This window comes from Vicugna pacos, chromosome 25 (assembly GCF_048564905.1).
Source record: "Vicugna pacos chromosome 25, VicPac4, whole genome shotgun sequence".
Classification (NCBI taxonomy): Eukaryota; Metazoa; Chordata; class Mammalia; order Artiodactyla; family Camelidae; genus Vicugna; species Vicugna pacos.
In genome coordinates, this window is record NC_133011.1 from 17,090,098 (window position 1) to 17,211,993 (window position 121,896).

A 121,896-nucleotide genomic window follows, 5' to 3' on the forward strand; every position below is an offset into this window, starting at 1 on the left:
TAGGAAGTCTAACTTGTTGTTATTAAAGATTGTACCTTATAGCACTATCTGGAGCCAATTTTGATGAATGCTTCAGATTTCTATTGACTTTATTGAAATTAACAGTAACCAACAAGATGTTCTAAGAAGTATTGTAAGCTAATTATCTTTTCAAATTATAACCATGACAAAAGTTTGCACACAACATTGGAGACTTTCTTTTCTTCAGTTTTATAGTCACAGATTTTAATTATATGCTTTGTGTATGTAATCCAGGCTTAAACCATTTTGGAATATGAAAGTATTGGATTAAATACATGAATGATTATAGTTCAAATTACCCAAATTGCTGCTAGAAGATTCCCTAATTTATCAATAAGCCATCTGCTATCTAAAAGTTTTAGATTTACATACATAAAAATTCCACTAAAAATTCTAACTACAGTATATTGAATAGGTACCTATAATCATTTAAAAATGCCAAAAGATTATTCATTACATGTAAAATCTGATTAAATTAGCAACAACAAAACATATTTGTAAAAGGTATAATAAATTTCTCCTGATGCTAATGCCTCCCTCTACCATCTAGGTTTATGCCATAACTAGGTTACACTCTCCTTTGCACTCTATGCAGAACAGCTTCTCTCTCCCGTTTTCCATTTTCATCTGCCTGACTCTCACATGTCTTTTAGGTTTTGGCCTACATATTTTCTCCGCTGAATCTAGGTTAGGTGTTCCTCCATGGTTGTCCCATGGCTCTCTGAGTTTATCCCATGAGACCTGTTCCCTGCTTACCCATCCGAACTCCCACAAAAGACCAAAATCCATTCTAAAGAGAGGAAGTGTTTTGAGTTCACTTTCTCGTTCTCTGCCTTTGCTTTAAAGATCAGCACTTCATAGGCTCTCGGTATTTGCTTTTTCACTAAATGAATGGATTTTATAGATGTTATAAATATAACTTAAAAATATTCTCTTTAAACATTTCCTTTAAAATTTTCAGATTATTGATACATCCTCCAGTTGTTCTTTCTCAGCTTCAGTTCAGGTATCAGCTCCCCTCGTTGCTAGTTGTGTGTCTTTGGGCACATTAAACAAAGTCTCAGTGTCTTCATTTTAGAATCTAGAAAATGATGGTGCTCACATAAAAGGGTTGCAGTGAGTAGAACTTGTGACAAAACATAAAACACTTAACATAGTGCTTAGAACATAGTAAGTGCTTCTTTTTATATAAGGTATTTATTTATTTATTTATGTGGCCCAAGGGTTATTAACTCTGGCTTTGGGGCTTTGGGAAAAATTATGTGGGTTCAAATCCTGGACTGGCTTCTTCTTAGACATGTGACCTTGCTCTCTGAGAGTCAATTTTCTCTTATATAACAATGGGAATAATAGTCACATCCACCTTAACAGGTTTCTGTGAGGTTTAAGAAAGATAATGTAAATAAAATGCTTAGCACTTTACCTGGCACAGAGCAGAAGCTTAAAAAATGCCAAATATTATTAACAAATTTATGTCTCTCGCTAGTTCATCACTTTGCTGAAGTCCCAGATTTTTGTTTTATTTTTGTCTTTGAATTCCTAGCATCAGTATTCTTTTGCATTGGTAATTTGTATGTAATAATTTGCCTAACATATAAAGTAAAAATGACCCTAAGAAGAGTGACGCACTGAAATTTTTTGTCCACTTACAACTTAATGTGACTTAGTGCATCAGTCAGTTGAAATTGGGGTATCTAGAGATAGAAGGCAGTTGTGGGGGTGTCATTATGGAATGTGGAGACATTTCCCAGTGAAAATAAGCCTCTCGGATGACACTGTCGCTGGAGAAAGGAATGCCAGGAGCCGAGGAAGAAATGTGGCTGGGTGACTTGCGAAAACTTCAAGAAAAAATTTAACCTAATTCTCAATTTTGGCGATGATTAGCCTTAGGGGAGAATTTTGGTGCTAATCCAAGGAAGTGGAAAAAACGCAGTTTTGTCAGTGGGCCAGTTTTGCATGGTATTATTGTCTGATGACAGGAATTTCTTCAAATAAGATAATTTGGTAAATAGGCCCAGTATGTTTTTTAGAGCTGCGGTTTATCTGAATAGACTAGACAGTATGCCCAGGAGGATGTGTGTTAATTAGTGAGCTATTAGTGTTAAATTGCTGCTAATTTGGGTTTTGTAATTGAAAGGACCTAGAAGACTACAGAATGGTGTTGACAGCACTTTGGGACAGAAGGAAATCTGAAACAGCTCTGCTGCATCTCAGCTTTCACTAAGAGACCGGATTTGCTTCCCTTACATAAATTACCTGTTATTTGAACTTCCTGTCACGCTTTAAAAGTTATAATTAAGGGTGATATAGGAATAAGTGAGCGTTCTTCTCAAAGCTCGATTCTGAATATACCACACACGGGTGGGTAAGAGTACTAAATATTTTCCAAAAGTGCAATCAGTTAAAAACAGAAGATGTTGTCAGTTTAACATCTCTCATATAAAACAATAGTTCTTAATCTAATTGTGAATTTACAGAAGATAAGCCCAATAATTCAATATGAATATACAATCTAAAAATCACCCTTATGGTTTTAATTCTTGCCCTCTAATGACTTTGAAGGTAAGTTCTTCTTCCACAGTATATATGTGGGAGTTGCGCCTTTCATTTCCTTTGAGCTATTTTTTTCAAACTCTGTAACTTGTAGAAAACTAATAAGGCAAATAATCTTTGCTCTTGGAAATGCAATTTTATACGGTGGAAAGTAATTGATTACTGCCCTCTAGTCATTTACCAGTTTTGTCATTTTTGCATTTGTTAGTAAATTCATGTCAACATCTCTGATAGGCTTAAATACGTCTGGTCTTTGATTGATTCTCCTTTGAACCGCTTTTTATATCCTCTGGTTCTCTCATTAATTACTGAGTTAAGTAAAATCTTTGACAGATGTTCATTTTACACCTGTATAAGAGTCATGAATTTACTATTTAAAACTTATCCTTTAATAGCAGTTATATGACTGCATACAACTGCCAAAACTCATCGGATTGTACGCTTAAAAATCGCTGAATTTTATTTTATGTAAACTCTACCCCAATAAAGCTAGAGACGCACGGCATTCAAAGAAATCCTGTGGGCAAATGAGTGGTCCAGGACTTGCCTTGGCATCTCTGCAGCATTTGCTAGCTGTTGAGACAGCTAGTTTTTAATCACACTGGCCTATCCAATATTTTCCCCACTTCTGAACATTTCCCATTAGTAGTCTCTCCATGTGACCCGACTTCCTTCATCCATGCCTACAACATTAGAATTTTTCAAGACTCTCTCTTAGAGAGTGGGAAGGGATAGACTGGGATTTCAAAATTGTAGAATAGATAAACAAGATTACAGTGTATAGCACAGGAAAATATACACAAAATGTTATGATAAATCACAGAGAAAAAAATGTGACAATGAGTGTGTATATGTCCATGAATGACTGAAAAATTGTGCTGGATACTGCAATTTGACACAATATTGTAAAATGATTATAAATCAATAAAAAATGTTAAAAAAAAAAAAGACTCTCTCTTCGGTCATTTTCTTACTCTAGGCATTGTCCCCAGGTGATCTCATCTCTTCTTCCATATGTTGAAGTTGGCTATTCTCAATCTCAAATGAAGTCATCCTGCTAGTAATGGACACTTGGTGAGAATTTTTCAGTTCCATGTACTCTCCTATGAACTTTATTGGAGATTATGGCATTACTTTGCTACGTCCTTACAATAACTCAAAGGTACTTCCATCATTCATTGCCACTTTCTCAGTGAGGAGTCTAAGACCTAGAATTTGGAAGTAGCCCCTAATGTCACAGAGCAAATGACTGGTGAAGCCTCAATCTAAATTCAGATAGTTTGGCGCCAGTGCCCAGATGTTTAACCACCATGCCATACTGCCTCCCTTCACCTTTCCCGGAATTCCAGTCCTACTCTTTTACTGTTTTCAAGTATCTTTAATAAAATTGCTATTATGGTTTTATTTAAATTCAGCTAAATTAGTCAACTACAGAAATATAAAACTTCTTTAGCATTTCCCAATTGTAGAATGTATCATTTTCCAGTGAAAAAAATTATTTTCCAAAGGATGGCTTAACTCATTCCCATGGCAACAGAGTTTTTTCACTGGAGGGTAGAAATAAACAATTAAACCAAGTTCTTGATCTTTGTTTAGTTCCCCAGTGTGGGGAGCCACTCATGACCTGAGGACGGCTGGCACAAAACAGGATAATAAATCTTGAGTGCTAGCGTCAGGCTTTGAGGTTGGTCTATCAAAGACAATCTCTGTCCCGCCACCCCTTTGAGATGTTTGCGTCAAGGAATCTTAAAACCTCAGGAACGTCCTATGCTAATGAGACACTAATGGCCTTTGGGCAAGAAGATACAATCAGCATACAAGTTACTGATCTAAGCCTATGGCGGTTTAGGGGAACAATACACAAGTTAATGATTTTACTACACGCTATCAGGTGGTCTTAAGTTTAGAAGACAATGCCTTTGCCTACGTGAAGGAATACACACTCTAGCTGGTTGAAATTGTATAAATTAACTGCTGAAAATAAACTCGTCGTCCATTCTTGGTCTTGCGTCTTGCAGACTTAGAGTGCGACCCTCTCAACCCCGTCTTTCTTTTCTCAGTCCTGCAGCACAGGTTTCTGGACCTGCTTGTTGTCGGCTGGCTCCGACATCCCAGCCTCTTTCTTTCTTTATTGTATTTTGTACAAATTAGCTTACAGAAGTTTAATAATCTTGGCTGTAGAAATGTCATTTACACTGACCCCGATTTGAATCATGTTTTGATCCTTAATCCAACAAGATAATAAAAATGTGTAACTTTTATGGCAATGAGGATTTTATGAGCTGTTACTAATTATTTGTGTCAAAGTGCATGATGCAGTAAAATTTCCAGTGAAATACAACTTAGACTCTACTACTTAATATTTCTACAGTGTCCTGAGGGTGAGCACTGTTGGTATAATAAGTAAGCCAGTTATTCTATATTATAGGTACATGTTTTGATAAAATTTAGATCTTCAGAAAGCCCTGATTATTTAGATTTGTTCTATCACATTAGATAATTTCTTAGGCATTTTCAGATGATTTTCCCGAGGGTTTCTGTTTGGCTCACAGTTTTTGACAATTTTCAGCCCCTGAAATTAGCCATCTCAGGAGGTTGACGTGATTGCTTCTAAACTCTATAGATAAACAATCACACGTGCACACACACACACATACACATGTACTTATTTTTTTTTTTACATAAATGGGCTCATGCTTTACACACTGTTCTGCTATTTGCTTTTATCACTAACCTATTTTGGCCATAATTTCATTTCAATGTGTATGTGTATAGTATTCTCGGACGGAGGCATAGGACTGCATTGCAGGATTATATACATTTTAAAATAGGGCTCATTTTACTGCAACTTAGTAAAATATATTTTGAGCTAACTTATGCAAAAGTGTCAATATATTATAACAAAACAACATTGTCTCATGCAAATAAGAACAGGGGAAGAGACCTGTGGTGTTAAGAGCAAGCTGGCCCCAAGGACTGAGTAATCCCATATGCCACACTCATCAGTCTACTCATGAATCTTCTTTATGATCCCCTCACCCCCTTTTCCTGCAGAATGGCTCACCTTGAATATATAGTCCACAGGGCAGAATGTCTTTACAATAATAGAACTCAAATATGTACATTATAATTTCAGGTGCACAGACATTGACTTTTTACTCTCAGTTATGATTCTAAATTCCCAAGGAAAGCTCCAGTTTGGGCCAAGAGGTGCCACCCTTGGTCCAATCAACTTAGGTGGAAGGAGGGTATCATCATTGTGTGAATTGGCTGCTAGAATTCTTTTGCTATTTACAGGTAGATTAAAGAATGGGAAATAGGAAATAAAAGTATGAAAAAACAACCCAGCAAGAGACTGATATAACATTTATTTGCCCAGTGCACCATCGTTAAGCATTTAGTTTCAAATATTTTGTTATTATAAATAATGCTACAATAAATATCTATAAATACAACTTTGCACATTATGTAAATCAATTATTTAAGATAAATTTTGGAGATTGAAATAATAAGGCAATGGAATGCATATTTTATAATTTTATAGTGACCAAGTTTAGCCCAGTTTAGATTCCCATCAGTAGTAAATGAATATGAATGAGGGTGTTTCTCTGCAAACTCATCAATATCGAGCATTATCAGTTTTTTAAAAGTTTTTGCCTATTTAACTAGTAAAGATTTCTTGGTCAAGGTAAAATATGGATTGTTTTAATAAAATGTTAGGCTGTTAAACCTTATAAAGTTTAAGTATTGCAGTGCTGAAACAGCGTCTTAAAGGCAGCCCTTCCAACTATTCACCCCTCCTGCTTTCAGATCCCAGTGGAATCAGCCTACGCTTACTGAGACTGAATTGCCTAGGAAACCGTGACTAATTCCTAATCTGGAAGCTTACACACTAAAGACACATCAGTCCCTCTTCTGTCACCACTCCTCCTGCCCTAAACTTTGCTAACTCCCTTCTATTTGTTGAACATCTAACTTTCTCATTAAATTGTTTGCTCCTTTAAGACAGAAGTTGTATTTCATTCATCTTTATAACTTTCTTAAACTGTGTCCAGCAAAATGTCAATATATATTTGTTATGTAGACTGATTGCCTATATGCCTCAGGCTGATGGACTTTTCAGAGATCTGAAGATTTTTTAGGATGGCCACTATACCAAGCTCTATGGCAGACAAATGCTTTTTCTCTGGACCATAGTTTTCCTACACACAATCTAGATCAACTAGATAATCACCAAAGTTATTTTTGTAACCTAAGGTTCTATAATAATACTTTGCTTTTTCAGTTACACATGAAAAATTCCTGTATTCCTGTACAAAATAACAGAATTTAAATAATTTATTGCCTAATTTCAAATTTCCACTTAACAAACCTACAGGATTTAATTCAAATGTGTATTACTTACAAAATGGAGTACTTTTACTTGCCACCTTTCTGCAGTGTGTTAGCCCCATCTAGTGAATGATTAATGAATTCTCAAAAGCCAGTAGTGGCATGTGAGCATGTTTAAAGCTGCTGCTGAATCAAATGTCATCTTGTTTCCAGTCTTTGAGCTTTTGCTGTTTCAGATCTAACCAAGTTTGAAAGAGGAGTTTATGGTGAGGCGAGTTTGGGAAATGTTTGAATGCCTTTGTAGAAAAGATTCATTTTAAGAGTGGAGCAATACAAAGAGTTGTAATCTACTTCTCAATCCCCACCCTCCCTCCAACACTGGTTTTTATTTTTACCAAATAAATACATCCACTTGGTTCAAATAGTCATATACTTGTACAAGATTAGGCACAGAAAACAGAAATCCCCTGCTAATTTTCCCCTATTTTTTCCCTAAAGCAATTACACATACCTAATTTTAGTTAACTATTTTAATATGTACCTCCATGTCTTAAATAGAACAATCCTGTTTTTATTGTCTCTGTGATTATTTAAAATAATTTGGGATAAACAATGTGTTGCAGTTGTGTATAAGTTAACTAAGTCCCTAGTGGAAAGCCAGTTAAATAGTATTTGAAGAACCCTAAACAAAGATCAGTCTTTTGGTGTTCTTGACTTAGGCTTCTAACAGCAGGCTGCTCCTTCTCAGTATCCTTCGCTGGTCTTCCTCTTCCTGGCCTCTGAATTTTTTAGAATGCTCGGGGCTCTGGACTTGGATCTCCTATTTTCTTTCTCTGAGGTGATCTTATTCAAGCCCATGGCTTAAAATAACATCCACATTGCTGTCCTATTGTGTCTATCAAATTCAAGGCGTATATCCAAATGGTCTAAATGTCCATGTGCTAGTTCCACTTGGCTATTAAATAAGCATTTAAAAAATTAACATCTCTAAAATAGACTTGAATGTATTTCTACCCTCCTCAAAATGAAATCTTTCCCATTATTTAACCCAACCCCAAAATGTTGGGTCATCTTTGATTCTCTGTATCAGATCTGTCAGTAGATCAGTTATCTGCTGGTTTTTCCACTGAAACTGATGTTGAGACTTAAGGATTCTGCTACCGCCAACCTTGCTGAAGCTACCAGCATGTCTTACCTAACTCTCTTACCTTACTGTGGCTTCTTCTCCAGCAACAGCTTCCCTGATCCCACTGTTGGTGCCCCCAAGTCTATCCTTCCTCCTCCAAGCCTCACAGCAGCCAGAGTGATACTGTCATTCTGCTCAAAATGAACAGATTTGCAATATAAGTCCCGATAGCATATATTTTATGTAAATGAAAACCACAGCCACGTGCAAAGTAGCATTATATGCTTTACAAAGAGTGATACAGTCACCACCTAGAGTGAATGACTCGGGTGAGGAAGGGGCTGTGAGTGAGGGGTGGGAACGAAAGACAAAGTAAAACAGAAGTGGGGTCCTATATGGACCCACCAGGAAAATGTTACATGACCTAAGATATATATTAACTCAACCTTTCAGAAATTGAGATTCAACAGAGAAAGTCCATAAATCAATAAGACACTGTACGTATTTTTGAGTGAATAGTCTGTGACATTTAATATTTTACTTGAAAATATTACACCCAAGAGGCACATGTTAGCTTTGCTATTTTTTTTTTTACCTCCTATCTAAATTGTTCTCTTTCAAACCAGATGTCTGTTGGTGAAATAAATCAGTGGAGAATACGTTTTTGCAACTCTTCCTCACTATTAAAACTTTTAGAATCTCAAATCCTAGTTAGATATATGTCAGATTTAGAAGCTTACCCCTTTCCCATTCTATTTTGCTTAAATCCTAAAAATTTTGAAGGTCAGCATGTACTTTCAATAGAGTATGATAGTAGAAGTTTACATTGAAAAAAATTACATTTAAAAGCTTACTGCTTACAGCCTTTGAAGACCTTATAGGCACAGAATGAAATATTGGATATTACTATGTATAAGTATTATATCAGTAAATCCAAGTGACAAAAAGAGAAAATGGTAAAATGGTATCAGAGTACCATGCACGCAGCTAATATAACGAGCTAAATTCTTAAATTCGGCAATAAAAATGTATAAAAATTTTAGTCTATATATTTAGGGCAGGAAAAAGTGCATTTTAGGCATTTTAAAAATTGCTAAGTATTATCATCACCAAATGCTTTTAAGAAATTGAATCCATTTTGTTTCAAAGTAAATGTGAGATGGAGTTATTGGCTTCAAGGGGAAATTAAATCCCCTTTTCTATCAGCAATTTAGTATCTATTAAAGAGATATTTCTGTGTTTATAGGCACTCCTATATCTATTACCTTATGAGTGGAACTTTAATAAATAAAAGTTCACAAGTTGAAGGAGATTGTGCAAGGTTTTGAAAAGGGAGGTTTGGCTCATGTAGGTTAAGGTTCCTAGCTGGCTAGATGTGGCTTAGCTTAAGATGAGCCTGATTTGTGAGAACCTTATACTTCATTGTAGGATGTAGAAAAATTTATGATAACTTCAGGATGGAAAACGCTAGCTGTCATTTATGGAGTACCTAGTATGGGATAGCTCTGATAGTAGGTACTTTAATTCTATCCAAATTTAATATTTGTGTTTATATCACTACTTTACAGAATAACCTGTGGCTTACAGAGTTTTAGTGCATTTCTCAATTTTAAACTGTTAGAAAATGCAAGGTGAAGTTGAACGCAGGTCTTTTTGGTGCTCCAGTAAATCACTAAATCATCCCCATTTGTATCTCTGAACATTCTCATTTACCTTTGTTGGAGACATAGAATTTTATTTTGCACAATAATAGCCATGAAATGAAAGTGAAGGTCTAAGACAAAGATCATATCAGAGATGCCAGACTTTTAAATAAAAGTGAAAAACTTAATTTATCATTTGAATTTTTTGTCAGTATTGTATATAGACATCCAGACATTTCCAAGTACCTTATACGGTAGCATATAGACAAAACATGAATGATTGACTGAATTTAGCATTTTGATTCAGTTATATTTTATTGTGTTTTATAACCTAAACATATATATATATTAAATAAGTAGTTTTGACTTGCATGTCAACTAACCTTATTGTGGTAATCATTTTGCAGTATATACAAATATCAAATCATTGTGTTGTACACTTTGAATTTATACAAAGTTATATATCAATTATATCTAAATAAAACTGGAAAAGTAGTTTTGACTGACAAAACAAGTAAATACTAATTTTATTTCCTTACTGAACCATGAAAACCTAAGAGAGCCTCTCACTAACTTTGCTTTTTGTGAGTAAAGGCAGTGTCAAATTTCTACAGCTTATGCAGTGACAGAGCCTTGTATAAAATCCAATTATTGTGGGTCTCCAGAAGAATGGGAAATACATTGCATACACAAGTACACATACAGAATAGAAAGGATTTCTCCTTTATGCTAGACAATGCTGTAAAATTAGCCTAATGAGAAGAAAAAGGAGGATGGTGATCAGCCTTGAAAATGCTGGTGGTGACAGGGAGGGAGGAAATGGCCCAGGGAAGCAGAGAAGAGTTACCCAGGCAATTTGACCAAGGGAAAGCAGATGAGCAGAACTCGCAATGCCGCAGTTTGAAATGGGGGTGGAGGGAGGAATCTAGTCTTCGGGAGCTTGTAAAGGATGGGGGCTGTAGGTGCACGGCTATGTAGAACTCTGCAAAGAAAGGGCTGAAAAATACAACTGAGTTTATTACTCATTGAGAAATGCAATTTGGAAGTGTGCTAAGTTGCAAGAATGAAATTATCTAGAGTCTGTTAAAAAGGCATATGATGGCTATGGCCTGTTAGGAGTCAGCAGTATGATTATTGACATTATGTTTGTAACAGAGTGGAATTTTAGGGTGACTGATAGAACTAGTGGAACTAGGTGATATGTACAAACTGCTTTCCAGGCTCACTTGGTGTGTATTCTCTGTGTGTGCTAGTAGAATTCAACCTTATAATTCTTCCAAGATGGAAATAAGAGCAGGATGAAATGAAACTCGCGTTTTAGAATGTTTCTGATCGTATCAAGTAGAAGAGATTAATTTGGTGAGGGAACTGGGCTTTCCAGGGCTCCCCAGAGGGGGGAATCTTCTGGGAGCAGGACTGTTTCGCTTTAAAAGCAGGAGTACATCCTTGCTGGAGGGAAACCCATGCGACTCAGTGGCTAAGAGTCAAGAGGGGAAGTAACTGCTTACACAGCCTTGGATCCATGCAGGATGAAGTTTCCCTACCTGTGAGCCTCTCTGCAGGCAGGGCTTCCTGCGATACATCTTCAGCCTAAATCTTTTCTTCCTTTATGGTCCATAACAAAGACTTAAATGTCTCTTTTCTTTGGACCTCGGTTCAGCAGCAGGTCACTTGCATTAATTCATTTTCTGCTTTGAGCACTTGGGACCGGAGGTAGAAGCCAAAGAATCCAATGCTTTAATTTTTCGATCAAGTTCTGGATGACACAGGGAAGAGCCCTGGGCGGCATTCAGTTAAGGTTCAGATCTGTGGGTGAGTGCTCACGTGGTGAGTGGTGGAGAACAGTGTCCCCGCAACAACATTGGGTTGGGCACTGGGAATTCTGTTTCTGCTGTCACTTGCTGGTCAGTGTTGAATCAGGATGGTTTGTATCTGAGACTCTCTTTGCTTGACTGCACAATGACAAGGCTGATGCAGCACAAGCGATTTTTCATATTATCTGAAGTTTTGAATATATTACAACAATGTGAAGATCCTTATAACAATTACAATAGATGATAAAGATGTTTTGCTAGCATAGCTATTTTACTCTAGAAATTCTAAACAATATAAAGTAGTCTTTCTTAATGCAATAAATAGAATATTTTAATGATCGTTTTAGGCATCAACCCCATGAAGAGACTATCCCCCTTGCAATCATGATTAGGTGAAAAATCTGACAAAAGAGATAAAAGAGACAAAATCTGGACAAAGAGATAAATACAGCAAAGAAAAAAAGTTAAAAAATTGAGGATGTGATGTGAAATTCCAAGAAATTGAGCAAAAACTCGAAGGAGTAATATATTAGAGTATGTTCCATATTTCCTGTGGACCACATGCATCAGAATCTCCTGGGGTTTGGAAGAGAAATATGAGTCAAAAATGTAGACTCCTTGGGCCCAGATCAGAACCACTGAGCCAAGATCTCTGTGAGTGGGACCTGAGAATCTGCATTTTCACGGGCCTTGGAGATAACCCTTATGGTCTCTAATGTTTGACTATCAATGCGTTTGGCTTTGAGCTTAATTTACCCCGGTTCCATATATTTCTTTTTTCTTCTTCTAGTTTTTTTGAAGATACAGTTGACATACAGCACTGTATAAGTTTAAGGAGGTACAGCATAAAGATCTGACTTATGTACATCATGAAATGTTCATCACAATAAGTTTAATGAACATCCATCTTCTCATATAGATACAAAATTAAAGAAAATAGAAAAAAATGTTTTTCCTTGTGATGAGAACTCTTAGGATTTACTCTTAACAATTTTCATATATAATGTTCAACAGTGTTAATTATATTTATCACATTATCCATTACATCACTAGCACTTATTTGTCAAAATGCATTTGGCTTTGAGGTTAATTTCACCCCAGTTCCATAAGGTTCTACAATTAATTGCATAAATTTAGAAAATACAGTGAGAGAAGGCTCTCATTCTTAAAAAAGAAAAGGAATGAGCATCTTTAGTTTACCTCTTGTGAAGCATTTTAATTTGATCTTGATTATTGTTAGAGAAACAGAATTAGAATAACATCTTGCCTCTGTAACACTAATATATTACACATATATGTATTTCCTATGTAGTTTAATAAATACAGAGGAAAGAGAATGTCTTTGGAGGGAGACAAAGGATTCAAGATCCCTCTTAGAGTCTTAGTTTCTTCTCCTGTAAAATAGAACAATTAATAACAGCTTGAAGGATTTGAAAATGTTAACTAAAATGGTATATGTACAACTCCTAGCCTAATGTCAACAGTCAGCAGATATTAATCATGCTGGTTTTCCTTGTCTTATTATCCTTTGTATTCAATGATAACATCATTGAAATGGTGTTAACCACGGAGAGCAGTTTTTCTGTCTGCATGGTGCACGCAGGTGGGCATTCTTGGATTTGTATCTTTAGTGACTCCCTGAAGACCCTGCTGCTATTTGTATCACTTATATGGGTTTCAACGTTCCACAGGTATTTAATCAAACCTATATATCTCATGCCAGTTTGGTGTGTTTCCCCCACCTTGATTTCCTCATAATTGTATCACATTTTCCACTATCATATTGTCTGAAATTATGCTTCAGAGCTGCAAAAACTTTAGTCTCTTTTCTGCTAGACTCACCTACACCATTAAAAATTGTTTGAGTTATCTGATTCTATTTCTTGTTATTAATACTTTTAAAATATTATGTCTAGTATTTCAGCTTTAGTGATTTTACTTTGGTGTAATTAATCTTTAGTTGACTTGTAGGTGAATGGAATAGCAATGCTTAGGAGCAGGATATGATGTTCAGAGTGTTCTGATGTCTCAGATTCAATATGCACACAATCAAATCTCATTCATCAGAAATCTGTATGTCCCTTCTGTGTGTTTTCATAAATCACAGACAGGGCTGAAGGGATCCAGCATCTGTGGTTTCTCGCTGCCCTTTCTCTCACTGGGCAGTGGTTCAATCAGTAAAGGGTCCAGACATTCAGTACTTTAAGTTTTCAACAACAAAAGATGAAATAAAAGCAATTTTCAAATTTTTCTCTGGCCAATGAAAGAATACACAAAACTAAAATGAACTATCCTGAATCATCTTTCACACCCTCCTCTGTATCTCATTAACCATTTTCAGAACGGTTTCAATAAAAATTTAAATAATAGATAGAAACTCTAGTTATGCATAGTGAAAGCTGTTATTCATATAAAGCATCAATCGTTGGTATTTGTTATTATTATCAAACTTCTATCATTCTGGAAGATTTCAGTATTAATTAATAATAAATCAATTCTCAGATGAGAGAAGGCAATTTGAGTGTTTAACAGAAGCTGATGTGACCCTGACATACGATTTGTCCCAAAAATCACAGCATTTCTGAAATGTCCTCATTAGATGTATGTCTGTATAAATCCCTTTAAAGTAAGTATGTACAACTGTTATTTTTATTCTATTTGGAGATACAAAGGGTTTTAATTGGAGTGCCAATTTTCTGCAGCCATAGCTTCCTTAGAATTGTAGCTTTGTTGTTAAAATGTGTCTCATTGATAAAAGACTCTTTCTAGTTCTTAGAAGGGAAAAATGCCTGTTCTATTCTGTTTGAAAACGTTAACAGATAGTTTGCAATTTAAAGAAATTGACTTTTTGAGCCTAATTCAGTTGGGCAAAATATAAGAATAAAAGTGGAATCCAATTATCTCTAACTTGTATACTTTGTAAAAGAGCTATTAAATTGGAAACTTCTTGAGCTTTTTCAGAAAGCACATCTAAGCTTTCTGTTGACAATAAATGCAAAATAAAAATAATTTAAAAATGAAAACCTTGACAGATTAATCATATCTCCTTCACAATTGAGGTCTTCTATACACACAAAACTAGGCTGTTTCTGACCTAGTCATTTACATTATCTTTCAGTCTGTGAAATTTTTTTCCTGTTCATGACAGTTGTAATTCCATTAAAACAAATTCTGTCACTAGGTGGCTCCATTTAGCTTTTAAAAAGCAATCTTCTATGAGCGCTTCTGTTTTTGGAGCATTTCTTTTTTCTTATTTCATCTCGTGTATTTTTGCCTTTGTATCACATACAGTCTGTGTAGCTTAGTTGCAAACCATTAGCTGTATGAAATTAGAGCTTATGCACAATGTGCTGCCAGCTCTTCTGTCAACAAATAATGAAAGGTGACAGATGACAGTTCTACAGGACTGTGGGTATTGGCGGGAAGCCATTGCTCAGTGCCTGGATCCTTGGCTAAATTATTTCCAGACTTATTTTCTCACTTCAGAGCTTCATTTGACCATTAAGTCATTAACCCTGTAATGAGAGAAATCCCCCAAAATTTACAGAAAGAAGGATGGATTCTTTTTAAGTCCCTGAGAAATTCCTAAGAGGAATGGTGTGACCCAGTGGCAAATACCTTAGACCAGGTGTTGAAACACAGGAAGTCTATTTTGCGTTTTAAAAGGCAGTTAATTCAGCTATCTTCCCTGAATCTCAGCTTCCCCATCAATAAAGTGGAGGGGTTGGACTGGATGATTTTTGTAGTCTCTTCTAGTTTTAATATTTTAGGATGTGTGATATGCCCAAAGGGATTGTTTAAGCAGAAGTAGTCTTGTTATATAAATATTATTTACTTTCTTAGGTCATAAACTTGTGAGGAAGGGGAAATGTCATAATTTCTCTAGCTTCAGTGCCCAAAACAGTGCCTGGTATGTAGAAAAAACTCAACATACACATTTAAATAAATAAGCGAACTGCCTAGGAGCACTAAACAATGGAGCCCACAGGGCAGTGTTGGCTCGCTGAAGTCTTATTTCATCTTAGTCTCTCTTTGACTGGTCCTGAGTTTCTACCCTTAGAGTTATAGGTGCCCATGGATAAAGGCAAGTCACCTGAGAATGCATCTGTTCTTTCTGGAAAGAGTGAAAGTTTCTAGGCTTTCTCGGTTAACATGGGTTTGCTGTTTAGATGGAATGGTTGCCCTTGTAAATGCTTTAGAAGGCAAAGCTCATCTGTAGCAATAGATTTAAAATCCTACAGCATGGTGGTGACAAACTATGGACCGAGGACCCTGCTTGTCTGTTGGCTCTGAAGCTGTTGGGCCCAGCATGAAGGGCAGGGTCCAGGAAGCAAGGCCCTAAGTGAAAGTGAGGTGTTAAGAGACGGGTTGAAAACTGGCAGAGAAGTGAAAGGATGCTTAGTGAATTTTAATAGAACGGTCAAACAGGGCATAGATAAATGCAAACTATTTAACATGCACAGAAGAAAACATGATTAAAATAGCACTTTTGTGAGGAGTGTAAGAATCTTGACAGCATGCATTTAGGGCTAACTTGGGCCAAATATCTAATTCTGAAAGCATCTGAAGGGGACGTCTTGATAACAGCAAAATGATTGAGAAAGAATCTTCAAACTCTATGGAACGAGAACAGTGTACCATTCACAATATCATTATCTTAAAATACATACAAGAAATTAAAATGCTGTGCAATGTGATTCTGATATTTTTCAATTATGATCATATCTTAGTCATCAGCTATCTGGAAATGCAAGTGTTTATATGACATTGCAACATCATATGTGGTCTCTTTCTGAGATCCTCCGTTGTACTACGCTATGATAAACTGGAATGGTTTTGTCCTACTTGACTTTTGTTAGGAAGAGGAAAAATTTCAACTTGGTTTGATCCCCCAGATGCTTAAGAGTCTGTAGCTTTTACTGGAAAACACTATTTAAAAACTCTTGCGGACCACAACGGCCCCACGAGGATTCGCCGCTGAACAATGCTCCCTGGAATGCAGGTCACCATGAAGTACAAGAAAAGGTATTATTGTTAAGAGTATTGATAATTTAAGATTTTTTCATGCTTTGGCAGAATTCTGGGAATTTTGCTGAGGTAGCTCTCAATATGAAGCATTTTGGAAAATTTGTGCCAAGCAAGTATCTTTTTTTGATGCAGAGATATCTCTCTTTGGGTAATGCCATTTTTTTTATGTCTTCTCACCGACATGCTTTGCTGTGGTTGGAGAGGATGGTACAGAAGACACTCCCCTCCTTAATGGTGAGAAATAAATGTTTTTGTCCTACTTGTAAAACTATGATGTCAGTATGCAGCAAAATGGAAACAGTATGTGTTGCATAACATGAATGTAAGATACAGAGCATACAGTTGTATCTATGACACTGTAAATACGAAAACGTTGAGTATGCCACAAGGATAGGAAATAGATGATGTGGAAAAATTTTAATTTTGTTTGTTTGCTTGGGATTATGAGTGATTTTTCTACTTGTTATTTCTGTTACGTCAATATAACCTTTATGGTAGTTATTTAAAGCCACCGTCTCGTCTTAAAGGCAAGAAATTTTATGGAGCATAAATAACACTCCACTGCATTAACTGGTAAACACATGTTATTCTCATATCATAACATTTAAGGGATACTCAAGGTTTTTCCCATTTCTGTTTCTTCTCCACGGAGAAGAAACTTTGATGTGGCGCCAACAGAAACAATGAAGTGAAGGGCAGAGCTTAACTGAAGGTGACTGTGAGATGCTGATAGAACTGAAGAAGATAAGTTCTCTCTTGACTTAATTTCTCATTGTCCAGTTTGGACCATCATCTCACCTACTTGCTGTGATATGAGGGGTTTGAAACAATTTTCAAATTGGAGATACCTTAGACTTTGGAGTTCCTGCATGATTTGGATAGACTCGGGTGAAAGAAGGCAAAGAGAACTGTGTAGACCAGCCTCGAGAGGAGGGAATTAGTGAGCGAGTCTGCGTTTGCTGCATGACTCGGTCTAGTTCACCCTGGCGGGGAATATCATGGGGATCTCTCTCTCTTGTTCACACACCTACCCACTCATGTGCTAACCGCATTTGGGTGACTCAGCCAAAGCGGCAGTGGGTACGAAGTTCCCTAGTCAAGGATTTGGGGATTTGGGCTTCTAGCCATCTTGTACTATCACCTTCCTATTGAAATGGGACCTTCTTTTGCATATGTATGTTGATCATTTTAACCCCCCTTACACACTGTAGAACACTTCTTAATAGTGGTACTTCTGACTGCAAACAAAGCCATCACCTGTACTTACCATAATTATATGAAAAGTGAAAGACATCTCACCATAAAAACAGTTAGGCTACTTGATTTTTATCTGAAGAGAGTTATGAGAAAACCAGCGTAATGTGGAAGAAAAGACAGAGGACTGGGTGGTAGGAAAGGCTGATTCTAGTCCAACTGTTGTTAAGATCAGCACGACCACTTCCATTTTAATGACACAAATTCTCTCGTGGACTAGTTGATCTCTATGTAGGGTGATCATACAGGCTCTTCTTGCCTAAGACAGTCCTGGTTTACACCTGTTATCCCAATGTAATTATTAATAGCATCCTTTTCACGCTCAACAGGTCCTGGTCTGAATGATAAATTATACAGTTACTTTATCTCCCAAAGTCCTTTCAACTTGAATAATCTTTGATGTTGCCTAGAGATGAGATGTGGAATCTGCTGTCCGAGAGCAAGTCATTGAAATTTTAGCCCTTTATTTTGAGCAGTGGTGAGAGATGAAGGCACTGAGTTTGATATGGCCCAGATCATGAAGGCCTGATATTCAAAGACTATTAATTTTATCCTGAAGTCTATGGTGAAACGTTTTAATCAGGAAAGAAAAAGAGACATCATTTTAGCTGCATTTTAGAGAATGGATTTTAGGAGACGATTGCTGCAGACAGTAATCTTGTTAAGAGATTATTACAATAATTCAATAAGAAATGATGGAGGTCTTAGGCAGGATTATGACAGTAGAGGAAAGAAAAATACTAATTAAAGAGATATTCAGGTAGCAATATCTATAAGATATGGGATACGGTGACTGAATGTGGTGATTATGGGAGAGGCTAGAGTTTAGGGCAACCTCCCCCTGATTCCAAGTATCTGTTAAATGGATGAATAGAGACACCGTTCATGGAAGGGGAAACCACAGGCGTTCTGAACTAACAATTTGATGAGCTCTTTGCTAGACTTGTGGAGTTTGGTACATTTTGGGGACATAAAATGAAAATATCCAGTAGACGTTCAGATATAGGATAAGAACATTATAATACTGACTAGGTTCTGCTCTGGTGATGTAGATTTGGGAGTGATGAACATATTCAAAGATCCTGGAAAAGGTCCAGGGGAGTATAGAGTGAGACAAAATTGAACCAATGAAAGAGACCTGGGAGCCCATAGCATGAAAGGAAAGAGCAAATGAAGAGAAATGATAAACAGCTACCAGAGAAGTAGGGAAAAAATCCATGAGAGTGATGTTCTATAACCACAGAAGTAGTTAAGACTCCTTTAGAGCATGTGCACGATGCTCCAGTTTAGTAGTGCTCAACCTTTTCAGTCTCAAGATTCCTTCGCACTTAAAAAAATGTTGAGGAACCCAAAGAATTTGTGGACTACAGCTATTGATTTTTATTATACTAGACATAACATTGAGATTGTTTAAAATGTGTACCAATTATCCAAACATAATAGATTCATTCAATAGCAACAAAACATGATTTTTGTAAAAACAACAATATTTTCAAAAATTTTAGTGAGGTGAGTGAAATTATTTTACATAAATGTCTTTAATGTGTAAATTGATAGAAGGCAGCTGAATTCTTATATCTGCTTTTGCATTTATTCTGTTGTACTATGTTGCCTGGGTTAAGGTATATGAAAAAAAAGCTGGCTGTACATAAATATTCAGTTGGAGAAGAGTGGAGTTTTTTCATAGACTTTTAAGATAATTATAAATATTCTTTGATATTACACCAGAACTTGACTAGTGATAATTTCTTGAAGATTAGTTACAATGTGGCATCTAAAAATATCAATGAACTTTTTGTATTGTATTACATTAAAATTCTTTGGTATATCTTGAACTTTAAATGAGTTCTTAACTTACAGATGATTTCATATCATCTCATTTGTGATTTGGAAAATACTAGCTCACTGAGTTATGTAGATCTTTCAAATGTTGGCATGTTTTGATATATATTTAAAAATTACATTTACCAATATCACTGTAGTTCTCATCGGAAAGATATTGGGAAGCTGTCAAGTTCATGATGGCAGATACAAGTTTTCCAATATTCTAACTTTCTCTCAAATCTCAAATTTTATCATTGGCAAAACATACTGTCAATTGTCTTCGTTGAAGATACAGGTTCACTACATTTGTTTTCAACAAAGTGTCTCCCCAGTACTCAAATCTGAATCACCGTGGTCCACCTGTTAGTTCTTTCAAGTAAAAAGTGTGTTCCATGAATCAAGCAGCTAATCCAGAAGCTTACAGCTCAGTCACACAGTGCTTTCCTTTGGCATCCAGCTGAATTGCTTTATATACACTTTCTATTTTGTCTCACAGAATATTAAAATTGCATGTGCTCATGAGTTAGGATTTAATAACATTAATATTTGTTACTACTCAACAAAGATATTACTTAGGAAATTGCCTTTATTTTGTATTAACTTTGAGTATGTTGTAGTGAAGAATTGCTGTATGTTTTCCAGCCTCTGCTTTGGTTGGTGATTAAGTGTCAATAGTTTTACCAACATTGATTTTACACAATCAGTGCAAATGTGAACACAGTGAAGAGGGCCCATCACTTCTTTGTGTTTTTGTGAAAATAGTTTTGATTTTGCAGATGCCGAGAATAGGTCTTGGAACCCTGGGGGCGCTCAGACCACACACTGAGAACCACTGTCTTTAACTAAACTTTGGGGACGCTAATCCTTCAAATGCTTCAGAAAAGTTAAAAACAAAAACAAAACAAAGCACCACTTAAAAACAATTAAAAGGGTTCCACTGGATTTTGCAAGAAGGACTTCATGGACAGTCTTGTTGAGGGAAGTTTGTTTTTTAGGTTAATGATTTTTCATTAATTATCTACCACGTGAAGTGATGTAAAGGAAAAATACACTTTCCCGCTTCAGTGAATACATTTTGTCCACTTTAAATAGAAATGCTTAAATGTATGAAGCTTTAATTATGGTTGTCATCAAACCTAGAAGAGCATGTCAAATTTGTCTGACTAGGAACTAAACGTCTTTTCCTTTTTTGAATTATGGATCTAGCATGTAAAACAATTTGGCATGCCATTTATAACAACCAGGGCTGAAGAGCAAATCCCAAGAAAGGGATAGTCAGAAATCCCATACCCATTGGCTACAATGTACAGAGGTCAAATGCAATGGCTCAATATATTAAGAACTTACTTTAAAATGATATGAATAAAAAGATATAAGGTTATTTGGCAGATTGTAGGACATATGGGCCTTTTTACACATGTGAAGGGCAGGCAGTGTGTTAAGAACGTGACATTTCTTGAGCATCTTCTCTGGGCCTTTCCCTGATTCAGAAATATTATCCATCTCATCTTATATAAATCTTTCAAAGCCCTTGAAGCCAGCTATTATTAACCCTTCCATAAAGACCATTAACCCTACCTAAATCTATAATTTTATCTTAACGTCTATCTAAAAGTGAATTTCATCTAGGTTAAACAACTTGCAAAGTTAATGAGATTCTGAGTTTCTTGGTTAATGTTATCTGAATGAAATCAATTTCCTTATGAAGTATGACTTCTTCACTCACAGTGGTTGTTAAGCTTTGGATTCTATATACAGCATACTGTTCTGTAATACTGGATTACATTGTTTTAACTTATAAAACACTTTTGCAAATGTGAATTGTAAGGAAACAGGCCAAGTCAGGTAATCCTTCCACCATCTCCCAGGTGTTGAGCCCTGACCGAGCAGCTCCAGAAGCTAAGGGATCCACAGTATCATGAGATGCTTAGTAAGTTAGAGACGTAGCTTGCTGTCCTCAGGTTAACGTTTCCAGCATTCACTCACAAGGCAGTGGTGATTGCTATATTATTATATTCAGTCAGCACTGAATGGATTTGGGTACGTGTATCAGTGTCTGTACTACCGTCTGGTACCTGTCTGATTTACTTCTAATTCTCGTTTGGCTTTAGGCTGGATATTGTTTCATTTCATTATGGAACATTTCCCATCAATGTTAAATAAATGCTCTGAGGGTTATAATGTCAAAAATCAATGATATTTGGCAGTATTAACCCTCTGTTAGCCTTCATCACATCTATGCTACCCTCTGTTTACCTTTATGGTTGCCAGCAACTAAATTGTCATATAGGTATTTACAGCAAACTTTTGCTTTCAGATTTACTCTCAATTCATTTTTTCCTTCTGCTTGATCTAATGTTTCCTTTAAGTCCAGGATACATATATATATATTCTTTTTGTTTCTTTTTTTCTAAAATCATTTTCCTTCATGGAACATTATGGAACTGATTTCTTTTTTTGAACCCCATTTTCAGCTTTTCCAATCAGTCCAGTGTGATTTTGAGACACATCTACATTCGCTTTGTATTCCTTCCATTCATTTACCTCTTAGCTATGCCTTCTTTCATGTTTATGTTTTCATGAGACCATGATCATCATGATCATACTCTTCTGAGGCTAATGTCCATGGCCAAATTCATATCTTCAAATTGATACCCCAGCACATATCAACAAATACATGGCATTTTCAGAGGAATGGAGTATAAAGAGAAAGTGACTGGCATTTCAGGCAGTTGGGAAGGAGTGAAAGAAATGACAGAGGCAGGAAAGTGTGGGACAGGTATCGAGACAGGGAATTCATTTGATTTGATGACGCATATGTGATCAAAATTAGTATAATATTCCGAGAGATTCTTTAACCTTAGTTCTTTCTGTCTTTCCCACTTTGCTTATGAAACATTTATAGGCAATCAGTTATAGGGCATGTGGGTCTTTAAGAAAGCAGAACACATAAATTTGAATAGCATGTTTTGATTATTTATTCTCATACAGAAAAATGAACACCCCCCCACACACGGACCAGATAATTTCCTCCCCAAATATTTATCTGCCTTTCCTGGAGTATAAGGAAATAAAAAATGAAGTGCAATGAATGTAAGATAGATGGAAAAACATTAGCTATACAAAAGTAGCAGGAGAAAATGTTTGAGAAATCAATGCAGTTTATAAACTGTATATGCTCTTGATACGAGTTTGCTTCATTAAGAGTGGAAGAAAAAGCATTTAGCATTGGTCAAGTCCCAGTTAAAACCCTGTTGGGAATTTAAATGTGGGCTCCACAATATTCAAATATTGTATCTTGTGGGACTTTAGAAATAGTAAAAGTAATTTTAGGAAATACTTTCCAGAAAAATAGATTGCCTGATGTTGAAGTAATTTCTGCTAAAGGCAAGGATTAAGATAGCTACATTTCTGTTTTGAACTGCTGATACAATGGTGGGTAAAAATAAGAATTTAAAATGGGAGTATCAGTAGGTTTCTTCAATTTTCACATTTATGGCTGTAACCAAAACGTACATGAAAATGAAATGGTAACCACATGTGGTAGCCATTTAATTACAGAAGAAAATGAGACAAAAATTACTTTCGTGTCAGGTTTCTCTTGAAAATTCCTGTTATTCATAAACTGTCACTTTAAATAAGGGACTGATTTCATAGAGTGAGGAGACCATTACTTGTTAAGCATGAAGACACACAGCTGAATGTCAATCAGTCACCACAAATTTTCAGCTTTATCTAGAATTTGACACACGCTGACAATTTCTTTTATTGTAATTCAATTCATGAGTCAAGATACTGACCAGAAAATGTTTTGAGTGAGTAATGTTGAGTATTTTATTATAAAAGGGAAATGTTTTCCACAACAATCCTGGGTGGGGAGAAGAATGCTATTTCCTTACTAGTGTGAAAAACTGCATGAATGATGATAGACTTTGGGCTAATAGCACCAGATAGGAACCATCAAAATTGGATTTAGCACTTCTATATTTCAAGTCCAGTATACCTGTGAAATTTTAAATCAAAAGTGCAGAAGTTCTAAATCATTGCTCATATGACTTAGTGAAGGGAAGCATTTTACATACATAACAAACATCATTTGCTGAATACCTATTATGTGCTATGATGTTATATGCACAATATGATATTACTGATCTTCAAAATAATCCTGCCAGGTAGGTATTATTTAAATTTTACATGTAAGAAAATTGAGACCCAAAGCGTTTCACTAACTTGTCCAAGTTAGCACCAGTAGTACAAACAAAGCTGAGATTCATTATCAGGTCTGGTCTGAAGTTTCCAGCCATGATGTTTCTTTTCCCCCAAATCCCACACTGCCTTTCAAAGTTGGCTGTATAATCCAAACCCACTAATATTTACAATTAAATCTATTTAAACTCTATTAACTGTATTCACAAGTGGTTAAGATGTCTTTGCCTTGGAATTTAATCAATCACAAGAGGTACTTTTAATATTAAATGGGAAAGCAAATAGGATTATTCCTTAATTAAGCCATTATTGCCCAGAAGCAACAAAGAACAACTGGGTTGTAAATTTCTTAAGGATTAACACTGTTTTGTCTATTGTACACTAAATAACCATTTGAAGTTTGTGTATGTGTGTTTGTGTAAATGAAATTTCAAAGACCTTGTTCTGTTACCTTCCTGGGAAGAAGATAAGCTTAGGTATAAATCAAAATTGCATCATGGCTCCTAAGTAGGAAACAATAATGCAGAATATACTTGGAATCACTGACTAACTATATCCACGAAGAATCACAGGTGGTAGGGAGTCTCATGGGACAGCGAGGCGGTGGGAAGGAATCGCACAGCCTGGAGGGAGCACAATCCAGTTGATCTGGATTTCCCCCTGTAATCATTGTACAACATTCATTGGTGGTGAAGTGGAGGGCTTTTAATTGGGGGTAATGTGTTACACCAACATAACAAATATTTATAAAACCACTTCCTTTGAAAAATGAGGAAAGGATGATTCCTGAAATGGAGAAACAAGCTCTTCTCACAAGGCTGATCAGAGTATGTATCACAAGGCTGATCAGAGTATGTATCACAGAACTGTGGGTCAGACATGCGGAGACATTATTTCTGTCCGTTCTAAGCTCTGTTCTTTGGTGATAAAAGGCACACGGCATTTGGGAAGTGAATAAAAATTCTAATTTTTCTTCACTTCAAGTTCTATTTTACTCAGTTTTGTTGTGCAGAGTTAGAGGGCAACGTGCCTGCCTTTATGAGCCTCATTTTCTAGAGAAATGAATCCTCACATCATAATGAAAGGAGCCACAGGTTCAGTGATATTTTTTAAGCTTGAGATATTAACACAAGCACGATAACACCAAAATTAATCAAGGCAGTTAGAACTGAGACAAAATAGAGTGTGGAATTTCAGTGGCAATGAGAATGGTGAGGGGCTTTTTCAAATAATAAAGTATTTTGATTAAACAGTGTCTGAAAGGAGTAACCACTCTCCCACTCTGGTCTGAAATGATGGTGTCATTATTAACATCTTCATTTGTTTCCACCCTCAATGTCAAATCCGTCACCAAGTTTTGCTGATTTTTCACATTTTCTTCCTTTCAACTCCCACCATATATTGAGGTTTTGAACAACAGAAACTTACTGTCTTGCAGTTGTGGAAGTCAGGAGTCTGCAGTGGGCCTTACTGGGCTAAAACAGAGGTGTCAGAAGGGCTGCATTTTTTCTGGAGTTCTAGGCAAGAGACAGTTTTTTTTACTTTTCCCTCTTCTAGAGGCTGTTTGGATTCTTTGGCTCATGGCTCATTCCTCTCTTTTAAAATCAGCAAGTAGGTTATATAAACCTCTCTGCTGACTCTGACACATATGCCTCCTCTCACTTTTATAAGGAACCCTGTAGGGCCACCCAAATTATCCAGAATAATCTCCCCACCTCTAGATGCATAACGTAATCACATCTGCAAAGCTCTTTTTGCCGCATAAGGTAACACAGCCGTGAGACATGGATATCATTGAGGGCCTTTGTCCTGCCTTTCATAGATTTGAGGGCCACAATCTGCCCTCAAAGATTCACATTTTTAACACATGCAAATTGTATTCACTCTATTGCAACATCCCTAAAGGTCTAAGATATTCCTTTAGCTTTCTGTACCCCTCAATTGCCATTTTAAACCCCATCTCCTTTGTAATCTGGTCTAACAATTTAACTAAGTCCTACAACATTTAATACCTGTACCGTTTACTTGGCTAACAACCATAACTATTTTGTAATTGCTAAAGATACGTCATAGGTTTATTTCTTCATTGTATTGCCATATAAATGTAACAAGTGTCTTATTTTTCCAACAGATTACATATTTGTTAAGGATTAATAGACTATACTGCCTAACATACAGTAAATAACCATTTGGAGTTGGGGTGTGTGTGTGCATAAATAAAAATTCAAAAGTCTTGTTTTAGGATAACAACTAAAGAATGTGGCATTAGTTCCAAGGCAATAAGTAATTTGTACCTTCATTTTTTGTAGTTTATTTTTATAGATGCCATAAATTGAATTGTTATAAGACTCTTTTAAATTGAAGTTGGCTCTTGCCTTCCTAACATTATTTTCTCCATCAAAGAACTATTCTGATGTGTCTTTCATAACAGCACACAGTTCACTTGAGCTCATAGGGTATCAACAGGAAAACAAAAATATTTTTGGCATTAGACAAAAATCATTTAAATAAATCTTCCACAGACCACAACATGAAATTTCATTCAGTGCCCTTTGCAGCAGTGATTCTCTAATCATGGCCATGACCTTTCATTAAATGTTTTCTGCATTCACCGATCACTGACATAATTCCATCAATGTCTAAAGGTGATTTAAGAGAGAAAATAAATTGCATATGTAAAGCCTGTAAGTGGATAAATGTTAGCCTCCAAAGTGTGGGTTTGAACTTTTGTTCTTAATCTTTGTGTGAAAGAATAAACATCTCAGAGTAAGGTTTCTCCATTCTAAAAACATGTATTGGGTGCTTAATATATGGAAAACATTTACATGTGCTAGTAGGCATAAGTTCATAGAAGATTTTTTCAAAGAACATACTTATGTAGGAGAGATACATGTTTACATAAGTATTTAAAATATATTATAGTGTTTAAACATTATTATACAGATAAGATAAATGATCCTCGGAGTCCCAGCAAGAAAGCAGAAGGGAATGAAAATTGGATCATTTAAGAGTTTAATAGGCTTTGGGATCTGCCGGCCCCAGTGCAGACATGGCCAAGCAAAGAACCACACCACATACAACCAGTCCCGAAAATGGCACAGAAACGGCATCAAAAAATCCTGACCACACCATATGAATCTCTTAAGGGGTGGACCCCAAGTCCCTGAGGACTATGCACTTTGCCAGGAAGCACAACAAGAAGGGCCTGAGGAGGATGCAAGCCAGCACCACCAAGGCCGTGAGCGCACCTGCCGAGGCCGTCAGGGCTCTCGGAAAGCCCAACGAGGTCAAGCGGAAGATCCCATGGGCAGCAGCCGCAGGCTCAGTCGACTTGCCTCCATTGCTCACCCCAAGCTCGGGAAACGTGCTCGTGCCCACATCACAGAGGGTCTCAGGCTCCACAAGCCAGAGGCCAAGGACAAGGCTCAGACCAAGGCCGCAGCTTTAGCTGCAGCTCTGGCTCCGGCTCTGGCTCTCGCCCAGGCTTAGGCTCCCAAAGGTGCCCAGCTCCCGCCAAAGGCTCCAGAGTAGAGGCCTTCATCTGTTGACGTGAAGATAGAAGGACTGGTGTGACCCCTGGGCTGCTGTCTGCACGGGGAAAGAGGAAAGAGAGCTGGGAGGATTTTGTGTAGGGAGGGGTAAGACAAAAGGGATACGGAAGGCGGGACAGAAAAACAAGAGCAAAAGGAGAAAGATGGAGAAGAGAAGAAGGAGAGGAAAGACAAGGAGATGGAGACAGAAGAGGAAGAGGAGGAGTTGGAGGGGGTGATGCCTGGAGTGCAAAGATTAGGAACTTTGGAAGAAGGTATGTTTTTGGATCAAATCAGGAATTCTCATTTACCAGCTTGAAGAATTTTCACTTTAAAAATAGTATAATAATCAAAATCTATGAAGAGTAGATGTGATTTCATAGGTCCGAGCATGTGAAAGGCAGTGGATAGCTGCTAATTTCCCTTCCCCTTACTTACTTTCTTTTCTTTTTTTTTTTTTTGAGCCACCACGTGGAATTATTGATTCTGAATTTAGCACTGACATTGCTACTGATCTGATGTGGAACACATTATAACATCCACATCAGTTGCAAAACAAGCATTTACAATTTAATTCCGGCTCCTTTTTTGGGGGGTATTTGAGTCTAAGTTTGTGGGAAATGAAACCCTAGCATCAGAATCAACAAAGGGCCATTTGAAATAACTACCCCTAAGCTAACATCAAGTAGTAATAGAGTTAATTACAGAAATTAAATTCAAGAAAAATAGAGGTTATTATTAAAATGTACAGTACCTTATCTAAAGAAGAAAGAAAAAAGGCAAGAATGACTGGTGTTTTGCAGAACACTTTGTGCTAAAATTCGCCTTCTCAGTTCTTAAACAATGATGAGCACAGCATCGGTGGGCAGACCAGATGGTTCCCTGGGTGATGCTGCGTAGTTGCTCTGGATACCGCCTCCGAGGGCACACGAGAGAGAGGGTTGTGTTCCTTCCATGCTCCCGCTTTCTTTTGAGCTGTTAGCTGAATCATAAGTAGAGCACGTTCAGTGTAGTGTCATGATCCGGCTTTTTTTTGCAGTTCACCTGACTCACCAAAGATTGATTTTCTAAATAAAAAGTGTCATTATAAAATACAGTCATTACCTTTATTTTCCTAGCTACCAATAGATTTTATTAAGTAAGCATTTTACAATGTATTCTTAGAGTCAAACATGTTTTTTTGTAGATGAAATGTCTCACATCTGATATTAACTTCACTTGGCGAGAAGCTGCAAAATGCAGTGTTACTTTCAAAGGTGGTCAAGTTTTAACTTTTGCTGCTGAGAATAAAAGTACTTGAGTATATTGTATTAGTTGTATTTTGCATCAAAATCGTTTTAAACATATCATCAGTTTTTTTTAAATTTTGTGTAATAGACTATTTCTACATGTGTTCTCAATACTCTCTTCCCCTTTGAGAATTTACAGTCTTATGTTAATAAAAATATGGGCTATCTGGTTTGGTTATTATTCTTTAATCAAGAAATAAACTCAAGGTCTCTGTATCATTTTGCATTTAAATAATCACTGAGAAATTGGCCAGAGCAAAAACATTAACTACAGTATATTCTCCGTGGCCTTATGCTGACATGTCCCATCCCTTGGAGATGTGGGGTCCAGCATCTTAAACATTTGCAGGCAGATATGATTCTAACTACTTTATTGCTTTAGGTTTTTAACAACATGCTTCATACTCATGTTTTGTGTCACTTTTAGTGCCTTAAATTTATTTAGACACTTATCGTTTGAGAGGATGCACTGAATGCAAGTTGATTTCTAAACTGCCTTTATTCTAACAAAAAGACAAAAAGCATACAGTAGAGAAGGTCAGTGTTGCTATTCCCTGTGAAGTGTTGTTATTCTAGTCAGAGTCATATTTTAGAAATTAAATGCTACTTCAGGCTTCACAGCTCACTGGGCATTTCTGTGAACAAAAGAGGACAATTACAAGCTGTTGTTAAGGCAGTGTGAGTGTCCGCATCAATACAACTGTTGAAGATTAAGTGACGTGGGTCAAAGACCCTGGTGGCAAATGCACGTTAACAGTATTGACTTCTTGGTTAGCACTGTCCTAGACGTGGCGTGAAAGGAGTGACCCAGATGCAAAAGACTATGACAAGTTCTCAGGTCTCACAGACACCTCGTTCCGTAACCTGTGTCTGTCGACCCTGATGGTCCTTGATGTTTCTTTCACAAGGACCCTCTGATATCAGTGTGGTAGATAAGCCTTTGAGAATTAGGGTATTAGGCTATAAGCTATTCAGGACCTGGGATGATGTGCTTGGAAGATGAAACACTTCAATTTCACAAGAATCAAAAGCTGAGACTCATAAACAGAAAAAGAACAGGTGGAGATCAAGTCTAGATGAATAAACACTCATATAAAGAGGACACTGGGAAAAACACCCGGGGCTGGGGTGGGGCTGGAGGCTGCTGCCCTTCTTAGCAGTTTGCTCCAAAGTTTCTCAATACTTCATCTTTAATGACGCATTTCAAAATTCTATATACTTATTAAAATTGCAGTATTTAACTAGATAATTGTGTATGGGTTTTACATTGAAAATCCAAAGTGGCTTGCTTCTGAAGAAGGAAAGAAGTGTACACACAGTTTTGAAGACCTAAGGTAGAGTCCACTTTATGACATTCTCTCCTTGAGGCCTGTTCTTATTTCTGATGTCTCTTCTTATTTTTTAAAATGCTCTTCAGACTCTTCTTCTCTGTTCTTCTTCCTCAGCTAGTCCGTTGTTTTATGTGATTTTCCAAAATTTAAACCAATGCAACAGTTTATTTAAAGTAGGCTATCTGTTATGAAACAATTCAAATATAATTAAAAATATAATAAATGGTAAAATAAGCTTCATATACCTATCACCTATATCCATAACAATTTTAATATTTTGATATTTGCTATGTGTTATATATAATATATTCTATATTCTATATATATTTACTGAAGCATTTCATAATTCATTACAAAGATGGTGCTAATTCATCCACAAATACTTTAACAACTTTCAACATAAAGTGACTCAGTTTTATAACCATACATTTATGAGAGTTTAATAAAATTAAAAATAATTTTTTAAAGTTATCTAATGAACACTTCGTAGTTAAATTTCTTCCGTAGTCCCCAAAATGTATTTTATTTTTGGAGAAGTCAGATCCAAACAAACATGCACTTCATTATGATTACTTTTCAATCTTCCTTTTTCCCTCCGGTAAAGACGTCTGTTGGAGGGACCAGTGTGTTGTACCTTAGGACGCTCCACACTCTGAAGTTGTCTCATTTGTCTTCTGATGACGTCATTGAGCTTATTTTTCTGCTTGTTGTGTCTCAGTGTTATTAATCCTGCATAACCTCTTAAATATTCTGCTTGTCTCAGATATTTCTCCATGAAATGATCTTCCACAGTGAAGACAACATTTCTGATTATCCCATTTTTCTTCACAACAGAGTAATATCGACTCCTTAGTACCACCTTCAAGACTCTTCTCAGTCTGGCTTTTATATTCTTTCCATCATGGACGATTTTGCTTCCCCATCAGTAGCTCCCTAGCGGAGGCTGACCCCCTACCGGGAAAAGCCATGTTAGGTCAGACCAGGAGGTAGGATAAAAATAATAATTACATTTTTTTTAAAAAGCTGTTTTATAAAATAGGAAATTTCCATCATGCTTAGAAGTAAAGTTTTGCCCAAGAGTCTGTGTAAAGTTTCTGATTCAGATTGGAGATTCCTGGTGAAAAAGATCAAATTTCAATTTCAGGATTTTTTTTTAGTCAAACTCACCATTTTACAGGTGATCATTAAAATAAAAATAACCCTCCACTTCTCATCTGATTTCTGTTTGGTGTTGCCACGTGTAAACTTTTGTCTTTTATCTAACTGTAATTTAGTCAATAATATTTTTACCTTGTACCAGACCCTGTGGTGAATGTATCTTAGTTTTTGTTTTTTTTGGTGAGGTCATAAGCATAAGTTATTTCTATCTTCACACCTACTCTTAAGAAACCTTACATAAACTCCCTTTGAGTTTTTAACCTCAACTCTCATGTCTGAATTAACCTTTATATCTACAGTAACTTCCATTATTAATTTATTATGAACTTTACATCCAGTGACCATATTATTTTAATTGATCTAATTTTAAAAATAATTAATTAGGTAATTAATTAATTTTAATATCTTTCTCTTCATCCAGAATTGACTCATAAATCTTCTGGATTTATTCTAGAAAATGCTTTTCCAAGAGCCTGCCCAAAGATTCTTATTTCTATAAGATTCTCATTTCTGTGATAGGCTGACCTGTCCCTTGATGAGACTTGATGTATTTTATCCTAGATTTATAATATAATATATATCCTATTCATGGAAAATTATCTTTTTTTTCAAAATCAATATACACTATTCTGATGGCATTCTTTTCTTTTCCCAAACTCATAATTCTATGCTTTATTTTAAATGATATTTTCATTGAAAACCTATATTAATTCCTAATGATTATCTTATGCTTGCTAAATAAATGTTCAAAACCTAGCTTCTTAATCTTTAGAGTTTTGCTGAAGACCTCCAGTTTAAATAATTTGTTAGTTACTTTTTCTCTAGTCCACCAAACCTAGTCTCACTTCCATCTGAAAATAAATTGAAGGTATATTTTTGGGGTTAATTAATTTAAAAATATTCTATTATCTAAGCAAATCTCTCTAAGTATAGTTTATTTAACAATCTTGTACTGTCTTAGGATTGGAAAGGATTGATAAACAATGACAGGACAGGATGAATCATAAAGACAAATGGATTGCTCAAAGTCACTCACTGATGTAAAAATAATAAAACTGGATAGGCTACAGAAAAAGTATTAATAAAATTTTATGTTTCTCATTTCAGTACCCTATTTGGAAATAAGAAAGTAAGTCATAATAATGTTTAGAAGATAAATATTTTCTCTTAATCACAGTAGCATTACATCCTTCTTTAGTATATAACTAAATCAAATGAATATTCATATAAAAAAGAAAATAAACTTTTACAAGGTTAGGCACCTTCATTTCTCTACTTTTATCCTTATTATAACCTAAAAACAAATAACTAACTGAAAGTGGATGTACTTATTTTATGTAGGTCCTACAACTTTGCACTGGGGTAGACTTTTGGGGGAAGAGAAGTAGGTTCTCATTTCATATATATGATATATAATACATATGAACATATATAATTTATACATTTATACTCAATATATATGTATACATATACTATGTATCAACATGTCCGTTTCTACTGAGGAGAGTCACTGTATTTTTCTATGTGAATTGGATCATCATATGATCTGTTTCACTTCAGAAAAAACAGATATCTCATTTTAGTCTGTCCTGCAGTTAATTCATGCATGAGAATTCATACCAATTTCAAAAGAAAGTTTTAGCAGGTTGAGGAATAGACTTCTAGTGTACACACTGAAAATACTTAAAATTCCATCACCAAGGAAAATGTTTGTAATTTGTATAATTGATATGATCAGATTTTACACTTCAGAAATAGCAGGTCTAAGTGTTAGTATAGAATATGAGACAATGATATTACAAGCCAGCCAAATGCCAATACTTTCTAAATTCTCTTTCCTTATTATCATTAATATATTTCCCAGCCAGTTAAATGAAGTTATTCAGCCACAGGTAAATTAATTTCACTAATGGGCTGTTCTTAATGCATTTAAAAATATTTAGGTGTTGAGATTGATTTGGTGAAGAAAATTATATTGCCATGAAATATCTTGGTAATACATTTATGATTTAAAACTTCACTGACTGACAGAGATTTGCTTGTCCTTCTCCTTCTGTAATCTGAAATTTAGCATTCAAAGGTATATTGTTTTTCACGTGATGACAATGACCAATAGTAGTTGTTAACTGAAATCTACACAAATCTCAGAATTTTGTCAAATCAATCTGATGATCTTTGTGTGTTTAGGAAAGCTTTGTATGGAGTCTTGCTTTTTTCTAAATCTGCTAACTGAACTATGCACAAACACATACAGTCTGATGATAACCTATTACCTTTATTAGTTTATTTTCCATTACTGTTTGTCAACATTTTATAAGAATAAATTATTATTCAGATCTTCTAATTAAGATGTGAAGAGAATGGTATTTAAATGTAATCCATTCACTGAACTATTTTATCTTGAATTATTTCCATTTAACTTAGTGTAATACATGTGAATATATATCCTATGATTAAACTGATAGAAATCAGAAAAAAAATATATTGTAGAGTACTCCAAAATGAACTTTAGACTTGGGGTTCACACTTACAGAAATATTTTCTTTGTACTAATAGTTTAATATATTTGAGACTCAGTATTATTTTAATCTCTAGTGTGATTTCTATTTAGTACTTGAATACTATGGCAATAAAGTACAGATGGTGAACTGTTAATATATGTGAGATTCCTGAAGAGTTTATTTAACTCAAATTATTTATATTCCTTAAAGCAAATAAATGTCATCCTTTAAGTTTCAGACACGAGAAACTGAAAATAACAACCGAACTTTAGCTAGTATATTCCTTAACATTCAATGTCCTTGGAAAGCTAGGATGAAAAGTCAGTGAGCCTGAATCCTGGCTCAGTCTTCCGTGCATTAGGATGATAATAATACCAGGACCTCAACAAGCTTATTCCAGCTTTAAAGCTTTGAAAAGCCATTTATTCTGTCTAGAATGAGCATTGTGATGGTGGTGGTGATATTTAAAACTAAGATAGTCTTTGCTACAGTTAAGTACTAATAAAAACTTTTTACAAAGTAAATCATTTAACAATCATAACTCTATAACAGCTGTTACTACGATATCCACTTTACAGAGAAGGAAATTGATGAACAAAGACATGAAATGGCTCGTCTACAGTCACAGCTAGTATATACTAGAGCCAGTTTTCAAATACAAAAAGTCTAGATCCCATGTTTATATCCTTCCCCTTTACTGTTTCTCATAACTGGAAATATTCACTTTGCCAACTTAGAGCTCTGCTGAAATATCACTGGTTTAGAGAGGCTTCCCATACCAACCAGTCTAAACTGGTCTCACAGCATCACCTTTCCCACTTCCATCACCATTGATTCCATTATCTTCTTTTCTTTTGTTCATTATTTATAGCACTCATCGCTATTTAAATCTATCTGTCTATCTCTCTATCTATCCACTCTCCCACTCCATATCGTAAACTCCTTGAGCAAAGAAACATTGTCAGTCTTGTTCAGCATCTTATTTCCAATATCACTGACTGGCACATTATAGATAGTTCTTAAACAGCTGTTCAAAAATTCATATAATTGAGTAAGTAATTGTTACATTTGTAGAATTAATTGGATTTTTGTAAGAATTGCATACCATGGGGCATTTCAAAATCAAAGGATTTAGAATTAGCCAAAACTAGGTTTAAGTTTCAACTCTGTCACCTTGGAGATGCATGATCTTTTACTTACTATTGAAATTCTTTATGTTTAACTCTTTAAAGTTTAAACAGTAATAGTATCTACATTATATACTTAATTTGAGGCTTAAATACAATGGTATTTGCAAACTGACAGTTTCTCTTATCTAAGAGTTACTGAAATGTTTGCTGTACATATTATGCAAAGAGTGACTTCCTTGGAATGGAAAGAAGGTGGAGCATGAAGATTATCCATGATTGAGGCAAGATCAGATTGATAACAAGAAAAAGCTTAGCACCAAACTAACTCAGAACTAGAATTGGAAGTTTACCCCATGACCACACTCTATTAATATCTGTTAGTTTCTAGAGGCCCAATTCCTTTATTCCTTTCTGGGGTTTAGTCAAATAAAGAGAAACATACTGGTGTCAGAAAGACAGTGATTACAACTGGAGAATGCAACTGAGATGGGGATCCCAGGGCTTTCCTTGTACTTCCCAAAAAGTCCATTAGAAAACACATCCTCCCACTCACAAGCCCATTAGAAAACGTATCCCTCCACTAAATGCTGCAGCAGTGGCTTTGCAGTGGCAGGGCTGGCCCTGGAAAACTGTCATGTGACTGAGGAGAGACTGTGTGTCTTCTCCAGATCAGAAGATCTGAAAGAGACAGAAGGAACAAGAGAGAGAAAGCAGCAGGTCCTGTTTCTTTTCTTAAACTCACGTATCAGATTGACCACGTCTTTGTTTAAGAGAAGCCCCGAGGTGGGAGAGGGAGAGAGGACAGTCCATTCTAGTTACTTCCAAGTGGTAGGTGAGAGTGGTTCTCTAACAATTATTTATTATCACCAACATTTATGTCTTAGTTAAGTGAACTACACTGTGGTTCACTACCAAGTGTTTGGCTTGTTTTTCTCAACTAAGTTACTCCAGAAAATATTTAAAATAAATGAATTTGATAAATTATTTTTTAAGAAGAGCAAACCACCTGGTCAAGATGGATCCCCAGTCGATATTTCAGGCAACCAGGCTGAGGGGTAAGCAGCACCCCTTCCAGAACGTTTCCTGGGCAAGGGCTGTTGGTGCTTCATGTATCACACATTCTGGAGACAAAAATGGCTGCTGGAGTGGAACCAGCACTAACTACTGAATACACTTTTATCCTTGGTACAAGGAAATGGGATGACAAAAAGATCTTCTCCAGGAGATAAACATTTTCACCTTTAATAAAAAACTCACATTTATAGACTCTCTGGGAACTTCAATGTGCTGACTGATAAGGACATTCTGTTTAAAAGCATCTTCAACATTTTTACTGCCTTATCATCAGAGTACATGTGAATGGAGTGTGCAGCATATTTTACACGGAATGTTAAAGTGGTCCCTCATCTCTTTGACTAGTTAGACATGAGTTGTTAGTTCTTTTTATTATTTTTGAAACTGCTCACATTACTGTAGTAGATTTTGTGTAACTTATCTAGATCCACACATTTGAAAACTCTCTGTACCAGCCAGGGCATTCACTGCTCACTGCCAATCTGTTACTGGTCTGTTACCAACTCACGTTGAATTATCTTACAGAATGATCTATTTGTTTAAACAATGAATCTTTTCATGAAAAAAGATTTTTCATGTTTTAATTATTAATATTTATATTAAAATATTATATTAAAATTTAACAGATAAAAATAAACATTAAAAATGTACACATCATTGATCTTGTAAGCTTGTCTCATTATTTTAAAAGTAAAATTTTATCAGTGGCCCCTAGTTTTTAAGTCACATTCTCCAAAAAGTGTACTAAGACTTAGACTACTTTCTACTTATTTTTAGTAAAATTTAGTAAATTTAGTAAAATCTTATGTTGATACAATATAAGATTGCAGTGGTATAAGTTACAAACAGGCTTTCTTCGTTTTGCACAATGCCATGTGAACCACAACCCTTGCTTATTGGAATCATTTGTTCACTTCGTACAGGTCCTTGTGACTGAGAAATGCAAAACAAGGGCACAATTCCAATATGCCTCAGTTTCAGTTAACACTGTGCTTTGCAGAACAATGACTGTGATTTTGACAATGCAATTCTCCTCTTTAATTCAGTAAGTTGAGCACAGTCAAATGTTTCTTATTACTAAGCAATGTTAAAATACTTTTTTATTGATGAATTCTCAAATTTGCTAACATGAGATAGCACATTTAATATTTATAGTGAATAACTCATATACTTTTCATTAACCTTTTTTCTTCAAAGTGGTAAATATAATCAACACTGGCATAGTGTTATTACCGTATGTTACAATGGTCACCCTCGATTTTGAACTATAATTGATATAGGAGATCTTTGGTTTCGTTCCCATGACATGTGTATTTCTCCTCTAAAATTCTTAAACTTGTCTTGAAAACAACCTGTAGAATATTTATCACCTCTAGCATATTATAATTTTTCAAAATTATATCCTATTTTCAGAAGGATAAAAAAAAAGGAAAATTGTAGTTTAATTTAAAAACAAAACTAATCATTTAAAAATAGTTTTAAATAATAAAATCTTGTAATTTTAAACAACTCAAGTATTTTAATTTTTACACATGGTGTTACACAAACACAGTCTTTATACAGTTACGCTGGTATTGCTTATATATTTTTAAAATTTAATAGGTCTAATGCATCTCCCTTGTTTTTGCAATGGTCTTCATATTTTAGAGTTTGATGATTTCACAACTTCCTATCTGGACCACAATTTGTTATTAATCTCTACTTCTGCCATCGCAATGAGAAAAACATACCTCAGCTAACCTGTTGTTCAAGGAGGCTTGAGCAGACCCGAGCCCACCCGTCAGTGAGAAGCCAAGCCCAGTCAGACCTGTGTCCTGAAGCAAAGCTGCTCAGCTAAGCTTGGTCTAGATTAGCCGCCTTCAGACAAGCTCAGTGTTGCTTTGCACTAATACTGACTGACACATTGTCAAAACCAGGACTTTTGGAAGCACTTTTTGTTTTTGTAAGAATCATAGCCAATATTTATTTCTTAAACTCAGCATCTCAGCCTTACATATTTCTCCTTCAGTTTCTCAAAGTACGGTGTCCTGTAATTGCTACTTAGCGTGCTTAACCAAGAAAAATGGACAGGGGCATTAGTGAAACAAAACAAAGCCTCAAACTAGAAAAGCAAATGTAGATAGACTTCATATAACTTGTACAGAGCCAAAGACATTTGAAAACTCTTGTTATCAACCATTCTAAATGATACAGGTCTGCTGTGATCTTAAGTCTTAATGATTTTATATAATAATTCAACAAGCAGTATAGTGCTTGAGCCAATACTGGATATTCAAAAAATGAATTGAGCTGAATTGATTCTTTTGTTTGAACCAAACATTTAAGAAATTATTTTGTTTCCAGAAAAATGACAAGAGCTCTGTAAATGCAAAACAATACAATGGCACTGTTTTCAGATTTCAGATGAGTCTAATCAAGTGATACTTCGTTCTTTCATCTGTATCTTCACCATCCATGGCTAATGGTTTCTTAGGACCTCTTTAACAGAAAAAAAAAAATAGAAATAGCCACAATAGTCACATTCTTTGTTCTTTCTAACTTATCTTTCATAGTACTTGCAGAATTATCCTTTGAAACAAAACTCTGAGATTGTCAGTCCTTTGCTTAAAAATCCTGTGTAACTTTGGCACAATCTTAATATCTTTGTGTCTCAATGTCCTCATTTTTAAGATGGAAATGGTAATAATAAAGATACTTTTTAGAGTTGTGATTAGGATTAAATGAGTTAAACATGACAAGTACTAAAAATGATTTGCTATGTAATTAAAGAGCTACTAGTGAAAGGACTCGTTATTGAGAACATGGTGTAAAGCTTGTTCTCATAGCTTCAGGGAAAGCTCAGGGCCCCAGCCCCTCAAAAATTCACATTTCCAAGCTTTACACAATTTCAGATTCAACTATTAATTTATTCAGGGAAAGCTCAGTGCCCCAGCCCCTCAAAAATTCACATTTCCAAGCATTATACAATTTCAGATTCAACTATTTATTTATTTAGACATATGAGAATACAGCCAACCTTTACTTTTCCAAGAGCTGATTGTATGTCAGTGTTGTGGTATGTACTTTCACATACATGTTAAATTAATTAAAAGGAAGCAGACTGAGGTGGCTCTAATGCTACTGAAGCAAACCAGTGAATGTCTCAAGGTTAGAAATCAAAACCTAAGTACAATCAATTACAAACAGTCAACTAGACTTTAAGGTATTTTAGCCAAGGAATAATTTCCTTGCTTTGCTTCTGAGTTTCTTCTATAAAGTCTTTCCTGAGCCACAGTTGGTGGAACGCTCCTTATCACTTGAAGTTTGGTGCTGCCTTATTCAAATTGATTTTCGCTCACACTCTTAAAATTTTTAATGTGGCACAGTGTATCTTTTAACACATGTTCTCTCAATAATCTTCAAAATAACTGTTATACCATATTGCTGATGAAAACATGGGGCCTCAAAAAGGTAAAGTTTTTCATAGCTTGAGATAAATATCTCAATTGCCACCAAGAAGAGAAAGAATCAGATGAAGGAAGACAAGAATAAAAGACAAGGAAAAGGAGGAGGAAGAGGACCAGGGAACAGTGGAAGTAGGAGGAGAGGGAGGGGGAGGGAGAGAGGAAGGGAGAGAGGGGGATAAGGGGACAGGGAGCGGGAAGGGAGATGACAAGAGGACATGGAGGTGGAGGAAGAGGAGGATTATGTGGAAGAGAAGAGAACTGTGGGTAACCTGGAGATGGATAAAGTAGCAATAGAAACAGATGAGTGTGACTATAGAAATACCTGGAATCATGTTGGTTGGCCTCTCCTTCATTCAGAAAAACAGGGTTCTTCTACTGCTTAGCGATCCCAGCATGCAGTATGCTGCCTTCCCTGGGACTTGATGTCCTACCCCTCGTCCCCATGCTCTCTGCACCCAACTACACTGGCCTCCATGCTACTCCCGAACATGCCAAGCAAACTTTCCTCCCGAGGCCTTTGCATCTGCGACTTCCTCTGCATGGACCCCTCTCCCCAGATGCCTGCATCCGGGTTGTTCTCTCACTTCCGCACTGCTCACATGTCACGTGCACAGAAGGCCCCTATGTGCACTTCACTACAGGTTGTGCACACACACTCTCCTGTTTTTATCCCCCTGTACCGCCTTCATTTTCATAGCACGAGTTGTCATCTAACGTAATCATTGTAAAAATTGTTCCCTGTCTGTCTTCCCACAGTGAGCTACTAGAGGGGAGTGGTTTTGTTGTGTTTACTACTTTATCTGCAACATTTAGAATTCCTTATTTATAGTATGTGCTCGATTCTCTTTTTGTTCCAAGAAATACTCTCATTTCATGCTAAGCATTGTGCTTAGTGCTTTACACATATTATCTCATTTAGTTCTCACCCGAATTTTTGTTAAATGCTACTGTTACTTGCATTTTACCTGGGTGAAACCAAGTCACAGAGATGTTACCTGTTCTGCTCAAACCTCATAGCTAGTAAGTGTTGGATCAGGTTACCTCAGCTCAGTCCACTGCTAGTAGACACTGCACCGTGTGGATCAATATCAAATAGGTAAGTTGCCGAACTGGATTTAAATCAGTTTAACTCCAAAGCCAATCTGACTCAATATTCCTTTCTAGATGTTGTGATAAAATGTCCTTAGACATTTTTTCCTTTAATAACAATAACCCATAATATCTATTATTTTCTCTGACTTGCAACTAAATCTCAGAAAAGTTTTGTCCTGGGAAATGAATTGAAATTAGAAGTGGCTTTAAGAAGGACTCTGTCCTCAATCAATTCAAAGAAAGCATGATCTGAAAGCTTCCTTACATTTAGTATCTGAGAAGAGAATAACGTTGATCTATGTCTTCTCTCAAGGTTTTCTTGCTTTTTCTTAAAATTCAGTACGTCTTGAAATGGAGCTATTCCACAATAGATTGATTGAAGACAGTAGCTTTTTTTTTTTTAATATGGCCTTTTATTGGTCCATTTATTCTAAAGCTGTTCAACAAAACTTTTACCTGCCAGTAATTTAGTGTGAGTGTCATTTAGAATAATTACATATCCAGCTGGCTGCCATTTAGGACCAGAAAGTACATTCATTTTTTTTTCCCCCTGAATTTTCTGTAACATATGCAATACCAGTAAAAAAAAAAAATTAAAATATCTACACAAAAGAAAATACCACTATATGATTTACTTCAATTGACAAAAATTAATGGAAATATTATTCTGGGTGGCACTCCACCCTTATTACAACTCATTATGGTTAGCAAGCCTAGAGAATTGAGTTATTACATACAATACTTTTAATACAACCCCTGGGGCATTTAAAACCAGCCTAGATGAAGTATTACAAAGTATGTTGGAGAGGACGATTTTGCACAGGCAGGGAAATTTCTTTAGATTCAATACATCTTTTTTTCTATTGTTGCTCCTAATTTTTAAAGGACAGCTGTACAAAGTATAAATGCCTATTCTTAAGTTACATGTTTTTAGTTATCAAAAACGGCATAGTTAGGAAAGTGAGAGAAGACTGTGGATACATACCTTGAGAATAGACTTACTTGTTTCCAAAATAAGAACTGTAGCAATTCTTAGTTCTTGAACCTTAGGGTATTCTCTGCTTTTTGCCCTCCTCCCCAACCCACTCAAATGCAGGCTAAGGGGAGGAGGACACCTTCAGGCCCTGGAATTAAGGCTCTACATTGCTAAGGGAATTTAGGTGAAAGATGAAGGGGAGAACAGACACACACAGTAGTCTCCCTTCAAAGTGGATACAGGCAGTCCTCACTTTGCCTGGTAGCCCAGAACCACAAAAATGACTGCAAAGCAATCATAATATTCAATGGGATAATTATGATTTTTCTGTGATTCTTAAAGATTTTTGTTATAACATTGAAAACTTTCGTAGTCTGTTATAAATTTATGGGGAAATGAAAAAACAGTGAAACTAATATTTATTTAGTACCCTGTCTTTTAAAACATTAGAAATATTGACAAAGTATTTGTTAAATATGTGAAAGCAGTAGTTTGGATTGGACAGTTCTTATTTTTTCCTTCTTGTTGAATAACACAATATGGAACCCGTATCCTTTCTATGCCTTGGCAAATTGTCAATGCTTCTTTCAAAGTTTGAATCAACTTCCAGTATTTTATCTTTTGTGCTTTCAGTACTGTAAAACATTTCCATGAATTCCTTTAACGTGAAGGTTGTTTTTGCTTTTTGGTTTTGTTTTTGGCCACTGTCCCTTCCTCTGGGAAATTTTCTTTTTCTTTTTTATTTATTTCTTTGATCACAACCACTTTCCTCATTTAAGTTGATAAGTTTACCCTGACTAAGTTCCTCTAGCTTCATATCTGGAGTATCTAATTTCAGTAATGTCAATGTTCCCAAGATTAGTAACTCCATTTACTTTTAATTTATATTTTATGTTTGGTAAATTTTTGTTTCTTTGCTTCATTTTCATCTTTGTTTACCAATTCTCTTTGGATTATTCATTTTTGCATAATGTTACGTATATTTATCAGTAAGATACAAAGAGGCAATGCAGCAACTTCCTTAGCTGTCTGTGCATGGACTTAATATGTATGTGCAATGACCAGTCACCAGAGTGATCTGAAAGAAGTGATGTGATTGGTCAATAATTATGATGCACATCTTTTACTTATGTAGTGGTTTTTGGATGAAAGATCTAGCAGCAAAGTTTGTACCCTATGCCACTGCAGTTAGTATGCCACAATAATGAAAATTTAAACCATGTTGTTGGAAGGACTGGGCTATATATACTTAGCTAAACAGCTAAACCAAAATCCATGCATTTCAGAATTATGCAAATCAAGGGCTGACTTGGCATAAGGCTTCTATGCTTAATATTGCCTCTGTCACCCTCATTCTTACTACTACCTTTTATTGAATGTCTATTGTGTTCCAGGCATTTCTTGGCTTTTGCCAAAATTTATTCCATTTCATCCTTACATGAAGTCTATATGATATTATAATATCTACTTTACTGATGAGTAAACTGAGATATAATTATTGAAGAGTTTTTTTTTAAGGCTCAGAAAGTGGCACAGACAGCCAAAAATGAGGCTATCTCATTTCAAAGCTGGTGGTAGCTTAGATTTCACTTTATTAACTTTTTTTTCCATTTGGCCAACCATAGTTTCCTATACACTAAGCTTTCTTGAACCACTTATAAGTTCAACTGAGGCTTATGAGACAATTCTTCTCAGAATAAGAACCTTCACTTATTTGCCACCTGTCTCGTGAAGAAGTATAGTAGTGCTCTTTATAACCAATGGCATTTATTAAGGTCCAGATGTAATTATTTCTATTAAGGCTTACTCTAGTACTGGTCATTCTGCTTCTCCAAGCCAATGCTAAAAAGAAATTGCCATGTATTTTATTTCACAAAACATCTAACTTGGACTATTATTATAAGGGAGTGCAGAATGACTCTCTAGAATCTCAAGTCCACTGAAATTGAATTATTTGGTCCTAGTCTGGGTGCTGCCACTGTAGAACAGAGGACAGACAGCATTAAATAGGAGGAACTCAGAAGAACTGTGGTTTAATCAAGGAACTGAGTCACAATGGTGGGTCTGTCCTAAACAAAACGTCCTCAGACAGGAATTTCAATAATACATTTCCTCATTTAGCCAAGAAAATCAAGTATCAGAATAAAAAACATCTCCATGTCTTATTTTACCCTGTTTGTCTTTCTGTGTTGGTTCAACATTTATAAACAATACTATGTATATAATTAGCATTCCAAAATGAACTTTGTATCAGCTCGATTAAGCATTTTTGTAGCTCATGAGATTGATTAATACATATTATTTATTTCTGGTAAGTTCTGTTTAAAGTTCAACTTCCATTTGAAATGATAAGAAAATACTAAATGTATGATGATGTGAGACCAATCGGGAACTTTTTCTGACATCTAAGATTAAAACATCCATCTTCCCTTAATGCCTGTTGCTTTTCCTTGTACTGAATGAATAATTGTGTGATTTAATTTAAGTTGCTCAGGCTGTGCCACCCCTTGAACCTAGAGGGGGCCTCACAGGGACCCCCGTCTCCCAGCCAGTCACTCAGCTCTCTGAGTGTGATGTGTTCCATGACAGTCCTGGGACAGAGCTGCCTCCTACTAAGTTTACAGAGATGATAGATGGATTTGGTTTCCTGGGTCGTTGTTCTTGAAGAGGTTATTTTTGGGAATGAAGTGTGCAAAGTGAAATTCAACAAAAGAAAAAACTTAAGAATGCTTTTGAAACACTCAAACAATCTCTTAGCTTCTTAAAAGCAATCTAATCAATGTTTATGAAGCGATTATACCACTGCGTGGGAATGTCTGCCCTAGAATATTCTTAGTTTTGCATTTATAGAGCTATGTTAAACTGCTTGTCAACATACATCACCTGGTCTTTGCTGTCACATTTAGTAGAACAAGGTAGTCATCTTATGATGTGTCCTTTGATAATATATTCAGTCATTTCAGAGCTTCTGTATGTTATATGTTGCTGCTATAAAGCTGGTTTCTTTATTATAATCTACACCTGTTTTTATTTTTATTGTCAGCAGCCTTACTTTGAGACACTATCATCATAAGGAATGAAGTGCTTGGGTAATTTCATGGTTTGAATTCACAATAGGGTCTCTTAACCTGGGCGCGCATGCCTGGGAAGTCTACAGTTGTACTTCAGGGCAGCTGGGGTCTCCGTGTGACTGCATACCAACTGTGTGTGTCTTTATGCATCTTCCCAGAGACAGCTTTCACCTGGTTATCAAAAAGACTGAGAAAGGCTGTTCTTCCAGGCCTTCATTTTATTCCTGACCTCCTTCTATTCTTTTATTCTCAGCAGCATGGTCCTCACCACTGACCAGTGGCTGGTCTTCTGAAATCAGCTCTGGCCACTAGAGTCCCCCACAGTGCTGTTCCCTCTGGGGACATCTGTGGGCTCTGCCCTAGAAATGCTGGCTCAGTCTTGCCTGGATCTCAGTTTCCATCTCTGCCTACTCCTTTGGCAGATCTTCGTATCTCATGGCTTGCCCTCACATGCATCTAGACATTTCTGCTTTGCTACAGGTAAACAACAACAACAACAACAACAACAAATAACTCCTACAAAAACCAACGACAACAAAAAACTTTGCCATGTCAGTGTTAAGTTTTATATAGTTTGGCTATATTATTGTTTTTAAAATATACAAGCATATTTTGTATTTGTATTTCAAAGTTCTTGAGGTCTTTAAAAGAAAGTTTAAAAGAAGGAATCTGAAAAGGAAGCAGATAGACAAAAATCATCAAATTAGGGGAAAAATCCATATTTGTGGTATATTCTATACAGAAAAACTTCCTGGTAGAAACTACAGGCATGTACCTCATCCTGTGACACGGAGGTGAAGCTATGCAGTCTCTCTGGGCACCCAGCTAGAGGTGATGGGCTACTAGGCAACCTTGTGGCGAAGTACCCTCTTCCCTAAGACAAACCATCGATGCAGGAGTTATGTGCTGCTTAGCCCCTCAGCAGCCGTTCCTCCTTTCTCTGGTAACATGCTCTCAATTTCCAAAGAGAAACACTCCACCCCTCCTCTCCATCCTCATGGTTTGAATGAGGTTGATGCTCTCCCTCCTTCATAAACCCATCAGTGCACTCATTTTTCTGGTCACAGTGTGACCCAATTTAGGAAAAAGATATATCCAGAACCTTTATTTAACTCCTGGAAGAGATAAGCTCTCTCAACCCAAGTTCCTCTCCCCGTCCAAATGCTGGTCTGGAATTGTTATGCAAACCTTATACCCTGAGGGGAAAACCCACCTGAGGATGTAAAACCAACACTTGGGGGCGAGCAGGCCTAAATGGAGAGAAACATACCAGGGTCCTATGGGTCCTGATGCTCTTTGGAGCCTCTGTATCAAACTGCAACAGAACTACATTTACTCTAGGATTGTTTAGTTCGGTGCACCGCACATTTCTTATTTTTCTTCATAAGCCAATATAATGAGAGTTTATCACATACCGTGAATGGAGTCCTAGCTAATGCATGAGGGCTGGATTTAGATCAAATAATGAGTTTGCAGATTTTTGCGTCACTGGGGCCTCACTTTCTCACTCCTCACCTGCTCTTTGGCACCTCTGTCCCCATAGCACCCAGTGCTCTCAGGTCATCCCTGACTATCTGGAGCCCCCCAAGGTGACCTCATAGGCCTGCCCTTTCTGAAGTATCCAGGCCTTATTTAAGCCTCTTGCCAATCATCTCTCTGTTAGTCAACACCTTCATCTCACAATCCTACTTGCTGAATGGCTCATGTGACATTTAACTTATGTTACAGAGTTAATAGTGGACAATGTAGAGTCTTTTATTCAAAAATCATGTACCTTTTGAAAGGAGGCTCAGTGTCTTAACCTAAAATATGTGAGCTTTTTAGTCTTTGTGGTGAATATGCAAGGGAAAATCTGATTGATTTAGAAAGTCTGTTGTTGGTTTCCACCGGTCTGCTTCTTTGATTGCTAATATGACTGAAATAGCTTTGAAGAACATGTCCCTTTTTATTTGTTTTATACCCTCAATGTCGGATATTTTCCAGGAACTAGCAAATACAATTTGAAGGATAGACATTTCTCTCATTTTTAGACATTGGAGTGAACTATCGTTTTTCAACGACACTTGAGAACCCACCTACCTTGATCTGGGGGGCTTGATCAGACATGGAGAGAGCCAGGGCAACCGCAGTAGAGCTGCAGTCTCGATCCTGTGCGCAGAGCTGGTGCTGGTCTGCGGGGATGTCCAAAGCCTGTGTGTGGAGGAGCGCACCTGCCTGTCTGCTGAGAACAGGCCCGGGCAGTGCACGGACACTGCCCCTGTGAGAACCTGCGCGAGTACTAGTGGGCCGCTCATTCTCCGTAACTGCCACGTGAATCAAACTGACCCTCTCTTCTGTTGATCAGCAAAGAGATCAAGGTATGAGTTAACGAGGGTCTTTGTGAAAGAGATGAAATTTCTGTTTAATTGCCTTTCCCCAATCTAAAGCGTCCTAGAGCTGATAAGAACTCTTAACTACATTTCTTCCTGTGGTAATAGCTTTATTTTGAGAGCACTGGGATATTTTCTTCAATCATTTTCTTTAAATATGTTGCGTTTTGAAATCTCAGGCTGCAAATTTTCAAAAATGTCATCCCCACTGAGTTCTTCTCTGGGTAACCACTTTGTCCTTCTCATTTTCAAGACTCAAATTGTTTTCCGGTAAGATTGGCCAAATTGAAGTGATTTCAGTTTGCTAAATTACTCTTGTTGATTGGTTCCTTATTTCAGCATAACTTCTCATTCCTGTGGAAACAATCATATCTTACCAGAACCTTTGTCCAGTCTCTCAGCTACCCTGTTGGAAAACTGCTGTGTTTCTCTGGGTAACCAATCAGTGGGATTTCACTGCTGAGGCCTAGCAGGGGAAATGAGCTGATCTCTTCTGTCCTTTTGATTTTACCAGTAAGCAGAATATTTGCAAGGATCAAATAAATTAATTTCTCTAGTTCAAGCAAAATTTTTCAAAGTGACTTGTTCAGAGATAATAGAAGGTAGTTTAAAATGTCATGATCAAATCCATCAAAATATACACGGTGTTGTATCAGACATTATTCAGAATAGAGTAATAGCAGTTTCCTACAACTTTATGAACTTAAAAATTTACTGGCAGATAGCCATCTATTTTTAACATAAGACATCTGTCTTGGTTTTTCTTCTACCATTTTGAACTATTTGTGCTTTTGAAAATGTTGATACTTCTCTGTGTTCAGAGCATTTTAAAATCTAAATGTTTCTTCCATCCAATTACGTATGAAAAGAAAGAAATTCCATCTCTTTCCATGCTGACTTAATTCTATTACAGTTTTAAAATTTATTAGGAACTACTATTATATGATTGTAAATACCATAATACTTGTGCTAGTAGAGTTTTGTGTAACACTACAAAATTTAAAATATAATGAACTAGGGATATGGTACTTAAAAATGCCCTTAATAATTTTTCTTGATGAAAGATAAATTATTTTAATGGTTACCATTTTATTTGTGACCAAAAATAATGTACTAGAATATCTGTTTTTGAAGTTTTCCTACTTGCCAGAAAGGACTGTCAAACAGTATCGCTCGCTTGGCTTCTTAAAAGCCCTTTATGATTTCATCATGGGAAAAAGCAGGAGAGTGAGAGAATAAAATTCTCATATTTTACCACAAATTCTTCTAAATATTTTTTTTTACAGTGTAATGCTATTTTAATAAGGTTCAAAAACAAGAAATACAAAACAACATATTCTTTAGGGATACATACATATGTTGTGAAACCAATTTTTTAAGCAAGTGAAAGATACACAAAATTCAGGATAGCAGTGACCTCTCAGAAAAGAAGATGATGGCAGGATATGTGGCAGTAGGCACACAGATACTGACAGTGTTCTACCCCGAAATAAGACAGTGGATTCAAGACTGTGTGCTTTATTATTGAGCTGAATATATCAGTTCTATTTTATACATTGTTTGTATTTATCAAATATTATATATGACTATTTTAATTAATAAAACAGGCATAACACAGGGTATTTTAATTATGCCTCATCATATTTTTGGTCCCCTACTCTACTTGGTCTATCAAATTTTGTTTTGGGCAAAAAAACAAAATTGAAGTGAAAAGTTCTGTTCAAATTATAATCTTACGATTTTTAATTGATTTGACCAATCAAGCAAATGTGATGTTATTTTTTTCCTCTTTATTAAAGTATAACTGACAAAACTGTGTATATTTCAGGTGTATAGCTTGTATTTTATATACATACACATTGTGAAATCATCACCACAATCAAGTTAATTAACATATCTATCATTACATCTGCATAGTGAACACGGGCTGTTTAGATGTTTGGGTTCAGGGTAGTTTCTTTTGGGGAATTTAATATACAGTCTGAACCCCTGAGATGAAAAATCACTTCCCATTTTAGTACTGATCTCATTTTAATGTATTTGTTCTGTAGTTTTTCTGTTTTGCATTCCCTAGCCTTGACATTCAAAGTCCAATCAAAAAGTATACATGAGTAGTGATGGAGACAGTGGAAGAAAATATGATGAATCCTAATGAAGATAATATTTAAAGGTTCATTTATGCAATGATATTCTATTAATAATGTATATGAAAATACAAGAAGATAATAATGTATGTAAATTATAAGTCACCGTTACCCTGCAAAGCAGGTGATTTGACTGAAATGAAATAACTGATTCCAACTTGGGCCTAAAGTTCTCTCTTTTTTGAAATGCTTTTTGAATTAAAGTCAGTGAAGTCTACCCTAATTGACTCTATACAACTGAATATCTTCTATACTCCAGTTAACTTATTTTAAACTTGTGTAGATATTATGGAATCAAGAATCCCCAATAAACTGATGCTTCCTTGCCTTTCTAGTGGTTGTTTTGTTGGAACTCCAAAATGAGTGTTTGGAAATTATTTCAGTCTGACCTTACTATTTTATTGCCATTTGATAAATGTTTTATGGAATAATCAAGCATAACTAATGATGATATAAGGAAAGTGCATGTTTTCAGTTAAACTCACCAAATGAGAATATGAAAATTTTAAACGTTGGAAAAATTCCATAAAATGATTAGTAAAATTTCCTCCATTTTCTTACTTCTTGAAGATAATCCTGTCAATTATTTTTAGCTCATTAATTCTGATCCTATAATAAATTTATATAGTCACCATATATATAGTTACTGATTCAAATAGAAAACACATATTCTGCATCTTAAAAAATTTTTTTTCTAGGGAAAATAATGATAATAATATCAAGTGTTAAGATAAATGAGTCTATGAATAGTTCTATGTCTGCAGTGCTATGATAATGTGGAGTCCAAAACCTTTTGCCAGGCTTTGCTGCTTGCTATTGTAGAGGCAAGTGTGATCATGTTTTTCTTTAAATATTTTCAAGCTACAATCCTTTTTAAAATGGAATCACTATTCCTCCTATAGCCAACACTTACTTCGTTTTAACTAGCCAAAAAATGAAAACATCCAAAGATGTTTCAAACCCCATGGAAAGAAACAGGATTTTCTAAGAAAATTATTATGTTAATGAACATAAAAAATCTTAAAGATTTTTCTACAAGTGCAAAAAAAAAGACATTTTGATCTTTGGGGAGGGGAGTGGTGTTTGGTGATTCTTGTTAATTCATAAATTGGCTCAGAAGTGTGGCGATCTTTAAATTTTAGTATTCAAGTGCTTCTGGTATTTCATAGGTGCCTGACACTTCTATGCATCACTTACTAAAGGAATTTTTCCATATTTAATATTTTCATAGAGACCAAGAATATTTTACTATGCTGCTTTAGAAGGAAAAGAAGGCCCTCTTTATTCTTTTATATTTGGGAAACACTCTTCATTGACAAAACAAATTAATATTAATATATCAAAATGAAAACTGCATTTGGTTTTCATTTTATCATAATGCCTTGTCTCACTGACATAATTTGTGTTTCTCTAGGTTTGCTAATGTTCCAATAATAAATAAATAAATTCCAAATGTTGCAATTTATCCAAGAGAGAAAATTGTTACTTGTTAGAATGGATGGAACATTTATTCTAATCTTTCCAAATTTTATATAAATGCTTGAAGAAAAATTTTACTTTTAATGAAAATAAGTTATTTAATTCACATTTATATTTTTATTTGATGTTTTACTTCATTTTTAAATTTGATTTCTTAAAATTTTTGAGATTCTCTGCTATTTCTTTTAATATAAGAGAAACCAATGAAAAATAAGCATAATAATTCTTGTTCTTGAGAGTAATATATATATATATATTTTTTTTTTAATGTGGGCAGAGTGGGATTTAAAGGTCCAGTGCTATGAACAGTGGGAACTTTGATTTTACAGAATTGTTTTTAGAGACATATAATTAGATATTTTCAGGGATGCTATATATAAGGTGATCTGCTGTCATAGACCATCAGAATTATATTGCAAGCAAATGTGGGTAGAGTGTGTTTTACATAGGGTTTGAAACTTAGGGACCATAGGAATATGAGGGAATACATAACTTAAAAAAAGTTGTAGTTATTCTTGATACATGGCTGTCCTGCTCATTAGAAATCAGTCACCTAAACAATTTGCTTGGTGATGGATTATAGTTTTTCTAAAGTTGGCCCATTGATGGTTGGCTCTTGGAGCTTGATGGCATCTCTTTTGTTTCTCTGTTCATCATTTTTGTTTTTGGTAGTGTTGCTTTGGTATTTTCACTTTGTGCTCACTGAGCCTTTTTTCTCAGATCCATTTAGTCTCTCAGGGACAAAAGCCACATCTTTTTTCCCCCTATTCCATTATTTTCTAGGATAGTGAATACTCAACACATGCTTTGTGAATAAATGGAAAAAAACATCATCTTAAAACTTTGCTTGAGATGTCATCTATAGGAAACAGATACAAGTCCGAGGTCAGTGAAGAAACTGCTTTGTTTACATAAATATCTGTTTCTTTTTATTATTTGGAAACAAAATGCTTGGTTGATATAAAGTGATTTTGAGTCTACTATAGGTAAAATAGCTTCCATGTATTTTATAGTCAAATTGAATAAATAGGTGTGGATTCCTTAAGTGTGTGGATATAATCTAAGGTCTATAATAAACAGTCTCCAAGTCAGCTTATCTTGACATGAAATCAAATAACTTAGATCCAAAACAATATGGGAAAAGAATAATGGTAAATGTTAATCAGATTGTGGTCACACCAGATGGGAGAAGGATATTAGTATCACCTGAATATATCTGTAGGTAAAAACTAAGAAATAGTTCTAGAGGCAATTTAGAAATCATTTGACATCTTTTTACATGAAAAGAAACTCAGTTTAAGTGTTTGCTCAGTATCATATGACTTATTTGTAGTAGATCTATGACTGATACTCCAGACCTCTTGTCTGGTCATCTGTTCACCATTTCCCTCAATAGGTAGCTTTTGATGTAGCTATGCCTTTAAATTTATTTAGAACAAATGTTACCTACAGCACATTATGAAAAAAAATGCTTGTGTGTGTGTGTGTGTATGGGTGTGTGTGTATGTAGTGATATTACTGTATTGTCAATAAAAGAGTTTGTGTAAGTTCTCTTACTAAAGCAGTCATATATTCTATTTTTCCATTCACATGTTCTTACTTAATACTCAATATAACTGAGAGCCAATTTACAAAATGGATGGTCAGAATTAGGAGTATGGTTCTATGCAGTTCACATCATAAACAATTCATCTGGTCCATAAGGTGAAATAACCAAGAATATTGGAGTCTTTAGCACAAGATTGTTACCAGGTAAATTTACCAGGTTTACAAATCTCAGATATGGAAAGCTCTAGCGGATTTAAATTCTTGCCTTTCAGATAGTTTCGTAGCTGTGATTCCTTCAGGTCTAACTCAGCTGGGAGCAGAGTAAGGGAGATGGGGAAAAGTTACTGAGGCTTTGCTACTTAACATGAGTACATCCACTAAGGTTTTGAAAAGGACAAGTTATTCAAATGTGTAGCATCTATCAGAATTAAAGGGAAATATGCATAATGAAAGGCAGAATTTGTTCCTAATTGTACAAACTATATAGAAGCCTGGCACACAATTTTGCATAATTTAAAAAGTTGATGAGGAAAATACCCATTAGGGTACCACATCTATTCACTTAATGGTGTGGGATTATTACCTAAGTCATATTCTTGAATGTTTCAATAAATTTAATTTTACATCATCCAAATCACTATTTTTTTTTAGTGCTTTCTGTATATGGTAGTGTTAAAACCACACTAAAGATTACCCAATGCTTCTTTCCATTCTTGACTTCTGTGTATTTCACGTCCTCTGACATTCAAGCCATAATTAAAGTGAAGTTAGAGGTTTCTTAGAGGAGAGGGCCCTTCAGCTCATCATTGTCACCTGTCCTTATTTAATGTCCTATTACTTACCTGTTATGAGGCTGAAAGGAGCAATGAAATGGTGCTGTGTCTTTTCAAGCTGTGAGAGCAAGTGGGTTGTTTCTTTTTATTTCAGTTAGTTACATTTTGACCATCACATTTAAAGAATATAACTTGACCATAGTCTATGTCATATATATTTCCATTCGTGAAACATATGAAAAAGATAGTACACAGATAATCAAGAGTGGAAGCTTCAGTGTTGCACAATGCTATGTGTCAGGAAATCAAATGTTGTCACCAGGGTATCCATTTGAGTTTTCATTAGATGAAATGAAAAGAGCTGGAAGAAAGCTGAAGTGTCTTAAAAAATTATGCCCTGCAGAACATCAAACTGAAAACATATCAAAGAAGGTAGATCAGTGAAAGGAGCCTTCCGACACAGTTCCGCGATAATAAATGGAAATTAATCACTCTAAATTAAACTCAACTTTCAAATGTCCTCTATCACTGACAATACAAAATAGGATTAATTTACTATTTTCCCAGTTGTTTAAAATCTAGAATTTGATCCTCATAAGTGCATCCTATTAATCTCTCTTACTCTTATTTTCAACATATATTAAATAAGCTTAACATAACAGATTTATCAACCAAATCAATAAGTACAATGACAGTACCCCAAATTCATTTAAACAATTGTTAAATTTCAGTGTGAAACCAATAACCTCCTCATCATCTGAGGTTGAGGGAGGGAGAGGCCTTAGGAAGGTAACATAACAACCCCCTCCCCGGTTTGCAGATGAGAAAATACGCTTTTAGATGTAAAAATGCCTTTTCTTCTACTCAGTAGCCAAATATTAGGAAATTTGGTGTCCTAATCATTTTTTCTTATTTTAACCCTATGTGTACTTCATAATGCTCATAATCTTCAAAACAGAAGTCAGCATTCTATAAATTAAAAGGATGAAGCATTTTGCTTGTTTCTTTTAATCATCCATTATTTTGGAAATTTTTTACTGAAACTTTTAATCACATAATTTAAAAACATGTTTGCTAGTATCTCTCTACATCCTTCGGCTCTTCAAATGGGCATGCTGTAACACCATTGGTATTCACAGGTAAAGAATTTCTGCAGCTTTATGCATTTTTGAAAACCTTTTCAAAGACACTCTGGAACTACACCTGGGTGGAACTCAAATATTTAACAACTTGGAGACACAACCATTATTTGTTTAGTTTGGTTTTCTATCTTTTTCCTTAATCAGCAAAAGCACCTACCATTTAAAAATTTTTCACTATTCGATATATGAGAAATGATAAATTTCTTTTATTTGAAGAACCACATTGAAATGCCTTTCATTAATTTCAGGGAACAACAGTTAGGTCATTACATACAAAACTAAGGAAATAAAAGATAGCAATGTTTATTTGTTAAATCAGTCATTCTGCCCTCAATTCTTGCTTCGGGAAGGGCAAGGCTACTCTGCTAGTAAATAGAAATTAAATATACAGCTTGCTGTTAAGCCAGAAGCTGCGAAGGTTTCTGAGATTTAACCCTTCTTGGAAGATAAGAACTTAGTTGGCTATAGTTCTATATAAGGCCTGTGGGCCAGATAAAAAGAAGACGGTTCATTACTCAATTACTCACAGTAAAAGCAGCATCCAGGGTGTTACCTTGCATCGTATTCCTGAGTCTCCATCCAGACAGGGTTATTTGGTGAAAGCCAGATAGTACCTGTACATGAAGTAAAGTACATTCGAGGTGAAGAACCCAGAAATTAACACAAAAAGACCCAAACGCAACTCTGATTCACATGAGGTTGCTGGTGACCTGCCCATCCTTCTCCCCAGAGAGAGAAACCTTATCTTTACTCTGGAATATAGGCGAATCTACTCTGGGGAGGGGAAGAACAGGTCTGGTCTTTACTAATTTGCACCACCTCTGGGGAGGGAGGTGTCTCTAAGATTTATTATCCTGAAATGTTTGTTTCCTTATGCAAACATCCCTAAATTGGAAGCAAATGGTTTTGCTTAGAGGACCAGCACTGCAGAAATGTAAAATGCTCTCAGAAAATTGTCTTTATCTCCCAACGGTCGGTCTTAGGATTTTCTGGGTTCTGCAAGATGCGTCCTCCTCTTAGGTGATGCCTTTGCTTTGGTGGGCATCCGCGGGAGGGTCCTGAAGCCTGACCTTCAGAGTAAGTACAGCTCTGTGCTTGCTTCTCTTTCCAACTGGGTGTCCCTGGAGACACTTGGGAACAAATATTTTTTCCTCTCTTTCCAGTGTCACTCATTTCGTGTTTGCCTTTTTTGCTAGAACTCCACTGTTAGGTGAAGAATGTCTCTCTTTCTAGGTCAGCTGAAATTTCTTAACTTTCAGTCTCTGTTTTCTTAATTAACAAGTGAACATTCTTTGCAACCTAAGTGCATTTTTTGTTTATTTATTTCTTTTATTACCAATAACTCAGTGCCAGAAACCATTATAGCAATTGGATATACTGCAAAAAAAAAAAAATTACAGCTCTGCCCTAAAGAGGAAAAATCAAATTTGCAAATCAGTTGCACTGTGTTACAAGTATATGCTTGAAGTCTGTAGTGGTTGAATCAAGTGAGGCGGATCCCAGTCTACCACATGGGTCAGGAAGTCTTCACATAGGAAACTAACCTCAAAAGATGAAAAGCACTGGCCACTTGTAAGGGAGCTGGAAATTATAAAGAAAAGGGCATTTCAGGTAGAACAGCAATGTGGTCAAAACAGAGGCCAAACTAAATGTGACATTTGGAGAAGCATGAACAACTAGGCACGTAGAGAAGCAGGATTTGAAGGGAAGTTGGAGAAGAAGTTGTGCTAGAGACAGAGGTATATGTTAGACTAGGAGGGCCTTGAGTGCCCTGCTAAGGCATTCCCAGTTTTTCCTTAGGGACAGTAGTTTTAAAACTTTGCAACTTTCTCAAGAAGAAAATCATTATTTTTTTCAATGGAAATTGTCTCAGTTAAAATTTAAAACTACTGCTATAGGTAATAATATGCTTAAATGGTGATGGACAGAAACACTTCATAATAGCTGCATTTCAAAAAGTTTCCTCTAAGAGCAGAGAACTGAGTGAATGTGTATAACCAGGGAGGGAGACAGAACTGGCATATTCCAGGTGAGAAATGAAGAGAGCCTAGACTAAGGCAATATTTGTGTGGATAGAAAATGTAGATATAAACATATTAAGTATGACTAACTTGACACAGTGAGGTCGGTTTTGGTGTTGAGGTCGTGTTTGACCACATGATTGTTTATGCTACTCGCTGAGACAAGTCCGCTTTGGATTTGTTGACTGTGGTCCATCTGTAAGATGGAAATGATAGGAACACCAATCTCTCAGAACTGAGTGGCAGGTAAGTAACACATGGTAAAACGACATGATTGAAAGCTATCACTTTTATGATAATGTTATTACACTCAAGTAGCAATCTGCTGTTGGTAAATGAATAACTACACATGAGCCTGGGAAGAGAGACTGTCTTCCGATAAAGAATTGAGAACAATCTGTATGTGGCAGGCGTAGTCCTTCCTGTTTCTTTCTAACTGGATCTTATTGCTTCTTTTTTTGAATCCCCAGAACAATTACTTGTCTAAGTCACTTACCTGAAATAATTTTTGAGGGAAACTCTTTGCGGGCAGTAGTTATCGCTAACTCATTTGTACTCTGTGATTTGAATAAACTGCACATTTAAAAATAGAGCTGAGAATCTTGCAGGTAGTTTGTTGAGGGGTGGAGAGAATTTTCTAAGGGGTAAGGACATGGCGTGGTGCCGAGTTCACAGCCCGCACAAATATGCCTAGATTCTCTTCCACTTAGTACTAACTGCCAAACAATGACTAGAGAATGATGTTCATTGCTTTCTTTATACTCTCTAGGGTCTAAGTTTTCTCATGTGCAAAACTAGGTGGGTAAAGCATATCATTTCTAAGGTTCTTTCCAGCTGAGTCTAAAAAATCATAGGAGGATGGAACTTTTTGTAAGTTGAAGAATGCAAGGGTAATGGTGTAAGGGTGAGTGGAATGATGGATGGATGTCAGAACTGTAGACGGGAATGAGCTGATTGCAACACACTCAGGCTAGGACGCGGGGAGCACTTTGGCAGCAGGGACATAAGATCAGACACTAAAGTTGCCATTGATACAAAGGAGATTAAGTTTACAAGGCAAAGAACATTCCCAAAATTTAGGACAGGCATTAGGCTTTCTTTCATTTTTGAAGGACAGTTAAGACTTGGCCGATGAGCCTGTAGTAGTTTCTGGTAGGATTTTCTTAAGACTCATAAGGATACAGAAGCTTTTGAAACACCTTGCTCTTGATAAGTGATTTTCTTCCCTTTAATTTGAGAATTAGCAAGGTTGTAGCAGGGAAGATTACACTCTTCAGTGTCTCGAATGCTATGATTTGAGAAATAAAAGGAAGCACTAGATAAAGGCATGAGTTGATTTATTGAAAACGGCGTGAGAAACATCAACCATATGTTTTTGGAAAACAAAAGCAAAACACTTTGTTAAAGAACCTTTCATTTGCACTTCTGCTTCTTTTCTGTGGCAGATGCAGATTGAAATAAAACACTTAGCTCTCTCTTGAAAAGCCTGATTAAAGAAAGTAGTTATCTTTATATAAACAAACTAATATAAAGTCATGCTAAATTTTTTGACCTTTATAATGAAATCAGAACAATTTTTTTTTGGTGTTGATTTAGAATCTCCCCTTTGGTTCATTATGCACAAATTAAGCTCCTTCTCATTAAAAGGTTGTCTTCAAAATTCAAAATGCAGATCAGAACGAGTCCCAGTTCCCAGTCTTGGAGCAACACATGGTATTTGACTTCAGGGAGCACTTAAAAACCAACACATGGAGTTATTTTAATTTGGCATTTCCCTCCAGGAAGTAGCAACTATTTTGGGGAAGCAATGAGACAGGTTCTCCGCTTCTCTTTCAGTCTGTCCAAGAGAGCAGGTCTTCCAGAGTGACTGCCCTTAGATTCCCACCTGTGCCACCCAAGCTAATCAGGACACCAGTCCTCATACAAATTTTCAGCCTCACTGAGGCTCAGTAGTCAGAAGCTGAGAACATTCAGGCTTGTGTTTGTCCAAATGCTCATGCTTTGCCTCGTGGGTATAATTTCTGTAGGAAAAACACTCAATGAGAATGAAGAGAAAGGAAGGTATTTCCTAGTTCTAACATCATTCTACTGGAAAAGGTGGTGCAGTTTTAGGCTGGAGCTACGTAAACATTCAGCACAAAACAAAAACTTGTCAAAAGCTGAGAAGAGGAACTATAGGAACATCTACCCTCTTCCAAAATAATGTGTTTTGACACCATACACTTGAAGAGTAAATTCAACGGGAAAATTCAACGGGGAGCTCTAGCTGAACATGCATTTGGCGTGTGGGGGCAGTAAGCCCATCTGTAAGTTGAAGAAGGGAGAGTTCAGGAGTTTAGATTTCTAGGGAAATCATTTAGAGAAGGGATCATCAAGTTAATCTATTAAAATGTACTTGCTTCTTATAGCACTAACAAAAAATGCAAATTAAATCCAAGATACTATTTTTCCTCTAAATGAAAAAGATATAAAAGTTTTATAAGAAATGTTATTCGCCAAAATGTTTTAAAAATCATTCTCAAAAATGATTTCAAATTCACTTCAAAAAATCATTCTCCTATATCAGTGGTAGTTATGAACATTGTTTCCATGTGATAATTATTCTTAAAATTACCAATGCTAATGCATTTTGATCTACTATCACTCCTTTATCCTGTAGACATACTCATATGTGTGAAATTACATACTTACAACACTGAAAAAAGATTACAAACAATCTATAATGTGATAATGTGCAGTGTTAAAACCAGAAAAAACAAACAAAATCTAGAAAGCTCTATTATACAGCTGCATCTTTTTTATTTATATAGAGTGAGCTCCAAAATATGTAATTAAATGAATAAAGCCAAGAGTTATACACACACCAGATCAGTGTCTGTAGTATTGTACCATGTGTGTTAAAAAAGGGAGATGTTTGTTATACACGTAGATGGTCTCTGAAAGGATATGGAAGAAACTGGAAACACTGATTGGATCTGATTATCTGGAGGTCAACTTTAGGAGGGAGATTTTCACCCTTCTGAATGGGATACCATGAGTATTTCTATTCCAAAGAAATAAAAAATAAAAAATAAATAAATATATAAATAAAGTTAATTGTTGGCCATTATAATATTTGGAACATATAGAAGTAAATGAAAAATATTTTGATAGTATAAACACATCTACCATTATAAAGTATGTTCACAAGGAGATGGCATTGGGGTTTGGAGTCAAAAGTTAAATAAATAAAACTTATTTTATATGTCTTGTCCCTATTCTACTTCCTATATCTGCCTATTTCAGCAATAGGTTGTTGGTCATGGGCTCAGGGTTTTGGAATCTCAACTAACTAGTTTTCTATCTCATCATAATTAATTTTCAATGCAAAGATACCATAAAAGATGGGAGAAACTGTGTTTACAGAAGTATTGTCTGTTTAAATGTAACATGATACTTACATTAATCATAATATCATCATAAACAAAGTGTAAAAATCAAATTCATCATCCAATTTCTTCAGCAACTTTTCAGCATGTGGAGACTGTACGTCAGGTAATGAAACACTACTGGTACCCAGCTGTTATTGTAACTGCTGCTATATGCAAACCTCCCACGTACAGGGTACACTTTTACACGTTTTCTCATTTAAAGCTTCATACAACTGTGTGAGTACCATGTTATCATAGCCTTCTTAAAGATGGGCATATAGAGGCTCAAAATATTAGGTAACACACCTCATCACATAGCTAACAAGCATCAGAATCAGAATTTGAAATCAGGGCTCTCCAAGCTTAAAGTTCAGGTGCTTAACTACAATGCTGTATTTCTAGGTTCCTTAGAGAAAAAGAAACACAATGTAGAAGCTGTACCCTCAAGAAGTTTATAGTCCAGTGAAGAGAGACTTTATATAAATATAATTAATGACAAACATTAAAACATGTTGGCAAAATGTGGAGAAACAGGAATTATCAAACATTTCTGGTGGGAATGTAAAATGGAGCAACTACTTTCGAACGTATTTTACTCAAGGGAAGTGAAAACACATGTGCACACAAAGACTTGCAAATATACATTCATGGTGACATTACTCATAATAGCAAACGACTGGAAGCAACCTAAATGTAGATCAACAGCTGGATAGGCCAAATGTGGTCTCCGTATAATGGAATACAATTCAGTAATGAAAAAAGAATGAACTCTTGACACATGCTGTATCATAGATGAACTTCAAAAACATCACTCTAGGTAAGATAATCAAGACACGGAGACCATATGTGTATGATTCTATTTATATGCCATATTCCTGAAGGCAAATTTATAGCATCAGAAAGTAGAGTAGTGATACAACATTGTAAAATGATTATAAATCAATAAAAAATGGTAAAAAAAAAAAAAGTAGAGTAGTGGTTTCCTGGCACTGGTGGTAGAATGGTCAGGAGAGATCTTATAGGGAAGATGAAAATATTCTACAGCTGATTTCTGGTGATGGTTGTGCCACTCAGTAAAATTACTAAAAGTCATTGATTTGTAAATTTTAAATGGGTGAATTTCATGATATATAAAATATCCCTCAATAAAGCTGTTAAAATATGAGGAATTCTACCCTGAATTGTGTGAACTTGCTTTCTGGCTGGTGGCCAGAATAATTCAGTTGTATGGCATGCTTGTTAGAATCTTGTGAGTCAGGTCAAGTTTTATAATATGTAGTTGTTCCGATTTGCTAAAGGGTAGCTTAATATTCAAGAGAGAGAAGATTGGTGCTTTAGAGTTCTGGCCAAGTGGCTTGATGAATGTTATCAATTAAAAAACAAAACAAAAACAAACCCCCAAAACAGACATTCCACTTTTCTCTAGGGGCCTTTCTCTATCTGAACTAGTATAACATTATTTCAGACAGCTTACGTCTACCTTCTTTCTCTTTGAATAAAGTATTTGAGAATTTAAAATGCGCTTTAGATATTTATATGAGCAGCTTTACAATAAAATCCAAACTGGTTCTTTGGAAGGAAACACAAGGACCATAATGTATTGTTTTCATTCATTTAATACTCAGCCTCAAGCTTAATGAACAGTCATTCTTATGAAAAAAGAGATTTGGCACAATTTGTTTCTCCAGAAACTTTACTAAAAAAACATGTTTAAAATCAATTGTTTGAAAAGACTCTGAGAATCTTCAAGAACAATGTAGCCTGCTGTCTTTCCTTTTTGGTACAGTAAGTGATAACAGTCACATTTTGGCACCACACACTGTTTTACAGCTTTATAGTCTGTGCTAGGTATCAGCTTGTAAATTATTTTTGAAGGTTAAATAACAATGATCAATTTTCCAAGTGACTTTTCCTAAACCCAAGAAAGCTGTGATTTCTTTAAATCTCATACTCTCGACATACTTTTCATGAGGAGCAATGCATTTCACTAACTAGAAGACAAAAGAGATGGAAAGAAATCAGCCAATACCTTTCAAATAAAAATTAAAGTGAGGCAAACATACTGTCTAACCCACAGCAATCAAAGTACATTAGGCATGTGAAACATTTTTTGGAAATATATCTTGAAAGAGATATGACTACTCTCTTCAAAAAATCTTCCCTCTGTGTTTTGGATACGTGGTTATGTGACTCAGTGGCAGCTGTCAAGCTGCCAGTAATTACTGGGTTACTAGGACTTTAGCATGCTCTTGGGCTTAGAAAGGTCCAGTAGGAGACTCAGGTGCAGATGAGAGAACTGTTGAGACATCAAAGCAAAGAGGGATGTGGCACACAATAGCTTCATAGGTATTGTGAAGTATATAAAGCACCTTTCAACAATCCCTTATTATGAAAGATCTGCTTGACTTCCTCCCAAGCCCCTCATGCCAGAATCCAACAGCCTGGAACCCTCCGAAAGCATCTGCCAAAAATTACATCAGATTCTACCCAGAGCATCCTGAAACATGTGAACAGTGCACTTCAGTAGCCAAGAGACAAAATACAGGAAGGACATAAATATAAATTTAGCAGCTGTCAGGAAAGAAACATCCCTGCATATCTCTGTAGCTATGGAGAAGGAAAAAAGAATGAAAGAATTTTATTGTTTCCTTATTTGAAACACTTGGTCAAGAAACCTTGATTTTCATCAAGGGAGCTGCAGCACAAATATAGTTGAAAGGGAAATCAAACCAGCAGAAAAGTAGCAGATTACAAAGAGAGGTGACATTGGAAATAGGTACAGATCAAGTTCGAGTGACTCCTTTGGCCTGCTAAAACTTTCTGTGCCTTGATTTACTGATCTGAAAAATAGGGCTACTTTTAAATGAACAATTCAGACGTTGCATATGTTGATAATCATTGGTTATAAAGCTTGAGAAACTAATTTTAAATGGAAAATACATACAGACTTTATTCATGTTCTATACACAGATGTCAATGTGGAGGAAATATTCAGAACTGTGAAAAAGTGTCAGACACACATTAGTTTAATATTGAACTATGAGGAAGTTAATTTTACCAAATTATCTTTTTTTTTTCACTCCTTATTTAGCAAGTAGTTATGCCCTCTTTCTTGATATTCAGAGAAAGTAAAGAAGGATAGTGATTATTACTGACATTCAGGAATACAAAATTTATTCTATGAAAGTAGAAATGACAAATATAAGTGATAGGCGTATTTTCAACCTGAGGATAGAAACGACCAGCAGTAACATCACGTTGCCATCACAGAGTGGTCTGGGGGCCGCTACAGTCTACAGATTAAAATAAGATAATATATGTGAGGTCTGGTGCACCAAAGATGTGCAGGAAAGGGTGGTTCCCTTCCACCATGGACAGTTCTCAACACATTTGTCATATATATTGAGACCAAGAGCCTCTTACCAATGCGACCCATCTATCCCCCTTCCCACCTTTCTAACCTTCTTCTCTTCAAGACTGTGAAGAAGGCAAGATGGAATGAAGGACAGGAAACTGGTGGGCAAGAGATTTTGGATTTAGCTTTGCTTTAGCCATTGGCATGACATGGCTATTCTCCACAGGCGCCATTATTTTTCTAATAGTCAGCCCTCAGTATCCATGGGTTACTCATCCGTGGATTCAACCAACCATGGATGGATCTGGAACCTGCAGGTACTATAGCCAACTGAACTACACCATTTCATATAAGGGACTTGAGTATCCGTGGATTTTGGTATCCTTGAGGGTCCTGGAACTGACCCCGCTGTGGATACCAAGGGACAACTGTAGTTTTCTAAAGGATCCCATTAAGCCAACAATTCTTTCTAAACAAAAAACCAGAGTTCATGAGTTATGGGTATCGTAACTTCTCTTCTCCTCATACTTCAAGCACTGGCTTGAAGGTACTTTGGTGAGGCTTTCTGTGAATCCTTCCTCACAAACTCAATCACTGCCATCTTTATGGATCTGTCAAATTTTGTTCATTCTACTAAAGCATTAGGGATCATTGGACCAGTTATTTACTGATCTATCTCTCTAATTCTGAGCAACTCTCATCTGGGGAAAACAGCTTCTTCAATTCTGTATTCTCCATCTTTCCCCAGTGCCCAGCCTAGTCTACAAATACTTGTTGAGCTGTGTGGAGGTGTAGGAAGAGACTCATTTCTATATAAACACACTCTATTAACCTCTTTCTATTTTATTCTATTTTTTTGTTTAGGCATGCCTTGGATATATTGTGGGTTTGGCTCTAGACCACTGCAATAAATATTGCAATAAAGTGAGTCACAGGAATATTCTGGTTTCCCAGTGAATATAATAGTTATGTTTACACTATTCTATAGTCTATTAAGCATGCAATAACATTATGCCTAAAAATGCACATAACTTAACTAAGAAATACTTTATTGCTAAAAAGTGCTAACCATCATCTGAGCCTTCAGTGAGTTGTAATAGTACCATCAAAGACCACTGATCACAGATCACCATAACAAATATAATAATAATGAAAAAGTTTGAAGTATTATGAGCATTATCAAAATGTGACACAGACACGAAGTGAGCAAATGCTGTTGGAAAACCCAATAGACTTGCTCGATGTAGGGTTGCCACAAACCTTCAATTTGTCAAAAAACAGTATCTGCTAAGTGCAATATATCAAAGTGCAATAAAATGAGGTATGTCTGTATACGTGGTGATGTATTTGGACGTATGTATACACCTGTGATGCCATCACCACAATCAAGGAACTAAGTATATCTGTCACCTCCAAACATTCCTGTGCTCGTGTGTGTCCGTGTTGTGGTAGAATACGTAACATGAGACCGGTCCTCTTAAAATTTTAAAATACACAATACTGTACGGTTAACTGTAGGCACTATGTTGTATGTATGTCAGATCTCTAGAACTTACTCATCTTGCGTAACTGAAACTCTGAAGTTCTTATTTTTAATTACTCCCTCCTGGAGTAAGGATGATGATTTTAAAAAGTGGATTTTTGTAATAAAAAGAGCCACAAACATTTTGCTGACAAGGGCTCTTGAAACCAGGGAATATGGCACAGAGAGGTGATCATCTTGCTAATTCAAGTTAATTACAACCCATTACTCTTTATCTCTTTGTCTGAATTTTGGGTATCTCCAGATTCTGCTCTAACATCAAACAAGACAAAATGCATAGTGCTTTCGCTTTGCCTTTGACTTTAATATGAAGCAATGGCTTTAAAACATTCTCATGAGATGAATTAGACTGCTGCTGTGTATAGTTTTTCTTGTTTTACCGAGTAATCTTTAGTTCTAGGTTTTAGGCAGGCAACAATTTTTGTTTGCTATAAATCTAACATATGAAATCCAGAACAAATTATTCAATTCTCCCTCCCTTCCTTGCTTTTCTTCTTTTCTTCTCTATTTCCCTTCAGCATCCATTCATTATTTATATATCTGACAGGAAAGGGAATTTCCTAAATTGTTGCTCAATGGACAAAGTAATACATTTAATCCTTAAAGCAGTTCTAAATGGTAAGTGTTATTTCATCCATTTTAAGGTATAGAAACCAAGGCTCAGATAAGTTTAGTGAATCAAAGTTCACACAGATACTAGTGAAAGAATCTGGATTAAATCCAGCTTTTATATTTTTATTTTGATCCTCCTCTCTTTCCAATTTGCCACACCGTCTCCTTATCCCCTCTAAAGATGTACAAGACAAGTTGATTTTTCCCTCCAAGAGGCCATTGTCCAAGTTTCATTGTAATTATAGCCTTGTCATTAGCCTGCAATTTCTATATTCTAAGTGGCAATATTAGAATTTTAATGTGTGAAATATAAATGTACAGCTACCATGACATTTTGAGAATTATAACTATTTGATTTGGGTGTTTAGTAACTAATGACAGTCACACAAGCACATACACCCATGCACACACACACACAAATTTCTTAATGTGTAATATTGTCCTCTAGATCCTACTCTTCCAATCATGAGTATCATGTAATTATGTCTGTGTAAAAAGAGGAAAAATCTATAAAATCTTCAAGTAAACTAGTCTTTAGTGAACCTCCGAGGTGGCTCTAGGGAAGGGGAAGATGGCAGGGACAGATGAGTGACCCTTACAGGTTTGAGGACAACTAGTGCATTGTTAAAAAATCTTACAAATATACAGATATCTGCTAGAACATACTTTAAAAATAACAAGTTAAGTTTTATTTATATACATAATATGTTTGAGTCAATAATTTCAAATGCATATATTTTATGCAGAATTGTCATAGATTTTCTGCTTCCATAAGTTCATTCTAGGCATTTGAACCATGACTTGAGTTGTCATTTGGAACTACTTGTTTCACATCAATAATTCCTGAAGGAATCATTTTTCCTGAGATCTTATGACAACGAAAGAATATCTTTATAATGGCTCAACTCACTAAGTGGAATGACCCATGTATTTATTAAGCCATTTAATGGCACTAGAGTTGGCCCTCAGTATCCATGGGTAATAGAACAATCCATAGGTCCCAGTTAACTAGCATATTGTTGTGATTCTTAGCCAGTACATTATTTAGAACTTTCTAGTTGCAAACACAGAAAACCTGTTGTTCCCAGCTTATGCAAAACTGAGGGATTTACGAAAAGATGCATGATGTATCAAAACCTAAGTAAGGCAGGGATATAGGTGGGCAATGAAAAATACTGAAGCTAATGATTTGAATGCAGTCAAGATTCTTTTTCTGTTTCTCACCTAAACATATTTTGAACATCTGCTTCCTTCTTCTCTCCTTGCTTTTGTCATTACACTCCCACTGGATTAGTTGGCCAAATTCTTTGTTCCTGATGGTGGTGGAATAGCAGTCAACAGTTTCTGAGGTTCCCGTGTTACCTTTCTGTCAGTGTCAGTTCTAAATTTTAGAGAAGGGCTTTGTTGGCTTGGTCATGTTCTGCACCAAACACCTCTGCTAAGGAGTCGTTTTGTTAATAACCACTTTGTCATTACAGTTGTGAGCACAAGGCAACTTGGGGTGGGTGTATGTTGCGGTGGAGGGGTGGATTTTTAATTTCCCAAATTGTAGGGAGGGTCAGGATGTGAAGTTACCCACCACAAACAGGACTGACTAGGCGAATTTCTATTTTCTGGAAAGCATTTTCAGGTTTTTGTTTTAATTTGTTTTGTTTTCACTACTTGAAAAAAAAGAATTATTGTGAGAAAATGACATGTTATTTCCTGAGTTGCAGTACCCCCACTCCCCCTGATATCCTCACCCCTAATTTTATTACCATCCCTGTTGATACCTGAGATATTACTGCCTTGCAGTTTCATGTCCAGTAAACGTAGACAAGTTATTTTCTTTGTCTTCCTAAAAATTGTAGGAAGCAAAATTGTTTCAGAGGGGCACTGATTTAATTGGTGAATATTTGTATGTTTGTTGAGCTCTTTCCCTGGATACTGGTGTTCTCCTTGCTCAGGTAACACGATCTACACTCGAGCACACAAGTCAAATTCTTGTATGCTTCCCTGCAATTGTTTTTGTACCTAGGGTCTGACTCATTCTCCCTGGGAGATGGAGCCTTGGTTTCACTGCTGTGTGTGCTATCAGCAGTGGCTTTGGCAGGTGTGTGGCAGGTGGTCACTCTTGTGTCCGCCAGCTGTGATTGTGGACCACTGCAGTGAGAGGGACCCAGATACGTTCACAGCTGGTACATACCAACTCCATCACAATGAATATTCGTATCATTTACACACTTATAGATGTATATTATCCATATGTAATCCAATATGCAGTAACTAGCTATATGTCAACTTAGATTTGACAGAGAAGATTTTCTCAGAAATCCTGCACTGTTTTCTGTGACAGATACATGTCTACTGTTTTAAGACAGACACACATTTTAGCCTTTTCTGTGAGACGTTAATCTAGGTGGTGGCAGAGTCTGATTATGTAGCAACTGGGCTTACTCTCCCAAAAGAAGGCTACTCTGACAGACTTATTTGCAGTGTGTTCTGGATCAGTGCTCACAGGGAACAAGTTTCCTAGCTGCTCCTTTCTTTTCTCACCAAATGACATCAACTGTTAGATAAATGTGTCAGTGGAAATTATGGTGGTTTTACAGAAACCTCAGGAAACTCTTCTCATGAATACAAAACGCCATTCACGAGAGCCTAAACCTCTATTTCTTAATAGAAGTAGGAATTGTTTGAGAATAAGTGCTATTTGATGCTTAGTAAATTGTGGGCATTTAAAATGGCAGATACCCTCAGAAGCTCTTTTCCTGAAGCGACAACATAAATCTTTCTTACTTTTTGATAAAAGACAGGGTTGACCAAACTGAGGAATTCAAGGTTCTAATTTTACATAAGCATGTTGGCTAATACTGCAAAATTTTGCAAACGACGTATCTTTCAGTTTGCCAACGTAAACTTTATGTGATCAGTTCTCGGAAGATTTATTCTTTCCACAGACTATCTTTTCTACTATGACTCAGACAAGGGCAAAAATGAGCTAGAAGAACTTCAGGTTCAGTTAAATGAATAAAATAATTAGTATAATTACATGTTCACTTTGGAAAGGAAAAAGAAAAGCCTTCTCAGAGAGATAATGGGCATACTACATATAGGAGATAATCCTGCTAATAACTGTAGGGAAACAGGAGGTGAAACGCTGGTGATAAAAAGACAATTATCACCTGTTTTACGATGCAAGCAGTTCCCTTCTTTGATCACAGGAGAGCACTGTTCATCTATGAAACATTTTGCTTTAAGGGACTAACTAGAGCCTTTGTGATCCAGAAGAGGTTTGATGTGGCAAATTATATAGCCCTTATTATTGAATCATAGCTATAAAAGAGAGACATATTCTTCTCATAGAAAAAAATGGATACATATGTACACAATTGTGTAAGCTGTCAGTGTGCTAGTCTGGAAATCAAATGACGAAGATGCACATATACAAATCTTTCTTGTGCAAAGACGTTAAGACTGAAAATCCCAATAAGGTGCAAGACGTTTTTCCTCTCAGAAAGAGAAGTAATTTACATCATGTTTTGTAATTTAAATGTTTCATTTAAGAATTGATTTCCACTAAGCTCAAACCAGTAACACAACATAAATATTCAGTAAATATAAGTACCCAGAACCACCTGTGAACTGTCCCTATGGATGTGGTATGTATGTTTCTCGGTCAAATAATGTTATGAGGTTGTATTTCAAACTTTTTTTTTCCCCTTTACAAGAATCAGGAGGATTTAGCAAAAGATGTGATTATGTCTTATGAGGATGTTTAGCAAGGGATTTGGTCATTTCTCACAAAAGCCATGAACAAGGAACGTTATCTTAAGGATTATTCACATCAATTATTTAAGAAAATTGTAGTATTTCTAAATCATTTAATTTGCAGATGGCAATGTTAACAGTAAATGCTAATTTACTTTAGTGCTTTACATTTATCATATCAAAAATTCTAGATAGACACTAATTTGGAGAGTAGAAGCTGTTTTTCTTTATCACTTTCTAAAGTTAAATCCAAATTTATCCTTTGAGACTGGAAGCTTCAGAGCCACAGAATCAGGAGATGGCCAGGAGAGCAGCTTGAGGTTAGCAATTCCATCTTGCTTTCTTCCTTCCTTAACCTGTTCCTCCCTTCTCTCTTTGCGTCTTTCTCCAGCCTGGATTTCCAGTGTTCATGGCTACAAAACTGGGTTTTATTGTACTTTAAAATGGCCAACGGTATTTATTGATAATTCAGCTGACTGAAATGACAGTCCTGTCCTCTCTACTCTGCATCCATCCAAGAGCATGAGAGAGAGGTGTTCCCTGGAATTCTCTTCAGTACAGCCTTGCAAGTAAAGAAACAAATAAAGAAACACTATCTGAGGCAGTTAGAAAAGATGACACTTCTTGCTAACTTGTGATGATCGCTGCTGAAGTCCCTGTTTTTCGTCTCTCTCATCCATTTAAAGAAATATGTAGAACAGGCAGTGAGTTTTAAGTCCCCTCAAGACTGATTTTCCTCAAATATTTTATTAGTAGAATCCCATATGCTTGTGAATTTGGCAGTGCCTGGAGTGTTAATTTTTAAAAATTTAATACAGACGCCTGTCGTCCTGGGTAGATACAGTCTGAGAGCAGTAGACAGAAAATGTCCGCTGAAAACGTTTTATGTGGCATGAATAAATTAGGCTTCACCATCACATAAAATCCTCTAAAAGAAAACTAGATAAATAAAAACCCTTAAATAACTTGGACCACTCTTTTGGAAAAAGACACTTCATCCTTTTTTTATTTGGACATTTCTGATCATTGATTTCTAGTTATGCCTTTTCACCAGATACCATCATTTCACTTCAGATTTTTTTTCTTTTCAAAGGATAATGATTAGTACACTAAATTGATTATCCTAAGATTTTGAAAACAACTACAATTTCAAGATTACTATCTGTAAAATGCAACCCTGAAGAAGACTGAAGATAATTTCATGGGAAAATAATGCATTTTAAAGGAAATATTACTAGTATTATGTATTAGACACAGATAAGGCTAAGAATCTTATTCAAGTAGGTGAACTGAGCACTCAAATCTAAAAAGATAATTTCTTGGTATGAAGTGAGCATTATATATCGATGTGAAATTAAACTGAATACAGAAAGAATCTTTTCACCATGTAAAAATCCCCCTGTTTTATAGTTGGTTTGGTTAAACTGAATAGGTTTAAAAAATATTCAGTGTGTTAAAAATAACATACTCAGAATGACTTTGGAGGATGAAACTTTCTTCCAGATACCAGAGAATAAATTGAATGATATTTTTTAAAGATTTTTTTTCCCCTATTGTAGGATTTGCTACTGGCTCCCTCTTTGTAAGAATGTATCATGTTTCCTGTATCAACATGTTATTACTCAGTAATGCTCATCCTATTTAACTAACATTTAGTTTCAAAGTTACTTTCATAGAAATGATAGTATTTTTTTTCCCCAAAGGGGCTCTTTCTACCTACCCCCTAACAGATCTTTTTCCCTCCAGTATTTTTCTACTTTGGCTTTATTATGATTTTTAAAAAGTGTAAGAGTTGAGATCTTAAAGATGGGGTATTCAATCAGAAATCAGGTGAGCTACAGAATCAAACGTGCCTTAGTTTAGTTCTTAAACATCCTTCATTGAAGGAAAAGAGTGTCTTGTGGCATTTTGTATTTAACTTTTGATTTAGGCCCCTTAGAGATTAGTTACTTCTAAAATAATGGTTTCCTTTCTTTTATCTCTTTCTTATGTATGATATCTGTACTTTTAGAGACTTGTTTTATTTTTTTATTCCTAAATGCTCAATGTTGGATACATTGGAAGTGTCATACTGTGTGTCTAATTTGTAGTGTTCTAGACCCATACACTTGTTTCTCCTCACAATGGCCATCTGTGATGGGATATTGGCATTTATAGCCAGATAAAGTTGGGGTAATTGCATAAAACAGTATTATAAAAAGTTTCTCCTTTAGGGAGTATACAGGTATTCATTTAAAATTCTTACCATTATAATGCACTGCCATGTTAAATTTGGGGGAATAATTAATTAGTTACATTTCAATCTTCCTGGTCTTTTAATAATAGTGAAAGATGATACAATTATAATTCTGAGACTGAAGCAAAAAAAAAAAAAACTAAGCAAACAAAAAAAATGAAGATGGTATCTAGAATATAAATGGGTTTTTTTTCTAATGGGTTATGGCAAACTCCTGATTATTATGCCAAAAAAGATATACATCAAAGACAAACATGTATCATATGTTCCAAGTCTTACCAAAGAGAAGAAGACAAGTTTTCTGTATTCATTGAATTGACTCCGTTACAGAAGTTTCTGCTTTTAAAATATAAATGGAGTCAGTTTCCCTTTGAAGTTGTTCAGTGGTATGCTATAAATATAGTTTCAAAGCACTTTTCAATACCAGAGTCTCACTCTCTCTTCACAAGAAGTGTAGATAGGAGGAAGAGAGGAGGAGGATTTTGCAATCTTCATAAAGTCTTGTCTAATCCAAAGTAGAGTGTGAGGTTGTCAGGCCACTGGTCTCAAAGGAGGAACAGGTCCTCTGCTGCTTTTCTCCCTCTAGGAGGATAACTTCAAAGTCCCACTTGGTCTACCATTTTCAAACTATGCAGCAAAATGGAAGCAAGTGCCTAGCAGCAAACAGATCTCCATAGTTTGGCCAAAATTTGCTGAAAACCTGCCTAGCAACTGGAGAGACCCAAGCTCCCCACATACCTTTTGCCTCGAGAGTATGAACCAGGAGTGTATGTAGATCAAGAAGAATGGTCAGCACTTTCCCATGATTTGAACCACACGGGCAGTTTGTGAATGACTCCGTTTCAGAGAAGGTTGTAGAAATAAGGTTTGTGATGCACTGTACTACAAACATGCTGAATTAAAATGGGCTTTTTGTGTTAACAGTCCTACATGCAAATGGCAAACTAGGTTTGTGTTCAAAAAAAGAATAAGGGAGAGAAAGCATTTGCCAGCCCCGACACACAGTTTTTATTTGGATCTTGTTTCCTAAGGCTAGTAATAAAACAATGAAGTCAGCATTATTTTTCTTTTTATAGGACTGTATACTTTTATGTGCCCTAGGAAAAACAGCACGTGGTTATTTCTAAGCCTGAATTTCAATATCGTGATCAACTTAAACATATCCCTGTTTTTGTAGGCAAATGTTTTGGCAATGGATATGACGGAGGCCTATCAGAAACAAAGATGTCTTTCTTTTTTTCTTTTTTTATATAAGTGATTTAACTAAGCAAAATTTAAAATGCCTACACTCTATAAAAGAGTACACATTTCATTAAAAAAATGATGGATTAGAAAAAGCATCAAGGTAAGAAGTCTTGGGCTGAAAATATTTCATTTCTTAGTGTGTGATATTGAGTAAGTCACCTTGTCTGTTTGAAGTTAGAATTCCTAAATTTATGAAATGGCCTAATAATAGACAAGATTATTGTGAGGAATAAGAAAAGCTGAATTTTTGGAAGTGCTTTGGTAGATCTAAAGCAGTGTAGAAAGTTACTATTATTACTAGTTCTAAGAGAAAAAACAGATTCAACTTCAGAAAAATGTTACTCCTATTTCCCAGATGTTTACAGTATTCTCGGTATGGTAAGACATATATAGATAGATAGATAAATAGATAGATAGATAGATAGATAGATAGATAGATAGATAGATAGATAATAAAGCAAGGGGACTATCTACTGATAGAATGAAAAGAAAGATAATGATTATTGTGGAGGAAAATAGTGTCATTATTTTGAATGGTGAAACCTCATTATATATAATTTTAAATCTTGAGCAAATGGAAATACCAGAGTAACAGAACGAATGATATGGACTGCCAGACTAGTGTGTTTAGAGCAGTGTCTCTGTGTCAGACTGCCTGGGTTTCAAATCTTGGATCTGCTACTAACTAGCCATGTAACCTTTGCAGGGGTTTTTTTTTTTAAATTCCTCTGCCTCAGTTTCTTCATCTGTAAAATGGACATATTAATAGAACCTAGCACATATAGTTGTTTTATAAATGAAATGGAGAAATGCAGCTTTAATAAAGTTCCCCCCTGATCAAGACAGGGCACATAGGACTCAAAAATATTATTTTTATCACTATCATATCTATACACTTTGTAATACCTAAGTATCTGTTTATTTTGGGGGGATTACCCCATTTTTCCCAATTAGACTTTAAATCTCATGGTATATATCTAAGTAATCTTTGCACTGACTAAAACACAAATCCACAGAATTTCTTTACAATAGTCAAAAGTTTTTAAAAAACATCATTCTTTCCTCCTCTTTTTTCCTTCATCCCTTCCTTCCTTCCATATATATAATTCTCTTGTAAAGGCCAAATGTAACTATAAGCCATCCTGACAATTGTGTGGTATAGTGGTAATCCTCTGGCCTAAGAGACCTGGTTTTAATCATGGTTCTGAACAACCTTAGACAAACTGCTTTACATTCTCTGACACTCATCTTTTTGATCTGTAACATATGAGCACAATATACCCATTTTGAAAGGATGTGTGTAAACTGCCTGACAGGTAACAGCCGCTCTAAAAATGATGCCAGTAGTACTATTACTTTTCTTTTAGTGTTTAGAATATTTGGATTATTTTCCTGAGTGTTTCAAAGTGAGTTATCACCTGTTACCATGTTGAACACAGGGATAAGAATGCTTCCAGAACTTCTGTAGTAGACTGTCCATAGCATTTGTCTTCAGGGCTTAATGAGTTTGTATCATCAGGGCACTGTGGAGGTCTGTGCCATTTCCTAAACCTGGGGATCCGTCACTCAGAAATGTAGCATAGATGCAGATCCAGAGATGGATTGCGTGTCTAGGCCACTAGAAGGCAGCTCTTTTTGAAAGCAATCAGGCATTTCATATATATCAATCAGGCACATATATGATAGTATAACCTAGTGCCACTGCTGCAAGATGGAGTCTTTTATGATATTTCTTGTTTATTGAAATTACATGTAAGTAAATTTATTATGGTCTCTAGAATACTCTTCCTTCATGGTAGAAAAATCTCCGTGAGTTGATAACAGATGCTTTTGAAAATCTCTGCAAGCTGTTCCACTCTGTATTGCCGTGGACCTTGTCAGCTGCTATTTGGTAACTCTGAAATACCATAGGGTATATTTTAGCACATGATCATGTTATAGAGGTGACCATATGACTTCTGCTTCATTTGTGAGGGCTGGTAGCAGTCTGAACCATGCCATGAATAAGTACAGCAGTGAATTCCGATAATAGAGCTTCTATTTCAGACTCCATTTTACACTAATGAATTTGACCTCATAGATTCTCTCAGGAAATAAGTGCAGTTCAGCTGCATCAGGAAAGAAAGCATTTTACAGGCTATGCTGAATAGTTAACATAGACCAACTGCCTATTCGCCATACTGCTTTAAAGCCTTTCCCCATTGTTTTTCATTGCAGAATTCCATTTTTTAGGAAATGGAGAATAAGCGTATGATAGTAGCTTAAAGGAGACCCTCAGAATCTCTGTTACTTAATAGAAATGTGCAGACCTTCTTTGGTCTTCTTCAATGTATCTCATTTAAATTGACTTTCAAATACTTTGAGATATTTTTAAATAGTTTATATATTATTTATATAAATGTTTAAAAACATACTACAGCTATTTAGAAATAATACTTCTTGTAAGAATAAAACTGAAAGTCAGAGAAAAGAAACCTAAGGTAAGTTGCAGTTAATATTTCCTGGTCTTTCACTATAGTTAACTCATTTAGAGAAGATACATTAGGAAAATAACAGCTAACTAATATCCTAATACTAGTGCTACCGAGTCACAAGTATTTGGTAAGGTTTTACCTTGTGCAGGACACTCTCAAAGCATGTTCTAAATTGAAAGATATACAAGGGTGAAGGTTTGTCCCTCATATAGTAGGAACTTGTATTTTCATTCACAATAGTGTTTTCCATTGTAATGTCTGATTTATGAAGGTGTTTGAATAAATTTGCTATTCTAGACCAGGATAACATGGACTATATATTTGCATTTAGTTCTGGATTCACTTCCTGTAATGGACTTCATTTAGACTCATGTTCACCTGGTAATATATGTAAGGATGAGCTCACTTTTGTGGATTCAATAAGATTTTCAATGAATGAAAACATTTAGATTTAATCATGAATGAAAAATAAATCTGAAGAAAGGAAAAACAGTTCTTTTTTAATTGAATGGGATCCAGTGGATTTTTAACTAACAGTCTATTACATCCACAACAGCAGGAGTAATATAATACTGAGATCAAAAATGAATTCTCTATATGATTACTAGTTCACCTGTGGCTATTTTGATAGGAACATTTGTGTCCATTTATTACAAAAGACTTTGGACAACACTTCCAGGGGTTTCTAATCTGTTTGTTTCTCTGACATCTTGATTTTATGTCTGTGGGAAGACATGTGCTGACTCTGTGAAGTTTCTCTGTGGAACAGTGCTAGTTCTGGCTGCCCTAACACTTGACTAGGTATCTTGTAACAGAGGAGAGTAGTAAGTAGAAGATGGAGTGAGTCTGTGGTCAGAACCTTGGGGAGCGCCTAGAAAGGTGCTTAACATCATCTAGGGGGTGTGTGTAAGTGTGTGTGTGTGTGCACACATCTATACACATATATAATGCATACATACACAATGGACCCTTGAACAACATGGGTTTGAACTATATCAGTTCACTTATATACAAATTTATTGCAGTAAATACACCACTACAAGATCTATGGTCGAATCCTTGGATGCAGAGCCATGGATATGAGACAGCTGATTGTAAAGTTATATGCAGAGTTGCCACTGTGCAGGGGTAATTGCCCTTAACCCCTGCATTGTTTAAGGGTCAACAATATACGATTACATACATACACATATACACACAAACATACATACATATGTGTCATATACATATAAATACACACAAATATACATATTTTGTATGATATATGTATATATTTGCAGGTAGACTTGCACAATTTTTAAATGGATTTACTGTAAGCAAGGCTTCACTGTGGAGTTATCAACATGTGTAGATTTCAGCTAGGCTGAAGCAATGTTTTACTCTTCCCTAAATTATGTCCTCCTGTAGAAGACAATGTATAATTACTCTTTTCCAAAGCAATGATCCTTCTTGATACATGCGTCCCTTCACAATTCATTGTGATAATAATAGTATTAACTAGAATTTGTTGTTTCCTACTATACCTCAATCTTTATGCTAGGTATTTCACATAAATTTATGAAATCGTCACTATTATTGTCATTCTAAAGTGTAGAAAACTGAGGTCCAGATAGTTTGAATGATGTATATAGGATCAGTTGTGTGGCAACTTGTAGATCCATGATTTAGACCCAGATACATCTGGTTGTAGAATCCATGTTCTTTTTACTACTCTAGGAGTTGTCACTTGTCATTAAAATTCTAGTGGTATATTGTTTAGTCAGATCTCATTTCTCTGTGGGAGCTGGATGAATGGGAAAGACAATTAACAAGTTGTCGGAGATTAATCTAGTAGAGCTGCTATATAATTCACATCATTAGAGGAAGAATAATTCCAGTAGCCATTACACATCCCTGTGGATGAATAAATTTGTGCATTAGAGATATTTAGTGATTACCCAGCAAAAGAATGATACTGACTACTAAGGAGACCCAAGTGATCTTCCATGTGCTTCATTTCCTCCCTTATTTCAACCATCAGAGTTGTGAGGAACCACCCATGATGATTTGCATAGAAGAGTTGCTATAGTAACACATAAGCAAGTTACTACAGAAGCAAGTTACACTAACTGTAACCTTTATCTTTATGAGTGCAATATACTTTATATACTTTACAGGTTATGAGGGCTGTGTGTCATTAGCGTCCTCAAGGTGTTTTATGAAGTCAGAATAGTTTAACTTTGAGACTACAGTCTCTTATGAAAGATTTCTAATTTTTGAGAAAATAAAAAATGATGACTTCATTTTTAGTTTAGGCTATTAGAGATTGGGACCAAATATGACAGTGCTGTTTTGTATGCCCTAGAAATTAGCATACGAATAAGATTTTTTTCCTTTTTCAATTCTCCCACTTGAGTTTACTGAACCTTCTTCCACTTTTCAACAGAATAATCATTAAAAAGGCAGTGGAGAATTGATTTTGAGCTTTATAATTCAAGCAAAACAAATACATTTTTGCCTCTTATCTACATAATTTAAAATTCTCAGTTTTTAACTGCATTTTGATGGTGTATAGCAGACAGGCTACAGTTAAATATAATAACATTAATTGATCTTTTATGAATCCACTTCTTTCATTAGAATTTCCCAGATTACATACTAATTAATGCTTATTCATCAAGACTGCATCATCTAAACAGGAACAAGTATAATACAGACATAATAACAAGTGTTTCCTGTCTCCCAGAAATGAGAGAAGTTTCTCTAGTTTCTATGGCTTTGGTTATCATCTGCCTCCTGCATGGGGTATCCTGATCACTCTACTTGTCCTATTTATCCTTCAATGATTGGCTTAAGTCCTACCTTTTAAAACAGGCAAGACTTCCATTCAACTGTACTCTTCCCCTTGTATAGTACTTAAAATCTTTAACACTCATTTGGTGTATCTATATGCTTGGAAGTTCTGGAAGTAGCAGATTGCAAACACACAGGACCAAAGACTCAATATCAGCTGGGAAAGCCTTGTCTGGGGTATATTAGAAGTATTTTTTCACTAGTAAGATCTGTACAATGTTGCTTCTATTCTAATACTGCCATTTCTTTTCCTTTTTCATCCTGCATAAATAGCTTAATATTTAAAAAAAAATCACACAGACACATGCACACTCATTTTTAATGGAGAAATATGAGGTTGGGAAATATCACCATTCTTTTTGTACATAAACCTAAATCAAGCTAAGATGTAGGGCTAGGCAAATAAGTATTAATAATAATAATGGGAACGAAGTAAATGCTTTATTTGGTGGCTCTTTTGCTAGCCATTGTACTGTTGGATATCAAAACACAATTATATGTATCTGAGAGTTAATCACATAACATGATTAGATAACTTCCAAAGTTGCTATTTCCTCCTTATTTCCTTCTTCTTTGATCCCTTTCTTCCTTCTTCTCTCTCAATTTTCCTTTAATAGTAATAATTAATTTATTTATATTCTTGCATGTAAGAGAGTTGGGAAAAGATGATTCCAAAGGCACATTTTATTCTTCAAGCTTAGCTGAAGTAGGGAAAGCTCTGGAAGCTTCATTTTTCAAATGAAACATTTGCAAAAACCCCTAAATTTGCCTTCCACTTTTCACTAGTTAAATCAAATCTGATACAATTCTCAACCTCTATTCCTTCACTTACATGGAAATAAAAATAAGGTTCAATATTACTTATTCATTTAGCATAACTGAAACTTTATAACCAGGAGACAACTCCCCATTTTTCCTACTTGTTCCCCCAGCCCTTGGCAACACTATTGTATTCTCTGTTTCTACCAGTTTGGCAATTTTAGATATCTTATATAAGTGGAATTATGCAATACCTATCCTGAGACTGGCTTATTTCACTTAGCATAATGTTCTCTAGTTGCAGCCACATTGTCACATTCGGCAGGATTCCTTTTCTTTCTCATGGCTGAGTAATATTCTATTGTATTATGTATGTATTTCCTTTATCCATTCATCTGTTGATAGATGTATGTTGTTTCCATATCATGGCTATTGTAAATAATGCTACAATGAACATGAGAGTACAGATATTTCTTTAGGATACTGATTTCAATTCTCATGGATATATATTCAGAAATGGGATTGCTGGATCATATGGTAGTTTTAGTTTTAATTTTTTGAGGATCCTCTGTACTGTTTTCAATAGTAGTTTCACCAGTCTACATTCTCATCAACAGTATATAAAAGCTCTAATTTCTCCACATCCTCATCAACACTTACTACTTTTCCTTTTGTTTCTGTTTTGTAATAGTTATCCTAACTAATGTGAGATGGTATCTCATTCTGGTTTTGATTTGCATCTCCCTCATTATTAATCATTTTTGAGCTGATTTTTAGCACCCTTTCATCTACCTGTTGGCTATTAGTATGTCTTCTTTGGAGATATGTCTGTTCAAGTCTTTTGCCCATTTTAAATCAGATTATTTGTTTTGTTGCTATTGAATTGTAGGAGTTAGGTAACAATAAACTATTGTGTAGTTTGAAATTTATTAAGGGGTAGGTCTCATGTTAAATATTCTTTCCACAAAAACATCAGAACAACAACAAAGAAATATAAAAACCTTTGGAAAATGTTGGCGATGTCTACTACCTTGATTGTGGTGATGGTATATTGGTTGTCTGTCTGTATCCAAACTTATCAAACTGTACACATTAAATATGTGTGGTTATTTGTAAATCATTTATATCTCAATAAAGCTGTTAAAATGAATAACATTAATTGTTAAATAATCTTTGAACATAAATTCAGTTAAACCTCATTAATTTGGAGTATACCAAGTTGGAATGTTGGACAATTTTGTTCAAGAATGGAGTTATCTATTCCTTAATTTTTTTTGAAGAAGAAATGATTAGTTCAGTATAATAATTGTGTGAATATGTGAAATATTCTTCCTTCCAACTGCATTTAAAATGTTCCATTCATCATTACTTCTTCTCCTTTTTTTGTTCATAACAATCTCCCTTTTGTAACAATGATAAAAACTATACCGGATTGAGCAATATTTCCCTAAAACTCATATTCTTCCTGGAACCTCATAATATGGGTCATTTTTGGAAAAAGGGTTCTTGTATGAGGTTAAGATGAAGTCCCTTAATCCAATATGACTGATATCTTTATATCAGAGAAGAAGAGACACAGAGACACACAGGGAAGAAGCCATGAGATGACAGAGGCATAGATTGAAGAAATGAATCTACAAGCCAAGGAATAAAAAGATTACTAGCAATATCAGAAGTTAAGAGAAAAAACACGAAGCAGATTCTTCCCTAGAGGTGGAAGGCAATCTAGTGCTTGCCAGGTATGGGGAGATGGGAGAAATGGGAGATATTGGCCAAAGGGTACATTTGACACAGTTCTGAGGATTTAATATATGGCTGGTGATTACAGTGAATACTATATTATATACTTGAAAGTAGCTTAAATGTTATCATTATCAAAAAAATGGTATTTGAGTTGATGGAGATGTTAAGCAATGCTACTGTGGTAATCATTTTGCAATATCCAAGTGCATCAAAGCAACACCTTGTACACCTTACACTTACACCATGTTATATGTTAATTATATCTTAATAATGCAGAAATAAAAACAAACAATACTGGGCAAAATATAATTCTAGACTCTAATAGCTGTCAAAGACAGACTTATAAGTAGATAAGGACAGCAGAGTAGGATAAGGGTTAGCACAGAGATAAGCACAGGCCTTAATGGAAGCCCACAGAAGAAAGCTTCTTATTCATTCTTGCATGTGAGCAAAGGTTTTCCTGAAACGGTAATATCTTAAATGAGTCTCAAAGAATTATCAGTGTTAGAAGTAAAGGGTGGACAGGAGAAAAAGGAAGTAGAGGAAATAACATACGCAAATGTCCAGGGTACTAAGGGTTCATTCTGACAATTTTGAAATGTTTTATTATGACCACAGCCCATAGTAGAAAGAGTGGAATGACAAAATGGGGCTAGAGAGGTCATCAGGGTACAGGCCTTGTGTGACATGCTGAAGAGTTTGAACTTTACTCTGAGAGTACTGCGGAACTGGCTAGCATTTTAAGCATTAAAAACCCTGCTCAGATCTGTTATTTAGAAGAATCACCCTGGCTTCAGAGAAGATAATGCATTTGAGGCAGGCAAGACAGAAGACAGAATGATTAGTTAAGAGATTGTTGTAATAGTCTGTACTAGAGAAAACAGTGGTCTGAAATGAGACAGTAGCAGCATGAATGGAGAGAAGTGGCTGTGTTTACCTTATACCGAGAAAATAGAATAATTAGAGTTTATAACTCATTTGATTTGAACAGTGGAGGTAGGTAAGAAAGGAGTCAGGCAAGATTCCCAGGTTTCTAGTTTAGTCAGGAAAGGTGTCATTTACTAAATTAGGGAATATAAGAGAAAGAAGTTGTGAGATGGTTAATTGTGGTGCGTCTTCTCTAAGGAATGTTATGTAGCTATTAAAAATCATGGTTGTGAGGACTACGTACTAAAAAGAAATTTATGTTATCAACTTAAGAGAAAGAGGTTATAAAATTTTACACATGCTATGACTATGGCAAAGTAAAATATGCAAAGAAAAATAATATAGACAAATAAAAGAAAAATGCTAACGCGATTATATGAGAGTACTGGGGTATTTACTTTTTAATCTGTTTTTAATTGTCAAACTAATTTGACTATGTTGGTTTTATAATAGAACATATTCTAAAAATAAAGCATTTAAAAATGATCAGTCCAATATGAAATAAAGTAATATAAATAAGATATTAAAATTAATAAATGTAATTCTGTTTAATATGTAAACTATAATTACTGCCAATTTGGGGTTTTTTTGAGCTATAATTGACATACAACATTATATTAGTTTCAGGTGTTCAATATAATGATCCAATATTTGTGAATGATCAATTATTGTGAAATGATTGCCACGATAAGTCTCGTTAACATGTGTTGCCATACACAGTTACAGAATTTATTTTCCCTCATGAGAACTCTTAAGAGTTGAAGTTCATTAAAATTTTGCTTAGTAATGACCCTTGGGGAAGAATATTTCAAGACAGAGGGAGGACTTGCTATCTAACACAGGAATCCACATTCACAGAGAAAACACTCAAAATTACTTTTTTAAACTGTTTTTTGTACTAAACTTTTATTTTCTGCCCCAGGGTGAGAATTTCCTAATAACTAGCAGGATATGGAAGGAAAAAAAAAGAGTATTGAGTTTTAATTAGTAAAATAAATAAAAGTTACAATTATTTAAAAACTCACCTATAAATATAATATCTATATAGATTTAAGTATACTTTGTAAAAATCATTTTGCTTCTCCCTATTAAATGTTTGTTTGAAGGTGAAAGAAATTAGAAGATTAAAGATTAGAAGATTTAAAGAGAGATGATTACTGCAAGTAGTTGAGAGATTTTCTGTGTCACATCTTTAACGTTTTAGTGGCAAATTTATCTTATTTTTCTCCACAGAATTCTTATGCATGTGGCAGATATGGGGTTGCCCCTACTGACTCTTCCCCTAGGAACAGAATCTTTTATTTTTGACTGAGTTCATGGCTACTCATAATAAAAACACACTGGATTTACAAGTCTCCCTGGAAATGAAGAACGGCTACGTGATTAGTGCTGGTTAAGAAGACATGAGCAGAAGCACGTACACTTCTTCTGCTTGCTCCCTTCTCGTTGGCTGGAATATTTACATGGCAGTGGTGTCATCTCAACCCATGAAAATGAGGAAAACATTCTATGGTGGAGCAAAAATGAAAGATACTGGATTCCTGGCACTGTGGAATCCCCATAATAGTGATGGACTACTTATACCCAAAGAGACATAAAATTCTATCATGTTGAAGCCACTGTTATCTTAGGTCTCTGCTAGAGTAGTCAGAACTATATCATGATTTATATCTGTTTAGCTAAAGAGACTGTGTTCTTGTTAATGAGGTAACTTCTGCATCTCATTCCTCATTCACCAATTATTCCCCTTCTAAAGTGAAACCAGGAATAATTTATATATATATGTAAAATTTACCATGGAAATGGTTTTGTCATTAGCCAGGAGATCCAGAAAGTGGAATTTACTTATCTATCACTATCATTCAAATTAAGTGACAAATACATGGAAACAGATGGTGTAATACTAAAATACAGATTATAACCTTTAAATCCAGATATTTTATGGTCTTAATAAAAAAGTTAATGTGAATAACATAAATAAGAAGATGACACCCTAAATTTAATTGCTGCTGCTCAGAACCATTTTCTCAGATGCTCACATAATGTTTCATCAAGAGAATAGAGAATGCATTAATCAGCATTTTTCTTACTAGTTTTTAAGTCATAATCTGCTAATAGGTAGTTAGAGAACAAAAAGAGAAAGAGCTCTAGAACTAATCTTTTTATTCCTAATCCAGGATCCTTTCGAATTATGCTAAATTTAGATAAAGTAATTTGCCTTTAGAGAATGTAACATTTTCTTTTTTCCTCTACATTTCTATAATACCTGATGCCTTTAAGGTCTAAGGTAGCTACTCTGGAATCACTTTTTAAATGTTGAAATGGGAAATTGCAGTACACTCCTTGGTCTTCAAACACAAGTCCTTTACAGCAAAATAATCATACCTGTCATAGCACTTACATTTGGTGTAGCATCTGTACAACAGATACAGCAATAGTTCCAACAAAATATACCTTGTATTTGGAGAAGCCAGTGTGGGGTAGAAACAGATTTAAAGAAACAACTCATTTGTCCTATAAAACCCATTACAAACATGTTTATATTCTTCACTAGTTTTATTACTATTATTTCTCCCTCTTCATCTACTGTTACTTGTACCTTATGATGACCAAATGATCAAATGGTAACAACTTATGACCTGATTCTTACAATAACAATGTATTTTCCAAGCATCATGGAACTGCAAAATTCTTCAATTATATATCTTCACTCTAAGATAAAGAGATTTTTAGTTCCTTAAAGATGAAATGTTCTTTTATGTTTTCACATTGTGCTCCTGACGTAACATGGGCTCCTGTGTCACTCTCTCTGTGGTCCTCACTAGCTCCCATGAAAGAATCAGGTAAAGAACTCGAAGAAAAGAAAAAAGGGAAATACAGGGAAAAAAATGTAAAATATTATGCAATTAAAAATTTAAGAAAGAAAGACTTAGGAACTCTTATCTCCCTGTTTCTACTTCATCTTCCCTCCTTTGTAAGTCTTATTGAGACAGGAAGGAAGTGGGCAGGGCAAGGTCACTGAAAGAATAACACAGCAGCTGAAGACAGGACAAACCTGTCAGAAGCAGGATCGCAGAAGATTAGACTTCCAGTTGACCTTGAGCCTCATGGCACACCCACAGGTGCCATGACAGTTCCTAGGCTGACCACAGAAGGTCAGAATTGGGCAGGAGTCCAATTCCTGGAAATCCCTGCCCCTTCCCCAACATAGTTGGAATAATCCTCCTTCTCATTAGCATATGAATTTCCTGAGCCCATAAAAACTAACAACCCTGCACCTCCTGGTCACTCTCTCTCTTGCCTTCTGAGGCAGCCTGCACTTTGTCTGTGGAGTGTGTATCTGCTTTTTCTTTAAACTAAACACCCCTGCACCTCTCCGTTGCTCTCTCTTTCTCTCTCGCTCTCTTTTGCCTTTTGAGTTGGCCTTCATTCTGTTAATGGAGAGTGTATCTCTCCTAAGCCGCTCTCCCTTCTGAGTGAGATGAACCACACTCTGTCTACGGAGTTTGTATCACTCTAAATAAACTTGCTTTCACTTTACCACGCCTTGCTCTGGAATTCTTTCCTGCACGAGGCAAGAACCTATTCTCCAATAACAGTATTATTTTGTTGTAACTGTCCACTGGTACACATCTGTCTCTTCAGTAAATTTAAATTGTATGAGATTAAGGATAATACTTTTACATATATTTTTATTATTTTAATCATATCAAAAAAGACTAATTTTCATTAACTTCAGAAAACTTAGCCAACATAGACAACATGACACTTTTTGATGCATTATACGACATATATTTGTAAATAATGTCTCAGGGGTGTTTTAATGTTAAGTTTTAACCACAGAGCATAAATTGAAACAATACATCTTTTATTTTATGCGTTTCTATTTCATTAAATGAAAACATTTTTGAAAGTTTTAAAATAATCTTTTTCATAAAGCATTTATGTTGGGCACTAACCTATAGCTTTATTTTCCCAGGTCATTGGTTATTTTTCCTTTTATTAATATTTTAGTTAAGGAATTCTTTCTGTTATTTCGCATAATTTCATCATGTCACAATCCTAGTTTGTAATTCTTTCAAACATCTATCTCTACCTAATTTTCTTTAAGAAAATGAAGGAAGTTAAATAGTCAAGGTATACATAGTGTTACTTAATATTCAGTAACTCACAGGGTTAATTTCCATTCAGTATAAAACAACATTATTTTCTCTTTCATTGTCACTGCATGAAAAAAGCAAGGGGAAAAAAAGATAGGGAGGAACCTAGCAAAGTATGTTTATTAAAATTCCTCTCTATGTCCTATTGTTTCTGTATGGCCCAGCAAACGTTTGTTTACCCAACATTTGCTTTTCTATCTCCATGTAAATTGCCCTCCTCTCCTTTGAAGTCCCAAAGTACTATTCCCAACACCCTCTCTAGTCTTTACCTCAAATTGATATTTAAAGGGACAGCTTCTGGCATTTGCGGGAGATACTCAGTTCTCTTGAGACTCCCATGTATATATACATGTTAGTAAATTTTGTTTGATTTTCTCCTGTTAATGTGTCTCATGTCAATTTAATTCTTAGACCTGCCAGAAGACCCTAGAAGGGTAGAAAAACAGTTTTTCCTTCCCAACATCCTGCTTATTATAATCATAATAATCCCGTTCTGCATCATATCCTCTCAAAGCTTTAAATGCATGTTCACAGCTGCTGACCAGCAGGGAAATGAGCTCCCTAAGACTGGAACATCAGAAAAGAAGCAAAGAGAGTAACTTACTTAAAGAGAATGAACTTGAAACTGTAACCTGTGAATGTCTCGGGATTTCAGCAAAAACATCATGGCCTATGGATAACACATCAAAGATCAACAAAACTGCAGAGCCATAGCTGAGAATGACACTAATGACTTGAATTTTGATCACATCTCTTAGGCTGAGTCTGATCAGAAAGGAAGAGTTGTTAAGGAGGGAAAGCACAGGCCCAAGATGATGTCACTTGTGCTAAAGTCCATGATGTGAAGCAGAGATTTTAAACTTAACTTAATTGCAGTTTCTGGTGCAACCTCACCAGAAATGTAATCTTAAGCAAACAGTTTCGAATTTTCTGGTCTGCACCAGTGAGGTAATCTGCTATGTGGGTCCTCTTTATTTCCCAGAGGAAGAAGAGGCAATGGGCATAAAACCCATGCCATTCTCATCCCCGCCAAAGAAGATGTCTTGATCTAAAAAAAAAAAAATCCTTTTTTTTCTTTTTTGCTAGTGACTTCCTTGCCCCCAGTCTCCTTTCTAAAAAGCTTTTCATTGTTTTACTGCTCCTTGGAGAACCCTTCTAGTTGCTAGATGGAAAATTGCTCCATTCATGAATTGTTGAACAAAGCCAATTGGATCTTCAGATTTATTCAGTTGAATTGTTACTTTCTTTTTTACATGTGTGAGAGTAGGCAAAAGAGGTAACATCCTACTATACTTGTGTGAACAAAAAATACTGCAAACCACATCAGTAAACAAAGAATGCTAAAACCATCAAGTCATCAGCCGCTGCCACCACCCCCCAGTGAAGACAAGCCTGCAGCCCAGCCTCTGCAGCCACTCACAGTGGTGCCCTCTGAGGGGACTCAGAATAAGAAAGGACAGGATACTGGCCCTAGTTAGCTAGATGCTTGCCAGAGGAGTGAATTCAGTGAGCCCAAAGGTTCGCTTCCTGCCTTACATAGAAAAGCACTAAATTCTTTAACTTGAGATGCCTGGTTTTCTTTAGTTAACAAGTAACCTTTTAATGTTCCAACTACCTAGTCTTTGCTGTAAAGCTCCTATATATCCTAGCTCCTCCCCTACCCCTTTGGAGCAGTCCCTCAGAGCCATCTGAGAGGCTGTCATCCCGGGCTCGAAGGGGTTCGAGTCCTCAGAAATGTCCACCGAATAAAACATAGCTCTCAACTTTCAGGCTGTGCATCTATTTCAGTCGACACTTGAATCAGTTTCAGAGTTGAATTCCTATTGGTTGCTTCTAAGGCTTCGGAATAAGTAATTTGTTAGAAATCTACTGGAGTAGCTAATAGAATTGCGGGAACAGCTAAAAACTGAGTCTTAAGGCCTTTTTTGCACTACAATAGTAGGATTCCAGGGGCCTCTTCTTCCTTGACGGCAGGTGACTCAGCTTCAGTGACTACAGGTCAATTTCAGGCCCACTGATTTAAATTCCCATAGGAGCAGCGAATCAACTTGGCCAGGGTGGATGGACGCTAGGGTAGAGGTGATGGCACCCTGGAATTATCTGGCCGTTAGAGACGAGAGGATCACTGTGAGCCTGCCAGCCACCTTACTTGATCTGTATTCTCCCAGTACATAATACACCTATCCATGGCTTATATAATATGTTGGAATTTGAACTGAAATAAAATAGCTTAGCTAAACCATATACACAGTAAGACAAATTGCTTCTTCATTTACTCACCTCTCCTTAATTTTATCTCTTTTGTTTTTAAGACTGCTTCTATTTAAGATGCTTAAGATAAGTTAGATCCATTTAAGATATTTAAGATAAATTAGATCCGTCAATGTAGACCAAAAAAATTAGTTTTGATGGTTAACTTTTGGATTAACTGAATTTCCAGGTTCCATGTAGCATACACACTGTGTGATTTTTGTCTAAAATTATAAAAAATTAAATCAAGAAAACAAACTTATTCCCTTTGCTTGTGATCTTCACAATACTATTGTCTGTCACCAAGGTTAGAAAGTGCATCCGTTAGATATGAAGAAAGAGAAATATTCCCATTTACAAAAGCAAGTTTAAAGGTAAGTACATTCTACTATAAAGCACTCAGGAATTTTATGCATTTGCTAATGATTGTAAAGAGATGTACAATAGATCATCTCCAGGGTTGAATGTGTGCCCTCTTATATTGATGAAAAGTTACAGAGGCATCATACTAATGTCACAAGTAATGAAAATCTTTTCTAAACTTGGAGGTCAGATGCGGTTTGTAGTACGTAAACTGCATTTGCTGAATCAAGCTTTTCAATCTAATTAGTTTAAAGGCCCTGGTATACCTTATGACCTTTGGAACAGTTATCCATTTGAAAAGATTTTTGCCCCCTAGACCTCTGTGAACCCTCTCAGTATGTGACAAATTTAATACAGAAAATCTTTCCAAACTCACTTTTTAAAAAATTAAAGTTCTGACCAAAAAGATAGTACTTAGGTTGGGAAGACTACAGATAACCAGGGAAAGCAGCCTGAGTTTTAAAGATATCAATGTATTTTAAATTTTATTATCTAATGAGCAAAATAAAGACAAGAACATGAAGCAAGCAGTAGTAAAGGGCTTAAATAAATCTGTTTCCAGACTCACTGAGCTTTGAAATTTCTGTTCTGACAAATTAGTTTGATCAAACTGAAACTGCCAAGAACAAATAACAGAGGTAAGCCATCAAAGATGCCATTTACACTTTTTCTTTCAGAATATAACCTAATCCAGTACTTTGAACCAGTGTACATCAAGTTTCATCCTAGAAGAACCATGAAGTTAAAATTTTACTCTAGGCAGAAAGCATGAAAATTCTTTAACTTCACAAGTTTGGCTGAGTAGAATATTCCCATTATCCTGACAATGTTTGAAATAAAGTGATTAGTTGTGAAAAACTTTATATTTGCCATAGTGTCATCAGAAGTGTCTACATAAATTACATTATTATGTTTCCTTCAAATTGCATGTGTGTGTGTGTGTGTGATTCACATGTGTGACTTACCTTGCTACCAGAGAAAGGAGCCAAAACATGAGCTACAGTTATTATTTAGCACCTCTACCATGTATCCTTTCCAAACTTTTTCTTCTTTCTATATCTGCTATCTTGGTGAAAGATTCTATCATCCATAGTGTAACTCAATTAGAAAGTCTGAATTATTTACTTTCTTTCAAGGACCTCTAAACAAAACCCAGCTACTGGAAGGTCTTCATCTTTTGGTTATAATGGAGTACTTTGCTATAGACTAATTTTCCTGAAAACAATATTCTTGAAATTTGGGCAAAATATATCAACAACTGGTTTAAATATCAGAGAACAATCAAGGCAGCTAGAAGGAAGGAGCTAAGGTCCCAGAATAAGGGCCAGAACTTTGAGGTGAGCCTCACATTTGTCCCTTAGACATCTGCCTATTTTTGATGCAGACAAAATAAGCTAAAAGGCTTAAATTCTGAAACTTACAGCAGTTTAACTGGGTAAATTAGCCAGGATTCAAAGTGTCAGTAATCAAGAGAGGGTGAAACTGGAGAAAAATAAAACTGAGACTTCTTTTGCAACTTCTTAGCTTCTCATACATAAGCAAGAATCCAAGAAACAAAGAGGAAGCCAGTTGGTGAGAAGCTAAAGAATTAAGCAGAGATTCTAAGTCATGAAGGAGCTATTGAAGACAGAGGTTCCATGTTAACGAAGGAAAAGTGCTCCAGATTTCCAGTTGCTGTCTCTGAAGACCTCTGAAGACCACCTACACAGCTATGAAGGCATGGAAACCAAAGAGGGATAGAGTTCCTGCTTATTAACAATCTGGAGGTATCTTAGTTCCTGCCCGTCCATTCTCAAGTCAGTTACTTCAATTTCCATTATCTTTGTGAGTCTCTAAAAGCCTTCTAATTATCTTTTCCATCTTTTAAAAACTCGGCCATAATTTTGTTGTTATTGTTTTGTGGAAGCCACTGAAGGGGGTTTGTATCAACATGGCTGAGTAAGAGGACACGGAGCTCACCTTCCCCCATGAACATATCAAATGCATCTACATGTGGAGCAATTCTCACTGAAAACTGGAAACTGGCAGGACTTCTGTACAACTAAGGCTGGAAGATACACATGTAATCAGGTAGGAAGAGAAGAAAAGTGATTGGATCAGGAACTGTGTCCCTGGAGGAGCGGGGATTCAGAGGGAATGGGAGATTACAGAAGCAGACATGCTCTCTGGAGAGTAAGCCATTTGAGCCACAGATTGGACTCCCCGATCCTGGAGTCCTACCTAGGAGAGACAAGCCCCCTTGGCTGGTGGGAGAATTGCGGGGACTAATGGCAAGGCTGTGGGAAGCCCAGACTCCACTTGGGAGGAGCATGTGTGTGCAGGCTTGCCCTTGAGGCAGGGCAGAGAGGTCCGCTTTAGCAGCTGCTGGGCTTTTCACGACTGCCTCACTGCATACCCCAGCCCAAGCTGAGCGAATGCTCTGGCCCCACTCACTCCACATCACAGCACAGCACTGGATCGGGGTGGCCACAACTGGGAAAAAGACTCAACTGTGAGACATAGAGGTGACCTGGTCCTAGGGCAGAGCCTGGGTGGTGGCGGCAGCCACTGTTGGAGCTTACTCAAGCAATGCCTCAGGAGCAGTCCAGATCTCTAACAGCAGCCACTTCACTACAGCTCACCCTTCACTACACAGCAAGAGGCCACGTGGGCCTGCAGGGCAAGTCCACAACAGGATGGGCGCAGTGGAGGCTGGGGCAGTGATCAGCTGTGAGGAATAAAGGGACTTGCGCCCTAGCCCTAGTGTCTGAGCAGAGCTGCAGGTGCCTGAATAGGCAGCACATCAGACCTCTGTCTGCAGCTGACAAGAGCAGAGAGCCCACTTAGGCCCCACTTGCTTTAGCACTGCCCCCTTGTTGGGCAAGAGTCCCAGTGCAGGGTGAGGAGAAAGCACTTACTTGAAGGGAACAGAACCATCACTCTTTATAATAGTCAAGATATAGAAGCAACCTAAGTGTTCATTAACAGAGGAATGGATAAAGAAGAGGTGATATATATATATATATACGATCAATAATATACAATAAGGTGATAAATATATACTACATTTCCCTCAGTCATAAAAAGAATGAAATCCTGTCATTTGCAGCAATGTGGATGGATCTAGAGAGTATTATGCTTAATGAAATAAGTCTGACAGAGAATGACAAATACTGTATGATATCACTTACATGTGGAATCTAAAAAATAATATAAATGAATGCATATTGCAAAACAGAAACCAACTCACCGATGTAGGAAACAAACTAGGGGTAGCCAGTGAGGAGAGGGATATAGGATTAAGAGATACAAACTATTATGTATAAGATAGGTAAGCAACAAGGATATATTGTATAATACAGGGAATTATAGCCATTATCTTGTAATAACTTTTAATGAAGTATAAATTGTAAAAATACTGAATCACTATACTGTATACCTGGAACTAATATAATATTGTAAATCAACTATACTTCAATAGAAATAAAAGTCACTGAAAAATGATACCATAGCATGCATGTTAGGACAAAGACCCTCAGGCAAATATGAATAATTTTTATTCTTTATTTAACCAAGACGGGGCACAAGGTGGTGAAACTACCACTTGCATTTTGGATGAGAATCTGGCAACTTTGTTCTTTGTGGTGGGGAAAAAATGAACGGATTAAAATAAAGCAGTGAGAAACTCACACCCTTATGTTTGTGCAGTACACACACACTGAAAATCAGATACTTCGACTGACTGTGCCTAATGTTATCTTTGAGTCACAGTAGCAAGATACTACAGAACCAAAGCCAATGTTGGGAGGAAGAGAATAGGCTCATTTTCAGTTTCACGGGGGATAATTTCACTTGTCAGGTGGGAGCACTTTGGGAAGTATGAGATATAAATGTAGATGCTGGGCAGCAAAGGGGATAGGCTAGAGTGAATTTTTGTGATTTCTGACTTCTTAGTATTTAATTATACTTTGTAATAGCACCTTGATTTCAGTTTGGGGAAATTACTCGCCCTTCAATAATGTGTAGTTTTGCTGAAAAGACACTTTCTATGTGAAGTATAGGGAGACGGAGGAGACAGACCTTCCCTCTGCTACTGCCAAAGAGGCTGCATGATCTATGTGTGGGCAATCGGATACTCCATGCGGGAACTTCAGCCCTTGAGTGAGTGAAGAATGGATAAAAAAGGTCTTTTATTGTTTCTTTGTGCTTAATTAGGCAAAAGTACAGTTGATCCTTGAACAACACCGGTTTGAGTTTTGCTGGTCCACTTATACGTGGATTTTTTTCAATAACTACACAGTACCACATGATCCATGCTGGACTGAATTCACTGATGAAGAACCACAGACAGGGAGAGCCAACTGTTAAAGTTATACGTGGATTTATCACTGCTGGAGGGCAGATGCCCTAACCCCAGTGTTGTTTAAGGGTCAACTGCATTTCTTATTGCTTATGTCCAAGAACTCTGATCAATACTTACGTATTTCAAGGAGTTATAAGGGCAATCATGTAAAATGCTATACATAAAATTCCTAGCATAATACCTGATATATAAAAAGCACTGATGAAATATGTCACTAATTTTTATAACTAATAGAATATTGGGTATGACAATATGAATTTTCTTATATTCAATAAAGCATATATTTATATGTAGTAGAAATTTAAATCATTATCTTTAACCCTACTTAGAATTCCTGGATATATTTACTTAGTTCGAGAAGACTAATTTAATTTAGTCTCTCAGTACCTTTTCCATTGTCCAGTAAGTCCTTTAAAAATTGGCACTTGACCAGAAGGATATGGGCCTAAAAGCTTGTAGGGATGTGAGAGAATACAACCTATCTTTAAGTAACTAACAGGTACACATCCTGATTGAACCATTCTCATTCAGTCAGACACTCTGCTGAAGATGACATGTCTACATCTTTCTAGTTTGAAACTAAATGGCAAATAAATATGGTGGATTAGCTGCTTCCTTGTAAGTCACATGAACTCTGAGTCAGTTGGAAACCCTTCAAAGACAGTTTGGGTTCCTCTTTTGCCTGCGAATGCATCATCTTTTTAGATTTGTCTCAGCGTGCCGGAAACAAGACCGACCAGTTCTATTTCCTACTGTCCCTGGGAGGGAGAAGCTCTCCAGCATAATATCTAGTTTAGGATATTCTGGAAGCCAGTGGTTTAAAAGCATTATGCCTACTTTGATTAAAGATAATTTTAAAAAATTTGGCAGTATTTCCAATGCATGTCTTATTTCTATCAATAAGATTATGATTTTCTAAAAGGTGGGAACCATCATTTATTTATATTACTAGATGAAAACTAACTATATTTTTCCATCTTACAAAGAATTGAGTTTTCCATCCACGGCAAAAATTCCCATTATCTTCTCTGGACCCAGCCAAGTCTTTACCTCCCGTTAAAGGATAGGTTTACACTACTAGAGAGTGAAACGCAAGTAGAGAAAAGAAAGGGGGGACTTGGCAAACAAATCATGTGTCTCATCTGAACCACTTGGTATATTAATATGAGACATCTACATAAACCAATTCTTACAAGTAATGCGTACGAAATACAGTTATGTGCTAAGTGTTACCAAAAACAAAAGAAAACAATCAGTTCTTTTTGAGAGGTGGCTTGAAGGAAAAGCCTTTCCCGAGGTCTCAACCGCACCTTGAAAATTAGTCAGTGATTGCTCAGACAAGGGCATTTCCACATCTTTAAAACAGGATATTAAATGGCATCAGGTCATAAAAGTGAATACATTGGAAATCAACCTAGTCAAGTGTGGCTAAAGTGGCCAGGGTTCAATGTTGAGACAGGGTGTAATGTGGGATGAAGATAGTGAAGTAAGATGAGAGGACTCTTAAGCCACGGGAGACAAGCTAAGCTTGTTTCACAGGTGGAGCTGGACAAGCGAAAGTAGCACCATTCTCATTGTATTACAGGATCGCACAATGACGAGGCCCTGCTTCAAACATGTTGAAAACCTATTCAAGAAGATGAAAGCAAGGAATGACACAATCCAATTTGTAACATAGAAAGATGACTCTGGCAAGAAAATGGTAAGTGGGTAAGAAAGTGCCATCTAGTAAAAACAGAATGCAAGTCACATATGTATTTAAGTTTTTAAAGTAAAAATAAATAGATAAAATTAATTTTCATGCTTTATTTAACCCAATATGCTCCAAATATTATGATTTTGATATATAATCAATATAACCATTATTAATCGACATTGTATATCCTCCTTTCCATATTATGTCTTCCAAATCTGGTGTGTGTATTTACAGCATATTTGAATTTGGACTAGCCATGAAATTTCACGTGTTCAATGGCCATGTGCGCTTAGTGGTTTCTATATTGGATAGTGAAGGAAAAATGATTAAAGACTTGGAGATGAATTGATACAATTTTTTAATGGAATAAATGACTGATGAGGGTTAAAACTACAGAGTGGTGGCAATGAGAATGGTGGTAGGAGGTGAACCAAGAGGTATTTAGAAAATGGAATCAACAGAACATGATAATGGATTGAATACTGTGGGTGAAGAAGTGGAAAAAAAATCTGAGGTTTTACTTTGGTTGACTGCTACACAAGCTGATGTTTGCCAGGAAAGACAATGAGTTTGGTTTCATATACCTGAAGACAATTAAGATGTTTGCCAATAATCTATGAAACACAAAAGCTAATATTTTACAGCTATTCATCTAAAAGTCGAAGTTTATCCGTATGAACAAATGAAGTCATTCGGTAAAACAGAGGAGGAGAACAAGGATGGAACCCTGAAGAATGACAACATACTTGATATTTAATGATATTCCATAAAAAGAGTAAACAAAAGAAACAGAAATAATTGGTATAGAATGAGAAACAGAAGGAAAAGTACTTAAGCAATTTTGTAGGATATGGGGGGGTCAACAAAGTCCAATGAAACAGAGTGAGAACTAAAAAGGGGAGCTGAAGTTTGGTAATTAGACCTTTTTTGTATTTTCAAAAATTACTTCTATACTTGTGACTTCTATATCTGTATTTCCATCCTAAATGTAAAAGTCAACATTACTGAGTCTCTAGGGCACATGAAGTGATAAGGCAGACACTCCAAATATCTTATCAAATGTAACTGTCCCCCAAACTCAGAGAAGGTCTTGTCAGTCACTTTAATGGTAATGCTTAGCGAGGCTAAGTGACCTGCAAGGGTTGCACACTACCTTTAAGTGGCAGACCTGGGATGGAACCCACTCTGTCCTTGACATCTTATATTTTTTCTACCTCATCTTGTTGCATTCCTCAAACTCCTTCTGAGTTTCAGTCTTACAACTGCACTTCTCTGCTATTAAAATCTTTTATATCCTGCTATGTGAAGAAATTCTGGGCAAAAGAAGCTGGGGAAAATGAGATTGCTAGAGAACTGAACCCTTAATATGGAGCAGATCACCAAAGGTTAAGGAAAATACATCTTTCTAGAATCAGCATCAGACTTGCTTTTTCTCTGCTCCGACATTGTGAATGCAGTATGCAAGGCTGCACTTTCCAGCCTTCTGGAGGTCACCATGGTCTGCCAGCGCCATCCTCTTGAATAATGGATGTTTGGCTCAGAAAATGACCTTATCTGCTGGTTAGCATCTTTTATACTGAAAAGTTTACATCATTCAAGTCAAACTGAAGACTTCTTTGGTAAATGCTTGCTTTTCACTTTTATTTGTAAATGACCTCTTTAATTCAATTAATGTAATTTTATTTAATAAGAATTGTGGAAATATTATCAATACAAATCTATGTATCTGATGTATTGTTTCAATTTTTTTGAATTGCATCAAGTTAATTAGTTTTAAATTTTTCAAAATGTGTGGGTAAGTATTTAATGGGATGTTAGATTTTGTTGTCCCTACCCAAGAAAGATCAGGGCTCCCTGCCAGCGAAGGCCATATTTTGGCATAGGCTTCTGATATCAGGAAGTTAGAAGATGTTTCGATCACATTATTAATTCAATTTGAAGATGGCTCTTAAAGGGAATTTTGAGAAAGAAACCTGAACTATGTTAACAATCCTAACCGATACTGGAAATTGCATAATTATAGATTATATGGCTTTATGTTGCTGAAGAAAACAAAGAGGTTGTGGCTTTCCACTGAAATCATGGAAAGATGTTGTAAATTACATTTCCAGACACTGAAATCCAAACTTTCTTTTGAGTATATCCTTATATGCCCTCTCTCCTTAAAACTGCCCTTACCAATCCCTTCAGATGTGATCTTTTCCTATTCCTTTGAATGGTAAACGTGGAGAGAATTTTGTAATTATATTATGGCATTAATCACATTCAGCCATTTATTGGAATGACTAGTGTTCTATTACTTATATGTGCTCTAATAAATTAACATTTTTGAAAACTATAGTCATTCTCTGTTTATTATAGGATGTCTTGTGGCTCCTAGCTTCTTACTCAAGTGAGTGCTTGATGAATGCTTTTGTTTATTTTGAAGCAAGCTGTAAATTAGGGTTGTCTTTTTGGGAAAGTAAAGCAAGGTCAATGAGAATTGAGAACTATATCTCTCCTTACATGCATTACTTGTATTCCAATTTCTTGTCTTGTCCCAGTTCCCACCACCTTCCCTCTATACTTCTTGCAGCATCAAACCCTATTGCGTCTGAAAACGCCTTGTCTCCTTGCCTTTGCCTGTGTTGTTCCTGCTTCCTGTAGCACCTTGATGTGTGTGTATGTGGTGTGTGTGCATGTGTGTGCATGCATGCCTCTATGTAGAAGTGAAGGTCGATGATAATATGAAGCAAAACAGCTATTTTTTTTTTATAAATAATAATAGCTAACAGTTACAGAGTGCTGGCTCTATTCTTGATGCTAAATGCCTTAAAATATGAACTTATTTGATTCTTATAACAAACTTCTGGCTTAGCTACTCTTTTTATTTCCATTTTTTTAGATAAAAAACTATGGGAACAGAGAGGTCATTTAATTTGCCCAAAGTCATACAACCTGAAGTGGCAGTAGGCAAAGTAGCACCTACAACAGAGTCAAATCCTGGCAGAAGGCTTGTGTGCACTTAAAACTCTTCCATCTCCCTGGTAACGAGATGTACTGGCTAGGATGAACCTTCTTGGTCTCATAGAGGCAAAGCAACGTTTTACCTATATTCTCTTTCTTTCTCAGACTTAATCATTTTTAAATATAAATTTCTTTAAGTTGAATGAAGTTTTGGCAGAGCTGACAAAATATCTTAGCTTTCATTTCTGATAGAAGAGTAAGATAAACAATGCATATACATATAAGTGAAAATAACTGGTAAATGAACCTGCTATACATATTTTCAGGCAATTTATTTATTAATACATTATTTTTTACAAAATTCTTTCTAAAATGACTAATGAAGGAATTTTACATATGTAGTCTTAAAATGTGTTGGCATCTTTGATATTTCAAAATAATTTATGCTTTTAAAAGATTTATAATGCAGCATATGAGAATTTTTCTATGTGTGTCTTAAGAGCATACACTATTTGGTTAATATTTCTGTAAGAGAGTTCCTTAAAGCATTGAAAAATTCTCCTAAGAGTCAGTCATTGAATGGCTCATAGAATATGAAAACTTAACAAGTGTCTAGTTTAATACATCTTAGGATGTATTAGGAAACTAAGCTGTTTTAGTAGAATTACTGTATAAATTTTATTTAGCTGGTAGATATAATCAGGTAAAACAGTTTGAAATATTTTATTCTATCCATGAAAACCAATTTCATCATTTTAAAGACACCATTGACAATACTTTTATTATCTTTTCAACAACCTTACTCAACATTTTTCTTTTAAAACTAATTTGAACTTTTCATTTTATTTTCTTTCCTCTTAGAATTCCCCAAAAATATCTTGATCAAACCAAGTCTATACCTTTCTTGACTTTGTAATTTTCTAGAATGCTTAAATAATCTTTTCTATCTGTAAAATGCACACTTAACATCCTCTCCCTTTTTTCTATTTAATAACAATAATGATAATGAAACAATATAAATAGATTAATGCATGTTTGGTGGTTGAGACATGTCTAAATCACTCCTCCACACCACCTGCTTTGCTAATTTAGTTTGTTCATTATATTTAGATGAAAAAAAAAAAACTTTCCTGGAAGCCACAATTGTAGATAAGTTTTTTTCAGTTAAGAATAGATGGGAATATAAAACTTCAGAAACATTAGTTCTAGCTCAATCATTATTTATTTTCATGACATTAGTTTTTCTTAATTCCACTGTTAATCTATCCTGAAATTAATTTTTTACTAACCCTCAAGGGATATTGCCTTTTTTCTTACAAAGAAACCTTTTCAACAACAATATATTTTAGTTTTCTAATCAAAATGCTCATACTCCTTAATATGTAATAAATTAGCTGGATCCCAATTTTCTGTTTAGCCAAAGTGCCTATCATTTCATCTTACACTTGATTCTTGAGCAGAATTACACCACATTTTCTCTGAAAAGAACTTGGACTTTGCACATATTGTCTCTACCTCCCAGAATACATTGACTCATCTTCTTGTCTTGTTAATCTCTTATTTGTCCTTTAAAACTCAGATCAAATCCTACCTTTTCAAGAAACTCATTGCTAATTTCCTTAAATATAGCTGGCAACACTGCAAGGTTAATCCCTATCCCTTGTGTAAACTTCTGTTTCAGAATTAACACCTACTAAACAGTGAGTTCACTGCAGTCAAGGTCATATTTTATTTAAGTCTTTGGTGATTAATAGAGTGTCTGGTACATCTTCATTACTGTAAGTATAATATTTCCAATTTAATAGTGCTTACTAAGGGCCAGGAAATACACCATACCATTTAGATGATGGATTTCACTTAACAAAAATCCCTATGAAGCAGGCATTATGATTACTTCTGATTTACTGATTAAAAAAATGTCAGAAGATGAACTGACTTGCTCAAGGTCACATTATAGTGAACGGCGGAGCCATAATTTAAACCCAGATTATCTGGCTCTTGAGAGAGCCTCTCTCTTTACTCACCCGGTTATAAGACATACCAAGAACCTTGTGGTGCATTGACTTACTAGAAACAAACCTAGTATCTAGTGCAGCAAAAATTACTGAATTTATTGAAAAGGTGTCAACGATAAGGACTATAAGATTAAGTCAGTGAAAAGGAAAACAATTATCTTTTTTTATTATTTAGATATAAATCTCTTAGCATGGATTATATAATTATTTGGTATTTTAGGAAATGTTATGTTAGGAAATGAATATTGATGAGCTTGGTTCTCAAGGTAAAGGCAAGGCCTTTGAAGTTTGACAAGATTGATTTGCACTTAGCTCTGCAACTTAAGGCTTGTTTGACCTTGGATATGTTGTAGCGGCAAAGCCTGTTTTAAATGCCTATACATACATTCTCCACCAAGCATCCAGAAGCACAGCACCCACTATTCTAAGTGTCTAGACAAGCACTTATAGCCTGATACTGTAATTAGAGAAATTATGCCCGTTCAAGGAAATTTTGGAGATCAGAGATGCATTATTTTCTTAAAATCCTTTGTAGTTCCTCAATCTTAATATCTTTCTATCCTTGTCTTCCTGTAATACCCATGGGAATTGCAATTGGCAGCAACAAATTCTCATCATTTCCTACAGCCTAATGAAATGTAGTATCTGCTACCACCTTCTTTTTAACTGATAGCAACAGGAGGAGCGATTGTATAAAATACTTATACTGATGAATGAACAAATGGTCAGGAGTAATTGCAAGAGCCCTCAGATTCTAAAGAGTCTATACATTCATATCAAACCAAGAAACTGCTGGAGGTGCATCGACGTGTGGGATTACTGAACTCTGTGTGTCCTCATAATCATATCCATTAAATGGCCGGAATCTGTGGCAGGAGGTGAGAGATTAATGATCTAAAACAATTGGAAACTGGGACTTATATAGTACTCCTGCTGGAATGAGCAGCTACTTCATTAAATATGATAAACATGTTTTAAGCAATAAGTGGCTGAAATTGTTTTTGGTAAAAGTAATAATAAGAATACTAATATTTTATTGACCACAGAGGAAATATTGTACAAATATTAAGATATTTTAATCTGTTAACTGAGGAGTCAAAAGGAAACGCATGAGTATTTACTCTTCTTGAGAATTGGATTCATGATCTTTGAAGTCGGGATGGTAATACTCCTCTTTCAGAGCTATTACAAAGAAACCAGAAATATGCCTAAAAGGCTCCTTAGCACAATAGTTAGTACATTGTTGGAAATAAATACTTATTAGTGTCCTTTAAAAAAATATATAAACAATGAGTATTGAATGAAAGATGTTAACATAGAGAATATTTTTTCAGCTTTGGAAATTAGCTAAGAGCCTTTAGCTTTGACTCTTTAACTGAAGATCCTTTTATAAGCCCCGGGCTCTAAAGCCCTGGACTACCTTATGAATAGTGGGAACTAAAAATAAAACCTTGAAATAAGTGGTCCCCTAGTACCTGTAATTTTTCTTCATTTATGCTTTTGGTTTTGGTAGTTACAGAAAAATAGCTCTTCATGAAACGATCAGGAGTATGAAAAGCAAAGGGTAAACTCTTCAGCTATATTACAACACAAGGAACTTTCATAGTATTTTAAGAAACACAACAGTTGCTTATACAGACAATTGGGATGGAGAAATTCTTATTCTATTATTCACATAACGTTCAAATATGAAGTCAAAATGTAAATATAGAGAACAGATTATCCCTTGCCAGGAATTAAGGATGGGAGGGCTGAAGGGGTGGGTGTGGCTATAAAGGAGTAGCAGGAGGGAGCCGCGTGTTGATGCAATAGCTCAGTATTTTGAGTTTGGTGACTGTTACAGGAGGCTGCACATCTGATAAAACTACACTGAGTTGCACACACAAACACATACACATACACACACAGACAAATGAGTGTATTTATAACTGAAAGAATCTGGATAAATTCCATGGATTGTACCAATTTCCTGGCATTAATACTGTACTGTAATTGTGCAACGTGCATACATAGAGGGATGCTGGGTAAAGGATACCTGTACATTTCTTTGCAACTTCCTACAGGTCTATAATCATTTTAAAATGAAAAGTAAAAAATATGTCACTAGGTAGAATATGCAGGAACATAAACTATTTTCCAAGCATGCAATGAGCACCATATGCATTACCATTTAAAATTTTTACAACATCAATTTGAGTTAAAAACTTACTACTTTCCTTTTTTACAAGTAAGGGAAATGGGATGTTGAACAATAAATAATTTACTGAGAAGCGTATTGCCAAATAGGAGAACCAACATAAGCAGCTCTTTCCATAAAGGCATTAAATGATATTTACCACTAGGAAGCATTAGTGAGGATTTCTTTCAAGGTAATTCTTGTCTGATATGTTTTTATTATATATTAATGAAACATTCTACTAAAATATAGAATGGCTATTAGAGCCTTTGGTCTCAGTAGATCCAAAACTTTGAAAGTAAAGGGTGAATGTGAGTGGAAGGAATATAATTCCCAGTATGGAAATTTGGTGAGCTAGTTAAATGTAGTTTATAATATTTTTAAAAAGTTATACTCAATAAATTTGACAATGTTTTTCTTTTTTAAAATTTTATTGTGGTAAGAACATTTAACATGAGTTCTACCTTCCTAACAGATTTCTAAGTGTACAATAGCTAAGTTGTGGAAACAACCCAAATGCCTGTTAATAAATAAATTTTTAAAAAACTGGTATATTCACACAATGAAATATTATTCTGCCTTAAAAGAAAAGGAAATCCTGCAGTATACAACATGGATGAAACTTGAGGACATTAAGGCTAAGTGAAATAAGCCAATCACAGAAGCACACATTCTAGACAATGTTACATGAGATAATTACTATTGGCTTACAGAGGAAAAAAAATTATTCCTAAATATTTACCCAAAACATAGATTAAAAGATTTTCCTGGAAATAAAAATGGCCTATAAAGGAGGAAAGACTGTCTTAGTTTGTATGCAGTCTAAATGTGGGGTCAGTAGCTAATTTAGCTGTGGGAGATTTTCACTAGTGTCATTTATCTCTCAAAATTTACTGAGCGTGGAATGATGTATGTGAAGTGATAAAAATGACTGGTAATTAAGATTCAACATACGTTTTAATTAATTTTACCAAAAATAAGTCAGCTTTTTAACATACTAAAGTGTAGCCTGGTGAGTGAGGCGGACGAGGTATAGAGGAGGCAGTGTCACGGTTAACTGTGGTCACTGCTAAATGTCCAGGAGTTTCAGTTAAGGTAGAGCCTAGCTTGTCATATTAGTTATCATTTTTTGAACACTTACCAGGTAACACAGCCTATACTAAGTGCTTTCAAGGCATGACTTTGTTTAATCCTCATCCTAACCCTAAGAAGTAGCTGCAATTATCATCTCCGTTTTAGATATGAAGAAACTGAAAGTTATGGACACTGTGAATTGTCCATTGTTACTAATAATCAAAATGCTGGTTGAACTTCTGTAACAAGAACTAGAAAAAGAGAAGTTCAAGACTGATGACAGGGTAGCACCTTGCAGTACCTGGGACTCCACTTGTTCTGTCTTCTTTCTCTATAGAGCAAGGCACAGTGCTAGGCGCCGAGGATATAATGAATAGGTGTGATTTCTACAACCATGGAGTTTATTGTTCGGTTAGGGAGTAAGATAGTACACAGAAGACCATCTTGATTTTTATTTAAATGTTATTCTAATAAAGTCTACAATGAAAAAGTTTAGTGTGTTCATATACTAACGACTTCTACTATCTAAGTTCTTTACAATTTTGATCTATTCTTTACCTTGTTAAAGAATCAGTTTTCTACCCTTGATTTTTTTTTTTTTAATACTCACCCTTATCACTAGTCTTGTTCATAATGTTCAGGTCTCTGTTAGTTTGGCTTAAGGAATAAATATTCTTATTCATTTCCTTTAGAAAATAAAGTACAGCACATTTTTTACTGAGACTGTTACATAATCAATAAACACTCGTTGGGTCTTGATTAAAGACTATAATGTATCTTTAAGCAAAATTTAACTCAATTAAATTCTACATGCTTTCCAAATTCTATATGCATTCCATTTCTCTTAGTAGCATACTCAGACTTACAACTATCAGAAAATATTTTTTTCCCTTTAATCTTTGGAGCTATCCACTAAAATTTATGTTTTTAGCAGGTATCTCCTTAAGAACTAGGATTACCCTCAAAGACTATTGTGAACACTATTCATACTTGTACTTCAGTTTGACAACTACAAATACGTTTTTGTTATGCACTGTAGATTCACTTGGCGTTTTTATACCTTAAGTGCATTTTCCCTAACTGCTACATGCAGTTTCTATGGTTACAGGCTAATTCTATTTCTATTTTTGCCTTTAAGAGACCATGCTGCTAAATATAGAAGCAAAAGCCAAGAACTTAGCCCTAATACTTCTTCTTTGGATTTTGTTTTTAATCTAACAGTTTTCAGTACAAAATTAATTTCAGATTATAAATCTATTAACTATTTTTAAATATAATCCTTTTGTACAGTAAATTCATAGACTTTTTCTCCTCTTTTCTATCCGTCTAGCATAAAGACTGCTTTTGTGGTGGGGGTCTATTTAATCATTCACCAAGATTCCAGTCTCTTGTATAAGACTTGCCAGAAAAACCATCCTTTTAAATTAAAAGCCCAGTGTGACTTTTAATTTTCTTTTTTCTGTGACTCTATTGTTCCCTATTTTGAAAAGAAAAAAAATTAAAACCTCACATTTTTCTTCATTAGAGTCCTTCTAATCCCAATTATTCCTTTCCCAAATAATTTGAAGCTACTGTCTAATGGACAAAATTCCAGTTGCTGATGATTAAAGCAAACAAAAATACTATAGCTCCTGCTTTAGCAAGGCCTATAATTCAGATAAATAACATAAGAGTGAGCCAAATCAGTGTGATAGGATCCCATTTGACAAGACATGATCAGTGAGGCTGGAGGTCATTGTGGAAAGCTTTCCAGAGCTAGTGGGATGGAAATACCTTTCATAATTATTTCAAAGCTGCTGGTAGCTGGATGTGGCAGACTCATAATAGGGTGCCTTTAATACTTAAAACTGCATCTGGCCACATGCAGAGTTGATGGCCAAGGGAGGACAGATTGCTGCTAACAAGCTATAATTTTAGTTAAAGGGAGAGAAACTGGAAAGTTGCTTTCCCAAACTAGCTGCCTACTTTCTTCAATCCTAGTGACTTATTCCTTGTCCTAAAGACATGACATCACTTTAGTATCAAATATACATATGTATATATGAATGATACTAGATCTCTTTGATACTGTATCATTGTTTGTTGATTCAATAATATTGAGTACTTGTTCTGTCCTGGACGTTCTTCTATGTGTCAGGGAAACAAAAACATACATTTTTAGTTACTTATGTATTGTTTCCCATCATGTGCAAAGCAGAGGTTATAATTCTTGTCTTTTATACTTTATACAACTATTATAACTTCCACATGAGACAGTTTAGTGTCACCTAAAGATTTCCGTTTTTTGGTAGTATTTCCATGCAACCTGTACTACTGCTTTTAAAAGTTTATCATAAATCACTGTATTTCAGTAAGAAACCATATCATTCAGTTATATTAAAGAGCTACTAGTTACAGTTTTCTAATATGTATTATACCAAATATATACTATTCTTTGTGATTTTTAAGCTTTAATAACTTCCAAAGGGTAAATACTACAAACTGACTAAAAAATCATTTTAAACTGTTTAAGTTCCTTTTATACTTATTTGGTTTTGTTAATTTTCAATAATGAATTTTTAAATGTTATTGTGGTAAAATATATTTAAGATAAAATATGCCATTTCAACCTTTATTTAGTATACAATTGAGTGCCATTTATTATACCCACAATGTTGTGCTGCTGTCATCACAATTTCTGAAACCCTTCCAGCACTCCAGACAGAAACTCGTACCTATTAAGCAGCAACTCCCCATTTCTCCACCCCTTTTGAATCTGTTTTTAGGGGGAAAGATTTCAGTCTTCCACCACTGAGACTGATGTTACTTTTGAGTGTAAATGCCCTTTAATCATGTTGAAGAAGTTTCCTTCTAGTCCTAGTTTTTTTAGTGTTTTTAATCATGAAAAAGTAACGGAGTTTGTCAAATGCCTTTTCTGTATCTATTGAGATGGTCACATGGCTGCTTTTCTTTATTGTATGAATTACATTGATTGATTTTTCTTATGTTGAACCACGCCTCCCCCCACTCCCCACATTTCTTGGATAAACCCCACTTGGTCAAGTTGTATGATCTTTTTAATACGTTGTTGGATTTGGTTTGCTAACAATTTGTCCAGGATTCTTACATTTGTTTTCATAAGAGATTCTGGTCTGTGTTTTCTTTTCTTGCGATATCCTTATTTGGCTTCAGTATCAGTATCAAGGTAATGCTGGCTTCAAAGAATGAGTTAGAAAGTGTTTCTTTTTTTATTTATAGGAGGACGTTGACAAGGATTGGTATTAGTTATTAAATCTTTGCTAGAATTCACCAGTGAAACCATCTGGTCCTGGACATTACCTGGCCCTGAACTTTTCTTTGTTGGGAGGTTTTTGAGTACTTATTCAATATCTTTACTGGTGATAGATCTATTAGGGTTTTCTATTTCTTCTTGAGTCAATTTAAATAATTTGTGTTTCCAGAAATCTTTCCATTTTATTTAGGTTATCTACTTTTTGGGCATACAACTGTTCATAGCATTCGCTCGTATTCCTTTTTATTTCTGTAATATCAGTAGTTTATCCTCACTTTTATTTCTGATTTTAGTTATTCTTGTCTTCTCTCTTTTTTGTCAGTCTACAGTTTTGCCAGAAATGTAAGAAAATCTAAGACATATTAAATTTTCCAATGGATGGCTGTAAAATTCTGAGTAAGGGAATGTTGCTGGTATTTAGTAAAATGGAATCAGTACAGATAAGAAATATTCTAAAAAGTAATGATAAGGAATATGACAAAGAATATATATAATACTATATATATATTAAATGGACTCACTATGCTGTACACCAGAAACTAACACAACATTGTAAATCCACCATACTTCAATAAAAAATGTGAAGATTTGGGAAGCATAATTTTAGAAGAATCATTAATACTATGCAAATGATTAACAGTCATGATTTTCATACTCTCTCAGTCCCATGACTCTAGTTGCAGAATAAAAAAAATGACTTAGGAAAAACGGAGAAGTTTAAGATGGCACAGTTCCCAATAAGATTTCTTAGGAAATATTTAGAAAAAAATGTAGACTTTATGTGTTACTTGGACCCAAAAGTCTGGGTGACCATATAAGCAAGAGACTCTCAGTGTATGAATTCACAGTAATTCCCTATCAGCTTTTTCAAAGACGTACCTGCCATATAGATGAACCACGACAATCTTTGTATATTAGTTCTTAAGTTGTTACGTCTTCATAGCAGAATGAGATCAGTTAGTTCAAAAACCCTCTGCTGTCAAAATTTTACACATACAATTGCTTAAAACACAGCTCTTATCAGAAGCCTTTTGGCCATTGTGGACGGCCTGATTTGCATACCTAGAGAACCATTCCCACCATCTACTCGCCATAGATTAGAGAGACCCTCAGGCTGTAAAGACTCAGACTCCTGCTGTGCTTCTGCGCCTTCTGACCCTGATACTCCACATCACGTTTCTGAGCAACCTCTGTGTAGACACATTAAAACCGCCATCTGATCCCTGTTACCTCTAGGGGTTTTTCTTGCTCTCCTCATCTGGATGGTGTCCCTTTCCTCGCACTATAACCTCCTGACAGACTCTTGCTGTGAGAGACTTAACCTGCATGCAAACCTGTCAAGAGTGTCACTCAGATAAACTTGTGTGTGCTACTGCCTCTGCATCATTATATCTTCTCCTTGATCAGCCCAAATCCCACGAATCCCCTGTGGTACCATCTGTTAGACAGGAGTGGACCCAGTCCTATTTTCACTGTAACAAGTATACAATTCAAAACCAAAACAGAAGCTGATTTGGATTTTTTTATGTAGAAACAGCACGTGCAAAAGTCTTGTCACAAGAAAGTGCTTGGCCCTTTTGAGGGGCTGAGATGTGGCTAATGTACCCGGAATATAATGTATGAGGTAGAGAGTAGCACACAATGAAGTTGGAGAGGTTGGCGAGGCCAGATTGTTGAAGGTCTAATAAATCATGACAAAGCGGTGGCGTTTTTATTCCACTTACAATAGGAAACCTCTGAAGATTTTACTTAGGGGAATGACAAAAACTAATGATGTCATAGTAATCTTTTAATGATGAATTTCAAAGAGGCAGAATAAAAATTTTATTTAGCCCATAAACTGAACCAAGGAAAAACATGCATAGAAAAATGAGTTGGTGAGGAAAAAAAAGATAAGGAAAAAAAACCCTTGTCTTTTCTTTAAACTTTTCCATTAGTCTGGCTGATACGAGGAGAATAAGGAGAAGGTAAAGCATGGAACAGGACAATGTGTTACCAGGCACAGCATTAACCACAGGGAGAAGCAGGCAGCTTGGACTGGATGGTTGTAGTGAGCACGGAGACACAGCCAGGACTTGAGATCCATGATGCAGACAGAGACAACAGATTTGCTGGTGGTTTACATGGTGGATTTTATGAAGAAAGTTTCTGATCTGGGCAACAATGTGGGCGGTGTTGCCATGTTCAAAAATGAGAAAGAATGTGGAAACTACATGTTTTAGTTAGTTCTGTTTTGAATGTGTTAGGGTATGGTGCCTTTGAAACATCCAAGTAGTGATACTAAGAAGTTAGCTAAATGTAAGAACTGGTGATCAGAGTATATAGAAATGAGCCTTGAAGGTCAGTTCCAAAGGAGAGTAAAATTAGAATTTTAGGTGGATAGATAAGTAGATAAGGCATGAAAAATAGTTATGATCTTATTGTGAAATTATTCAATTCTAAGATAAAAAGTTGAAACGTCTATTGGAAGGTGATGGGGAGTTACTGAATGTTTTGTGCAGGAACAACCTTATAAGAGCAGTGGTTAATGAATATTAATCTGGCAGTAGTAAGCTGGGTAGATTGAAAGAGAAAGCTGAAGTGAGGGGTATGAAATATAAAGTAGTTTCATCATTATCAAATTATCAGTGGTTTTTAAAAAGTGTCACCCAGTGCGTGTGAGAGTAAAGTGAAATGCTATGACTGCTGAGAATGAATATTGCTCCATAGTTTTTGGGAAGTAACTTACTAAAAAAAAAGGATCATGTATAAGCTCATTCTATTTGTCTCCGAAATATCAGTTCAAGGAATTTAGATTATGGTGAATAAAAAGGTTCATAGAATCCTCAAATATAGGAAAATTCCTACACACAATCACAGCAGTACTCTTTAGATTATAAAAACAGAATGTTTAAATAAATTCTAGTATGTTTATGTGAAATAACATTATGAAACCATTGAAACAGTGTATATGCAGTTATTTAATGATGAGGGAAATACCATAATTAGGTTGCTAAGTAAAACTGCAGATTATATAATTAAAAACTAAAATCTAAACTATGTGAAACAGTCACAGAAAATGGTATAGTGAGATTAACAATGCCTTCTTTTCACTTTTTAAATTTTCCATTGTTCAAATAATGACCATAAAGAAGGATAAAAAAGACACTACCAAAAAGGAAAAGCAATTGTAGACATTTAGAGTTAAAGTAGTAAAGGGATGAATCAGTGTGTTGGTCCAAATGTAACAAAAGAGGAAACATGCATAGGAATCATCATTATGGTTCCCAGTGTTTACTGAGTACTTAATCTGGCCAACATCTTTGTGAAACATTTTAAATACACTGTCCTATTTAATTATCACAGTAAATTTAATTGATTAAAGCCAATATTATACCCATTTTACAGATAAGGGAGTTTTGTTAACTTGCAACAGGCCCATTTTAATAAGCTGACATGCCAAAATTCAGACTTATCTCTGTGTAACTCAGAACCGCTGTGCAATAATCTATGCAGCTCTGAAAAAGGGGATGGTTGAGGTGACAGGGATAGATAAGATCACTAAGAGAGAAGAGAAGAAAATCTTGTGGAAGGATCACAATTCAAGCTAGGAGAAATAAGGAATCCATTGTTAGTGCAAGTTTGCTTGGAACCCGATATCCCCTGACCCCCAGTGTGGGTGTTTTGCTGGAGTCAGATCATCCACTTAGCATCTCTGACACATTCCCTTTAGCACCAACTCCATTCCTTCTTCTCCTGTGCTTTCCTCTTTCTGACACACATCTACTCTGTGAAGCCAGCTGAATTCTAACACTCCTCCTCTCCTGCACACTGAAGATTTCCCAGAAAACTGCACATCGCTCTCAGCTTTGCTCAGTGTTCTTATGAGGCTGTGATGTGGAGTTAATAGTCTAGACAACTCTAGCTTAGGTGTATATCAATTCTAATATTACTGAGAAGTTAACCTGGGATTCAACCAGTTTATGAAATGGAAATGCAAAATCTGCTTGTATAAATAATGGAGGCTCTTCAGGACCCTAGTGTACAATTGCTACGAAGGAGCCAGAGCAAAAAAAAAAAAAAAAAGAAAGAAAAAAAAGTATTTTCTTGTGATATAATTATTATCTGATGAACTGAAAAGGAAAGACACTAACAGTTAACAAAGTGCATTGATCTACAAATATTTCAGTCAGTCCGGGACACTCTATGCTGCATTAACTTTGGCACAGAAGGCAGAATCAATTTTACCTTTCTGGGTTTTCACACTCTATTGTTTTGGGACATGTTTTTTCAGATTATGCTCCTCTCTAGCTTTACTGTCTTCAGAGTGGATACCCTGAATAGCAGAAGGTAGAAAACATTGTTCAGAAGTCACTGATCTGTGATACTCAGAGCGTTATATTCATCATTGGCTAGCCATTACATAAGGGTCATTACACAGGGTCATCTAAAATCTTAATCAATAATGCAAAGTCTCTCATAGCCAAGATTTGCATGTGAGGGCAGAATTAATTGCTCCAGGTGTCATTTATTGATCTTACATTGTATGAGGCAGACACGTCCATTTTTATTATCTGCTTAATTGAAAAGCAAAACTGCTAATAATTAATAAAGTTCATTGATTTCCAAATCTTTCAAAAGCTGGTGATTATGTGACAAAGGTAATCTTTAATTTCCAAACCTTCTTCTGCTGTTAATTAGGTTTGAATAAACAAGAAGAGGATTAGTAAACCTGAGTGGATAACAAGCTTTAGCTTTGCCAGAGATACGTGTACATTTTTGTGGATGTAATTTTTGAGTGTTAAAGACATGATCTATCATAAAAGTGGGGACAATGACATAAAGAATATTTAAAAACACAACATGATATTTATAAAATTCTTTAACATCTTTCTTATGTATGAGTTTTTCTTCTTTTTTCTCTCTGTTGTAAAACATCTGAAACCTTAACAAGAAAAAAAATTATCATCCTTGGTTGTTTGACTGATGTTATTTAATACTTTCACATTTTTAACCACTCATTTGGTGATTTCAGAAGCAAAAGGATGCCATTTAGTGGCACATAGGGATGAATGTGCTTGTTTTTAATGTAATGTATTCAGAATAAAGTAGAACGGCTCTCCTTGATATGGGGAACAGTATCATGGGGCCAAGAAAAAATGAATTCAGATCTCAGGACAGTTCTTATAAAAGTACCAATTATCTGAATTTTCCAGCTAACATTATTTCCAAGTTTAAGAAGAAAAACTCATTTATTTTAGGAGACCAAGGTTAAAATTCCATCACTGCTGTTGAGTTATCTTGTGAATTAACTTGATCACTTAGTCTGTGCTTCAAACTCTTATTCTGTGTCTTAGTCATGTCTGGGAAAAAAAAAGTGGTTGAACTGGACCAAGGTCAGCACGTATATGGAGGAGAGTGCATCAGTCTTGCCACAGCTCGCCATGGAATGTCATTATTTCTCTCCAAAACAAGAGCAAGTATCACAGCTTCCTCAGTACAAATACTCTTGGCAGCCTTAATGTCAACCAGAGCTGGCACCTATGCTGAAAGCTGTATAATTATTCGGAATACATTTACTAATGTCTTTCCTGGGTCTAAAATTCTGTATTTTTGCTCAAAGTTTGCCTCTATGTTATAACTATTCAATAGTTGTATCTTAAGATTTTTGGCTGTGTATTTATTACTTCTACTAGGATTCTTGAGTAACTGGGTCTTTCAATACATAAACATTTAGGGCTTGAAGGATATTTTTCACCCTTTTAATTAAAGAACAATTTGAACTATCTCACTGATTTTGAGATACGGGTTTTCTCTCTGATTCATTTAATGCTAAATCTGTCACTGGAGTAAATCTGGTATTCTTTTGGGAAATACAGTTCACTAAATATAATTTGCTTTGCCCTTCAATTTTAAGAATTCACTACTTGCAATCTTTCTGGTTAATATTTGACCTCTCCTAACTTCATAGATTTACCCTATGAGAGTTGCCCGGACTATCCTGACAGGTACTGGAGGTACCAAAACTACAGGTTTGCTAGAACTGCTGTACCAAATTACCTCGACCTTCATGCATTAAAACAACACAAATTAATTTTCTTACAGGGCTGGAAGGCAGAAGTCCAGAATTAATTTCAATGGGCCTAAGTCAAGGTGTCAGAGGGCTGTGGTTCCTGGGCAGGCCTGAGAGAAGAATCCGCTGCCTTGGCTTTTCCAGCTCCAGCAGCTGCATTCTTTGCATTCCTCGTCTTGTGGCCGCTTCCTCCATCTTCAAAGCCAGTGTTATGATATCTTCACAGCTCTCTCTCTCTGCTGAGGTCATCTCGTGATCTTTTCTTTTTGCTCTCAGTTTTCCTCTTATAAGGAATATCTCTCTTTGTTTTCATCTTACAAAGATGCTTGATTGTATTTAACCGCCCCCCTCCACCCCACCGGGTAACCCAGGATACTGTCTGCATCTCAGTTTCCTCAATTCAGTCATATCTGTGAAGCCTCTTTCACAGGTAACATTCACAAGTTCCAGGAATTAGGATCCAGATGTCGCTTTGGGGGCCATTATTTCAGTTTATCACATATGACACAGGGAGACATAGTTTATAATATTGAAAACTAAGAAAAACAAATATTTCTCATGATTCATGAATACCTTCATGGTATCTCACGTTTTGAGGAAAAAATGCCATGACTTTTCTAGTTACATACAACTAAAACTGCAATGGAACTACTGTCTTTTTGTTAGTTAAAAAAACTTTTCTTTTAGTATTATGATGTAATTGTACTAAGTCACATTTGTAACCTGAATCTCTTTGTGACTAAAATTATGTGATTTTTAGGAGAATCCTAGCTGCATTTAGAGGCATAGTCTATGCCTATGTACATGATCATATCAGAATATTCCCCCCATATTATGGTATGTTTTTCTTACATGTACTATTTTGCCAGAGGGGGAATTTTCAGCCACGGAAAATATGATGTAAAATTTAGTTGTCCATTTAACAATTATCTGTTGAACATCTATGTGTCAGGCACTGTTCTTAGAACTGTTGCTGTGTGTATAAACTAAATAGTCAAAATTCCCTGCTGGTTTTTTGTGGGGGAGGGTGCAAATTATGCTCAGAGACTGAGACTGTCTTAGCCAATAGTTTACTTAATATAGATTCACTGCAGGAATTTCACAAGCCAACATGCAGGGTAATGCCTCTTAATAAGCCAATGAAGAAAAACATACTTCAAACAAATGATGGATGAATTACACTATTGTCCATGCAAGGGGACATAAAAGGAATAAAGTCCAGATTTAGTTGAGGTGTACCTTTGAGACAGGATGGAAGGGGGCAGGGCACAGCCACTCAAGGAAAGCTACAGCAATTAACATCAAAATGGTGAAAGATTCAACCCCCAGTAGGCCTTGAGGCTCAGGATGATGAGAGATTTAACTTCTAGTGGATCTTGAGCTTCATTACACACCCATTGTAATATATTAGCATGGTGAATAACACGCCCACGGGCACCATGGCAGTCCCAAGGCTAGCCACGAAAGGTCGAAGAGTGGGAAATGGCCAACTTCCTGGGAATCCCAGCCCCTTCCCCAGGCTACTTAGACTTCCACTTATTAGCATATGAAGCCACCAAGCCCATAAAAACCAGAAACACTGCACCTCGAGGCTGCCTCTCTCTCTCCCTCTTCGAGAAGACTGCCCGCATTCTGTCTATGGAATGTGTAACCTACTTGTAATCTGAGAACCCAACCCCCACACCTCGAGGCCTTTCTCTTGCCTTTCAATGTGTCTCTCTGAATAAATCTATCTTCATTCTACTGTGGCTCACTCTTGAATTCTTTCCTGCACAAAGCCAAGGACCCACTCTTAGCGGGGCACATCCCAGGGGCTCAACTGAGACCTGGGACACAGCCCTCCACACACCCCACATCCGTTTAACTGCATCACTTTTTCTACGAATTTTGGGTTCTTCAGGGTGTCAACTTAGCCGATGGTGAGATGATGTCCAGCTGCCAGTTCAAAAATAAAAGTGCCTTGTTGCTGGAGCATGTTGCTGAGCAACAAAGGAGGTGGTGTTGACTGAAGGCTGATCTCCGTGGGAGGGACGCGGGGGCCACTACCTGATTTGTTATTGCTGCCAATAAAGAAGTTGCCTTTATCACAGCAAGAACTAATGTCCCAAGTTGCTTGGAGAGCAAGATCAGCTAAGGGTAAATTTACCCAGATGGAAACTCTTGGATATTCTTCACAAACTCTTGGAATTTCCTTGCCTTAGCTGCTTCTCCACATGTTCTTATCTAGAAGCCCTCAGCCAGGCCCCTCAGCAGCTGAGCTCTGAGAGCTTCTCAGTGACAACAGATGGGATGATGACATCCTGATACAGCTTCCTTCATTCTCGTATCAAAATAACTTTACTTCTAAAAAGAACTTTTTTTTTTTTTGGTTTTGCCATAAAGAAGTGTATTAAAACAACCTGACCTGTCATAAACCAGTGGATTTGAAATCATATCAAACTAGTACAGAACACCTGCCCTCATGATGCTTGCTTTCTATCTGGGGGAGCCTGAAATATAATAATAGTATTCTGCTGTTCTGGGGAATCATGAAAATCAACCTTTTCATTAGCATAAAACTTGAAAACAAGAAAAATTTGACTGTTAGATTTTCCTCTGATGTATCCCCACCCTTTCCTTCTTTCTTTATCAACTCTCCAGAAACATTTCCCACACATGTGGGCACTTTGATTACAGAAACCTCTCAACTGCTCTACACCTCCGGAACAGGGCAGCACCACAAGCCTGAATAGTTTCAGCCTGTTCACTTTATCAATAACCTACTTGATAAGCATGGTTTCCAAAAGGCATCTGAAATTCTGAACAATATGCTATGATTTCAATATGTGCTAATGTGAAGGAAAAGCCGGGCTAGTCTAACAAGATAACTCATAAGTCTAGGAATGTGAAGGAGAGGCTGGGCTGGGCTAACAAGATAACTCACAAATCTAAGTATCGGAATACTGATCTGAGTTCTGCTGGACGAACTTGTAAATCTAAGTTAATTAGTGTTGGTTTGCTGTTCATGTTTTTTTGCTAGCCAGCTGGGTTTTCAAAGATATATATCTGGCTTTGGAATGTTGGTTTGCTGCCTCCCTGCCTCCACTTTTGTGATAATGATGCTGCTAAAGCTGTTCCATGCCTATTGGCTAAATACCCCAAGCTTGTATTTTACCTATAAAATCTCATGCGCACATCTTGCAGGTGCTCAGAGCTTCGGAGCAGAAGCCCCTCTGAGCCCGCTGGCGTAATACATCTGAGTACTCCAACCCTCCGAGTGGTGCTTGTTTCTTGGCTGGCCTGTTGTTTCCGAAACACTAACAAATGGAATATAATCCTTTGCTATCTTCTAGGCAGTTTGCTGTGTCCGCCTACATCACTACCTTTGGAAAACATGTGCTCCCCGCCCCAAATAGCGGGCCATTATTTTAACAACTTGAGTGTGAGTGTTTGCCCCCAGGCACACAGTGTTTGAGGTTGTCAAAATGGTACTTACTGAAATTTGATGAGGTTAGAGATCAGTAGCATTGTAATGTGGACCCTCAGGTGATTGAGAAATGGACTTTGACCATGTGAATTTCTTCTCATCTTAAGTTCTTTTTTAAAAAAATAAGAATTGGAGAGCTATAAATAAATTCAAAGACGAATACATCATTTTTTGAGGAGCTAAAATGTTCCCTAAAATATATTCTTTTCTTGTATAAAATTGGTTTACAGATTCAACAGAAATTATTTTTTTAACATACTAATTATCATACATATTAGAATGTCAATTAGGACATAATTACCTTTGGGGATAAATTTCATTTAACTAATGCAAATATTTGATGATCCCTTTTTAATATCCTGGAAGTTCAAATTAATTATCACGGACACTAAGTTAAAAGCTTTATAAATGTTTACCTGGGATGGAAAGGATATTTCTAGATTATCAAACACTGAGAAATAAATCAATTTTAACTTGTGTAACTCTCTGAAGGTTACATTGCATTTGGTGATATCTATATTCATGACTAGTGCTATGATTATGCATAAAAGAAGTTTACAATCTATGGTTTTCTCTGCTCCGCACATCAAAGGTTAACTGTAGGTTTGGGTAACAGGTATGTATAACTAGTGAGTGAGGAGTCCGGCTTGCTGTCTATGGAGCTACATTTTAGTTTCTTGTAATAGAATCATACTCTTAGGTCTCCATCTACTTTACTGGAAAGTTTCTGTGATCCAAATGTGACAATCTAGCACTATTCTTGTCTTCTTGTAGTAACGTATTTAAAAGGCATCTTCATAGTTTTAAGTTTTACTTAATTTGACATTTTCTATTTGATTTATCACTCACATAAAGTAAATCAGTGAATGATGAATAGAGAAAGCAGGAGACCAGCAGCTTGTGTCTTCAGAAATAATTACAGAGCTACATGAATGGGAAAAGTGCTTTGTGTCTCTATAACTATAGTGGGTCCCAGGGGTGTTACATGTAGCAAATGCTCAATAAATGTTTACTAAATGATAAAAATGAATGAGTTTCATGTTTATATTTCTGTAACAGTATCTGAACACTATAATAGGACTTTTTCACATATTTAAACTCGCCATCAATCTTTAAAAAATTTATAAAGACACGAGCGAGACAAAGGCCTTTCTATAGGACTCAGAAGTCGATCAGAAATTCTGTAATGCTCTTTTATAGTTTATGTACACGTTTTTAACTGGATAATATTTTCCTTAATGATCCATTAGTATAGTAAGTAAATGCATCTCCCAAGAATAAATTTAGCAGAAGACAGGAAATTAAATTAAAAAGCCTATAGAAGGTGATCACTAAATCAACTGAATATTTCTCCTAGTGCATTCTTGCAGCAGCACTGAAGGCCAGGTCGAGCTTTAAAATTACTGCTATTTGTAGATACTGACATTATAGAAAAGCAGCAGAATCAAGCTCATCTATTTTAGCTCTGGAAAATTATTAACTAGCACTGTATTCAGTGTCAACAAGGGCCTGCCCCAGACAGTGCCTCCAATTTGTTTTTGGTTCTTGTCCAGGGCCCTTTCACCCTGATTTTCAGTTTCTTCAGTTTCGTACTCCAGCTGCTTCTAAAGGTTTTTCTGGTTCATGACCGAAAGTCAATTGATTCCTTTATAGATGTTAACTGAAATCACTTAGATGTTACATCTCCTTGTAGGCATTAGTTAAAATAGGTAATCCTTTATTAATAATCTTCATTTACTAGCTAGTGTATGTACTAGACACTATTAAATGTTTTATGTTTATTATTCAAGTTACTTTTTGCAGGATTTTGTATTTATGAAGTAGCTATCACTTATACTTTTATTTAACACATGAAGAAACTTAAGGGCAATTTAATAACTTGCCCATAGACTCCTGTCTTTGGGGTCCTTCATGGCACATTATAGAGGTGGCTTTTTCCATTGACTCCTCTCCTTGTTCCAGAGACCAGACTTAGCTGCAGCTTGCATTTGTGAATCTTTACATTTCTTGATTCCTGACCCCCAGTTTGTATCAGTTTAAATCAGACTTTCTTTTTCGGTATTGTCAGGCATCTTGGGTACTGTCAGGCAGGCCTTATTTCTGGCGTCTCACCAACTAACTTCTTCACACCCAATTCCAATGCCTGTTTCCATTGTTCAAAAAGATTTGACTGCTCCCCATCTGTGATTAGAAACAAAGTGTCCTGATGTCTGGAGCTTGGAAGTCAGATTAGAAAAGTGAATCATCAAATAAATAAGACAGATGTGACCATAGTTTTCTTTCCCCTCGTGGTTTAACTAGGGAAGAGGTAGATGAAGACAACTTCTGTGTTACGACCGGACATCATTTTCCAGGGGCAAACATATTTCTCGTAAACCTTCTTACTTAAGAAGTTCTCTAGCATGATTTTTCATTAGCATTGTGATCATGGAGCTAAGGTAAAATCGAATTTGGTTTAATTAAGTTATCTTTGCTAATTTAATATCAAATTACGTTGTATTAATGCTCAGGTTAAACAGGGTCAAAGCTAGAAGTATTCGTTGACATTCTGAGATTTACTGACATTGTTGACAATTTATTGATGCTGGTAAAATAATGCAGTCTGTAAACAGCTGATTAAATACCTCCATCAAAAACTAATGATGTATGATGGGGCTTGTTTCAATGTTAATATGTTAACTTAAAAATGTGTTACTTTTCTGCAGCTCTATTATTTCAATATTCTTTCATTAGCTTCTGTTATATGAACTGGCCTCTTTGCAGTAAGTGTCCAATTAGTACAGTTTGGGACTATTATTGCATAAAAAAACCACTATAACATTTGAGCTGTAGAAATAAGTTTTTTGAAAACGTGTTTAAAGTACTTAAACTTTCATATTTGTAATTCGTAATTAAGAAACATGGTAAAGAGTCAGAAAGCAAAGTATCAGCGGCCTCTCTCAGTTGGGTCTTGTATCTGTACTGTGACAAGGAGACTCTAGGCTAAAGGTCAGGTCCTCATATTCTGGGACTCAGACTGTTCAGGTTATGGAAAACTCTACTTAATATAAATTATTCAATTACTTTTTGATTTCTTTTCTAGGACTGGTAAATTTGGCTTGAGGATCACATAATCAGAACAAAAAGAAATAGTAGTTGTGAAGGATATCTGATATCCTTCTTTGCAATATATCGATCCAGAATACTCTGTGCCATACAGATCTTGCCTACTCCATTATTGTTTTAAATCTTGAGATATAATTATAGTCTTTTTTGAGACTTTTATCAAATGGGTAAGTTTGACTGTTTTTCTATGGACCTTCATTTTATAGACTTCTATGTTCCCAGTCTTCTCTCTGACTAGTTATACAATTTATATTTTGGATTGTAGTGAACAAAGTCTGAATCATAGGCTCCTTCCTTTTAGCCTGTATATAAAATGCGGGCCTAGTCTCATGTCAGTGAAGTCAATCATCTCTTCTTTTAGTAACTATTGTCTTTTGGATGGTATCCTGGGATTCCTTCCACATCAAATAACTTAATGACATTTAAGAGATATGAGGGGTGCGTGAATCTTTTTGAATTGCAGTTTTATCCAATATATACCCTGGGGTGGGATTACTGGATCATACGGTTAATCTATCTTTAGTTTTTTAAGGAATCTTCATACTACTTTTATGGAAAACTGTATGAAGATTCCTAAAAACAGCTGTACCAAACTACATTCTCACCCACAGTGTAGGAGGGTTCCCTTGTCTCTACACTCTCCAGCATTTATCATTTGCGGACATTTTTAACGATGGCCATTCTGACTGGTGTAAGGAGATACTTCATTGTAGTTTTGATTTGTATTTCTCTGATAATTAGTGATATTGAGCATTTTTTGCATGTGTCCGTTGGCCAACTGTATGTCACCCTTGGAGAGATGTGTGTCTTCTGCCCATTTTTTGATTGGGTTGTTTTTGTTATTGAGTTGTATGAACTGTTTGTATATTCTGGAAGTTAAGCGCTCATCAGTCACATTGTTTGCAAATATTTTCTCCCAGTCCATAGGTTGTCTTTTCATTTTGTTTATGGTTTTCCTTGCCATGCAAAAGCTTATAAGTTTAATTAAGTTCCCTTTGTTTACTTTTTGCTTTTCTTTCTATTGCCTGGGTAGACTGCCCTAGGAGAACATTGCTGAGATTTATGTGAGACAATGTTTTGCCTATGTTTACTTCTAAGAGTTTTATACTGTCTTGTCTTATGTTTAGGTCTTTAGGACATTTTAAATTTATTTTTGTGTATGGTGTGAGGGAGTGTCATACTAAGTGAAGTAAGCCAGAAAGAGAAGGGAAAATACTACATGATATCACTTATATGTGGAATCTTAAAAAATGACACAAACAAGCTTATTTACAAAACAAAAACAGACTCACAAACATTAAGAACAAGCTTATGGTTACTGGGGGTAAATGGGAGAAGGGGGAGGGATAAATTGGGATTCACAATTTGCAGATACCAACTAACTGCAATATATAAAATAGATAGACAACAAGGTCCCATTGTATAGCACAGGGAACTATATTCAATACCTTGTAATAGCTTATGATGAAAAAAAATGTGAAAGGAATATATATGTATAACTGATCCACTATGTTGTACACCAGAAACTAACACAACATTGTAAATTGACTAGACTTCAATTAAAAAAAAGAGCTATGTGAATCCCACTCAGACTATTTCTTAGATTACATACTTTATTTGGCTTATTAAATCTACTTACTAATTTTCCTTTCAGTGATGTTATTTCCTAAGTTTGTCCTCAAATTCCAGGAGTTATACCTTGTGGAGAGTCTACAACTCATTTTTCACTACTATATGTAATGGCAAGGTAACATTTTATAAAGTAATAAAATGAAGTCACATGGACATAAACATTATTTCCTTAAAGAAGAGACAAAATTTGTCACTGAAGTATATCATCTAAAAGTTTTTCAAATCAGTTTGCCTTTCTATAAAGAGGGGGGATTTCCTGGTCAAATTTTTCTTGTTACTGGATGCAGATGGAGAGAATAGAAATGAACTGGGTAGTGTTCTTGCCCCCTGGCTGCTTGTGCTTTGAAGGGCTCTGAGTCAGGTATGATGTGAGTGTGATACAGTGTAGCCAGAGTGAACATTCTGCATTCAGTCAGATTCTCATCGTGTTCTTCCTCTCATGACACAATTTTTTTTTTCTTTAGTTCCAAGAGAAGACATCATGACAGCTGGAAACAATCTTAAAAATATCTTCAAAGAACATATGGATAGGTTCAAATAACCATATCTATCCATAGTTATAAATCGTCACACACTTGAACATTTGGACGTAATTCATGAGTAAGTGATGTCATGGTAGCCTGTGCTTTTGTGGTGGGCACTATAAAACTCCCTATTAATAAAAAATAGGAAAATGAGCAAGTTTAGCCTTACTGGTGAATGCTGTAGGCCCAATGCAGAAAGATAAACCCCAAGAAAATACTTGTGACTTGAATATCTTTGCTATTTGTTATCATCTTAGATCTAATGATCTAATTAGAATCACGTTAGTGATTTTAAATTTAAAACATTTTTTAATTTCTCATCTTTGATTATATTTTTATATTTCATAGTCACTTGTCAATGAATACTCTCTAAAGGTTCAGTTTTTCTGCTATTATAAGCCCTAAAATATTTACCTTTGATTATTTTCAAAATCTAAGTTAGACATACCTGCCACATCCAATCATTATGGTAGTTTGGGTTCCTTTTGGATAGAGTAGGATTTGTGGTATAATTCTGCAATGGTGGACATCTGTTTTTGCTGGCAAGAACCCCTTCTCCTGATGTCACAGTCCCTCTTTTCCTTTCAGGAAATGACCCGCCAATATTATCAGTACTCATAGCTCTTGGCTTTGATATGTAGCTTAGACTTTGTAAATCAAAGTTCAGAGCGATTAACTCAACAATTTGATTTGATTTAATCTAGTCTGAAGAATTTTGTTGGGAATATTTGGGAAGAGGTGCCCTCTTGATTTAGAATTGCAAAGAGAGAGGATAAGTCTAGATTTCTTCTCATATATGGGAAGACATATAGTTAACTATTGCTATGTAACAATATTACCACAAATGTCATGACTTACAACAACACTCTTAAAAAAATCTCATAGTTTCTGTGGGTCAGAAGTTTATACATGGCTTACCTGGGTCCTTTGCTTTGGACTCTCACAGGGCTGCAATTTATGATACTGGCCAGGGCTGCAGTCACATCAAAACTCAGGTAAGGAAGGATCCATTTCCAAGCTTATATGGTTGTTAGCAGAAAAATTGAACCCACAAGATTGTCTCATGGAGTCAGGGTTTGAGATGCCTTAATAGGCTAAAAAGGGGAGTTAGTGTGATATTATAAAAAGAAAGTCAATAAACCAAAGCATTAAACCCCAGCCACCCAGACCTGCAGCTGAAAGTTAAGGTAGTTGTCTAATATGGCCAGATTTTACACAGCATTTTAAAAAGCAGTTCTAGAGTATTTAGTCACACTTTATAAGACTTGGCAGAGGGAAATAGATTATGCTACAGAGATCCATATCTCACAGTCATGTTGGAACACCATCCCAGAAACTTTCCATAAAGTGTAAGCAGACAAGAACAGGATACACTAAAAGTCTCATTTGTGTTCATTAAAAAAGCTCTTTATATTATTAAAGCATTGTGTGCTTTCTTAAAAGATCCAGAATTGCCCAGCAATACTGAAGAAAAAGAACAAAGCTGGAGGCATAACTCTCCCAAACTTCAGACAATACTACAGTGCTACACTAATTGTAACAGCATGGTACTGGCACAAAAACCAACATATAGGTCAATGGAACAGAATAGAGTGACCAGAAATAAACGCACACACCTACAATCAATTCATCTTCAACAAAGGAGCCAAGAATATACAATGGTGAAAAGACAGTCTCTTCAGCCTCATGTAAATCAATGGAGTTAGAACACTACCTCACATCATACACAGAAGTAAATTTAAAATGTCCTAAAGACTTAAACATAAGACAGGACACCATATATCTCCTAGAAGAGAACATAGGCAAAACATTCTCTGATATAAACTCAGCAATGTTCTTCTAGGGCAGTCTACCCAGGCAATAGAAAGAAAAGCAAAAATAAACAAATAGTTCCTAATTTAACTTATAAGCTTTTGCACAGCAAAGGAAACCATAAACAAAGCAAAAAAAAAAAAAAAAACAACCTATGGACTGGGAGAAAATATTTGCAAAAGATGTGACTTACAGGGGCTTAACTTCCAGAATATATAGACAGCTCATACAATTCAATAACAAAAACACAA

At 35.8% G+C, this 121,896-nt stretch overlaps 1 long non-coding RNA gene and 1 pseudogene across 2 annotated transcripts; one reads left to right on the top strand and one right to left on the bottom strand.

The window, feature by feature from the left end:
- The first annotated feature begins 26,753 nt into the window (after nt 1–26,753).
- Nucleotides 26,754–27,332, top strand: LOC140689156 (large ribosomal subunit protein eL29 pseudogene; annotated as a pseudogene).
- A 25,516-nt stretch (nt 27,333–52,848) lies between these two features.
- LOC140689113 (uncharacterized) lies at nt 52,849–120,908 on the bottom strand. 2 transcript variants are annotated; one of them, XR_012063992.1, is made up of 3 exons: nt 120,752–120,908; nt 54,382–54,468; nt 52,849–53,124 (listed from the first exon to the last, which is right to left on the bottom strand). It is a non-coding gene; the product is annotated as an uncharacterized lncRNA (long non-coding RNA). The 2 variants fall into 2 exon arrangements; XR_012063993.1 differs by lacking the exon at nt 120,752–120,908 and adding an exon at nt 114,582–114,660.
- Nucleotides 120,909–121,896: the final 988 nt, after the last annotated feature.